Here is a 142402-nt window from a genome sequence, read left to right as displayed (position 1 = left end):
CATGGTAGGTCCAAGGTAAGGGGCATTTCCCAGACAGTAGTGCTCAGTGTTTCCTGCCGACTGCTCTGATCCTATTTGGTCACCTGTCAGCCTACAGTAAGTATCTGTAAGTAACAGAAAGATTTATCTCTTTCTTACCACAACTTCATCCTTGCATAAAATAATGCAATCTGTGTTTTTTGTGATTTAGGTGATGGACATGATTTCTTGAGAAGTTGCTCAGCCTCCACTGGATAGTGAAGTGTGCCAAGAGTCATCTTTCACACAGGTAGTATGTCACAATCTCTGAATTCACACACAGCATGTTTTTCTGGTCAAGGTAATTTCCCCATATCCAATTTTCTCAGCAGAAGCACAAGTGGGACACATTTAGAAGGTCTTGCCCACTAGTTGCTTCATACTATTGTTTGGCTTTACTACCACCAAAAAAATCAGGAGAATGAATTCAGCACAAAGGACAAAACATAATAATCTGGTTCTGCTGCTCCCTGCCCTCCCCTGCAGCCCCTCCCTTCCTGGGTATATCTCTGACCGGGGAAAGTTCAGGAGGAAACAGACTGTTGATTATATTCCCGGAAACATCCCAAAATATTTTGGATACAGTCACCTTGGCCAGTTGTGTTTTAGTTACGTAAAAAGAGAGACAAGAATATGATCTACAATTAATGTGATATTAAAAAGAAAAATGGGAGCATAAACATATTAGAAAATGTTTCCTTAGCTTTGTAATAGTACCCATCCTTCAAGGGCCACCCCTGGAATTCAGGCAGCTCCTGGAGGCAGTTACACACCCACAGAATCTGCGCAGCAGACAGCTGGGCAGGTTCTTCTGACCATTTTACAGTCAGATGAACTGCTATGCTGCAGTTGGTAATGAGCACACAAGGAGGTACCTGCTGCTGAAGTAGGAAAGACACACGCCTACCAAAGAGGTTCCGACTGCACACCCGGCAGGACCAGCTGAGCTCTCCTGCAGGTGCTGGAAGAAAGCCAGCAGTGCTGGGGCAGGGCCGCGCGCACACGCTGCGGCCAGAGCTCAGGGCACTGCCCCAGGAAGGGCGGTCTGGCTTCGCTGCGCACCTGAGCGCACTGTAGGTCTGAACACAGCAGCGTGTGTGGGCAGTGGGTGCTGTATGGCCTCCTGGGAGAGGTCCCCAGGCCTCCATCATTCAAGGTCCCCTTATACTTCCACAGCACAAAATGCCCAGGAGCCCTGGCCAAGCTCCTTGTTCATTACAGTTTGTTGCCATTCTTTCTCATGCATTCAAAGACCAGCTCTTTATTGCTGATGTTTAATCTCACAGCTTTTGTTAATTTTTTTCATGAAAACCTGATATGCTTTCCAATAGAGCATCTTTCCATAGCACAAACATTTCCATGCCATCACTTACTAACAATAAAAGATACTATCCTGACAGACAGTTGTAAGAAGGCAACAGCCTGTTTTCTTTGAGTTACTTGTACTTTTTATTTTTTACTGGGGCATGATCAATACAACGATATCAGCCAGGTAAGGGGACAGCTTCTTGCAGAAACCAGCAAGGAACATTTAGTCTTAGAGCACAAGGTATGTGTCTGAACTACAAGTGCTTCATTGACTTCTCCACACTCTGCTGACTTTCAGATATGACGTGTAACGTAACTTCACATCGATCCCCACAGTGCTACGAAGTTTCCCCATAGTGCTATGAAGTTACCCAAAGCAGTGGCAGCTCAGCAGAGGCTGCGGTACAGGTCCTGCTCCAGCGCATCCTGACGCTTGGCACGTGCTGGCTTGAGCTCCAACTCCTGCTCTGTCCCTGCCCAACACAGAAGGTAAATGTTCTGGCAGGACCCCTGTCAGCAGCAAGGTAAGCTCTGGCTTTCACAAGTGTTTGAACATCACTGAATCCCCCTCCCAGATGCGCCTGATATGCCTTATCTCTTGCTGGGAAGGCTTCTAGCCTTCAGTCAACTGATAAGGGACAGCAGAAAAATACTTTGCAATTCAATTTCTTTTATTCAAGCAAAACCAGGAGATAATGCTTTCTGTCTATAAATAAAGAGGCTGAACAGGAAAGCAATACAACAGCAGATTTGTCTTAGCAGGAAAGCAAAGTAAGGTTTTTATAGCAGTAACCTCTGGTTGTACTCTGGGAAGTGCTGTGGCCCACACATGCAAAGCAGGGTAGGAAGATGTGTTTAGAATCCATCTCTTAACTCAGCCACTTAGGACTTGCAGTAGATCAGAACCCACCTTCATGAAAGCATTTCAGAACAGCAAGGAAGTGCAGAAATGTTATAGTATTTGCCCAAATCCGGGTGTACGCACCAGCCACGTGCAGTTTCACTTCACAACAGAGATTACTCTGCAACTGAAAAGACGTCTGCCTGGAAAGCCCTCCTTGCTATACCACAGAAGGCCAGGTCAAGGCTTGGAAGGGAAGCAGCGAAGTCATCAAACAGCTCAAGTCCAGTTTCCAGGAGAGGCTGAGGACCAGGGACCGGAGGCCACCGGGCTCAGGCATGAAGATGGCCTGGTCCAGCCGCTGGGACTCGGTGAGGCAGTCTGGTGAGAGTCCAAGCAGGGCACTAGAGCGCAGCTGTGAGCACAGCACCGCACGCCTGGCTCCAAGGTGTCTTCTCTTGCTGCCAGCTGTCTGCCTACAGCCTGTGTGTCTTTGTAATCTACACATCCAGAGTCCTATCCGCTCCAGGGAAGGAGCAGCTGTATATAAGCAACTGCAGTTAAACTCTGTCTTCCCTCCTAGAACTGGCTGTACTCTACACTGGTTTAAGGTGGGAAAATAAGAAGAGAAAGAAATAAGACAAAAGGTTTGTTAAAGGGGGTTCTGTGTTTTGCTTCGGGTCCTTTTTTTAAGGAAAAAAACCCTCCAAACGTGGAACCACCCACCTGAAGAAAGTCAAAACTGTTTCTGAGAAAAAGACTGTAATTCAATCCTGCTAAACAGAAACAACATAAATTACTCTGAGGCATTACTGCAAAACCACAAATATTTACCCAAAAGAGAGCATTTGCTGCTGAATATGGCTATACAAATTAAGGGTTGCTTAGGATCAGACACTTACAAAAAGCATTTTAAAGCAAAAGAGTCCCTCTTGAAGAAAAAAGAAGGGTTTTCACATGATCTCACTTAGAAAAAATCTGTTTCAAATTGCCCTACGTGTCCTGGCCTCAAGCCCGTTTTTACTAAAGGCCTTTCCTGTACAGTTCCATAGGGGACGGGAATCTCTACAAAGTTTGCCTTAAAAGGATGTGTCAGATGCACAGTGTATATAGTGCTACGTATCTACAGAAGCTCACAATTCTGCCTACAAAGGCGTCTCTATCCTTTATTCTCCAAGGCAAATTAGAAGGTATTTGGAGGCAAGAAAAAGCCGAAGTGAGGAAAAAAAAAATCACTGACACGCCATTTTCCCAAAACAATGCATGCATCCATCCATCTTTTAAGGGTATTGACTCAGCAATGGGGATATAATAGGTATTTTTCTCTAAATCTAACTCTGGAGCCACACATTCATTTGTACATTTCAAATAAACTCGGGTTACTGTAATGCAAATTAAGCCTTTTTATTTTTCGGGACTACTAATCCCATTTAGTCATCACGAGATTGTCAAACTCAGTTTGCTTTCTTACTGTGAGCTTGCAGGTAAAGGATGCAAGACTTGATACTCATCCCACACCCTGAACATTAACCTCAGCAAGGTTTATGTTTTTCTGTTCACAAAAAAATAAGTTTTACCAGAAGTTTCTTAACGTAGCAGAACCAAGGTCACTACCATACACTTTATATAAATTCACAGAAGTGCAGACAGAGCGTGCTGCCTAAGGTTAAACATGACAGAAGCTCACAGCAAACATCCTTACTCTTACTGTACTTGGGCACCAGAGTGCTGTGCTGGAGCAGCCCCGGCGGTCTCCATCTGTGCTGCCCTCCTGCACGCTTGAGCAGACTGGTCTAGCACTCCACCTCTGCCCTGAGGTTCAGGAGGCAGCAGCAGCTGATGCCAGCTATGCCATGCCATGCCATTGATTGCCCTCCTAGGAAAAAAATGGTGTAAGCTGAGACAGCCCTGGAAGTTACAGCTACCACACAGGGCTTAGCAGGGGGCAGCGTCCGTGTCTCGCAGTCCAGGCGCGGTGACACGCTCTTCCACGTGACGGTTCGGAGACAGACGGGACCTCTGTCAACTGGGCAATGACATGTCAAGATTTATTGGGGATTTAAAAAGACATTAACTCCTGTGTCAGTGGTTTGCAGTGACAACTGCCAGATGTCCCTGGGGCAGCCACTTTCTCAGCTCTGTTCCATCTCCGCTCGTCAGGAGCTACTGACCAGTGAAGCTGGAGACAGAGTATTGCCTACCCAGTGGGGCTGTGCAAGGGCTCCCAAAGGCAGCACCCAGTCTCCCTGTTCCTGTGCTCGGGCAAGCTTGGCTGACAAACACAGGGGGCATTAAAAGGAGGTGGCTGGGGTGCCAATGTTCAGGTTGCTGGCAAGGGAAGTGTTTCCATGGCAAATGACTTGCTTCTGCTTACAGAAAGATCTCTATCACAGGTATGAGCTGTCAAATTAACATTACATGGGTTTCATCGCCATCAGTTTGTACCTGTTAGTAGCTCTACTTATTACTACTGTAGTATTAATACTTTTATTGGAGCAGCTGCTGCATTGGAAACCTACACCTGATAGGTGCTCAGGAGAGCACACCTGTCCTGGGGTAGGTGAAACAGTGAAAGAGCAAAATGGCTTAGACACACTGAGGTAGACAGTAAAGGATGAAGATGAACGGAGGCATGGCAGTTCAGATTCTCCAGTCTTATGCTGAACGTGTTCTGTGTATCTACATGATAGATTTTGTTGACTACACCTCTAGAAGCAATTTTCACTCAGCATTTCGTTAATAGTTTTATTAATCTTCATATCTTTATTAATCTCCGGGGAGTTTTGAGAACAGCTATTAAAAACCAGGATGCATGAAAATTAGCACAGTGAAGAGATTTCTGGGAGTTGATAAACTATAAAAGACAAAGTTATGAAGTTGTCCATTTGAACTGCACATCTGTTGCTAAAGCCTGGATCCAGCCAAAAAATAAATAAATAAATTTCACAGTTCTTTAGGAATAAATACTGGAGCTGAACACAGAGAAAAGTGTCAGTGCTACACACCCTGAAACTTTTATTCAGCTAGAAAGTGTTAACTTGGAGAGCTGCGCTCACCTATCACAAACCAGGAATTAACGGGAGCAAGTTGAAGTTCAGTGCTTGATCCTGTAAAAGCCTTTTGCCATTCCCTCTGGAATTCCTTTTGTAGTATCTCAGTGTGTATTTCCTGTGGCACCAAAGTATTGGGTATTTAATTTACTCTCCATGTAACAAAGATCTGTATCATGGAAAATGTCCCGTGGCCTGATTATATTTTAAACTAAGCACCTAAACTGAATTCAGAACTTGTAAATTGAAACTATTACTTATTTAAAAGCTATATAGGCACCTAAGTACAGAGAATGGGGATGCAGAGATCCTATGCTGTCAGTCGGTATCACAGAAGATATCGACCTGTGCTCCCAAAGCACAAGCTTTCACTACCTTTATCCAAAGCAGTCTCTATTTTTATTACATCCTTTCAGACAACGTGAATAGAAATTCACTTCAGCAGCAGCAGCAAGTATTCTCACCCTAAGGTTCATAAAATTCAGTGAGCAAGCTGAAAGGTTTGCTAAGGAAAGCAGCCTCCAGCAAGTACGGGAGGGGAAACAAGTATGTAGGAGCTGCGATTATGTTTTAAGAAGGAAAAGGATATTATTGCTGTTTTCAAGGGAGGGTTGATGAGGAGGAAGGAGAGGGCCTAACAGTCCAACTACTGGCAGCCAAAACTTCATCTCGCTATTAAATCAGTAATTAAAAAAAATCTGAGAGTTAGTGATTCAAATCCGGTTCCCGGTTAAAAATATTTCCAAAAGAGTAGTTTCTGGGCAAAGCCATGAAATCTGCTTGTTTTGCTGGTAGCCAGTGAGATACAGCACAAGAATTTCCTCCTCAGCAGTTTCGGGAGGAACACAGTAACTAACCATACCTAGGACTGGTTAGTGTTATTCACCACAGACTTCGATTCCCTTCCATTAATCCGTGTCTGCCCTGCAGAGGGGAATCAGGAAGCCCTAGAGCACACTTGCAAAGAAGGACGTGTGTTTTTTACAGCCCTCGTTTGTCTAACAGCCCCCAATTTAAAGTTTGCTTCCCTTCCTTTTCCATATCCTAGTGCCTGACCTTCTGGGGTGCCACTAACTGGGACGGACTAACTCACCTGGGCTACTCTGCTGTCTTTAAAACATCTGGAAAACTGTGCCAGCTTCCTGACTGAGGGATGGCCTGGCAGGAAGCTCGGAGAGGAGTGTCGAGGCACGGGGCAGCCAAATGCTATGCAGTTTAACTCCCCACACAGACCCTGTTTCTGCCCATCCTTCCTCTCACAGGCAGCTGAAGCTGGCCGTGTATGGAGCACACGAGGAGGGAGAAGACAAATGCCGTTTCCACGGGAAGGGTGGAGTCGCTGGGAAGCAGCGGAGTGAACTGGAACCTCTCCTCCTGCCCAGAGCTCTGGTTTGCTCCACACCCTGTGCAGCGAGGCAGCGGAGGAAAAAAAGCTCCTGCTACCTTCTTCCTGCCCTCCCTTGCAAAGCAGAGGTGGGCACATCAGTTTGTACCTTTTAGCTGCATCATGGTCTCACGCTGCGCTGGCCTCACGCACCACGGGAACTCTCCTATTGCTTAAGGAGAAAATTATTTATTGCCTGCAGAAGAAACTATCCATTTCCATCAGCCAAAAGGGCTCCTCACTGAGTATCTGTTCTGGATCAAGTATCTGCCGTGATCTCAAGTGAACAGGGAATTGGCTTCAAAGGGATTACGCTAGTTTGACTACCTACACGTTTCTCATGGGGACAGGTTTCCTTACAGCTGGGAACCGATAAACAAATCCCATCCTTTCTTCGTAGCAACAAGGAAAAGAGAGCAGACACCTTATTGGTATGAGCTAAGGTAAGGAGCAAAACAGGAGAGAGGGGGTGGAGCCTGAAAAGGAGAAAAAAGAAAGAGAGAAAGAAAGAAAAAGCCCCACACACCAAACTAAACCCAAAGATTTTAAGCTTAGAGACAGACTCCATGACATCAATTAAATACAATTCCTATTAAGCATCAGGACACGTTATATTTGTCTATTCAAATGCCCTGACAAACAAAAGGTCCCTCTGAACTCTGCTACAATGCCAAATGAGAAAATGAAGAACAAAAACCCGAGCCAAGAGACTTTTCTGCCCTGCACAGCCAGGCCCTCGGGCAGCATTCTGCTTTCAGAAGAAAAACACTGCTTGGGGATTAACACTGAGAGCTTCAAACAAGGGCATCTCACATTTACCATCAGTCAAGCAGGGAGGTACCACAGCCACACACCGATGTTACATTACCCCACCTTTCAAACAAGCCAACACCATGATGGTTTGAGCAAAGGTCAGGGTTATAGGAAGAGTGATTAAGATCAGTACCAAGCAGTGGTCCAGCAAGAGTTGGAAACTAGATGTTGTTCTTCAAATCTGACTTATGAGACAGAAGGATTAGGAAAAAAGGAATTCCTGATCTTTACAGGGACACTGTTGCCGGATACTCTAGAATCAGAGAGAAACAGAAACTTCTTTAACGCACAGATCCATGCAAGACCATGGAGAGGTACGTGATGTATCTGCCTGTAACGTAACCGCTTTGGAATCTGACCTCTCACAGAAAGAGCAACACTCTCAAAATTCAGAACTATAATTTTTACTGGAGGTTGTGTTGGGTTCCTTTTGATTGTTTGGATTTTTTTAAAGGAGCTGAGTTCATTTGTCTTGGTGCATTTGGGTTTTTTTCTTTTTACAGCAGTGCTGCTGCACTGGCAGTTCCCAGGGCTGCAGCAGAGCCCCTCCTGAAGCTGTCCCAGGACATCACCCCTCTGGAACACCCCCACCGAAGAAAGCAGAGGGAGTGAGGGGAGCGGAGAGACACTCAGGGGAAGCAGAAGGGCCTGTGCCTGAAGGCACAGAACACACCAGCCCCAGACCCTCTGCCAACACACAGCTTTGGAGCCGAGGACAGTAAGAAACTGAAAAGAACAAAGACCTCCTTCCCGTCTTGTCCCCGCGACGGGATCGCTGGGAAGCCTACCTGGACCTGTTAGCCTGGGGGGGGGGGGTTTAAGGACACAGAGCAGTCTTTGCTCTCTTCCCAGCTCACAGGCACCCCCACACAACACACACTTCATTGTCTCCTTCGGACTGCGCCGGTGCAGACGCACCGCTGAGCTGAGCTGAGCTGAGCTGGTGGCAGGGCTCCCTCTGGAAGACATCTGGGTACGTGATGTCATCAAAGTTCGCAGCAGAACCGCACAGCCCGCGCAGGAACCTCAGTGAGGGGGGGGGGGGGGGGGGTGGGGGGTGGGAAAGGCGTGTTTTGTAACGCTTCCGACGTGACTGGGGCGTTCTGCACAGGGCACAGCACGGCCAGAGGGATGCTTTTCCCTCTCCTCCCCCCTGCTCCCCGGCCCTGAGCGCAGCCACGCGTGTGCCACGACCGCGCTTCGAGCTGCGCGCCTGCGAGCGACGGCACCGGCTCGTCCCGGCTGCGCGGCGGTGAGCGCCAGGCTCTCCCCTCCTCCCGGCGCCGGCTCGCTGCCCGGCCACAGGAAGCGCCCGCCGCCCCACGGGGCACGGGAAGACCCCGAGACCCGCCAGCCGCTCGGTGCGACCGGGACCTGCGGGCGGACAGCCCGGCCCGGCCCCGCCGCCGGGCGCCCCCGCGCGCCTTTGTGTGCCCCCGCCGGGCGCGGCGGGGCGGGGCCGCGCGGGCAGACAATGCGCGGTCTGTGCGGAGCCCCGCGCCGATTGGCCGCGGCGCCGCCCGTGCCCATGATGTCATGCGGCTGGAATGCGCCGCGCGTCTCAGCCGCTCGCTCGGCGCGAAGCAGCGGCCCGCGGCCGGGGCCAGGGCGCTGCCGGCCCGCGCCAAACCCGCTCCCCGCCCGCCGGCCGCGGCGCGGGACGGCGGCGGGCGCTGGCGGGACGCCCCGTGCCGCGGCTGCTGGCGCGGGCAGGTGCAGCCCGCGCGGCGCGGGACGGGACGCGGCGCGAACCGCGGGGCTCCGCCGGCGCTCGGGGCTCCCCGTCCCCGCCGCGGCAGCCGGCGCTGTCCCGGAGCCCGGTCCTTCCCGTGCCGGGGACCCTCGCCGGGACCCGAGGCGGCTCTGCGCCGCGTCCCGTCCCGCCCCGCCCCCGCCGCAGACAAAGCCCGTCCGAGCCCCGCGCCGCCGCGGCCCCTACCTTGTTCTTGACCTCGGCGGAGAGCCCGTAGGAAGGCCCCTTGTTGAAGTGGGTCATGTCGGCGGTCTCCCCGCTTCCTGGGGGCGCTGGTCACAGCAGCTGGCGGCTCCGGGCTGAGGCGAGAGTCCGCCCGCGGCCGCGGAAAGTTCTAGTCCCTCCCTCGCGGCCCGGCCCCGCGGCCGTCGGAGCCGCCCGCGCGCCAATCGCGGCGCGGGGCTCGCAGCCCCTCCCGGCCCGCCTGGGGAGGGGGCGCCCGGCCCCGCCCCGCCCCGCCGGGTGGTGCCGCCCGGGGGGTCCGGTCCGGTCCGGGGCGGGGATGCAAGCGGGGGAACGTCAGCGGGAAAGAATCTGCTGCCGCCGAGGGGCAACGCCGCCGGGGGCTGCCGCGGAATGCGCCGCCGCCGCGGATTCCTTCCCGCGGGGGGGGGGGGGGGGGAAGGAAGGGGGGTCCCGGTGAGGCTCCGGCGGCCCCGCCCGGCGCCGCTCACGACGGGCTGCCCGCCCCGGCTGGCGCGCCGCCGGTGCGCGGTGGGACAGCGCGGCCGAGGAGCCGGGGAAGCGGAGGCGGCGGCGACTCCGCGTTGCGGGGCGATGCCTTTCCTCGGGCCCTTCCCCCGCCGCCCGAGCGATGGGCTCCGAACCCCCGGGCTGAGGGGGTGAGCGGCCGCTGCTAGGACGGCCCCGCGCTGCCAGTCAGACAGCTCTGGTGCTGCCGGCAGGGCACTGCGAAGAGCTTTGAAAGGTTGCGGGACCACGGGAAACTTCGGACAGGACGGGGAGATGGCGGGGAGCGGCAGGGAGAAGCGCAGGAGTGACTGCAGCCAGGCGGTGCCGCGGGGCGCCGGGCCCCGCTCCAGCGCCCCTTCCTCCGCGCCGTGTTGCGGCAGGAACCCCTGGGAGGGAGGGGGAGGGAGGGTCCCCCCCTTCCCCTGCCAAGGGACCCCCCCTTCCCCCTGCCAACGCGGGGTTTCTGCTGGGGAGGTGCCCGCGACGCGAGCCCCATCCCTCTGGAACGCGCGGGGCACACGTAAGGTTCGTGTGCTGGGCCCGCCAGTGGGACTGCAGCTGGTCCGGCCCAGCGAGCGCTGCCTCCTGTCCGGCCTCCGGACCGAAGCCACTCCCAAAGCGAGCGCGGATTCAGCTCTCGGTTCGCCGAGTGAAGTGCGGACCCGAAAACGCAGCACTGCGGTTCCCTGTGTCAGCGTCACCCCGGGCATACAAAGTGACCATTACACCACGGTTAAAATTTAACAGATCCGACAACAACCACCAGAAGATCATAGAATCATAGAATGGTCTGGGTTGGAAGGGACCCCAAGGGTCACAGAGCTCCAACCCCCCTGCCACAGGCAGGGACACCAACCTCCAGGCCTGGAGCTACACAAGGCTGCCCAGGGCCCCATCCAACCTGGCCTTGAACACCTCCAGGGACGGGGAATCCACCACCTCTCTGGGCAGCCTGTTCCAGCCCCTCACCACTCTTTCTGTAAAAAACTTCCCCCTAATATCTAATCTAAACCTTCCCTCCTTTAGCTTTAGTCCATTCCCCCTTGTCCTGCCATTATCTGCTCTTTGAAAAAGTCGAATCCCCTCCTGCCTATAAGCTCCCTTCAGGTACTGGAAGGCTGCAATGAGGCCCCCCCGCAGCCTTCTCTTCTCCAGGCTGACCCAGCCCAGTTCCCTCAGCCTCTCTTTGTAGGGCAGGTGCTCCAGCCCTCTAATCATCCTTGTGGCTCCTCTGAACCCTCTCCAACAGTTCCACATCCTTCTTGTATTGGGGGCCCCAGATCTGGACACAGGACTCCAGATGGGGCCTCAGGAGGGCAGAGTAGAGAGGGACAATCCCCTCCCTGTCCCTGCTGGCCACCCCTCTGCTGATGGAGCCCAGGATACCATTGGCCCTACGAGCTGCAAGAGCACACTGCTGGCTGATGTCAAGCTTCTCATCCACCACAATCCCCAAGTCCTTCTCAGCAGGGCTACTCTCAAGAAGCTCTTCTCCCAGTCTGTGTCTGTGTCTGGGATTCTTCCGCTGATAGGCCTAGATGGGTAGGGGACAGTTGTCCCCCAAGTCTGGCTGCCGGAGCTGTGGCCCACCTAGCCAGCGACCCGGTGTGTTCCAGCACCCACGGGTCTGCACTCCCATTTCACAGCAGAAACCCAGCACAAAACGTCTGGTCCAGCAACAGCTGAAGCCAACGGGGCCCTTTCCAAAGACGTGTGGTGGGAGCCCCGTCAAGCTGCAGCAGCCCCGCGGGACACCGGGGCAGCGGGGAGGTTGTTTTGTGCTGTGGATCAGCTCAGCTTCGACAACTCCACCGCTGCACAGCCTCCTAACGAAAACAGCCAGGGCTGTTCCTAATTAAAGGAAGCAGAACTGCCTGAGCTACCCATTGGGAAAAGGAAACTGTGCAAGGGAAGCAGGAAACTGAAGAATGGGGTGAGGGAAATGGCGGTTCACGTAAACATAATGAAAGTTCATTAGTTTTCAGACATTCATGTCAGGATAAACTCCTCTTTCATGACCTCAGCAAACGTATGATTTAGGGCTCGATTCAATATCCGCTGGAGTCCTTGGAAATGTTTCCACTGACTTAAGTAAAGTTGGATCAGGACCTTATTTGTTAATGCTCTCAATCATTTTTACTACAACACACAGTGGCTTGGGAAGTTGGAGACATTTACAACTGGTATGCTTTTCTCGGCTCCATAAATTCCATGTTTCATCAATTCCCAAGTAAAACGGTCCTGATTAGTAACAGACAAAAAATATGGCATAATATTTTCTTGCTGCACAATCAGGTTTAAATTATCCTGAAATCATTTAGCATCTCTCCTTTTTTCTTTACCTCATCTGAGCGGGGGTGCAAACACCAGTTGGGTGTCCCTGTGCTGATACTGAACACCTGACAGGGCACTACTGATCTGCTGGGTGCTTGCTGCCATTTATTCTGTGGCCAGTAATATGCTCATGCCCCACGGGAAAAGGTTGTATGAAAAATATTTGAGCATAGTTAAAAGCACGTTCTGTTTCACATCACTCTTGACAACACAAAGCGAGTTTAAACCCATTGGTGCAGTACAAAACATACTGGGCAATCTGGCTCATTATATGCAAATCTCTTAGCTTTGCCCTATTTTTCTCCCTTCCTTATTACTAAGGCTGTTTGTACGGAAAGAGGATTTGTAGAAGAATTATTCCCCACCTGAAATCATAATCCTCTTTGTGACACTGCAATAACTTCTTCAGCGACCACATGTAATATCATAAACACGACTGCAGTTGGAAACTTAAGGAAAAGGAGCTCTGAAGGGACAAAGCCTGTTTTCTTGGAAACATGGACTGTAACCTTACAAACATTCTTGCACATGAGTTATTGTAAGCATATGCATAGCCTTATTAAACTCCCTGAGCCTAAATTATCCTCTGTGTAATTCCAGCATAATCTATAGAATTACCGCGGCTCGGCGGAGAGCGATCAGGCACGTGTTGTGATTTCTGTGTCGGAGCCGTGCCGAGTGTCCATGAGTGAAGAAGATGTGTAAGGGGGAGACTGGAGAGCCTGACACATGGAGTCAGGCCTAAGCACATCTGAGAGAGACCACTGCCTGCTCCCTGCCCAGCTGAGCCTGATAAAGGGCCTTGGTTTAGTCAACTGGCTCAGCCGCAGAGGAGTGGGATGGTTTCTCTGAAGCATGGGTGTGGTGGGGAGTTTGTTTGGGAGACCCAAACTGTGTGCAGGAAGGTAATTTGCCAGGATTGGTTCTTCCTCTCTCTATACACACATTGGTGATGTGTGTATAGAGAGAGGAAGAAGGAAGGTTCTGCTGGGTGGAGTAGTTGGTCTGAGGAGGGGTAGTAGGGCTCTGGCGTGGTGAGGGCACTGGCCATGAGCCTGGGTGGGGGAAGGTGAAGAAAATACTCTACTAGGTGTGTCCTTGTGGTCATGGGTGTGATTTTGCTGCAGAGTGGGTTACTGGGTGGGAGCTACAGTGCTTGAAAGTACAGGAGCACAGGAGGAAATTGGAGCAGGGAATTGTACTAGCTTGGTGCAGGCAGGGGGTTGTTCTGGTGAGGAGTGGGACCTGCACTGTGCTGCCATTGATGGAGCTGGTTGGTCTGCAGGTAATGGGTGGGGGAGCTGGCTAAAGAAAGTGCTTTCTAATAGCCTGGTGCCTTGAGGAAGGCAGATGCCCTAAGCTTTCTGAGTTACAGCTATGTCCCCTCTGAGGCTCAAAGGGAGAAAGCACTGTTGTGCTAACCTGGTGAGGCAAGGAGCAGGCTGTGCTGCTCCCTTCCCCTCTGGAGTGCTTTAGCTGAGGGGTAAGGAGCTAGCTAACCCCTTAAATGTTTCCTTGAGCTGGAGGGACCCTTCCCCAGACTGTCCTGTCCCATGTTATTACCCTGTCCTGGTGTTGTGAAATGCCCTGTCCCAGTGTGCTAGGGACACTAATGCACAGTAATGCTTTAGCCTAATGAACTTACAGGACTAAAGGTACTAAAACAGTTGTAGGATAAATACAGCTTATGACTCTAGTGCTGGTTGATGCCTGTTAAGATGAAGCATTAGTACAGTGTGCAGTAGCACTGAAAAAACTCTGTAGTAAGAACCCTATGGGAGAGCCAACAGCAAGCCCTGGCAGTACCCAAAACTGTCCTTGATGGTGCATTTATTGGGATGCCTTTTGAAAATACCAGCATCCTAGGTAAGCTTGTGTAGCATCTGTCCATATGTTACCTCAAATACCCACTTAAAACATTGTGCTTACCCTGCTACTTAGTTTGGAAGGTTTTGGGGGTATGCAGTGATGCCCTTGGTACTTCAGTTGAGCATACCATACTGTATTGCTCCTCAACTATCTTAACAGACTGTTCTCAACCCATGAGAGATCTTCTTGCCTTGTAGAACAATTACTGGCTATGAGGTGTTTGTAGCCCACTCCTCTTCCCTCTGTACCAGACTACAGAAGACAACATTTTCTTGGCAGTCATTAATTCTACCTAAAAGGCCAGCTTACAATGTCTTAAAATCAACATCTGGAAAAACCAAGTACGCAGACTTCTTACAAATACCACAATCTGAATCATGGGGCCAAGTTCAGCCTTGATGGAATGATTATCTGATTTCTGTGTTTTCCCTATATTGCTTGAGTAAATTCCCTTACATGGTGACATCTTCAGGGACGCCCAAGATGCCAGAACACTCAGAGGATTGTGCAGCACCAAACCTAAAATGCTGCAGTAGGAAAATAAAAAAATATAAACCATGATTGTTTTTGTTTTTGAAAGGGGATGGTGGTGGAAGCCCTTGATTTAGGAAGGGGCTTTAAGCATCGGTTCTGGAAGGTGTAAGACTGGAAGCCTGAGTGTTGTTTTTGGGAAAGGTTGCCCTTTGTGTCTAATTTTTAAGGGCATAAATATTACTCACATTCATGCTAAAATAACTTGCTGAAGTGCAAGACTTGCCTACGTGTTTATACGTGTAGACATTAAGCTTTTTTAGAATCAAACCAGATTGTTAAAATATCTAAATACTTGCTGCTTAATCCATCCCTCTTCCATTGATTCTAACACTGATGTTGTCTTCTGTCTCTACCCTCTTCTGAAAAATAGAGAGGGAGGTTGTTATCTGCTGGTGCTAGCTGTTGATAAGTAAGCTTAAGGCAGAGGTTTAGGCTTTTTTATTTTTATTTGAGGCTCATGACCTTCCCTTAATGCGATAGCTGCATTTTTATCAGTGAGGGTGTAACTAGAGAACAGTTGAATGCCGAAGTATGTTCCTGAGCAGAACTAACATAACGGGCTACAGATGTAACTTACACGTTAACCTGACTAGTGTGGGAGGTCCTGTGTTGTCATCCTCACCCCCCAACTCATGGGAGGCTTGCTGCTGGCATTGGTGTTTAACTTGCTAAAGCCAGTGCTCCAGCAGAAGGCAACAAAAGACTTCAGCTGCTTGTTTTGCAATCGAAATGCCTGATGGATGTCACAAGTTTCTTCCTCAAGCACTGTAAGTTTGTTGGCTTGCAGGAGGTAGGTCAGGTCAGAGAGTCACTTCTCCCTCCTGCTTGGCAGGCTTCACTTCTCCATCAGTAGGACCGAAAACCTTTGCAGACAGTCTGTGTCACCAGCATACACATACTGAAGGGTGTGATTCCATTTGTCAACGAGCTAAATGCTAACAGCTGTCAGGTTTATTTCAGTGAAGTCTACCTGCAAGAACAATATAGCAAGACACACAAGGGAAATGCCTGCAGGGACCCTGGGCATTACCAGAACTGTGAGGGAGGTGAGACTTGTGCATCTTCCTCTTTCTTATTTCTTTTTCTCTTCACAAGCACGAAAGAAAACAAACTCAGCTTTTGTATCTCCACTTAAGGCAGACTTTGGTAGGCAAATAACTTGGCTATGTAGCTTTGTGCTCCTGTCAAAATGAACACCAGACCCCTTAAAAATGGTGGCTTTTTCCTTAATTATTTTCCTTCTGATGAAGCTTCTTAAAAGTTTCCTGTTGGTCACACTGCTGCTCCTCAAACTTATTGTGCTGCTTCCTTGGCAGCCCTGGATGTCAGAGAGCCAAGGTCTGGACCAGCGCACACCAGAATTCTTCCTCCCAGTGGTAGGGAGTAGAGGACAGGCATCCACACCAGTGTGGGCAATGAGAAACTGTGTTTGGACTGTAATGCTGCAACTGCAGGGAGAAAGACCAAGAGGCCTTCAGGCTAGCTGGAGAGCCTAGCCTGGGAGCACGCTGCGCTGGGAGCCGAGGGAGGGCTCGAGGCCTCAGGGCACCTCTGCCCTGATGGGAAGGGGCAGCTGGATGAACACCTTGTGAGTGTCCCACTCTTCTTAAACTCTGAGTGGGTGCAAATATTGATTCTATAACCAGTTAGTTCTAATGCAGGATGACTTTGAGGCTGGAAACTTTCCTCGTTTTCTAGGAGGCTTCATGAGTCAATTCTCTGCTCTGTTTCGGAGGGGATCACCCTACTAGGGCATTAGAGGAAGGGAGAAAACAGTAGCTGGGATGTTTTGTGCCTCTCTAATTCTTGGCATTTACCTACCACTTCAACTTGCCATATATACATATAAAATATGTATTGTTATCTCTGCACATATATCCATTTTGAAGAGGCAACTTCTGGCTCTGCAGGGTGTGGGCAGAGGCTGTTTCATGTCCCATGTGGCTGATGCCTGCTCAGTGTCACCTGAGATCACTTTAGCTCCCTCCTTGAATCCCAAAGCCTGATTTTCTTTATGCCACTTGAGCGTGTTCTTCTTGCTTTTGTTTGAGTGCAACTCTTAACAGGACCTGGACAAATTCATGTCTTTCAAGGAATGGTGTGTTTGACCAGTTCTTCTCTTAATCTTCCATTGTGTTCCCCAGCAATAACTTGAGAACAGAATTGATTTCAAACAGAGAGTGGTAACTTTTTATGCAACTTCACGTTGCATTATTTAAGCTTATTTGTTTGGATACCAAAGGCAAAATAATTAAGGCAGATTGACCTATGAATAGGTCAGTTTTCTGATGGCTAAAATCTTTACACCCATTGGAACAAGACTGCGGTTGTGCAGTTTATAAAGCTGGTTATTTATCCAGTAATACTCTTCCCTGAATAGTCAAATTCTGAATACAGGGAAAAGGAGCAGAAACCTTCTTGCTGCCTAATTCTGTGACTTCTTCCAATTCTAGTTATCTAGGCAGTATTTTCTAAATGACTAAGTCCCCATCAGAATATGTCCCACCTCTTGAAAGCTTGAGAAAATACAAGGGTTTTTGTCTTTTTGTAATCCTCCTTTCAACTCTGACAGTGCTGCACATGATGAGTGACTAGCTGAGATGCAGTGGCATTTTGCCAGAGGCTGCCTACCACGGCGTGGAGACTCGGTTGTTCCAATAGGAAGGATCCCAATTCTGTTTGGATAAGAGAGGTTGCAAATAATCCATGTCACTGTTAATGTACTTCAGTAGATGTCAGAGGATGTGAGTCAGCAAATGTTTAATATCTAAAGCAGCTATTTGCTTAAATTGAGTGTAATCCCTGTTGTTTAAATGCTGGTGGTGTTAATACAAGGCACTGTGTGTGTGTGAGGTGTGCTTGCTCAGTAGCAAACACAGTGCTGTTCCATACCTGCAGTTCTCCCATGGGGCATGAAAAGGGCCAGGGGGCTGGTGTGAGACTTGCATGCAGGGAGAAAGTGCTGGTAATGTTTTGCTTGTAAACACAAAGGAAGATTCTAGTAATGGAGGGTAAAAACTGTAAGTGAGCAGAGACAACTTTACTTTGTATCTGCATGGCATAATAAACTTTCTTCAGAGGAAAGGCTTGGCAAATGGGTGTGATCCTCCAGAAATACTCCTTAGGTCACAGCCAGCACGGTCCACTGTTACAGACCAGCAGTAAATTCAGCCTACACAGTGTGAAACCCTAATTACTTTGTTACTCTGGAACTGTTGGAGAGGGTTCAGAGGAGCCACAAGGATGATTAGAGGGCTGGAGCACCTGCCCTACAAAGAGAGGCTGAGGGAACTGGGCTTGTTCAGCCTGGAGAAGAGAAGGCTGTGGGGGGACCTCATTGCAGCCTTCCAGTCCCTGAAGGGAGCTTATAGGCAGGAGGGGATTCGACTTTTTAAAAGAGCAGATAATGGCAGGACAAGGGGGAATGGACTAAAGCTAAAGGAGGGAAGGTTTAGATTAGATCTTAGGGGGAAGTTTTTTACAGGAAGAGTGGTGAGGGGCTGGAACAGGCTGCCCAGAGAGGGGGTGGATTCCCCGTCCCTGGAGGTGTTCAAGGCCAGGTTGGCTGGGGCCCTGGGCAGCCTTGTGTAGCTCCAGGCCTGGAGGTTGGTGGTCCTGCCTGTGGCAGGGGGGTTGGAGCTCTGTGACCCTTGGGGTCCCTTCCAACCCATGCCTTTCTATGATTCTATATTCTGAATCTTCAATAAACCTTTAAGAAGTAGGGGAGCAGGGCAGCAGTAATAATTTCTTCCCTAAAGTATCACTTGACACAGAAGCAGGTCTGTCTGTGCTGCCTCAGCTTTCCTCTTCTACCCCATTCTCATTATTCAAGGGAAAAGTTAAGATGAAGGTTTTTCAGGACTTGTTTCTAGTCTGGAGTTAAATTAAAAACACGCTGAGGAACGTGTCTGTGCTCTGAGGTAACTGCCTTGGCTTGCCAGTGGCCGCCTTCAGTCTTATGAGTGGGGGTCCCAACACCAGTCCCTGCTGAAGGTCACATACAGAATAGGTCACAATAGGTGTTTTGCATGTGCCAGCACTGCCTTGGTGTACCCTTCTGCAGCCAGGTTACTTTTTAAAGGAATTATTACAAATGTCAGTGTAAAGCTGGTGAAGGTATCACTCGAGTGCTTCTTTACAAATGCTGCTGCATCACTTTTAATGCTCTAAAAAGAACATTAACTGTGCTTCCCAGCTGCCACCCTCCCTTTTCCACAAACGGCTGCCTGCAAAAACAGGCCCTGTTTACTGCTCCTGAATAGTAATTTCTGGACTTGATCTTGGCACTGAATGCTGGGGAGATCTCCCTTAAGCCACCGAATTGGAAGTTAGGATGTTAATTTTGGTGTCAGCTGACATCCCAGGCTGGATCATAAATGAAAAGCAGCAGAGTTCAATTGCACTGTGTAACAATAAAGCAGGAAACACTAATTGCCAAGCTATTGAACAGCTGAAAGCAGAATTTACAGTAATGCTAGCTGAGCAGATCTGACTGCTGTTATAACATCACAAATACATACTCTTTCTTAAACCAAGTAAAGAGTGTGTTCATTTTAAGAACTTGGGGTGCATGGAAGGGGCAGTATGATGCACAACTTTGTTGCATGGTTAAAAAAACCTCCTTAATTCTTGGTATTAGAAAAGAATTTTTAAAGGAGTCCATAACACAAAGTTAATCTGCTACGTAGTGCAAGGACAGCTTCATCTATGAATCAATGTTCTCCTCCTCTCTTTCTGAAACTTACACAAAATCTTTCAGCACCTAAACCCAGTACTGTCCAGAACCTCGACACAAAACATTCCTTCCCTTCAAAAAAATTCCCCCAAACCCCAAATGAAACATTCTGTGAGGAACAGTGAAGCATCACTTTGCAATAGGCTTAATATGTGTAATGCCTTAATTCATAAAGTACTGTAACATGTTGGAAACATGAAATATTTTAGCAGAGGCTCCTCACGCCCCCCATGTTTGTCTGTTAAATATTATTGTCCCCAGTGTCTCTCTGCTTAGAATAACAAACATGTCCAACATCTTGTCTAGCTTTGTTCCTGAGGTAGAGCCAAGATAACAGAAGGTATGTGTAAAACTGGTGTTATTGATCAGCAAATACATCTTGTAGATACCTGGGTGGGTTAAAGGCTTTGGCTGGCGCAGCTCCACGTGGGGTTGCTTATTTCTGTTGTGTGTGTATTTGTCTGACCCATTCACTCGATTATAAAACATGATGAAAATTTGGGGGGTGAGGAGGTAAAAAAGATACAAGGAATACTAAATGTGCAATTGTATACTGTGCAGAACAGCCAGCTGAATTGTTAACAAAGGTTGATCTTCCTGCACCACACGTCACTGTCGCTTCCTTCTCCGTTACCATTGCAGCATGAAACAGCAACGCAGGTGAAAAACGCTGTCCAAAGCTATTACAGTGAGAAATTCTCGTGCAAAATCCCATCTCTTATGAAGCTGCTTTCTGCAAGGTGACCTCTGCTTTAAAGGACTTCCTATTGATTTCAGCAGTGCTGATCATGAGGCTATTACTGTGCTATAAGGAAGTATGGGTGATATAAAAAGCCAAACCCAAGCTTCAGAAAGGTCTTAGGTTTGAACTGTGCTGCAACCAAGCAGAAGGGCTGGATGCTTACTTTCCTAGGTCCTCACCCACCTCCCGGAACAACCGGGTGCTTGTTGGTACAGTATGTGGCTCAGCCTGGGCCAGCAGAAGGGGCAGGATATCCAAGTGCAGAGTGAGAGCCAGGGAGCTTCTTCAAACACCTCACACACTGCTTGCTTGTGCTCAGCCTTACGGTGACCAGAACTAGCAGCTCTCTAACTTTCTGTGGCTGTCAGATCTAGCACAAGAATGCAACTTAGGTTTAGGTTTCTTTAAATACACTTTTTGAAAGCTCTCCTTTTCCGTTGTAAACTTTCTGACCTGTTTTTTCAGTCCCATACCACAGACACTACCTTTCCCCTGCCTTGCTTCAGTTAAATCATGAGCTGGACCTCATTCACAGAGCATTACTAATGACTGGAAGACTATTTTTTGCTGGAATAATAATTAAAAACTAATGTCCTGGGGGAGTGGTTGTCTTAACCACCACATTCAACAACCAGCTCGTGAACTAGTTTCCTGAAGCCAGTTTGAACATGGAGATGAAGGGTTGTATGGCCTTGTCCTGGTGCTGGCAAGTCTCTGATACACATACCCCAGCGGGCAAAGCTCTTAACGTTCACCATGGTTGTTGAAGTCCCTTGCTTGACTGGAAGGGCAAGTTCTACCTGTGTCCAAACTAACAGTGAACATGTTTAGATCAGAGCAGGCTGAGTTCATACTGTCCCTGCAAAGCATGTTACAAGGTTGGAAGGGGTACTGCAATCTGCTCTGGAAAGCGTTTATGAAAAGATTGTTACTGCTTTCTTTTTTAAAGAAAGAGACTTTTTAAAGCACCAAGATGTATGCCATGCATAGAGGAGTCTGTGTTTGTACTGTGGTACTGTAACTCCATGGCCAGCCACCCTGGCTTGGTTCCAAGCGCGATCAGCGGGGGGAAAGGAAAGGAAACCATGCAGAGGGATCTTGACAGGCTGGAAAGATGGGCCTGGGGGAACCTAATGAGGTTCAACACTGCCAAGTGTCAGGTGTTGCACTTGGGCCGGAAGAATCCCAGACACAGATACAGACTGGGAGAAGAGCTTCTTGAGAGTAGCCCTGCTGAGAAGGACTTGGGGATTGTGGTGGATGAGCAGCTTGACATCAGCCAGCAGTGGCTCTTGCAGCTCGTAAGGCCAATGGTATCCTGGGCTCCATCAGCAGAGGAGTGGCCAGCAGGGACAGGGAGGGGATTGTCCCTCTCTACTCTGCCCTCGTGAGGCCCCATCTGGAGTCCTGTGTCCAGATCTGGGGCCCTCAATACAAGAAGGATGTGGAACTGTTGGAGAGGGTTCAGAGGAGCCACAAGGATGATTAGAGGGCTGGAGCACCTGCCCTACAAAGAGAGGCTGAGGGAGCTGGGCTTGTTCAGCCTGGAGAAGAGAAGGCTGCGGGGGGACCTCATTGCAGCCTTCCAGTCCCTGAAGGGAGCTTATAGGCAGGAGGGGATTCGACTTTTTCAAAGAGCAGATAATGGCAGGACAAGGGGGAATGGACTAAAGCTAAAGGAGGGAAGGTTTAGATTAGATCTTAGGGGGAAGTTTTTTACAGAAAGAGTGGTGAGGTGCTGGAACAGGCTGCCCAGAGAGGTAGTGGATTCCCCATCCCTGGAGATGTTCAAGGCCAGGTTGGATGGGGCCCTGGGCAGCCTTGTGTAGCTCCAGGCCTGGAGGTTGGTGTCCCTGCCTGTGGCAGGGGGGTTGGAGCTCTGTGATCCTTGGGGTCCCTTCCAACCCAGACCATTCTATGATTCTATGAAAGGCAGCGCAAAGACGATTTGAAGGGAACACCAGCAGAGTGTGTACAAGGTGCTTGAGCAAGTGTGGAGACATCTAGCGAGGCTCTGTTCAAGCCTCTCATTGCCATCATGTAGAAGGTGCAGTCCTCAGGCAGAAACAGTGATGACAAGCCTTTTGCACTGTATGTCAAGGCCTGAAGTGTGGGGCAAAACTGTGTTCAATTGGATTGTGCCACTTGGCACTGAACTAGCAAAGGTTTTTGTGCAAGTGCTGCTGCCGAAGTGTCTCTGAGACACTCTTCCACACAGACTACTTTCTCTCCTGTCCCAGGAAAACAGGTGGCTGCTTGGATGGGATCTGTGATAGCACATTGGCTAAGACACACTGATAAGCTCATTTTGGGGTTAAAATAGGGTGGAAAAGATGGTCTCACTGGGTCTGTTAATACTCCACGTCCCCTTCCACAGATGGAAGAAGATGTTTTTGCTTTGCAAACATGACTTGTTTCTCTAAACTGGCCTGTGTGCTGTTTGTACGCAGCCATCTCTTGTTTCCAGGCATTAACTGTCATCAGTCTTGACAGGGTGTTTTTGCATGAAAAACAGGTCTGTGAAGTGTTGTGTGAGTAGAGTTTCAGGAGTTACTTTTGAGACTTTGCTGTCCTTGGGAATCCTCAGTGGCTTGCAAAATGTTACAGAGCAACATAACTTTATTGGAATGGTCGCTGTGGAGCTGTAAGGAATTTGGTTCGTTGGCTGAAAGTAGATCAGTCTGTTTAACTTTCAGATTAGTCTGTTTAGCTTTATTCTGGCATAAGTTGGAAATAATCTTCTAAGCTGTTTTTATCAGGAGTCAACCTTCACATATCGGTGTTTTATTACAGTCCAATTGGCACTTCCCTTCTCCTTTTATAAAATATAATTAACCTAGGGTTTTATTAATGCACGTGCCATACAGAGTCTCCATTAGAAGACAACCAGAAAGAAGTCACAAAAAGAAGAACAAAACCAAAAAGCAGCAACTCTGAAGACTTAGCATTTGTCAACTAATGTATACCTAGAAAAAGCAATCTGATAACTAAATCTCATTTAGATTTAGCTTCCAGGCTAGGAGTCAGGGAAGGAATTTTTGGATGCCTTCTGTTCTCCTTTGAATTTCTGCCAGTTTTGATGATGATATTTCCATTAAGTCAGATTTATTTTCTCTAAGAATATTTTTCTTCCCAATTCTGCTTTAAATCCCTAAGATATTATGTTTTAACCTTTTGGAAATGGGGAGCAAAGAAGTAACGTGTTTCACTCCAAACGTCCCTCACACAAACACGTTTGCCTCAGTGTTGTTACTTAAGGGAACGAATGACACACAGCAAAATCCAAGAGTCTAAGCATAAGGAATCCAGTCAGTGACCTTTTAAGTCTTTGGATAGACCCTGGGGAGTGCTGTTTTCTGTTCCATGCTGGGAGCAGGAAGAATGCCATTTTCCCCCAGAACGATGACAGTTTGGTTGTATCCACCTACTACAAACAAAAGATAAGAGCTACTCAGTAACAAAATGCTGGTTTTCTTCAGCTCTGCTGCGCTTTTGGACAGAACCAGCAGTTACTTGGGATAATCTTTTCAAGGAAAAGTCCATCTCATCAATAACAAGAGTCCATTTAACAGAGTTCAAGCCAGGAACTCTTTCTGTGCTCTGTCCCCTATGGTTGTGACGCAGCATTTTGTTGAAGGCTTTGGTCAGTCATGCTGTGAGCTCTCTTGAGCAGTTCTAGCTGCTTCAACCTTACAGAATTCTGGGTCACTTCTAATCCAAGTTTTCCCTTGCTAAGACTAATATAAACTGCTGGAAAGTAAGTGTCCACATCTCAATTTGGCACTTGAGCCAGTAATCATCAAGGAAAATAGCAACAAATACAAATAAATGGGTATCATCCCACTCTCTCATAGCTTATTATCTGGATTAAAACCCACTGTAAATGTGTTATTTTAATGTGTGTTTCACAGGTTGACCAAACAGAGTAAAGAACGTGCTTGTTGGGGGCACACAGGGAGATATTATCTCAGCTTTGCTCCCCCAAAAACGCTGGCAGTGAAGGAAAGGGGGGAAAGTCATCCGAAGTCCTTGAAAATGAGATTCCTCCACATCAGAAAACCTGGAGCAGTTCAGTTCTTCAGAACAGCCTCTTGTGAAGAAATCCACATTACCTTCAGAGCTTTCACATGGGAGCTTACAAGTCTGAACAGGGAAGTGATTGCCATGCAGGTGGCAGGTGGAAGATAATTCCTGGAACTCCCCAGTGTTCAAAGGCAGACTCACAAAGTTTATGAACCTGGAGTTTGAAAGTGCACCAAAACTTGAAATCCCGCCCTGGGCAGGGCTCAAAGGGAGGACTCAAGTGGGCAGAGGTACTCTCACTTGTATACATCCAGAGCAGGATGAGGATGGGCTATGTGCTGCTTTGCTCTGAACCGAAGCAGCGTGTGAACTCAGCACTCTTTGAGCCTTGGCTGTGTTTATGGAAGAGGCGGTCTAGAAGCCAGGCCAGAGGGCTATTCAGGCACTGATGTGGTGCATGAATGGAAGCATTCATTGCCTTTCTCTTCTCATGCTTCTCTGTGCCTCGGGCATTGATCCTGCCCCTTACCAGGAGCAGAGGAAGAGGCTGCCTCCGTTTTCATTCCCCTCTACTCTAGTTCCCTTGCAAAACTGAACGCAAGATTCAGCGCAGAGGGCACTCATCTAAAACAAACTGCCATTAGCCATAACACAGCCCACCCTATCTGCACTTTGCCAAAGTATCTGCAACTGTGCAGAACACCCTGATAAGATAGATAGTCCTGGCTCCAAGGAAAGCAAGCCCTTGCACACATCAGATTTACTTCAGCCGGGTCGTTTTCAAGGACCTGAGTGTGTACTGCACAGAGTCCTTCCCACATGGTCTTAGCCTATTAACTGCTCTTTCATGTCAGACATAATCTAGGTTAAAAAAACCACAAAAACTCTCTGTTCTGAGCTCACATGTGACCACATCAAGGGCCTCTGCTCATGCTGAGGATTACTAAGCCTGCTGAACAGGTTAGAATGGCTGCCTTCCCCACAGGGCCTTGCAATGTCACAACAGCAGTTTTCAGCAGGTTTTCTGATGACTTTGAACGGTTTTCTGCAGAAAGCAGCCTATTCCTCCAGCCCCTTGTTTCCCAACAGCAGAAACCACTCTGCCTGTGGAGCTGAGTTCCACCCTCTGCTCCCTGCCAGGCGGGCTGCTGCGACGCTTTGACATCTGACGCGGAGGAAGAGGCGTCAGGGTGACTGTCCTGAGCTGCTGTGGGCTTCACCAGCGCCAGGCTGTGCACTCTGCAGGGCCCTTTCTCCTTCTCCTGGAGCTTTGTTTTTTTCTTTGAGTGTGTTTCTGTAGCCAGACACACAGCTCTGTGTGCCTACAGATGACAGATGTGTTTATATTGCTTTATAGGTGGAAGAGTGTGTAGAACTAGGTTTTGCCAGATGAATGTGAAATGCTAAAGGAGACTTTCACACACTTGGCCCCCACAAAATACCTTTTAGAAGTTGTTGCAATGTACAGAGGAACATTTTCCATGACAAAGCCTTGAGTGCATCTTGTAATGCTGAAAGTAAAGGGGTTAAAACGAGAAAACAGGATATACTGAAAGTAAATTCACTGCACCAGGAATAGAGGGAAACTGTTCCTTCCCCTATTACTGACACCAACACTTTATTTCTTTTTTCTTTTCTGTATTGTAGAGCCTGAACCAGCTCAGTTTTCCCAAGTGACAGTTTGCTCTCCCTGATATAAACCTGCTCAGGAGTTTTGCACGTAAGCTTTTAAGAAAGTACTTGTTAAATCTGCAAGTGCTGTGCCTGTAGCACAACGCTTGTCACCTTTTCATTTCTCTTAAGAAGTGAGCAACAGTTTTTCAAAAGGTGCACTACAGATTATAAGGACAGCTTTGACAAGCCCAGAGGAAAAATGATACTGGTTTAATGCTTTGGGGGGTTTGGAAGACTGTAGAGCGCAAACTGTCATGAAGCCAAGTTAATATAACTGTTTCCTTTATACTCTAAGGATTCACAGGGGACTTCACTGCGAGCATACAGGAAATAAAGCCTGTTGTGCTAGAACAAGACTTTGTTTCTTACAATCTAGAAAACTACATGAAGTTTCCTTACAGGAAATGTTACATTCATACAAATCCCCGTGTTTATTTGTAGACAGAAATTGCCATTCACATGGCAGGAAAACTAGATGGAAACAGAGACAGCACAGACTTAAGGTCATTATGGGGTATTGGTGGAGAGACCTACAGGATGGCAATAAATGCAACTACACACAGGTGTACTTGGACATAGTCATATCTTTATTATCATCTTCTTTCCAGTACCAGCCTCATTTCTTAACAGGAATCTTTAACAACAGATTGCTACACGAATGCATTTCTGCAGTGAGGAGCTTGCAGAGTTTCTTTTAGGTAAAGTTTGTCTTCTGTTATACTATTCGACCAAGATATATTGACTTGGGATATTTTTCCTTTAGATTAGGCCACTGAACGATGAAATAATCTGAAAAGTAGTACAGAATCTTTCCAGACAGGGATAAAGTCTCCACACGGCAGATGCTCTCTACATACACAATGACTGCTCTCTTTATTCCTAGAAGCCCCAGAAGAAGAGCAGATAGACAGACAGGAACACATGTTCCTGGCCCATTGCACAGTATCTAAAAGAGATGAAACATTTTACAGAAGTAAAACAGTGAAGTATCAAGTGTGCAAATTCATACGACATGTTGTACCAAAGATATTTAAAAAACAAAAGAAGAGGTAATTGAGTATGAAAGAAAAAAACATGGAGGGGGGGATGGGGGAAAGAAGCTGTAATTTAAAGTAGCTGCCACAAAAGATCACCTTTCTTTACAAGTCAAGGAGTTGGTGAAGAACTCTGAGACACCACAGTAATTTCTATGAAGGAAGTAGAACGTGTATATAGCTACAACAACTTCCAATCTCAGGCACAGCTTTGTGTTGTATCAATCATGAGATTTATGCAGAGATTAAGACATATTAAGGCCAGGGAAGTTTAATTAGGATTACTAAACCTGGGATCCAGCTATAAACCCCCTGAACTTTGGCTTAAGTCAGCAAAACGTTTAAGAGTTCAACAAGAATGTGCTGATGAATTAGGACCTTCATTGGACTCTGGCAGCAGATATAAACAACTGGTTGGGTTTTGTCTTCTTTTTTCTTTTTAATGAACACTGGTACACAGAAACACACATACAGAAGGAAGGTGTTTTGGTAAATACTTGTCATGTCCTTGCAGCAGAGGATCTCAAATTCACTTAGAAATGTTAACAGTAAAGGAAAGTGCTCTTCCAATATTTAGACACTGGTGAACTGAAAACCAGATTGCTTAAAAGCAAAAGGTTTAAACCAGGGTATATTAGGCACTCTACTTGGGCATCAAAATCAATTCCAGGCAAATAATTTCTTACTAAATTTAACTACAACCATGTAATCTGCACTTTTTTTCACAGCTGGGGGTTATGTGGAAATAAAGAGTTTCTTTTATGAAATCATGGCCTTATATCCTATAAACTCACGTGGGGTTTTTTGTTCCACATTCACCAGCTTGTGAAAGGTGTCACACTGAAGGGGGGGAGGCATGCACAGAATCAGTTTCTGTTTCAGGGCTGTAGCAGATCTTTCAGAATGTTTCCTGCTTTGTGTCAAGGTCCCACTGATAAACTGGCTGACTGTACCTTGCCTCAGTCAAGGGCAGCAGCCTTAGTGCTCCTGACTTCCAAACTCTCTCCCCTACACTTTCTGTCACCTTTAAGATGGCCCCAGCAATCCAGCCTGGGGATGAGATGGCAGTAATGCAGTGTTTTCTCAGCATCCACAGATGTCACACTGGATGCAGAATTATTCTGTAAATTGTTAATCTTAATCACAACATTTACTCATGCAAGATTTGCTGGTGCTTGCTGAAAGACCCTTACCAGCAGCAGGCTGTATGCTCCTTTCATCTTGAAATTTTAAGAGTGCCACCCTACACAAACAACTTGTTGAAAGAAAATTGCAACAGGGTAATTATTTTGTATTAGCAATTCTATAGCTGCTAAGCTGAATACATCAACTTTGCACACTAGATTTTTGGATTCAGAGTACTATATACTATGGTTTCAAATCTCCTGCTGAACCTGATCTCGAGTCCCATGCTGGGACTTGAAAACCTACTCTATAATCTGCTGAGAACCAAGAAGGTTTTTGCACATTTGGCTTGGCAAACATTAGGGCACCAACCAACCCACATGCTGCCTTTCAGCATTTCAAAGGAACTTTTCCATAGGTGTGAACTAAACCAGGCATTTTGCCCTGTTTCTGGGCAAGTGTGACTCCTTTGCACTGATGTTGGTTGTGCTACTGGCTCATGGCTACAGGTAGCCCAATGAAGGCACGTTTAGGGATCTCTATGTGTAACAACACCTGTTACTTTAGTGCTACAGTGTAAACACAGGCATGGGAAACAACTTGGGAGAGTTCTGTGTTTCCAGGCACAGCCCACCAGCCTCCCTGCTGCATGATGTTTCAGACAAGAGCATAAGAAGCACCAAACCAGCCCCCAAAAAAGCCATTTACTACTGTTTCCTTTTTTCAGTTGACTATTCAGATTTTATTTTCAGCAACCAGATAGAAACACACAGCACTGCTGAACAAAACCTCTGCTTTCTTGCCTTCAGCAGGGCTACCTGGAGTACACAGGTTTTCTCCTCTGCATTGCCCCCCAAGCCCTTTCCCTGCTGCTCTGCAGTCCTCTTACCCTGTCCCTTCCCCAGTGTCTTCCATTTTGGTGTTTCTCTGTATTCTCACCCACCCCCTTGGAAATGCCTCCCACCCACCTGCTTTCCTGGTGATCTCTGGTGTTCCTGTCCCTCTGCACCCTTCACCCCAGGTGCCCTCCACCTGTCTTCCTCCTGGACACAGACTTGCTCTGCACCCTTTCAGCCTCCATCTCCTGTGAGAGCTCGATGCTGTTGCCCAAAGCAGGGAGAGAGCTTCACATTGGTCTCTCTTACACTCCACAGTGACACACAAATATCCCAGTCACAGGGATATTTGGCTTAGGTCAGGCAGACATCCTAACAGTCTCCTCAGCCCAGAAGTGCAGAATTGCCACAGTGTTTTTATAAAAAGCTGAGTTATTACAATCATGGTCTTTATGAACCTACTGGGCCATACACTTCATCCTACTTCCCTCCCTTTATTAAACTAGACTGGCAGCTCCAGTCTTTTTACTCTTTGCTATTCTTGTGTCCAGATGCTCACCCAAAGGTGAATGCCAGAATGATTTACAAACCAAGTGTACTTAACAAAAGAACACATAATGAAATAATAGCAAAGGGGTCTATTTGTGAACCTGTATGTACCTCTAAGGACCCCACTGAGCTGCTGTTACTACTTTGCTGAGATGCAGAAAAACAATAATTAAAATTAAAATAGCTTCACTCTATCCAGGTTTTGATATCATGCACACAAATTATACCTCCTACACATGGTGTGTAACTTGTAAGTTGCTTCTCAAATGCCCTCTGATTAACAGAAAAGCACTTGCATGCAGGAAAAATGACCAGGAGAATCACTGACTAGGCATCTCTAAACAAAAGAAGAAGATGTGATGGTAATTCTTGTGTCCTCTGCTCTTCCCCATTCCACACATACCCGTTCAAACAAGACAAAGCAGATTTGGCTTGATAGGATCTCTGTATGCAAATTGACCACAAAATTCTCTGATTACAGATGTTCCTGTTCTAAAATGCTCAGGTGTAGGAACTATCCCAAGAGAGACCCTGGTATAAACCTGGGGAAGTCAACAGGCCAACAGACCCCTGTCTGAATCTGGGGTCATGATCTGCTACTCATCAACCTTTCTGACCATTAAAAATTAACCTTCAGGTAACCTTCAGTGCCTGTCCATAGACATGTCATGCCTAGACTTGGTGCAGTTCCTCACGTGTTGGTGTGGCAAGTCCTCCCCAAAAATCTGGTCTGACTCGTCCTACTTACTCCCTCTCACACCATCAGCAGGGAGACCAGTGTTCCTGCTACTTGGAATCCAACATCATACACTCATCAAGGGATACAGGGGGAAATCCTGAGAAACCAAGTATGCACATTCTAAAGAAGAGGAACTGTTGCAGAATCATTAAGGTAGAAATGCTCCTGTTCAGCTCCTGCATAAATGACCTTATTGATGGTGGAAAGGAACTGAACCATCTGCAGCCTTCCTGAAGCATGTAAGAGAAGCTGAGCTGTCCTCTTGTGGATTTGAAAACATTTCAAAAGTGAATTTTGGAGAATGATTGATGTCTTTCACCCTGAAAAGACCAAGGCTTTATGTTTTCACCCTCCAGCAGAATACAAGTATCTCTCAGAGAATCCAGTGGCACTTACTATGCTGGGGAGGAGAAGCAGGTATCTATTGGGCAAGAAAACACCAGGGCCTCTACAAGGTCAACCAGCTATTCAGAGTAAGTGTTTCCCAATATCTATTTACTTTAGCTACAAGGCTGCCAGACAAATATTCAGGCTGCCTCAGCCATGTCTTGGAAGATCTCTAGTTTGTTTTGTCCAGCTATCCTTGGTGGGGGAGCAGAAAAGGAGAAAGAAGTGGCCAAGGAGAATTTCTCTGTCACCTTTGTGACCTCTTGAGCTGCAAGGACTTTCTTCATCACTGGGCTATCTGGCTTTGCTGCCAGCAAGCTGTAGGGGATTGTTCCAGAAGCCAGTGTTGCAGGTCTCTCTACACCATCTACATTCTAATGCAAAGAAATGTCCAGCTAGCTCTTGACTTGTCTCCCTGGCTGCCTGGCTTCACAGCTATGCCTATAAACTAAACCCTACACACTAAAATCCTCCAGCAATTAAAGTAACTGACTTTTAAACAGCATAAGAAACAAATCAAGCTGTATATTAATGGAGATTTAAAAGTAAAGGTTCAGAATACATCACTTATAGTTGGCAACTCTCTAAATCTAATTTCAAATTAATGATTTTCATATCAAAATGGAATAGTTCTGGCCTTTCTGTTTCAGATATTTTCTACAGCTGTTGAAGGAAAACAAGCTAAGCCAGCAGTCTGGCACACTGGGAACACTGGCACATGGCACCACTGCTGATAAAAGCTGCTTTTAGAGTAGGTGAATGCAGCACTGTAGCAGAGTGACATTTACCAGCTCAAACACTGAAAGCACAGCTCACAGCTTCCCTGGGATTAAATGTCAGGCCACTGGCTAAAACAAAAATGAGTAGAGCAGAAAACTTACAGTTTTTCTCATAAATATGTAAACACAGAACTGCTGTATATCTTTAATAAACAAGTATTTGAGTACTGCTTATGTTCCCAGATTACAGGAATCAGAGTCAGGACTATGTAAATCCCCTTAAATTTAGCAAAATGTGGAAAACTAATGTGAGATTTGCTTTGTATAACAAACTGTCAACACCTGCTGTTCTCCTTAAAGACTTGCACTTCCTTTGCCACTTGGGAAAGAGCAGAAAAACTGCCCAGCTTCTTGGGGTGTGGGAAGGTTGGTTGTTGCTGCAGGGTGATGTGCATGAGAACTGAAGATGGTGTTTGCCAGCTATGGAGCTATCTCCTGGAGTATGTTCAGGATGTTGCTCAGGCTGCCTTAGTCCTGGTCATGCTCCCTTCCCTACAGTGCTAAGCAGCTGGAGAAAAGAATAAAGGAATAGATTGTGGTGACAGAGGACTACTGAAAGAGGTAAAGGCAAGTACAGTGATATAAGTTTGACCCAAACTGGGTTAATTATGTGGTCTTTCTATGTCTATGCAAGTAAGCAAACCTACCTTATAACAATGAGGGGGAAAAACAATTAGATGTTTTCTCCTTCCTAGGAACAAGTGTAAGCTAAAAAGCAGTAATTTATTAATAATTTTGTTTGTATATTTGCTGGACAGCTAAAATGCAGCTTTTGTTGATAAAACTTCGTTTCAGTGGACATTTAGTACTTGAGAACAAGCTGTAGCTGTAAAGATATGAAAGCCCAGAAGTTATCCTTGATGGTCTGTCAGGAAAAACAGGGAAATTTGGATAGCTGTTCCTGGTACTTTTAAGGAAGGCAAGGGAAAAAGAAAGTGGCTTAAAAGAAAAAGAAGGAAGCATGGAAGAGAGGGAGTGGGAAACCAGTTTGAATTGCAACTGGAAAGAAGTTAGCATAGGAGAAAAAGGAGGTTTAGAAGAGACTTAAGTAAAAAGCTTGCCAGTTTGTAAATGAGGCTTAATTTAAAAGCAAAGATACCCTAAGTCCTCTATCTCTGAACAACTTAGACCATCTACAGACCTGACAAAACTCCTCAGCTAAAGGTATTCCGGCTCTGGAATGAGTTCTCAGTGGTCAGGAAGGAAATGCACCAGAGAAAGCAGCTGAAGGGTTTGTAATCTCTGTGTTAGGTATTTCTGGTTTTATTGCATGTTCTTAGTTGATGATGAGACACCTCAATGTTGTGTTGGTGGTGGCTGGACTTGTGTAACAAACAAAAGAAGTGCCCTAGCAAGTTAGAACATGTGGAAGCCTTACAGTGGAATGGCCTCAAGCTGCACAGGGGCAGGTTCAGAGCAGGCTTTAGGGGAAAAGTGCTTTGCTGAAAGGTTTAGTGGGCACTGGAACAGGCTGCCCAGGGAGGTGGCTGAGTCACTGACCCTGCTGTATTTAAAAGGTGGGTAGATGAGGTGCTCAGGGATATGGTTTAGTAGAGGGCAGGTATGGTTGGACTGCATGATCTCAAAGGTCTTTCCCAGCCTAGTGTTTCTGTGGAAATCAGCTTTAAGCCATTCCAGAAACAATGGCAGGTTAGTAAACATTCCCCAAACACAGCAGAAGTAATAATAAAATGAAATGACATACAGAAAACTAACAGGGTCCAGAGGACACTGTCTTGACACAAAGAAAACCTCCTGCCTGCAATTACAAACCTGATCATACAATAACCTGGAGGATATTTCACAGCTAATGATTCCAGTGACAGGGAACCTGAATAGCTGCATTTAGTGAAAGCTGAGTACAGGTCCCTGGACACTGAAAGGAAAACAAGAAGAAAACCAGCACTAACACACTCATTTTTATGTCAGGGCTGGTTTTAGACACCTTCATTCATCAGGTAGAAGCTATGAGGTTTTGATGTTTCAGGAGCTGATTGCCTTTATGATTTCAGTGCAATAACAAATGCTTCTTGTTTGCCTGTTTTTTGTTTTGCTGGTGGGAGGTTGTTTCTGTGGCACAAGAAGAGAGATTCTGCAATGAATTAATTTGTATTATAGCACCTCATGAGCTCAGCAGCCCTTGCTTAGTTTTAGTATTCTCTTTCTGTTTTGAAAACTTAACTTTAAGGCCCTGTGTGGTGCAGTATCCAGCTGACCATATTTTTCCCCTTCACCTACAGAAGTAAGGACTGCTATCTGTGAGGGCAGCAGCAGTCTGGGCTCTCAGCCTCTGCTGTTCCTGTTTCCTGCCCAAGGGATTCCCAGGGAGCAGGTTCAGCTGGTATATACTGCTCAGTGTATCCTGCACAGCCCCCAAGCCTGTGGGAAACATAAGTGCAAACACCCCAGCCCTGCAGTGGTGACATCAGCTCTCATAATACTGGAGATGCCATCACTGTAAACTTAAACTACCCACAGCAGCAGTGAACAAACATCTCAGATTTAAATTATAAATACATTTACCTTATAAGCTCATGACCCAGATACAAGCCTGGAACAGTCAAGAAACCAGCTTGTACTCCCAGCTGCATTTTTGGACACACTGCAGGATTTGGGGCACAGCACTTACTGTCTCTCACATCAGGATTTTCTACTTTTAACACCAGGAAAACAATCATTTACTCCTCACAGAGGATGCATCGAGGTTCCTTTATCTCCTTGTCAGTGAAGATCTCCAGGTATGCAGAGTACTGTTTTTATTGGCATGTGTTTTGATTCAGGAGCATAGTCTGAGAATAAGATAAAATACATGTGCTGTTTTCTTTTGAATACAATGATTTAAAAATTGTGCTTAGACACAGCAGGCCATATCCATCATGAATCAATTTCTGCTACTGACTTGGATGCCAACTGAAACCTGGATGGCAAACAGAGAAATTGATGCTTTTTTCATAAATTAGTAACTGTAAAAGGGTCCAAGAGATACATTGTTTGTCTACATGGAGGTAATGCAGCTAGGCTAGAAGACCTCTTCTAGGGAATAAAAATCTATTTGGTAAACAGAAAAACAAGAGAAATCAGAGAATTAAGAGAGAAGGGGGTTTCTCCTTAGCTCAAACACTGAAGCATGTGGGAGGGAGTGTTCTCCTTAAAGGTTTTGCTGGTTTACTTCCTTAGCATGTCTGAAAATTACAATTTTGAACCTTGAGGAAAACTAGCTTTGGATTTTTAGTATTTTTTGAGGTTTAACAAAAAGCAGGAATCTTTTCCAGAAATTCCTTATTATTGTTATTGGTGAGGCTAAAGAAGAACGTCAGGTTTTGTTTGAACAATATAAAGGTCCTTAAACTACCTGCTGGCTTATTCTTTTTGAACAGGGGAGATCTTGTCTGCCTCACTTCCCTTCACACCCCACTTGCTGTTTTGGATGGACCTGTGGAATGCAGGCTAGGACAAAAAAAAAAAACCCAAGAAACTCTAGATGTGGTCTTATGTAAATCAGGTAGTTAAGGTAGTTAAGGTGGGATTGAATTACACTTGGGTACACGGTCATCTTCTGTTCTCTAAATCACTTGAACCATTAGGGTGCCAAAAGATAGTTACAGTGTCCTGCAACTTGTGCTCAGGCTGGTCAGCACCTACAGCTTGTAGCATTGCCTGGAAAACCTTTCTGGTCCATCCCTGTGCACCTTGTTGGAATGGTTCCTGTGGCTGTTATCACATGATACAGGCAGTAGGTGAGGTGCTCATCAAAACAAGCAGACACATGTGTGGTCCTGCAGGCAGATTACCTAACTAGGATAAGTAAGATCAGTGAATGCCAGAATGGGGAAGAGAGAAGTGGAAAAGCAAGGACTCAAATTAGCACACTGTGCAGCTGGGTTCATAACATGCAACACTTTCTCTCTGAGTGGCATTTTCATCACAGAATTAAATATACTGGGAAGCATCAGCAACTCCCTCATTTCCCCAGCTCTCACTTTATAAAAGCTTGAGAAGAGTAAGAGAAGTCCTACCTAGTGGACTTTCTATGGGAGAAAAGGAGAGGCTCCACAAAACCACCAGGAACTAGATTAAACAAGATTTAATTGTAACAGCACTAGGCATTGTCACTTCTGCCTTCTAGGCACTAAGTGGCTTGACCCACAGCCCAGAGTCCTCTGGGCCAAGAGAAGTGGTCCAGCTGATGTGATGTGGACCAGCATCCACATGTAAAGTAGTGAGGGAAGCTCCTTCTTTTTGGATCTCAGCAGAACTTCAGGACTTTGACTATGCATGTGGCTCTTTGACACTTAAGCAGCTCAGGTCTGTTTCTGGGTATGCCTGGGGGCTTTGCTGATGAAAAGAAAGACAAGTGGGGTCGCTAAGACACTCAGAAATTAGGCAACATCTTAGCGAGGAAAGTGTGATTTAGACACATAAAGAAAGGTGCAGGCTTGGCTTTTTGTCTTTTTAATGAAGCTAACCTTAGGCACCCTACTTAACTGCCCACCTATTTCAGGTGAAAGGTGGCAAGTCTGTCACTGGGATTAAAAGGTCTTTGGTGTGGTAGTTTCCATCTATCTCCACTTCCCAGCCTAGCTGCCAAATATAAAATAAGAAACACAGAACCAATCAATTTAAAATAATAAATGACAGGTGTGAAAATGGTACTAGTGCTGAAGTCAGAATGTTGGTGTTGGTTATTAAAACATTCGATTAACACCCAGCCTGCCAGTGGGACCAACCAAGCACCCTGATCTCTGCCAGAAGTTTGTGCCAAGAATGACAAGACCAGGGAGTCTTGATAGATGGTTGGTTAAAAAAAGAATAAGATTACCAGGGCAGATGCAAGCTAGAGAAAATAAACTCCCTACCTACATTACTATGGCAATTACTGTGGCGAACTGCTGCTGATAAATTAGTAAGAACTAAAGGAAAATTGACTTCATTTGGATCAAAAAGTTGCTCATAAAACAATTCAGTAAAAGGCTTTCCCCAAGTAAATGAAATGGTAGCTAACAAACTACATCTGTGGCTACAAACACTAGATACCAGCTGTCTTTCAGCCAGCTGTTGTTGTTCTAAGTGTCACCTTGGTTGAGTCTGAAGGTGACTGAAGTCTCTTGGCCAAAGAATGAACCTTTAATGAAGAAACCTCCAGTTGCAAATCTCAATGTGTCTTTCATTAGCCAAGCACTCATTGAACTCCAACTTCAAAGCAATGGTTTACGTTAGCTAAAACTGCTGTTTCATATGTATATAAACATCTTTGAGGCTACTGCCTAATCACTGCAGTTGGTACAGCAGGAATCAGGAATACCTGCCTGAAAAGGCCTGGCTCAGCAGTCAGATTCAGTGAGACTGTTTGCCTGAAACTGTGCTTTGTAACACACATGGGAGCGTGAGCGGGGCGTTCAGTTCACGATGAACCGGAGAGCTGATGAGTCGAGGCTGATCCATCCATCCCCCTTTAGTTTAAACTCTGCTTAAATCTAAGCTGATGTCTTAGTGCTTCTACCCCCCCTCCAAAATGTGGTGTCTATAGGCAGTCACTGAAAGAGCAGAGCTACAGTCTAGCTTTAACCAATGTGAAGAGATGAGTTTCTCAGCTCAGCAGAGGGTAATTCTCCATTCTGGCTGCCAGGTAGGAGGAGGGGTGAATAAGACTTTCATTAACACTGAGAAGTTAAACACCAATTTGTTTTAGCTTGTTTTCTTTTTAGGTTATACAATTTGTGTCACTGGTGGTCTTAATCCAATGTTCTTACCCTTGCCTGTTGTGTCTGTTTTGATCCCAGGAGAACAATAGCAGATCAGACATACTGTAAAATCAGAGTGGCCCATAAGAATTATACATAACAGGGAAAGATTCAGTGTAAAAAAGAATTCACCAGACAGCCTTAATACAGCATTATACAAAGTTCACTTGTTATGAAGTGAACAGACAAAAAATGCCACCACTCAGATTTGGTAGCTTTCCACAGGGTTCTAAGAACTGTGACTTCAGGGACAGTAACTTATTATTCACCATCATGATCTGCTAAAGTGTTATGAACTTCAGACATTTTGGGCAGGGCAGATAGAATGGAAAATCTTAGCTGAATGAAAGAATGATTGCCTTTCACAAAGCTTACTGTGTGAACACTTGTGTAGCAACTCTACAACTCGTTGTAGTCAATTTAACCAGTTGGGGGACCAGGCATGTGCGATGGGATGGGCACTGATCAGAGAATCCATGGACTGCTCCAAGCATCATCAGCTGTGCAAAGGTTTCAGGCTTCCAGAGGGAAGTTTAAAAAGGAGAGACCCACTCAGCTGCTGGGGAAGGAAACAGCAGAGCTTGTCCTACTTGCTGTGCAAATGTAAACTTCTTACTACAGACTTCCCACGGGAAGGAGGCCCTGATGTGGAAGGACTGCCCCCTTTGCCTGGCTTAACCCAGGCTTTCCCAAACACCAGCGTTTATATCAGGCTCTCTAGAGCACTGAGGCAGGAGGAACTGCTGAGAAGTGTCCCCAGGAAAGCAAAAAATAATCTAGCCCTGGGCTCCAGGACGCACAATCTGCTAATAAAACAGAGCTTTATGCAGCATTTCTGCACAATTCAAGGTGAAATTTAATTAAAGGACAGCAAATCACTGATGTTATTATGACCCAGCCAAAGGGCTAGATCAGCTCAAGGCCTGGGTTCAGGGTTGGCAAAGTGTCCCACAGACAACAGGGCTACCAGTTCTATGAGCAGTAAGAGAACTGAAGACTGATTTCCTCTGAACTTGAAGTCAGTCAGTAGATGCAAGCATATCATATTATAGGGTGGCTGTGATATTAGTTTAGTCCTTCCTGGACATCAAATAATCCATTCAGTAATTTTCTGGCCTTGGGAAACATCTCTGTGCAGCTTGCCTCTCTAACTTGGGAGGATTTGCATCTTTCCCTAGATGGTAAATCTCACATCTTATCCTGGTTTTACGCTGCCTCTCAGCCTTTCTCTCCATGAAGCCTCTCTTCTCTGACCAGCTGCCTGGTTTTCTGGTAGGAATTTGCAGTGTTGGAGGCTACGACTGCATACTAAATCTGGCTGTGACTGCTGAAAGGTTTTAAAGGTTTTTCTGGGGGAAGGAAGGTGTAGGCAGTGTGTTGGCTTTCCTGGAATTTTAGGCCTCTGCATAGGAAGAGACATGTAAGAACTGCTAAGCATAGATGTGCCTGCAAAACACTGACATCTGTCTTTCTGTAATCCTTTGCTATAGGAGCACAAGCTGATCATCACTTCTGACATCTTCATTTGTTACTTAGTTTAGTATCTCTAAAGAAACTTAACTTGGCTTTGTGCAGATGTTCAGAACTCAGAAACAGGCCTCTTGGGAATGATCTCAAACTGAACAACGAAGCTAACTTAAATTTCTTAAACTCTCTGGGGGCCCATTTCAAGTGTGGGTCAAGTCCTGCAAGACAGCAAAGGTCTCCTGGAAGTTATTAGCTCTTTTTGAACTCACTATCTTGAAGAAGGGTTGGATGGAACTGCTTTCTCATGCAAAGTAAACTAGGCAGCTCTGCCAGAAGATCAGTGTGAGGTACAAAGGGGACGCAGTGCTCATGTAAATAAGCACATAAAAAGTAACTCCTGTGCAGCCAGGTTTGCTGTTTCCACTTTACAGCTATTTTGGCTCTGCAGATATGCTAGTTATGCCAACCTAAGCCTATCTGCTCCAAATCTTACTTTTGTGCAACTCATGGTTTCAGGCTCCCTTTGCAGCACTTCTCTTGTCCCACATCACTTGAAAACTGCACCATTTCTGCTCTTCTCTAGGTTTTGGGTGCTGGAGAAGCATCCAGTCATTTCTTCAAACATGCACATGTTTTTGACAAGCTTAAAAGAAGTCTAAGGATCTGGGGATCACTCACATGTACTGAGAAGCAATTCAAAGTTGTCTTTCCTTCCTGCAGTTAACCAAAGTCAGTTGCCTAGACTGAAACCCTACAGTACCTATAAACTCTAATGTTTAGAAATATGAAGCTCTTGGCATGATGTAATACTGTGCTTGTTTCTAAACTTGGGTGTTGATTTCTGTGCCAAAAATTGTAGATGAGTCCTGTGAATGCCAGCATTTGTCCCACCCTTTCTGGTTCTTTAAACCACTAAGCATTGCATGTTGTGGGAAGCAGGAGAGTTGGAATTGTGTGTGTTTTGTGAATGTGTTTTGTTCTCTAAAGTATTATCACTTGCCTCACATGCAACACAGAATCTTTCCACTGGTAATGTGAGGCATTTTAAGCCCTGAATCACTCTTCTTTAAGTGTTTTAAATCTTTGTAGCTGTCTGACTTCTTATATTTTACAGAATTCTTTAAGTTGGGTTTGCATACAAACAGCAGTATGCAAGCAGCTTTCAAGTGGTGTAAGAGCTGGCATAATGTCAGACATGCTTCTAGCAGTGGCAGTACCAGCTACTAGTGTGGCTGATGATGGTCCCTGGCATAAAAATATTGGAGAACTCCCCCCTAGCCCTTCCCTAATAGTGGATAAGTACTCTTTGGATAACATTTTGAGTCAGTGATTCCCTTTAACACGATAAAGGGCTTAAAAATGTATCCTTAATTTTACAAGGACAAGTGTTTTTCAGAAGTGTTAGGCTTTTGACAGCTCATCACAGTTTATCAACTCCAACACTGTTTCTCAGAATGCTTTGTGTAAGTCCCACTGTCACTTTAAATTTCTCTTGTAAACAGAGAAACCATGGAATTAGCTTAGTAACTTCCTGCTCTTCCATGATGTGTCCTGTTGACACTTTTGGTAATATATTAAGCTACACAGTGAGATTTTCCCAGTCAATTTCTTCTGCAGTAAGTTAAAAAAGTACATACATTAACCAAACCAGTGACTTAGCAAAGGGATTCCTGAGTTTTTGTTACTCACATCTGCTCTGTCTGCTTCATGTAAACATCCCACTGCTCTTTCTGCTTCCCCATCCCCCCCCCCCAAATTAAAATCACTGTAAAATGAGTTGTATGCCATCTCCTCTTCCCTCCCAACTTTATCTCCAGTTTTCAGAACAGGCTTAAAATAAAAGAACTGCAAAAAGCTACCTCTGTTGTTCTGCACACTAAACTGCTCTGAAAACTCCAGCAAACAAGGAGCTCTTGATCTGACAGGAACTGACCAGTACTATTGAAGCCAATGAGATCAAATTATTTACAGCAGTTTCTCTAAACATTCAGAATATAATAAATGTCCATGACCCTCTCTAGAATTACCCACACAGTTCACAGTGAGAGCTAAAAAAGCCTGCTTACAAACATCCCCTCTGGGTGTATATATGCTGCCACTAAATTATGGAAAGTATTTTGCATCTGCCTAAGTTTTTACAAGTTACATTAAAATATTTAAATGACCCACAAATATTGGGTTTAGATGCTACTAAATTAATGCTATTAAGAGAAAAAAACCAACAAACAAAACTCAAGTTTGGATAACTGACAACTTCAGACACCAAGTCCTTTAGCAAAAAGCCAGCTTTAAACAAAATTTATCCTAAAAATATTCTAGGACTGACACCTGGGAGTCCAGTGCACTAACTTCTGAGTCTTGCATCATCAAAAAACTTCACTGACTGGGTATATCTATATCCAGTTCTATAATCAGACAACCTGGAATGCTTCTGATGGGATTCAGGGTGTGGAGTATTTGTAGATAAATGTTGTCATTAGCAGGAGGGGGCAGTTTTGTGAACACCTTGAAAAAGTTACTACAGTGCTAAGGCCTTGCCACTGCAGCAGGGGTATCTTTTGTCATTAGAGGAGACAATTAACATCAGTCAGCCAAAGACTAAATAAATATGCATGGAGCTGAAAACCCTGGGTAAGCACCAGAACTGAATCTGTATATATTTCTGCTGGTCTGAACCTGCCTGTTCCAGACTGGTCATACCATTTCAGGAGCAAGACCTGCCAAGAGGATAACCAGGCTTTCAGGCACAGTTTGTGCTGTTGCAATCCTGAAGAGATATTATCAAAGAACCTGCACCCTTGCCAGAGCTAGCTCTGCCTGCATGAACAAGGGAGTGACACTCTGATGTAACCTGCAGACTTTGAGAGGGGAAACTGGTATTTACTACTGTAGTTCACTAGCAGTGCAACTCGTTCTCTCCTTGGTGTGCTGCTGCTGTATCTCTTACAGCTTTGATTTTACATTCAAAAATACTTTTTGTGGGAACTCTACATCTAAGCAATATGTATAAGGCACAGTCTGCAACGTCTTGATATTCCACGTGGGTTTATGATATAGATGAGTAAATTCACAACAAATTAAAATTCACCTACCAAATCTGGTTTCCATTTGTAGGTCAAAGGGAGGGAGTAGAGTAAGGAGTACAGGGTTGTTACCACTGAGGATGCCCAAGACTGTCTAACCTCACGGCTTCTGGGAATGCGATCAAGGGTGAACTGAAAGAGAGCACCACAAGCCAAATGGTTATTTTTCCAAGAACCTTGTTGCTTTTTCTATAGAGTTATTAGATCTGGCTGTGCCAAGTTGGGGGGTTTTTATTGGTGGTGTTTTTCTTGTGGTTTTTTTAAACACTAGTTTGGGAATGTTTGGCTATGAAACCTTTCCTTAGATGCCTTGTTCAGTGTTGTGTTTAGCGCTGCTGGCAAGAAAGTGAAAAGAAATACTAGAACTATATATCTACTTTTTAATCTCTTCTGATGTTACTTTAAAACATTCCTAAACTAATTCAACTAGAACAGCTTCATGTAGTAGGTTAACATAGTGCCCCACCTCGTGGTCAAGTCTAGTTCTCATCAGCTGCAATCCCACCGCTGTGGCTCTTCTGACTCTGGCCTGTTTAAATTCTTCCTGGATTTAGGCTACAGAAAATACAACAACTCTTCTCAGTCAATGTCTGGTGCATGCTGCTAAAAATGGAACAGAAAATATCACTGTCCTTTAAATGAGTATTCAAAAGACAGACAAGATCTGAACAGTGGTCGCTGTCTCACCTCATACAGGACACCAGATCACTACCACTCCAGCAGAGCTCATTTTGGGAGTGAGAGACTTTAAATATAGATACTGAAAACTGCCCAGTTGCTTCAAATATACAATTGCTGATTGTCATAGCTTAGCCCTGGTCTTTTCTGAGCAGAAAAGATTACCTTGCCAGTAGCTGTATGGTAAATACAAACTCCAAATCAGTTTTGCATAGCACTAACTGGGGACTTTTTAACATAGAGGATGGAAAGAATTAAAAATCCCACCAAGCAACTTGCTTATAAAAGCAGAATATTCAGTTAATTTTCTTGACTGAAATTCCCCTGTTTCATTGTGCTAAGGTTCTTTAATTGCAGTGATGCTGGGAGGCATTAACAGATGTTACAAATTGCTTGGTTTATGTTTTATTTGCAGATGTTGAAACTCCGATTGCATCGGTCTGACCACAGAATATGGAAAAATCAACATGCCCCCTGCTCTCCATTCAGCAAGATTCTGGTTATCTCTGCCTTTCTAGTTCTTAAAGCTTTGGAAGAGATCAGGTGATAAAAAGAGATACTGTTAGTGGACTTTGGAGCCTTGCATAGTATTCAGTCCTGTGAGAAGTATGTGTATGAGAAGGTAGTTTTAGGCAGATCAAGTGTTAGTGGCACTACTCAGGATGCTCCCTTCACTGCAAGAATGCTGGGAAACAGGACTTGCTAAAAAAAAATAGGTGATTTTCTTCATCATAAAAAACTGATTTCAGCAAAACTTGTCAGGGACCCCAAACAGTATAAAAGTAGAAATGTACTTGTAGGAGTCAAGTAAAGATCAAAATGATTTTATCTGTGCTCTTCAAAGAACATGCTTGAAAACTTTGCACATCAGTGCCCAGGTCATACATTAGACCTTCCACCTATATATCAATCAACACTGAAATATTAAGCTGAGAAGGAAGCCAGATTTTGTTGTTGTTGTTTAAAAGCCACTGCCAGAGGCTTCTGCAATCCCAGTCTCTCATTTGATGGAGTGCTGTTAGTATTCCTGGCAAAGGTACCTCCTGCATCTTGTGCTGGAAAGTTGCCTGGTGTGTCTGATACCAGAATCAGACCAGTTGCTCCCCTATCTTCTATGGTGCCTGCATCTTTAGTGGAGTCAGAAAAACTGATTTGTTGTTTGAAGACAAATATTGCAAACTGGAAATTCTGTAATGGGTGATGGTATTGCAATTTCAATAGTCCTTCACCTGGTTAATGTTGTTTTGCAAGCAAGCAAGGAAAAGGAGGTGGAAAATTGCCACTGCTGTGAGTTAATACAATAGGCTCAAGTGAATATACTGCAATGCTTGCAAAGAAATGGGATTGATACTGTGCTTTTTCCTGCTGAGGAACAAGATGTCTTAGCATGGTATCTCTCATGAAACCAAATGGAAAAGAACATGTGGTCAGATGAGCACTACACAAAGGTTACTCAATCTGGCTGCTCACCTCAAGCATGGCAAATGGGAGTGTGAGAGGTAGAGAAGATTCCCTGTTCTTCTGTCAGCACATCCAAGTTGTGTCTTTCTGCTGCTAGAGTAGGTCAGCAGGAGCTCGAGCAGAACATCCCTCAATACTGCAGCTTTCAGAACTGGGCTTGACCACAGATCAAAAAGAGATTTTGGGGGGGTTTTAAATCTCAGTATTTGTTAAATGTGTGTGCTGATTTTTCTCTTAGGTTACTATTGTCATCTGTCTCCTGCCCAGTCCTTAGTTCCAGAAACAGTCACTTCCTTGTTCAGGTCAGGAAGGGAATGACCATGGGTTGAAGCACTCAGGCTTTGCTCCTTCATTTACTCAAAGCTGCAAGAAACTACTGCCACGTGGGTTTTAAATGCTTGATGATCTCCAGCATCCCCAGTGCCAAAACACATACTACTTGAGAGCATGCTCTGAAGGTTAGCAAATACATGTTATAGGCAAGTGACCTTTACTTTCCAAAATCTATCTTCCATTCTCACTCTAAACCTTTTTCCTCAGTGGAAAAAGAATGGCCAAAGGAAAATCAGCATCTGTTATCCAGACAGCAAACTCAGATGCAGCCAAAAATGTTCCTCTGGCTTTCAGTGTTGAAGGAAAATATAACTGCATGATCTGTTAGCAGTTGGAGAGGGTACAGAAGGGAAGCTGCTTAGCAAAACTAAACAAACTAGTGGAAAACTGTAGCTCTTTAATACTCAAAATCTGTATTTTAAAGAAATGTAGTAATTTAGGGATGAAAAATTCTCAGATACGTGAGTATGTGTGAAAGACTAATTACCAAACAAGATTTCTATGAACAAGAAATACCTCCAATCACTTTACTAACCTTTTGTCTTTGGTCCACAAGGAGGGAAGAGACTGGCACATTTAATTTTGAAGTAACCCATCCCCATCTGATTCAGCAGCTTGTGGCCAGCAAGCAACCTTCACCTTCCAAGGTGAAAGTGGGGTAAGCAAACTTTAAAAAGTCATTCCTGAATGACTGTGTTGCTCACTTTAGCAGCAGCTGCTTTACATTAAAAGGCTTTATTCTGAAAATCATTTGTACTAGGCCCTGCAATTCTTTGTCCCAGTAGCACTGCTGAAGACAACAGAAATATCAGAACTGCACCATATGAAATCAATACCATGTAAATAATTAATTTACTGCATGTTGTGCTACTTGCTCAAAAAGATTAAGATTTTTGTAGTCTGAACATTTATTTTTCCATTGTACTTTCTACTAATTTCACTGGGTAGCAGATCACACTTCAAGTCACCAGAGAGTCACAGTGCTGTCTGTGAATCACACAGCAAAGCAGCTCAAAGCCAGCAAACATTTGAGAAAGAGACGAATAATATATGAGGGGTTTTTGGGTGGGGATTTTTTTTTGGGGGGAGGGGGTGTTATGATTTCTAGGAGTTCAGCATTTTTCAGGCCATCAACCAGAAAACTGCCTGACATTAAGAGGTGCTGTGTACTTTTTAAACATGTGGAATGCTTCACTTTTAAATCCAGCCAAAACAGAGTCTGAAAACATACAGTAAACACATTTTTAGCCATAATTTATTTCAAAACAAATACATTATGTCACTGAGGGAAATTCCAGACAAAATAATAAACCAAAAACGACCCACAATACTCCTGCTCCAGTATTTCTATAGCTACCAGTAACACTTGCATGGCTATCTAGATATTTGTTTTCAGTGTGCTCTACTTGAGCAAGAGATAGCCAGCTTTGCATAGAAACTTCTGCTACAGTTATGTTCCTTCATTGCTTTAAATAGATGAACATGTTAACAGGAGGTAAAGTCCAGTTTAAGAGAAAGTAAGGAAGGTGGTGGTGAAAGCTTGTAGCAAGACTCACAGAATTGTAGGGGTTGGAAGGGACCTCCAGAGATCAAGTCTAACCCCCAAATGGCATTTGCTATTTTTAGGCATATTTACTTTCCATTTTCAGTGTCTAGTATAGCATTAATCAATAGTGTTTGTTTAGTTTACTTTTAGAAACACAAAACCCAGGCTGTACAGCATGGTACCTTCAGCTGTACTTTAGTGCAAGTGGTTATCAATACCTAGAAAACCAAAAGCACCTGCTGCTCTTAAAATAGCCTTTATAAGTAACATTTCCAAATTACCTTGAATTAGGGTGTCACATTAAGATGACTTTATCTTAGAAGAGCATTTTTAACAAGTTACCTGGGAATTGGAGAATGTTTCAGCCCTTTTTTGTTCAAAAGAACGTATTTTAGCTTCACTCATCTTATCTGAGTCTGCAAAAATGTAATGTCTGGGAGAGTAGGACTCTGACAAACAGCTGAGTAACCTCAGGATTTCTGTTGTGTGTCCACCTGTAAAATCAAAGGAAAGTGCAGTGAGTGTATAAAAAGCATGTAACTTTCAACATCTTCAGCTGAATCAGTCACTTTCAAAGGAAAAGCTTATTAGTACCATTATCAGTGACACCCTTCTGAGAGCAGAGGATTCAATGAAAGGATGGGTGAGACTGTTTAACTGAATGAGAACAATTCAGTTCCCACCCAACCTATACTGATGTTTGTCAGTGAAATGGCATTGACCCAGCATCACACAGAAGTGTGACACTGGTCTTTAATGCCTTGCACACCACACAAGAACAACCAGGCAAGGAGTTATACTGCAGAACATACTCAAAACCCATACACCATGGTGCAATGGCCAGAATTGAGGCAGATGGGATGTGGCTCACAGCCGTGCCGTGGGAGCGAACCTCTCGCTGACTCTACCCAGTGCTCAGACACCACAACCTGCACTATCCCAGCTCCTGACACGGGAAACAAGCAGGCAGCAGGTTCACTCTGCAGCACCAGCAGTGTAAAAGCTGAGTGCTTACAGAAGAAACAGTCCGGCTCCAGCCAAGTGCTTTACCCACTGCCCTGGAACTGGTGTCGACAACCCTCGAACTGCGAGGTCGCTTTGCTCAGGGAGATGAATTGGCACTACTGGAGAGAAGGGGAGGGTGGACTTCGTGTGTTTTTTGGGAGCAGTGTTACTTTGTTGTTGTTGGTTGACTCTCCTGAGCTGGAGTTAGAGGAATAGTGACACTGGTGGAAGAGAGAAGACCGTGTGCCCATGCAAAGTGGAGCTGACTCACCTTTTACCTACTGGGCTGGATCAGCTTAACATCAAAGTGCCTCCTAAAGTATATGCATCAGCATTTACTGGATGTGTGGCTCTTCAGTCCACTGGAAGTCACAGACCAAACCACGTGTTCCTACCACCTCCTGCTGACCAGCATCATTAGCCTCCCAGGAGGCTCTGCTACAGAAATCAAGCACTTGTAGCTGACCAAGGATTGGAAAAAGCAGTGAGAGCTTTCCTGCTGCAGCAGGCACGAGAGTTCCCCAACTTTCCATGGAATTTCATGCAGCTTTTCAAACAAGTTTGGTAGGATTTTTCTCGTGAGCAGGGGTTTGTTGAAGCTTTCACAAATTTTAGTGCAATCACCTGAATACTCATAGGGAAGTAGGAGATTCCTACTTCAAAAATGCCTTGAGGAATAGGCTTGGACATTATATCTTAACTGATAGACTTAGTTTGTAAGGCTTAACTGACTTATACATTATTTCACCTGGTAAAGTTATGGGCAGTGAATGTACTTTTAAAATATATACAAACCAGACTCCAAGGGACTGAATTAAAATGAGAACATTTCCAGCCCTGGTGGAAGTAAAGATGACCTGGAAAAATAGAGACCTGCCCCTCAGGCTCGGATTGCCAGTCCTGGGACTGCCAGTCAGTCAATGGGGGTGCAAAACCCGCGGGGTAACGAGGTGAGGGGATCAGAGCTTGCCCGGATTTGCCAATTGTACATTTTCAGAGGCAAATGAATCATCCTGCACCTCTGGGGAGGCCACAAGGCGCAGCAGGGGCCTGTGAGGTGCCACGGCCGGGCAGCGGTACCGCCTCCGACGGGCTCACCCCGGGGGCTCTCGCTCTGCAACGGGACAAAGGCCGTGTGGGGTAAAACTACCGCAAGAGGCGGTGTGTGCGCGGGGAGCGCTGCTCCCTGGCGAGCCCGGCCCGCAGCCGCCTCCCGCAGCCGCCGCGCCGGTCTGTCCCGCATCGCCCGCAGGCCTCGGCCCGCAGGGGCTGCCGACAGGCCCGGGCCCAGGCCCCAGGCTGCCAGGGTCTCCGAGGACGCTTTGCCAACCGCTCAAGACCTGGAGAAACCCGCCGGCGGCCCCCGATGAGAGCAGCTGGGGGCCGGGAGCGCCCAACGCGTGGCCTCCCCTCCGCCCGCCCCGCGACTACAACTCCCGGCATGTACCGGGGCGCGGCGGAGCACGCCGCGCTGGGCCTCGCTCCGCGGTGTGTGCCGGGAGCTGTAGTTCCCGGAGCCGGCCGCGGGTGTGGAGCGGCATTACCCTCTCCCGCCGGCGGCGATTCCAACTCACCGGAGCCGGCCACCACCAGGAGACTGAGGGGAGGTGTCCGCCGGCCGCGGCGCCTCGTCGCCAGGAGCGACACGGGGATGAGCAGCAAGAGGAGGAGAAGGAGGGCAGCGGCGGCAGCGGAGAGCGGCGGCTCCATGGCGCGGCCGGAACCATCGCCCCGCCCTGCTCGGAAACAGGCGGTAACACCCCCCAGCCCTACGGCAGCCGGCGCGGCTCAAACCTCCCCGCGTCCATGGGTGCTGCACCAGCGCCGCTGCCTGAGGGCTGCGGTGGCAGCGGGCGAGCGGCTCGCAGTGTGGCGGGCGGGCCCGGGACAGCGGTGCCAGCGGGAGCGGCGGTCGGGGCCGCGGCGCAGGGCCCGGAGCGGGCTGGGGGCACGCTGCCGCCCGCTCTGGGGGACGGGTGGGCGTGCGGCTGCCCCCCGGGTGCGTGTTGGCGGTAATAAAGTGTGAGGCGGCTCCTCCGCGGGCAGCGGCCGGCTGGGAGCTCCTGCGCCGGTCTGGCGAGAGCTGTCACCCGGCTACCGGCACAGCCGGGGCTGGCCTTGGCCGGTGGGCCAGGGGCCGCCCTGAACGCCGGGAGCGCGGCCCCGAGGGTGGGCGAGTGCCGGCGGGTCGCCATGCGGGGGCTGCGGCCAGCCGGGGGGAGGGAGGGCTGGCTGCGTTAGAGACCCGGGGAAACACACCCGCGAGAAGCGGTCCTGCGGCTCCGCCGGCGCACACGGACCCCCGCAGGCAGCGCCCCGGCCCAGCCTTCGCCCCGGTGCGTAACGCTGGCGTGGAACTGCGGCTTCGCCTCGCCTGACCTGAGCGGTGCCAGCGTTTCGCGGCCCTCCCGCCGGTCTTGTCTCCATTCATCCTGATACTGAGCTTTTCATTCCAGTCAGAAGCGTGGGGAGCCGCGGATCAGCCTCCCTGTCAGTGGCCGGCCCTCGGCGAGGAGCTGGGGGTGACCGGCCAAGCAGGCCGGCCTCAGATGAGACGCGATGAGAGGAAGGTGCCTCATCCCGTGCTTAGGAAGCGGTAGGGTTTGCTCAGCCCTGGCCTTAAATCACCTGCCGTGGAGCGAGGCCTCCTCTTGACCTACAAACCAGGATCGAGGAGCTCCAGGACCTTTGGAGTGGTCTGACACCATCGCTTTGTGGGGCAGACTCATGGAGCCGGTGAAACGTGGCGGCCGCCCGGCTTGTACCTCAAGTGCGCAGAGCCCACAGGTCAAGCGCACCGCGGCTCTTCACCGGCCCGGCAGGGTTTCTCCGGCTCTTTCTGTGCCCCTGCCAGCCTTGGGAGCTGAACATCTCATGTCCAACAGCTTGTGTCAGTCGTTATTTCATAATTTACAAGCGAAAGGTACCCATTCTGGCTAGTCTTTGCCATCTTAGGATCTGAGGTGAGTCTGGTTCGTGTCTCGCAGCTCTACACACCATGTTTTGGGTACGTTTGCGGTTGTTTGAAGCCCAGGCTCTTAAAACCAGCGTTACCAAGGGAAGGGCTTCTGCCCAAATGAGTAACCTCACAAAAAAGTATCTCAACGTGTAATTGTTGTTGACATTTGGAAACCACAAGGTTTTAATTAATAGTTCTGGTGATGATGCATGAATTAAAAAAAAACCAAAACCCCAAACGTTGCTTTCCACACAAAACTAATAATCAGGGGCAATGGAGATGCAAGTCTCTAAATTACAGAAGAAAGAGGAAGAAAGCACCACAGTCCTTTTTTTCAAAAAATAAGTTCTATGGGCAATTTAAATGGCGTTTTTGGCTGTGGTGATCTTACCCCTCTTGTACCTTCTTAAGTGAAAATAAATTGTTGTAGAATGTATCCCATTTTTCCACAAGGGGTGTAGCTAGCAATAGTTTTCTTTAGGGATGTTTTTTTTTTTTCCCCAAGGCTTTTTATATCTTCTCTTTGCTGTTATTTTTCCTATTGTAAGAAGTGTAAAGTACTGCTTTTTATTAGGCATTTTATTCAGAGAAACAGGCCTGGAATCTTAACAGCAGGGACTGATATAAAAAAACTTCAATTTATTTTCTCCTTTTGGTGTTATTTCTTCTGTATGTACGTACTTCCTCTTCTTCCATGTAGTCCTTCCATAAGGCTATTTGGTGAAATCCATGGGAAGTGTGCCTAAAACCAGTGAAGTTAGAATGGTGGCTGTTAAAAACAAGAGGAAAAGATAAGTGTGATGCACACAGAGAAAAATACCTGTTGTTTGGACTAGAAAATAGGATCTGATAATTCCTTGGATGCAAAGCAAAGAACCTGACTTGGCAGGAGTCTAAAAAGCTAACCAATGGGTTTGCCTTGTTAACTCCTAGAACAAGTGCTAAAGTCTTCTTACTTATTGGGGAATTCTGCTTGAAAAAGGAATCTGGCTTTTACTTAGTGTCCCCAGCAGATTGGAAGGCATAAGGGAATAGTCAGAGTTTGGTGAGGCTGGTTAAAATAACCATTGGAAGTAACAATCTGCAACCTACTTGCCATAAAGTTCTGAAGATTTTCTTTTTCCCTTTGTGAAAATTGAGCAGAACTCATGAAGATCCCTTTAGCAGTGCAGCACTGCTGATTATGTCTTTCCTTAGTAGGACATAGCTGTATCTGTGTGCCTTGCATGCTGGCAACTCCCTCCTCACTTGATGCAGGTGATGCTCTGGACCGGGGACAGTGGCCCAAGAGCTGTGGAGCAAGCAGAATGCTCTCTGCTCACTCAGCTGCACTGCATGCTTGGGGGCTGGACTCCCCCTGTCAAGTGCCTCTAGAACACTTTGTCAGAGCATCAGATGTGCATGTGAGAGTTCGTATGAGAACACAGTAACTCCTGGAGTTTAGCAGATCGTGGTCCCATTAGCGATGCAGTGTGAGGCAGGTGAAGTGGAGCATGTGGGACTCCTGTGAGGAAGGTGATGGCTAGTGCCAGTCTGAGATGAATAATACTGCAAGCAAACCTGAAACCTGTTTGTTGGGGAGGAAGCAGTGCACATGCCCCAAGAAGTCATTGGACACAAGGTGATGCAAGTGCAGTAATTACAAGGGCTCTGTCTCTGGTACCTCTGCTGCTGATGCAGGGAGTTAGCTTTGAACTACTTCACTGAAGGAGAAAGCACCATGCTTATTCTAAATAATTGATCACTGTGGGCCAAAAGAAAACTCAAACTCTTGAATAGGAAAAAAGTTTTGGAAAATAGTAGTGTATTTTTTCCACTTACTGCTTGTTAGCCAGTGTTGTGAAGGAAGAACCTGCTGCTCTCCCTGTTACAGATGAACATTCTCTGCAAAAGGCCATTAGTACACCTGGTACATTTCTCCTGTGCAAGTTACACTGGTGAGTACTAAATTGAATTGAGGAAAGCTCGCTCTCTCTCTGTAGTTTCAGTTTCTTTTGTCTCCAGTAGGAAAAGCTGCAATTGGAATATAAACAACAGTATTCTTTTTCCCTTGAAATGAGATGTAGGCAGCTTTGGCTATATGGTGGTCATTCACTTTTTGACTTTATGCTTTTAAGTGATCTAACTTGAAATTTTGAGTCTTTTCATGAAGCTGAAATACACCTTATATTCATGGCTTCTTAGCTGCCATTTTCATTATTTGTCTTCTAATTATTAGTTCTAAAAACAGACCTATGAACAAGAGTGATTGTTCTGTTGTTTCCTTAAATGAGGTAATTCTTCCCTGTTTTGGCTTAGAGTGCAGCTTTACAAACAGTTGCACCAACACAACTGAGGGGTAAACTAACAAAATGGTGAGAGGAGCTGGGTGAGGAAGAGGGCAGGAACCTCTTAGTCAGGCTCTGCTACTGGAAGAGTTGTACTGTGGAACCATTTATAATGCTAAACCTCAGTTGTGTATTAAATGTACCTAAACATTCTTAGTTTCTGCATGATAATTTCATAAGCAATTAAGAACAAAAGACAGGCTAAATCAAGTAAACTTGATTTTCCACAGAAAACAGGTATTTATGTGTTTTTTAGATACAAGCAGAGCAGTGATACTGCACTCCTTGATTAGTGAAAACCTGAAGAATTGTGACTGGGTTTCTAATGATTCTTCTTTAATATTAGCAAGGCAAGCTGCACCCAGAAGAACAGTAACAACATCTTAAGTGTTGTAAAAAGCTTCTGCTTTAAATTAAATCAGTGGACAAGACCATTGGGGATCAGCTGGGGACAGAAGAAGCAGGCAGCTGATAAATATACAAGCTACTGGCTGATTGATTTGATGGCAGAATTAAGATGTTATCAGAGCCTGTCTGTGGCAAAATCTGTCCCTTTCAGCCCAAAGTAATTGAAAGTAACTGCTGCTAAGTGCAGTTTTACTTTCTTGTGAGTCATTACAATTACAGGAATGCAATCTTAGAAGGCAGGATTTGTATCTGTAATCAATAACATCTGTAATATTTATCTTAACGGTACAGTTAGTGCTGTGCTTCCTGCTATAACGGCGTCTCATCTATATTTAAGATTCTGCTCATTTGTTTAGATACAAAGGCACAGCATTGGCAAACACTTGTCCTAAACAGCCAGAAAGTTGGAACCAAATCTCCCAGATAATGAGAAGAATTCTCTGCTAGAATGGAATCATTTCTCCCATTTGCCTTTGCCATTCGTCACCCTCCGCTCCTCAGTGGTGTCTGACTCGGCAGTAAGGGATCCTTCCCTCCCTCTAAGGAGGGACAGATTCCCTGTCTATAGTCTGTGGAAGCGGGGGAGGAGGTTGTTTTTATAGATTTGTCTGGGTCTGAGTGCTGTGTATGAATTGAGAAGCAAAGCAGCAGTTTTTCCTCTAAGAGAGAAGCCCACACTGCTGGCAGGTGTAGCTTTCACCCACCACATCTGACCGCGTGGCCGGAGAGACAGTGGGTGTAGCTTTGATGACAGAAGGTTTGGTAAGTGTTTGGGTGCCTTCTGAGTGTGATTTTACGAGGCCAGGACATGGGTAGGAGACAGCATCACAATTACATATTGCATCTTGCTCTAATTACTGGGTAGCATGTTTAGGGAGCAGTTGCTGTAACATAATGTAAAGCAATGATCCATCCATTAAAAAGCCAGGAGGAAGAGACTGTGGTTTCACATTTTAATGGTACTGAGCATCCTGGAGGTCACTGGGTGCCTCTCAGCCTGTAAAAGATAAGGCTTCTTACAAAAATATTACTAAAGACAGAGTTGGAGTCTGATATTACCTTCCTGGAAATCTATCTTCAAATCTGCTTATGACATAAATGAAATTTGCTGGGTAATTGGGGGTCAAGGTGTAGGGGTCTCTGCACATTCACTGCTGCTTTTTGACTAAGGTTTTCCTGAGCCTTCCACGGATCTGTTGGGAGGATGAGGAGAACTGCATGTTTGTTTAGCCTTTCCTGGATTCCTTCTGTCACAAAGTGGCCATTGCTTGTGCAGGGAGATAGGTTGTATCCAGGCACACCTCTTCCTCTGGCAGGTAGTTGCGGGGTTGCTGCTGCTGTCACAGGTCGGCTTCTAGATTTCAGTGCCCAGACTTCAGCATTAGGCTTGAGAGGGCTTCTTGCCCTTCCACTCTCTCTCCATCCTCTCGTTGTGGCACACAAAATGCATCAGAACTGATACCCTCTGCTCCTGAGTTGAACATGAGGATGGGTTTCTGAGCTGTTGAGGTTTCTAGCGCTGACATGCTGGAGCTGGACTGGTCGTGTGAAAAGACAAGAATAGATGTGTTCTGGTTTTGCTCTACACTGTCCTTCATTTTCTTTAACTCCTGTATCTTTTCTTTATGCAGTTGTATTTAAAAATGTGGCATTTATTGACTAGTGTTTTGGGGATGCTGCCAGCTGTGGCAGTAGGTTTGGGGATTTGTCCAAATCCTATTAAAGTCAATTGAATGCAATGACTCTGCTAGCTCTCAATGGAGATAAATGGAATTCTTTGTCGAGTTGGCAAGGGTTGGCCAAGTTATCTCAGCATTTTAATTTCTGTACATTTGTGTATAATTCTTGGAAGATGAAGTATTACAATTTTGATATCTAAAATTCTGTCTATTGTCTATTTAGTTAAAAATACGTAAGATGTCAAGCACAGCTACCCATGTTAACAGAAAGCTGTCGTGGCTAAAAGTCCAGCTACAGTCAATATAACTCACTTTCTGCACTACATTTTAATGCTTTTAAAATATGTGATAGCATGAAATTTAAAACCAGATACCCTTCACTTACATTTTTTCATCAACTTCAAGTGATGTGTAACACTTCTCTGTGCTTGACAGTACAGGAGGAGACTGTTCTTGCCTACATCACAGCAGATTAAATGAATGTAAGGAAATTGTGTGCCATTTGCATTAGGTGTTGTGAATTTAATGCATTGTTAAGGTGTCAAGAGAATTGGTCGATTCCTGTTGTGAGTTAAGCAGTGATAATGAGACAATTGCTGGGAGGTAAGGTATGGTATTAGTTATTTTCCTGACTGATGATTAATATATTACTGGAAGGATAAAAATGTTATGCATGCAGAAATGCCTCTGAGTTTTCATGGCAGCTTCTGGTTTACTAACTCTCACCAAAACCCACTAAATAATAGAAATAATCTCCAAATTAATATAATTTGAATGCATTAATATCTTACAAGTGATTTAATATCCTTTTTAGAATACTTTGCAGACAACCTATGTTGCCCTTTTGATTTTACCTTTGTTTGAGGACTGGTATATACAAGCAGTTCTTCAGTAGGTAATAGTAAAGCCAAGACCATGAATAGGTGTTGCTTATTATTCTTATTATCTTAAAAATAATCTAATGGTTTGTAAAGTAAGCTGCAGTCATCTTTAAAGAGGACTGTACATGCCAAGAAAAAAAGAAGTTCATTGCCTTCTCCTTTTGTTGTGTGTTTCTGTAGTTAAAAATCAGATCATGAGAATCTTTAATTCTTCTGACTTCTGCAGTGTGATGGGGGGAATGAAGTACTGTGGTTTTGTACAGCCTTTTTTTTTTGATTCTTATAGCATGCAGGAATTTTGGGGGGCTAAGTAAAAGTCAGGTGCAAAGACTATCCCTGTTTTAAGGAGATTTATTGAAATACGTATATATATTTTTTAAAGGAAGATTAATTACAGAAGGTGCATCACATTTCACTGCTCCAGTGTTTGGTTTCATCTATTTTTTTTCCCTAGAATAACTTGGCATGCAGGAGTTTGTTCAGTGCCTGGGTGGCCTGTACACGCTGCCATCACGTTTGCTGACTCCTGAGCATCACGGTCTTGCTGCGTGGTACGTCCCGCACATCTGGCGAGTCAGAGATGTCCAGCCCAACGCTCGGTGCCTGCTGGTGGAGCACACTGTGTCCTGAGCACACCTGATGTGTGCAGGGCAGAACACAGCTTGGGACTAGGACATCTGGGTCTGCACATGTGTCCGTGCTGTTGCCCAAGATAGCCTGGCTCTGAAAGTTCTTGCTTTCAGTGGGGAAGAGTCCTGTTTCCACTGTGGCTTAACTTCCATGTAGGAAAAGTGGACACCACCAGAGAACTCCAGGTGTGTGATACCCATTATCCAGCAAATCAGCTGAACAGGTGCTGAAATGATGGCTCTTTAACCAGTCCCAGTAGAATTCTGGCAGCCAAACGTGCACGTGTACAACAAAGTAAGAGTGTATGTGCAACACTGGGGAACCCCCCCCCCCACAAGAAAACAAACAACTGACAAACCAAGATGATGTAATTAGTGCATATTGCAATGCAATTTCCCTGCAGTTTAATCAATTGCACAATAGATTTGGTGCAATTCACAAAGAGACTTCTTTTCAAAGCTGCTTGTAATGTTTGCATGATACACCTCTGTGGAGAAACTCTTTTGCATAAATCACATATACAATTAGGATTATTCTTGTATCTTTATTTTCAATCATCCTTGGGTTTTGCATTCTTCTCTTTCCCTCATATTTGTAGGTACTTAAGTATGTCAGAGTGAGTGTCCATTAGCAAAAATGTATATGGTGTTGAATAGTGTTATTCAAAGTGGAAACCTAAAACATTCCTCACTTGATCTGAGAGGCAAGCTTTAGTTCCATGTTTCAGCACTGCTGTATTTAAATGTACTGTTTCTTCTCTTTCTTTATCTTTCTTACCAGGACTCCTGTCTTAAATCTTAGGTTTGGGAGTTAAAGCAGAGAGCACGATCTCCTTCCTGTGACTAGAATTGCACAGAGGCACCGAAATCTGCCTGTATGAAATACCGTGCAGGTCAAAGCTTTAGAAAGGGAGGAAATCCCTGGTCCTGCCAATATCCAATGGGAACTGAGAATGAAGCTCTAGATAAGAAGCTGGAATAGTGCCAGCACAGAATTTGCAAATAATTACAACATTGACAAGTGGTACTGCTAGAAGCAGGGTCTTTGCTAAAAGACATTATTAGCAATAAGATAAAAATGAGTAGTATGTTCTGGGGCTCCTAAACTGGCAAAATTAGCACATCAAGTATATTTCTTTTTGAAACAATGTGTTGCAGCACTTTTATATTTATCCTGAAATATGACATTTAAAAAGCTGTCATATTTAAGACATATCAACTTAAAAATCATGCTGTTATCTGAAAAATATGTAATTATTACAGGCATTATTGAGACCTACATGAGAAACAATCCTTTTTTTTTGTTCTTACTCAGGGTGTTTTTTATGGATTTCAACAGCATTTAGACATGTATAATGTGAGTGCCCCCCAGGTTTCATTGTTTCCTCAAGGTTTTCACAGATCACCAGAGGATGGAAAAAAATCACTAAAAATGCCAGACAGATTTTTGCAAACCCTCAAAAATCAACAGACACTCACAGGAAACTATGGTCTGAAGAAAGTACTGCACCTTTGCAGGTGTCTGCCATTAAAATATCTTGATAACCCATTTTTTTTTCCACACTGGGGTGCATGCTGAACAAGGCAGAGTTAAACGCTGTGCAGCTGCTACAGCATGTGCCAAAGTTTAGACTGATCTAAGCGGGGCTTGGAAGCTGTCTTTAGCATACAGATGAGTGATATTATCCCAAGCCTGTGCTCTGCCTTTTTACCTGATGTGCTGCCCCTGAAAATCTGATGCTGTCATGTAAAACAAAGTGCCTGCTGTCAACAAGTGCTCTTTTGTTCTCTCCGTGAATTAGGCTGATTTTAATTAACAGTCTGAATATTATAAAAAGCCCTGCTTTCTGACCCCTTTGTATGTTGAACTGTTAGGAAATAATTTGTTTGTTTTTAACACTGCTTGGCACCAATTTCATGCTTTTCAATTGTCTGCCATTACAAAGTACATCTTCTTTCACTTTCTGCTGCTCTGACATCATCAAATTCTGGTCACTACCCCATTCTCCAGTGCTCTTGTTGCTAAGAGCCTCGACTCACACAAGGCAAAAGGAAGTATGTGCATGTGAAGAAAAGAGCCTGGTATTATTTCAAGCTTCCTCCTGCTGTTTCTTGTGTGCTTCATCTCAGAGATTAGGGAACCGAGAAGTCCCATTAATCTCACAGCTCTCTGGTTTAAGCCTTTGGGAACGGGATGGTTTCTAGACCCTCAGTTTGCTGATCCCAGAGATGGACCCAGGTGCAGCTTTGCTTACTAAAGAGCACACCACATCTAACAAAGCTGCTGTGCTGCCTCTGTTAGAGTCCTTTGTGCAGGCACATCAGAGGGAAGAAAATGCACAGAGGCGTGTGAAGTGGACAGTGAAGGAAGGCAGGGGAGGAGGAAAAGACTGTGACAGAAGAGGAAGAGGTGATAGGAAAATAGAGAACAGGGGGATGGGGGAGAAGAGGAGACAGAATGACCTGTTTAAAAAAACAAATTAAAAAAAAGAGATGGTGTTCCTGTGAGTTCTGTGGATCAGATTCAGCACATCTGTTTTAATGTGGTTGGGAGTTTTGTCATAATGCTGACACGGTGCGTTGGTGTAGTGGTTTGTACTGCAGCACAATAAACTGCAGTGTGCTGTTTCACAGGTCTCTGATAGCTTCTGGATAGTTGTAATCAGGGCAGTAATACCAATAAAGAGGGTAATGCTGCAGATGAGGTGTAAGTAGATGAAAGCAATAAATGGAGAAGACAGAAAACTAAAGAAGAGAGGCAGAGACCCCGCAAGAGGTTCGTGACCAGAGAGCTCTCCAGAAACAAGCCCTTCTTCCATCACTGAGATAAGTGTGCCAGCCAGAAATGCTGTTTCCAATGGGGAGGTGACAGGAGCTAGGAAAGCTAAACTAACTGATCTAAGATGAAAAAGGGAGGGGGTGTTTAGAGCAAGGAAACTAAAGCAGGGGAAAATGAAGGTATTGTTTAGCATCCTGCTACCTAACAACGTGCCGGGATACCGTACAGCGGCTGAGGCTGGAGAGGTAAGCCTCACATCCTGTGGCACTCTGTCTGAGAAGGTGTAACACAATAGGTACAACACACAGAACGTGTCTCCTGTTTGGGAAATGAAGATAACACTTTCCCTTCAGGGGAAAGCATGTGGCTCAGCAACTGTTAACTGGATACATGCAGGGTGCTTGGGAAAAAAAACCCCAACCCCACAAACAAACCCACAAACAAAACCCAGCATGCACATTCAATGGGGGTTCATTTCTATGCAAATTTTTTCTGACACAGAAGGGGTTTTTATAAATGGAATCTTTTTTTCCTTTTCCATTCAGCGTTTTCCTGCTATTTTTCCAGGTATTTGGCTAAACCCAAATTCAGATTCTTTCTTTTCAATCTTGGGCTTTCTGAATTAAATGCTGCAATATTAGCTGCCTACAGTTACTGTGATTGGACTCCATGGGTGGCCTGAGCAATTTTCAGACAATAGAGCTGGTTCTTTTCTCACTCTTGTTGGCTTCAGTGGGGTTACTCTTGATTCACAGTGTTGTGAAAGGAGAATTGTGCTTACTCTTTCATATATTCCTTCATCTCCATGATATTTTTGCTCACATGTATAATTGATTTTCTGGGAGTATCTCCTGCTGCTGACAGGTAAACCTGGGAACTTTCAGAGATGGAAATAAATATAAGCATTTTTAGGTCACTGAGTTCAATCCACTGCTGCTACTACACCAGGTTATATAATTCCTTTCATAAACTGAGCAGGCTTTAAATATTCATTAATACTCTATATCATTACTATAATTGGTAAATTCTGACAGGTTAGTGACTTTCTGCGTTTTAGTTCAGACTACAACTGAAATAATGTTCAAATGCTGTAGAATTATTTTGCTTTCTCCCATGTGCCTCACTTTTCAGTACAGCAACCACAGTAAAAGCTTCATTCCTGGCAGAGGTAGGCACAGTTCTGAAATTACAGGTGTACTTAGGAAATGGTACCATGTAGTTCTCTATTCATGGTCACATCCCTCTCACAGATTTTAGTGGGAGTTGCAAGCAGCCATCTGACAACAAATTTTTACCATACCTGAAGTGCCACCCTGAAAGTCAGTTAGAGAAGGAGAAGGGTATGGAAAAAGTATATACAGCTTGGCTAGAGGATGGATTACTGCAGACTTCAACTAACTTTATCTTGGGCTACCTTCTTTTACCACTCTGTCTTAGCAGACCCCTGCCATTTCAGCAGAAATTTGTTCTTCATTTATGAAATACCTGAGCCTAGTCAGCATGAAGCTGAAAATCATCAATGTAACCAAGAGGTGTAATTGTAACCACAGATGTGTATATATATTACATATACACATATATATATTAATATATGTATATAATAGTGTATATAGTAGCATAAATAAGATGATTCAGCAGAAGCCAACAGAATTAGGCTGCATCTGTGATACCTCCATGGCCTCCCTACTGTCCCTGTGGTCTTTCAGTATACATGCCCTCTGTTGACATAGAATATAATTTCATTTTTTGCCCCACGTTCCTGAATTTCAGTTCTACACCTCAGCAAGCCCACTCACTGTCCCCCACGTTCCCCTTCCCTGGTGAATCTCAGCTTTGCAAGTTGCATTTGTTACTGGGGAACTCAGCAGTTGTCATTTATTGCATTTAGTTTAGTGCCATTTTAGTTTGTGGCTGCTGGAAAATGGTGGCAGCACATGACAAGGGAGTGAGGAAGAGGTGATTAGGTGTGAAAGCCAAGCTCTGGTCATTGGGTACCAGTTGGCTGTGATACTACTCTGGTGACTGTTTATCCCACCCTGTGGCTACTGGATTTCTGATGCAGGAATAGGTGCTTAAGTTGCATCATGGCAAGTACACTAAGTCTCATGCTTTCAGGACTTATTGGAAATGCTCAAAGTTCATCCAGCACTTTGTAGGAGTGGTGGAGTGCTCTCTTGGTTTTGTTGGAATGGCTTTGCATGTGCAACACAGGCCTAGGGTGTTTGCTGAGAGGATGCCTTTGGGATTGCTGGATATAGGCAGTAACATCCAACCTGATGAGATTATTAGATACCAATAATCCCAGATATACAGGCAGTTCTCAGAATCTTCCTGGACAACACTGCTGGTTGGAAAAGAGGACAGACCACCAATCTAAGGCGATTTGGACTTACAGTAGCCATACCTAAGCATCTTTACAGGTGTCCCTTCTCCTGCAGTGCTTTCATATCCCCATAGCCAGTTCTTCTTTATCTCCTAATTTTTTTTTATCAAAAAGCTGAGAGCAACCCTACTGCATGTTCACATGGAGAGCAGTTGCCAGCCAAGAATCCTTGGTGCATTACCATTCTCAGCTTTACCATCTGCAGTGCTCAACCCAGCACATGTTGCTGGGCTGTTGAAAGACAGCATTGCCTCTGGTCATGATCCACTGCTTGCTTGACAAGGTGCTGATCATGGGCCAAGAAGAGAGCAGTGAGGCAGGTCAGACTAGTTTCTCTTTCACCCACACAGTGTGCTGGGCTGAAAGAATTGTTTGGTAGGCTGTGTCCCCAGAGATTTGGGGAGATTCTGGTTTATCTGCTAGGTTCCTTCTAACCTTCATAATGGTGATGGTTTGTTCTGAGGCTCAGAGCTCTGATTGATGGTCTCTGGCAGAGTTATCTGTTCAGTTTAAGGCATGACCACTCCTCAGCTGTTTGCTTTCCCCTGCTGCTGGATATGACCCTGCTGCTGGATATCACCACGCTGTTACAGTGGAGGCTCCAGGTCACTGGTGCATTAAAAACACTTTCATTGTTGTGCTCTCCTAGAATGATCATGACCTCAGGCAGTTGGGAGAAATAGCATCTTAAAACACAGCACCTAAACCTGCCTGTTGTTCTTATCCATGAGTGGAAAGTGCCCTTGCCTGTGCCTGCAGGGCTGAGGACAACCCTTCCTACTGCCGCTGCAGGTCCTCTCCCTCCCTAGAGCTCCGCTGCTTGTCGGTATGGAAGGTTGTTGACGTGGTTGTCATGACTCAAGAGGGCAAGGAGTATGCTTCAAAATCATACTGGATTAAGCAAAGTTTGAAGATTGCTCTTTGGAAGGTAAATCATAGAAAAAAGAATCTCGGCATTTCTTAATAGTTTATATCCTCTTGAAAGCAGTTTGTGATCCCACCATGCAGTTCTTAGGCTTCAGTGACTGTTCAGTTTCACTTAGAACTGTGGACATAATAGAAAATAGGTTGAAATCTTCCTTTATATGAGGAATAAAATTACATGGCATCAGAGTAAAAGATGACGTTTTAATTCTAATTTCACTCAGAAATAGTGCTGGTGTGATGGTGCTGTGGTTATTTGTCTGTCTGTTTCTGGAATGGAGGAAGATTGGAAGCAGGAATGGTACCTGCTCTTTCATTCAGCTGAGGATCTCTTGGGTAATTTTGTTAACAAAATTTGGTTTAAGAGCCAGTCATCCATAAGACACACGTCCACAGGTAGTCAGACTTCAGTTGACACACTTACCCAGCAGCTGATTTATGTTCAGCAACGGATTAAGCCGAGATGGCTTGGAAGGGTTACCAGAGCTGGCGCTGCGCCCCGTCCCCCTCCCACAGGTTACCATTTCCACAGCAGGAATGGCTCAGTGACTCACTAACCTGTACCTGAGTGCCTGCTGTTCGCAGATCGGCGCATGAAGGGAAGGCAGCATCAGTTTCTGTTCAGGCTGAAGCCAGCACATGCCCGCCGTGGGAGACATCTTGCCAGGGATCAGAGCTGGGGTAGATGATCTCTTTGGCACATGCAGCTGTATCTGGTGCCTGATATATCTGAGTATCTTCAAAACTGTGTTGCTGGAGAGCGAATTTTGAAATAATTGTTCTGAAAGATCAGGAATCCTGAAGGGAAAAGGGACGTTGGGGTGGTTTAGGATTAGTGTGATGGCAGAAGCGTGCCAAGAGGCGCTGAGCCTTGGCCAGTACCCCTGCTAGTGGGTAAAGAAACCTACGCTTATCACCCTAATTTTTCCAGCACGATTTTGCTTCTCTTTTTCCAATACTGTGCAACAGTTCGAAATTGCAAAAGGAGAACTGCCTGGAGAACAACCGCAGCATTTCACAGCCAGCAACACCTGCTCTCCACACGGCTGCTGTGCTACCTACACCGCGCAGCGCTGTCGAGGAGCGGGGGGATGGATTCCCAGGGCCCCCCAGTCACGACCACCAGCGTTTTTCCCGTGGCACGGCTCAGGCAGCGGGGCTGCATCCGCGTAGCGACTGAAACGGAGCGGGAAGGTGAGAGGCCGAGCCTAGCGGGAACCGCGCCGCCCCGGCGCCGAGCCTGCTCTCAGCCGCCCGCGGCTAGCGGGATGCGGGGACGGGCGGCGGGCTCCTAGGGACGGGCGGCGGGCTCCTAGGCCCGCGATGGCAGCTGCGGTACCGGGCTGGCCGGCGGCACGTCAGCCGGCCGCGGGCTGCCCCCCGCCGCGCCGCGCCGGCTCCTTTGCGCGGCTGGTTTAAGGCCGGCCCCGCGTTATTTATTTCGGGTAGCGAACGCCGCTGCTGCTCGGCCGCCCGCCCAGCCCCTGCTTTGGGTGCCACGCCGGCCGCGGCTGCCGGCCCGCCCGCTCCGAGCTCCGTGCCGGAGGGGAGGGGAGGGGAGGGGAGGGGAGGGGAGGGGAGGGGAGGGGAGGGGAGGGGAGGGGGCGGAGGAAGCCGCCCGCCTGCGTTCCCTTCCCGCAGAGGCGGCGAGCCGAGCCCGGCGGCAGGTGGCGGCTCGGCCCTTTTAAGGCTGCGCCTGCCGTAACTCGATCCCGCCGCCACCGGCGGAGCATCCTGCGCCGGGGAAGGGCTGTCCCGTCCCCGCCGCCGCGGGGAGGCATGGCGGAGGCGACGGCGCGGCCCCGGTAGCCCCGGTCCCAGGTGCGGAGGGAGGGGAGGGAAGGAGGGAGCGGCAGGGCGCTGAGGCGCCGGGGCTGGCGGGGCGGGGGCGGTACAGCCCCTTCCCCCGCCCCGCGGGGTTGCGCGGAGCGGCCCCTTCCCTCCCTCCCTCCCTCCCTCCCTCCCTCGGCCACGGGCCGGCCCCCGCGCGGCGCCGCCCCCGGGGGCCGCGGGCCGCAGCCGGCGGCGTTCGCCGCTCTGACAGCGCAAAGTACAACGGCCGCCCCCCTTCTCCCGCCGCCCCGGCAGCCCGCGGCCGGAGCGAGCGCGCCGGGCGTTTGCCAGCCGGACAGCCGGCCTGTCAAGCGGACAGCCAGCCAGCCAGCCAGCCAGCCGTCCGTCCGGGGCTGCCGCCGCGGTGGGGCCGGGTAAAGCCAGGTAACGCCCGGCGCGGGGGCAGCGCCCGGCGGCTGCTCTCCCCGTGAGCGCCGCGCCGCTCGGCAGGGAGCCGGTTCGCGTCCCTCCGCGGCCCTGCGGCTCGGTACCTCCCCAGTTTTGGGGGGGGGGGGGGCTCGCCTCTCCCTGTTGCTTTCCGGCTGCAAACTTTGCAGGTTGGGGGCGAGGTGAGCGGTGCTGTGGGCGCCCAGCTCGCCCTGACAGCTCTGCCGGTGCGGGAAGCCTGGCTCAGCTGCGGGCTGCCTCGGTGTGTAGCGAGCGGAGGGACAGGGTAGCTGGGGGGTGTGAGTAGCCTTGGATAGAGAAAGGAATGGCTGAAGCTGTGGGTTGAGTTTTGTTGCGTGTCTCCTTAGCGCTGCTTACTCAACTAAGGTATCGAGCTCAGCACATCTCATCAATCCGGAGCGATAGAAACCGCCGTCCAAACCCAGCAGCGCAGCGGAACTCAGGCGCTGCAGATGTTCGGCGGCTCGGCTGGTTATAAAACCTGAGAGCAGTGAGTAGCCCCACGCTGCTCTCTGCGAATCGGCGTGGCCAGTTGTATAGGGACTGGCTTTGGCTTGTGGCTCTAAACTGAGATCAGGAGAGCGTGGGGCTGGCTGGGATGCCCCGGTATCGCTCCCGGCTTTAGGGTGTAATCAGCTTTGGAAACTGAGACAGCTCATCTCGAAATCCAGCCCGGGAGAAAGTAAGTGCTGCGGCCTTTCCACTTTCCCCTGCATCTCCTTGCCGTGTCCGGTGGCTGTATGATCCTGTTTCTTTTTGTATTGGTGTGAAAACTTGATGTGGAAACAGTGACTGAGAACTCAAGCGCTAAACCCCGCTGGCGGTGCAGTGCTGGATGCCTCTTCTGCTCCCTTATTCTTTGTCACCTGAGTGTGGGCTGGTTCCTGTCAGAACTCCATAGTGGTTTCATATTGGGGTGAATGAATGTCGAGTCTTAATAGATTTGGTTGGGGGTTTTTTGGGGTTTTTTGGGTTTTCCTTCTAAATTCCAAGTAGAAACAACTGCAGGAAAGTCACAGCATGTTACTAGCAGGTGAAAAAACCCTGTATTTTCAGCTCTTTCTGAATGTGGTTGACAGGCTGTATTAGCGGGGCTTTTTGAGATTACTGAGACCAATAGAGCAGTTTGATGCTACTCTAGGCATGTGTAACCAATGCCTTGCTAAAACTGTTAGTTTTAAGTGTTTGCTGGCCTTTATTTACCCAAAGACTACATCAGAAAGCTACAAGAGTGGAGTTCTGATTACTAACTGAATGGTTAGGACAGTATTTCTGTGTAAGCCAGGAAAAGACTTCTGCTGAAAAAAATGTAAACGGTGGAGAACCAAGCTGGACATAGCAGGGGTTTTTGTGAATTAGAAAGCAGTTACACTAAACCTCCCTCCCCACGCAGCCTTCCACTAGCTCAAAAGCTATCAGCTGACTGAATGGTAATCAATGACTATGCAGTTTGGGGGATAAAGTGTCTGCTCATATATAATCCATGAAGTTCTGTATCTTGGTCAGACTTTGCCAGACAGCCATAAGAAGATACTAGAGCAGAAAACCACCATGTAGTCACAGCTGCCTTTGACTTACTAACTTTGGCCATGGTCCTTGGGGCAAAGAAGTAGTATGTAATGAGAAGCTTACTGTGTTTCTTTTAAGTGATGTTCATAGCTGTGCTGTTCTTCCATCTCACGTGAAACAGCTGTTTACACCTGGTCTCTGAACTGAATTGGTATGCAGCACTCTTAATTTGCCCAAGCAAACCAGGAAATTATTCTTGGACTTCATGCTTCGTGTACTTAACGGGCATCTTGATAAGAATATGTTAAATCACCTTCTGATAGCAGTCTCACGACATCCCTGTGACTGTTTGTGAGACCAGCTGCAGAGGCTGGGTGGCTAGTTTCTCCTCTGTTTCTGCCATACCTTTCCCTCTCATTGGCATCGTGCTCAGCTCTTGCTGCTGAAACCACTAAGAGGTGTAGGGACCTGTATGTAATGCTTCTGAAAGTCAGATCTTGCCCCTTCCACACAACCACTTTCTCTTAAAACAAATTCCCTGTACAGGCTCCTTAAAGTTAGAACAAGTAATTTTTAATGGTTTTTTATTTTGCAAGGGACGGTTGGGAGGTTTTTGTTAAATTCCATAATCTTTTGTAATAAAATTAATACCTGTCATGCAGTGGAACATTACTTATTTCATAAAATCTTCTGGTGCTAAGGGAACAAAGCAAAACATGGATTTCTGTTGTCCCAGAGAGATTATGTCAGTGTCTTTGAAAACTCAGAGGACTGGTTATAGTCATTGCAGGTGAATACAGTTGGTAGCATCAGGAGAATTCCTTTATTTTAGTATAAGAATGAAGTAGGTGTGATTGTTCGGGGGGTTTTGCTGTTTTTCTGGAGAGAATTGTCTTCAAGGTGCATTTTGGCTTCCTTCACATGCTTCAGGAATGAAACCAACTGTCTGGGTGTTTTTTCCTTAGTGGTCCCAGAGAGGATTTGCTTACTACAGATGAGATGCAATAACAAAGTTGTGGCCTGAGGAGAATCTGGAATGGGCACAATGCTTATTACTTGGTTTAAAGTGGAAGATAGAAAATGGAATTGATTGTTTTATTCCTTCAATCTGAAAAGTTTTACAAAGTTAGGCTTAAACCCCATTGTCTCTAGTGCTTCAAACTGTGCATAAAGAGTGTAACATTGATGTACAGTTTGTATCAGCGGAGGCAAAGGGAGAAACATGTGGAGAGCTGTGTAAAAAGTACTTGAGAGAATACTGAATATTCAGGAGAGTATTTGAAAGTGGAAGTTTTGACAGACCAGCATGAAAAAGTATGCAACACTGGTATGCTGCTGAACTAGAACAGGTCATCAGATAAACAGCTGGAACGATCCAGAGCTTGTTGCAATGCCCCTGCCGTGTGTGTGCATCCAAATTTTGGGTTGGAGCTAAAATGCAGTTATGAAAATCTTCTGATGACCCCTACGTGCTGCCCTTTGGTTTGTGTCACGTAGCTGTCCCAGAGCAGGCGAGCTGGGTGCCTTTTGGGTTAAACTGAGCCAGAATTTAGGCCTGAAGAGCACAGCCTGACAGCTGCAGAGGCCTGGGGACAGGATTAAAGTGAAGTCTGTATGATATGAGTGCATGTTTCACTTGGGAAATCTGCTTTTATTTGTCCTGCATTCTGCTTTTATAGCTGTAGCTTTTAACTGTGGGTACCAGTCAGAGGAGTTTTTGAATGCTTCACTTTGTTTTTTGGTTCTTTGATTCGGGGTGGGGGGGGAAAGGAGGGAAACCAGTTTGAGATTATTGAACCTTCTGCTTCTACATCTTTGAAGACAAAAGTATTTTCTTCCTGATCTCTACGTAATAGCCCTTTTGTTAAAGTTCTAAGTTTAAATGCAAACTGTATTTCAGTATGCACACCATTTATACCACCAGGTGAGAGTATCACTTTTAACTTTTCTAAAAGTTATTTTAACTGGTGGGCTTTTCTTTCTGCCTTTTTTTTCCTCCCCTGCACTTGAAGATTCTTTCCATCTGCAATGCAGATATAATTTCAGAAATCTAAGGCACTTTCCATTATTCTATAATGGATGTGAACTAAAGGTGGACATCAGTGTATTATATAATGGTAACATTTTTTGCTGACCATTAGGTGGTTGCAGTAGCATCAAACTCTGCTAGCCCCTAAGTCTTCATTTTATTTTGGGTACTTTCTTCAGTAAAACTAAAATATGTGACAGCAGTTATTTAAATGGTGATTAAAATAATTTAGGCACTTAAATGAAGCAATTTGGTTCTCCCCTTCCCCCTCCCCCTCAATTGCAATTGGCTTTTTATGAGTTTGTAGCCTTTCCCAGTCTTGTAATGTAGAACACTTCATGACACTATCAGACTGGAGATGTATGTCAGAAGCTTGTGGCTTCTGGGGAAATAGAATTCTGTTTTGCAGAAGTCCTGTCACCTCAGGAGAAATGGCTGAATTGTTTAGCTGTTTATTCAGGCATCATGAAATAGCTAAACAGCCAGCATCTGAAAAATGCATTAGCTCTGATGATAGGAAGCTTTTCAGCATGCTCTGACACTGTGCAAAGTTTAGACTTCCACATAAAGAAGATGAAAAGCTCCCTACGATAGCCTGGGCGTTATCACAAAGAGAAGCCCTTGACAAAGTGCAAATTGAGAACTACTGTCCTGGTAAAGTATACAGAAATATTACTTCCTGAAGCTTACCTGGAAACTTCTCTGCCATGGGTACCTGATTTCACTGCTGCTTTTTAAAAGCCCATGGTCAGCAGCCCATCAGGGAAGAATGAGGTGAGTTTTCATCTCGGAGCTTCTTGGGACAGGCATGGAGGCTTCTGAGCCGGTGGCTGGTCAGGTTGGTGGTCCTCCCTGCCTTTCCTGTGCAGGTAAAATACACAGGACTTCAGGCAACAGGAATGTCTAGTGTGCAAATGTGGGTGTGTTCTTTTAGAAAAAGGCAGCTTTTATGTGTAAAAGTTTGGGGAGACCTTTACATTGCTGAAGCTTAAGTAGTAACGTTCACCAGGATGAAACTCAGGGAATAAAATTTCTGTTCCTGTATTAGTTGTCAGACTTTGTGTGGCTGCTTAAAACAGCTGAATGGGAACAGACTGAAATTACCTTCTGCTTCTCTTCACAGGCTGAAGAACAATGGCTTCCTTCAGCAACTTGACTATTGGCATTGCTGTTGCCAGTTTTGCTGTATTTCAGCTCCTGTTCCATGTTTTAAGCTCTTGGGTGTCAACACGAGTCACTCCTGGTTTTAACAGTCTCAGCCAAAAGAGGAAGATCGAATGGAATTCAAGGTAGGGTGCTCAAAGCAAAGTACAGCTAATGAACTACCTGAAACTGGCAATATCTAAATCAGCTGACTCTGTGTGTGTGTGTATATAAAAATGTTACTAGTTAACCATCTTTAAAAGTTATAGGGATGGTTCTGGGCACCTAACAAATTCTGAACATAAAAGGTTGAGGCCCCATCTTGAACGCACAGCATTACAAACACTTGTACATTAAGCACTTCATTAGACAGTGGTGCCCAAGTGAAAGTCAATAGAAACAGAAATCTTGACTGGTGAGACATAATAAGGTAGAGGGGATTAATTTTAAATGGCTTCTTTGTGACACTTCTACTACAGAGCCCTTCCCCCAAACATACCTAAAATTCAAGAGTGTTGCAGCTTATTCTATGACCTAAATGCTAGCATATGGCTGGGTGTGCTTTTGGGTGCAAAGCATATTGCTCTCTGTTCTCCTGGTGCTGCTACGCTACACCCTGTTGTAGATGTTTTTTGATGAGTCTCTGGTGTGGTACTGGAGTGAGACAGGGATGGACAGGTTCCTCTGCGTGTTGGTGGGGAAGGAGGATGCGAGGAGGGGGAAGCTGTGACAGACACAGGTTGCACATTGAGGAAGGAGTTGAGGAAATCCAATCTAAAGACCTTCCTTATTCCCTTGGTGTTTCTGCAGTGTGGTCACTGAGACAGATCCACCCATGTTCCACTTGTCTCTTCAGACAGGGCACTGTTAGAAACTTGTTCAACCCTGTGTGTCTTTCCTGGGTGCTTTCCTCTCTTAAGCCCTAAAGGAAGTACAGGGTAGTAATTGCAAATGGACTGATCACTGGAGGTTTCTTTTTGTGATATACTGCTCTGAAGGGGTATATAAAGTTCCTCTGGTTGAAATGAAATGATGCAGTATAGCTTTGGGCTTGAGTAGCCTGTTACACCTTTAAAATATTTTTCAGGTGTTTCTCAAATTTTAAACTCATAACTGTATTTTGTGACTTCCTTCTCAGTGCTGTTTGAAGACAGTATCAGGTTGATACTTTTAAAGTTGTTTCCATTGTTCTAGGCAGCATCAGCAACTCAAATAGGCTTGCCCTTCCATTTGGCAAGTGTCCACCTGCAGCGTTCTGAAAGGCACCATCTTCAGTTCAGTTTGAGTTTTGAATGATTACCTATCTGCCTGAAGGACTTTGTAGGATGCCAGGTCATGGTATCAGTGCAGCTTAGGCTTATCTCTGTGCTACAATAGAGGCAGACAGGGCAACTAAATAAACTGTTGTCGAGCTGGAGCTGAACTTTTGTCTCTAAGCCACATCAAGTGACCCTTGAAATGCGTAACAAGCTCTCTGAGAACATATCCCATGCCTGGTAGCATTATGCTAAGTTGTAGCACTTTGCATAATAGCATGTGAATGGGTTCACACACCACAAGCGTGCTGGGAATAAGCTGCTGGGGAATATCTGGGCTACTTTACAGTCAGGTGTTTACTCAAGTTGACAGGACACTCCAGGCTATGGCCTCTCCACCCTCCTCCCCCCTCTCCCCCCCTCTTCTTTCCATGCCTTCCCTCAGGGTTGATAGCAGCTGTGGCTGTTAGTGGCACAGATGGGTCCTGGTCCAGTGCTGCATTAGGTTTTGGAGTAGGAGGTGTGAAACACAAAGCGTGGCTCATCAGCAGCCTGTTGATGCTCTGCCTGGGGAGGGCATGAAGGGAAGGAAAGGCTCCCTGTGTGCCTGTTTCTAGGGCAGGCTGACTGTTAACAGTGCTGAGGGAGCAGGGTGCTTCCTCAGGCTGCCTCAGTGCTCCAGTGTTTCCCCAAAGTGAGGAGTGTCTGATAGGTCTGGGTGCATTCTCTAAACATGCCTGTGCTCTGCAGACACCTGTGCTGGCAGAGAAACTTACTGTCTCCCAGTAAAATGAGTTGGGTGGGCTTAAAGGGTTCAAAAGTAGACATTTGTTACTTTGTCCTGTATTGAACTGGTGTGGGGAGTGCTACACAAATGGTTCTGTTGGCAGTCCTGAAGGAAACTGGCACAGAGGATGGTTGTGCATTTTTATCAGCTCAGCTGGGTCTGGAAGAGGGCATCTGCCTGAAATGAGCTGTAGCATTGAGTTGCAGTTTGTAATCAGGCATTAGAGCCACAGCTCAGGCTGTGTTTTCCATACCCTCAGTTTGTTCCTTCTGACCTTCCAAGAACTAAGAACCAATAAAATAAATGCTTATGGAATCTTAAATATGTGGATGCTCCAATTAAGTTAAAAACTGTACTCTGAGACAGATTTAGAATAACTTCTTTGTTGTGCAGAAATTTGCCACCTCTTCTACAATAGTGTTTGTACTGCAATTGAGCAGTTCTGGGGGAAAAAACCCATATATTTGGTAATAAAGGAGCAAGTATCCAGCTTAACAGTGCAACTTTTCTTTGCAGTTTATTGAGGAGTTAAAGGATGCAAGCTCTGTCAGTAATTTCAAGGAAATGTACTGAGCTTGATAGCTTGACCTAGATTCCATATTAAAATGGAGTGTTGTACTATTTCCCTTCTTCTGTCCCCTCTTCTGTGGAGAAACTTCAAAGTCCAGAGTTATGTGGGAATTCTGCTTTTTTTTTCTTTCTTTCTTCCTTTTTTTTTTAAATTTTACTTCCCCTTCAAGTGCTGTGCTTGGTATCCCTGTATGCTAAAGGCTAAGGTTTGAAGAAACAGCCACTCCTGAGACAAATTGCAACTGTGAACCTATAAGCTATATCCTAGGACAAACTTTACTTCTTTCAGCATTATCCTCTCCTGAAGTTCAAAACCCTGGGTATTTCTCAAACTCTAATATTATATGCCAGGCTTTGTTTTGAAAAGGAAGCAATGCTTCTAGCTTTCTGTTAATTCTGTGTTGCAAGAGTAGAGATTTTAAACTGTTAATTATTATTAAAATTCAGATAACTAATTTTTCTTTCTTTGTTAAAAGAAGAAAAGAAAAAAAGAAAAACCCTGTGCTGTAATGGTTAGTTAAATGTTCTCATCCATCTCCTCTGGCTATTCATATTATATTCATCTCCATTCATTTTTTTGGAGCACTGTTGAAGAAGCTGATGAAGATAGCATGACGACATTCTTGACCCAAATTTCTGAAAAGTCACAGAATCTTCTAATGCCATAGATGATGACAGAACTTCTGGAAGCAGATGGGTATTATAACCTACTCTCTCAGGCAGTAGCTGTAGAGGACTAGGTGCAGTTGAGTCCTATTAAACCCATGGCTAGAGGAACAAGGTTACACAGTTTGGATCTGTGCCCATTGCATTGTTCTACCTTCCAAGAATATATGTGGACTCAACAGGGCAGGAATGGCCCTGGCCTGTGTGCTGGCAGAAACCCTGCTGGGGCCTCTCTAAATAGGTAATTCTCTGTCAGCCCTTGTTAACATTCAGGGTTTATCTGCAGCGTGCATGCAGCCTCTGTGCTCCAGACTGATGTCTTTTGGGGGGGAAAAAAAAGGCATTGACCACCCAAGTGTGGACAAGGCAACTCTGATTCTATGATTCTGTGATGCTGTGATTTTGGTCTGGGACAAGAGGAGTGTAAAATAAAGGTATGAGCTGCTAGTTCATATGAACTGGTAGCTGTTAGGTCTCTAAGGCTCAGCTGCAGCGTTTTGTTAGACAAGTTTTCTCTTTGAAAACCAGAATCTACTTCAAAATCATTAGAATTCTTTCTGAAACTGTCCTTGATAGGGCTTTTCATTTAGTGCCCCCCTTCCCAAACCCTGAACTTGGCTGATTTGGGTGACTGAAAGGAGAAACCTGCTGCTGCAGGACTTGTGGGGCAATCTGAATATGACATGCATATAGATTTGCCAGCAAGTGTAAGAGAACAGAATATTATATTGTCTTTAAGGATTGATGACTATATGGGATAATTGGAGGAAAATACAGATCTCAGTTACTTTAAGACCTTACTTTTCATTTAAATGCCCCCTCCCCAGCTCTTTTGAGAAGGGGTCAAAAAGATTCCTGGTCGGACAAAGAGTAAAAAAGAGATGATTGTCTTCCAGAGAGGTACTTGGATGGAGTTGACAATGCCTTTGGAAACATCCTACCTTGAGCATGGGTATGTAAAGGTGAATGGCAGTACCTCCTTGTGACTGTGATCTCTTTTCCAGGACAGTGTCCACATTCCACGCCCTGGTGGTTGGTGGGTTTTGCCTGTATATTTTGTTGTACGATGACGCTGTTAACGCTGACCGCCTCTGGTAAGACATGGTCCATACATGTGGTGCTTACACAAAAAGATACCAGCATTGAAAAGGAAAAAAAATAATCCTGCAGTGTATTAATTACTAAAATAATCGTTTCATTTCCCCCTTAAAATAAGGAGATATGAGTCCATTTCACTGTCTGTACTGTGTGATAATTCCAAATTCCATTGTCAGTATTAATGTCTTAGTGCACTGTGTCTCTAAAGTGGAATGGATAAAATACCAGCAGTTGATTTGAAGAAGCATATTAAATCACTGAAGAATAGAACCAAGACTGTAACTGTGAGTTGTCCTGACTGAAACTGTGCAATTTATTGTCATAACTTTTAAAGTGAAATTAAAATGCTGCTGCAGGTCTGGAGTGTGTCTGTGTGGCAAAAACTGGGGTGTCCTATTATGTGTATGAAAATGTATGTCTAACCTGAGAAATTAAGGTGTTTGTAGTTCTGCCTCTGATAGAACTTCTATCAATCTTTATTTTAAAATAAGTACAAAAGTTTCAAGTGCTGTCTTCACAAGCAAGAGGTGTATTAAATTACTGGACTGCTAGAATTTTCCCTAGTTAGTAAAGTATTTCGCATTAAGCTTCTTTTTTCTTGATTTCCAGTTATATTTATATAACATTTATATTGTCTCATTTCACACTTTTTGAGGGAGGAGGAGGAATAAGATGCCTTTGTTTTAGTTGAGTTAATTATGGATTGCCATTGTTGTCACTTCTTAGCCTCTGGAACTCTCCCTACAGAAGGAAAGGGCCCATGTTTTTCCTGAGGACTAACTAACTACTTTAAGTTTTATTTCATATTTTTGTCATAGACTGTTGTTTTTTTAACCTTGTCAAAGGACCACAGTGTGAGTCAGGTAATACTTACATAAATTGAACTGGTTTTTTTGGTACTGTAAAGGAATGACAGCAGACAGGGTAGGGGGCTTGAAGCACTCTGCTTTAATAAATAAACCACTGATTTATAACACAAATTTAGGCAACATCGGCCTCTTCTGTGTGTAGTGATAGATGATTAAATTGTTGGTATCTTTAGAGGGACCAAATATAATCTGAATACCTTCTGGGATCTGCTAAGCATGTTGAAAAGCAGCACGTTATGTTCACACTCGGTGTGTGTTGTGGTAAGCTTCATCAGATGGAAGCTTTTGTGCTGGTGTGTTTGAGTACACCTTGATCAAAACAGTATGAAAGAAGTCATGAAAGACAAATAAAAGCCTCTTGGCAGCAATAAATAAATTGAGTCTTCACATTTACTAAATTTTCCTGGTATAATTCCAGGGGAAAAAAAAAGCAATTATGTAATACTTTAACTGCTTTTTATTCTTAGTAAGTTTGAGAGAGTTACATTAGATATTTTTGTATATTGCACTGAAAATTTAATCTTGCTTAGGGAGCCTTAGTATCCAAGATTATGTAGAGAAAAAAAATTTAAAAGGACAGAATCCATCTTTGGGGGATATATTTTCTGTATTTCTACTAGTATTTCTAAATAGTGTCTATGTAGTTGCTATCGGTGGTTTTATTTATTTTTGGTAAAGTAAGCAAAACACCTATTTATTAAAATCTTGTGGAATTGTATTTAATCTGTGTGTTTTCAATTAAATCTTCAGATTAATTTCCTAGCAATGTTAATTGTTTCATGGAAAAAGTTATCTTAGTTTTCAGGAATTTGTCAATCCAAAGTGCACAGAACACTCTGGAAATCACGACTTTTAGTTATTCATCTAGTAATTTTTAAAATGTATGAAGTATCAATTGGTGTCTTTAAAGCAGCCACAAGTACTCCAATACACCTTCATGTGAGTGATGAAGTGTGAAGGGAGACCGAACGTAACCCTGCCTGTGGCTTTAGAACTGCTTGTATTTTACTCACAGGCTGCATATGACTTTGTGTTTGGCTTCACTGGCAGAAGAAAGCCTGAATTGTAGGGTGGTTGGAGAGGGTTCAGAGGAGGGCCACAAGGATGATTAGAGGGCTGGAGCACCTGCCCTACAAAGAGAGGCTGAGGGAACTGGGCTTGTTCAGCCTGGAGAAGAGAAGGCTGCGGGGGGACCTCATTGCAGCCTTCCAGTCCCTGAAGGGAGCTTATAGGCAGGAGGGGATTCGACTTTTTAAAAGAGCAGATAATGGCAGGACAAGGGGGAATGGACTAAAGCTAAAGGAGGGAAGGTTTAGATTAGATATTAGGGGGAAGTTTTTTACAGAGAGAGTGGTGAGGGGCTGGAACAGGCTGCCCAGAGAGGGGGTGGATTCCCCGTCCCTGGAGGTGTTCAAGGCCAGGTTGGATGGGGCCCTGGGCAGCCTTGTGTAGCTCCAGGCCTGGAGGTTGGTGTCCCTGCCTGTGGCAGGGGGGTTGGAGCTCTGTGACCCTTGGGGTCCCTTCCAACCCAGACCATTCTATGATTCTATGATTCTTTATCTCTGTGGTTTCCTCAGAATTTGCAGATGTGCATTTTCTTCTAAGGTTGACTTCTGCATCACTCTTAAACTTGCGACGGCTCACGCCAGTCTGTGTATCCCCCCGTATGTCTTGCTGTCTGTGCCTTCCCCCATATCTCAAATTGATTACTGGTAGCTGTAATTAAAGCCTTAGCTGACCATTTACAGCTTTAACATTTTTTTTTCTCCAGTCTGTTTGATGGTTTAGCTGGACACTAAGTCTTCAGTTGCTTAAAATCTCTCCATTGATTCGTAGTTGAATCCATATAGTCTTCATTTGACTTGAATGAGGGGAAAAAAGGAAATTACATGGGAAATGCCAGGTGGACTGTTGCAAAGCTGCTCAGCCTGGAAATCCAAAGCATAAGCTGTGGGACTTGGCAGTTTACAGGTATGAATGATGCATAAGCCCTTCTGTAGGAGTCTCTTATTAACAATACCAGAAACATTTGTGAATCCAGTTTGAATAACTAAATATCCAAGAATCTTTCTTGGATATTTCTTTATGGAGCTTTATATTTCTATATGGAGCTTTCTTGCTCTGTTCTAGCCCAGATAGCCAAAAAACATTGCCCAGATGCTCCGATTTTAGACTCCCTCTAGATATTCCTACCTTCTCCTTGTAGCCATTGACTGTACGTCAGTATACAGCCAGGTTTCTTCTGTGGGATTGAAAGGTACCTGTATCTGTAATGGAAAAATCACAAGTTCTGAGCCTCTGTGTCAGCCTAAATTCTGGGTTCAGGCAAAGCTTAAATGTGTGGTGATGCTGACACCTGTGTGTCTTGAAAGGGATCAGGACTCCTGCTAAGGGTTTGGGTGCAGTAGAGAGAGGATTTGGTATGACTGTCAGGTAGTGCCTGAAACTAGGCACAAGAGATACTAGCAAAGGCTTGTAAGACTGGACCACTGACGTTACTGGGAAGCATCAGGGTTGTGTGCATACACCTTTTTGATGGTCTAGGACTTCTTGTAATGCTTTGCCTGTAGTCTTCTGTATGTAATACAGGCTAGCTAACCCAGATGGCTGTTGTAATTGTTTTTGAGGTGCTTAGAGTAACCCAGTAGAAAATATGGAGGTGGTAGAGATTAGATAAGGAGAGGGAGAAGATGGAAATAAGTGGATGAAGTTGTAGCTTCACAGACCAGCAGACTTTTTCATAGGAATGTCCACTTTACAGTCATTACACTTGTTTGATTAGCATTTTATGACTCTGTATCTGCAAGTAAGTTTGAACAGGGTTGGTCATGTGGACTTTTGTTTGTTGTGCATGTTGGTGTGTAGTCCCTTTGCCACACATACCTTCCTAGCAATCATGAGAGAGAGCTCTACCCTCTTGCTTACTCAAGTCACTCCCTGTTTATCACTCCTGGCCTTGCTTGCATCAAAACTAGGCTGCAAAATCAGGGCTCGTAAGCTCCACTGCACCTCCCATTCAAGGAGACTCATCAGGAAATCTGGAAGATTTAGACTAAATTCCAAGTTTTACACTAATTGGAATTAATTTGGGATTCTAACACAGACCCTTCTTGAAGGGTGGGGGCAGATGGACAGTGCAGCCATACATGTTGTCGAAGTGTTGTTTTAGAAAGTCTAGAGAAAGTTTGTTGCAAGGTGACCAATCTCATGGGATGAAGGGAAGCAAATCATTCCCTGTCTCATCCAGTTTGGTCATGTTTATCATTGTCAAGGAACCAATTTCATATACTCAGTTGCTTGCATCTTCTTGGAAGAATAATATGAAGGTTCTGGAGCGTAGGGTCCATCTTGGTGATGATGTGCTGCAGTGTGTTGGGAGCACTTAGAAGTTTGGTAATGATGTCACTGCCACAGCTGGGAGGTCTCATGAGGGCTGGAACTATTCAGAGAGGCTTTGCTAAAGTTGTGACAACTCATCTGCCCATGCTCTGTGTCTAGCTGTGACTTTCAGAAGAGCTACACCTAAAGAAGCACAGCCCACAACCTCCATAGCATATGAAACCAGGCTCTGAAGCCAGGGAAAAATAGTCCTGTCTCAGATTGTTGTGAAGAGCCTCTATGGTCAATCTTAAGAGATGGAATGAGCTCTAGGCTCTCCTGGTAGTGTTTGAAACCAGAAATCTGGTTCTGTGAGACCTCCTATCTTTCTGTAAACTACCTTTTCACTCAGGGAAGCAGTCGGTTTTACATGCTAAGAAAGCCTTAAAGTTTAGTGAGCAGATTGTAATAATACAGGAAATCTCTTCCACTGCTTCATTCCAATAGGATTAAAAAGTAGTGGTTAAGTAATAGCATTGGACTGCTTTGTAGCTGAGGTAGATTGATGGTGACTGTGTGCACAGTTATGTTCCATTTTGTCTTGGAAGGTTCACCACAAGGATTGCTTTGACAGCTTGTCTTGAGCACTCCACATTTTATAATCTCTAGACTGGTAGCTTAGAGCTCCATTCATACCTACCCAAAACATATCTAGATTAGATTCACAACTGAGAGATCATAACTTTTCTTTTTACAAACTGTGCCAGGGAAAAGAGGTTTGCTTACCAAACTTCTCAGAGTTGGAATGTAGAGAGGGCAGCAGAGGAGAGAACAAATGTCACTTGCTGTAATGTGGATGCTTCCCTTTTGTGAGCTGTATTCACAAGTCTGGGTTTGTTTAACATCCTAGAGGGACTGAAGTTGTGTGTGTGCACTACTGAGAGCTTTGCCTGCTGCATGTTTCGCACCAAAAGGCAATGGACAGAAGGTGTGAAACTCCTCTGAAAGGCATTTCTCCTCGAAGGTTCCTTGTCTGCAGAGAACTGGCAAATAATTCCTTTCATGCCTCCTTCTACTCTGTTTATCCCCATAAGCATCCATCCTGTTAGGAATGTGAAAAGCACCAGCTGAGCAAGGTATTTTTGTCACCCTTAACAAAGTTTTAACACTTGACAGAAGAACAGGAATGGAGAGACAGAGTGTCAGTTAAAGTGCTGAGGTGCATTGCCAGGACCCTCTTCTCTGTCCTCTCCCAGAGAAGCCCGCTCAGGCTACATGCTGGGTTTCAGTTCTGGTCTCTAGCAAGGCTCTTGGGGCAGTCCCCACCCTAAGGCAGGGGGTGATCCTGATTAAGGTAGTTTGCAGATGTTTTATATCTGGGCAGAAAAGGAATCTGCTTTTGTGACTAGTACCTTTCTTAACCAAATCTTGTATGTAATGCCTTCCTGGAGGGCCAAGCATAAGGTGACCTGATGGGTATTACGTGCTTGATGTGTGTACATCCTTTGTAAATGACCATGTTATAAGAGATGTAACTCTGTATTTTTCGTATTTCTACAGGGGTGACCCTTCCATTGTGAAACTGAATATTGCTATTACCACAGGCTACCTCATTTCTGGTAATTATGCAACGTGTATGCAACGCACACAGTCTGTATGTTGGTAATGAGTCACTATGCCTGTATATTTATCCTGTGGCTCTGTGCTGGAGAGGTGACAGTGTACACAATACACTTTCTACTGGGACTTTCAAAATTGCTAATGGAGTTGTGGGCTGTGGTGAAATCCCAGGAGCTTGTCAGCGGATGTGAAAGGTGGAACGATATTTCCCCAAGCACTGAGGAAACCCCACGGTGTGGCTTTGTGATGGTTTGATATACAACCACCAGCTCCAGCTCAGTTTTGTCTCTGTTGTGGTTTTACCCTGGCTGAGAGCCGAGATCCACGCAGCTGCCTGCTCTTTAAAGGAAAAGAGCAGGGGAAGGGGGGGGGGGTGTGTGTGTGAGGCAAGGGAAGGGAAAAGGAAGGGGTAAATAACAACCCCAAAACCAAGAAACCAAAAGCCCGTGGGTTGGGATAAGGAGAGTTTACTAGAATAGCAGAAAGATACAATATAACAATGCTGACAGGACTTTAGAGCAAAAAATACATGAAACTGTGGCTACACAATGCAGTGTCTCACCCAACCCACAGCTCAGGCCGTGCCACCCAGAGCCATGGAATACCCCCTTTGGCCCATTTGGGTCACCTGTCCTGGCTTTGCCCCTCCTTTCTCATGAAGAACTGAGACAGTCCTTGACTGTCTGACAGCAACTAAAACCATCAGGGTGTTACCAGCACTGCTTTCATTTTAACTCCCAAACACAGCATCCCATCCGCTGCTACAAACGAAGTTAACTCCATCCTGACCCAAACCAGGACAGTCTCCAAGCCAATCAAGAAGGTGTTAAAGTAGTGCCTTTCGCTCCCTTCAGGGTTTCTATGCCCCATAGCTATTTTATCCTGTGCTTCTTTTATCCTGTGCTTCTTCCTGTGACCTCAGAATGGTGGCAGAAGGATTTTGTCAACCCTCAGTATAAGCTGAGGCAAATGACACGATAGGATCCTGCCCACCCACCTTTTAGTCTCACTTTAAGCAGAAGTTTAGTCATGTATAAAACATTGACTTCTTAAATTATTTTCTTGGTGTGGCAATTACCCCTACATATGTTTTGTGTTCTTAATATTTACTGTCAACTAACACTGGCATGGGAATTTCACTACAAAATGCTTTGGAACTTGCATCCCATATGGGGATAATGCTGTCTTAGCAAAGCAAACACTTGCTGTGAGTTGGACTTTTAGGGGAAAACTCGTGTTAGGATGGAGTCTCTGGTCAGAGACTGGGCCGTAGACTTTATCTCTCAGACTAGATTTCTCACCCCAATGGAATTGATAATGTGATGATCAGTGTGCCCTGTTAAACTGTGGGTTACTTTAAACCTGTTTTTTCCATTGGAACTCCTTCAGCTCCCATGTTTAATTCATCGGTATCTATTTTTGAATAATGATGCATTAGACTTTCATTAAGAATTAATGAATGCCTTTGAACAGAGAACTGAACCTGGCCACTCATTCTCTAGTGCTTCCTTATATAGTTAATGTTTAATTATTAGTAGGAAGTGGAGCAGCTATGTCAGATGACATCAAGTCCTGCCTGAGGACAACTAATATAAAAGAGATCAAGGCACTCACCGGAGATAGGAAGGGCATAAAGTCTTTGATTTGGAACCCTGGTCACTAATATTCCAGTCCAAAGTTCTCATTTGGAGAAAGTAGGGGCAGAAAGTGCCTATTCCAGTGCAGAAAAGAAAACCTGAACTCTCAGACCATCATGAGACAAGGAAAAACTTTCCTGTCAGAGCTTTCCTTCTAACATCAACGTGCTGCCCGTTCCAAGTGCTCTGCACAAACAGTAATGTAACTGCCTGTTGATTCAGAAGTTCCCCATAACAGATCCCTGCATTTATTAGGTGTTATTTGTATATTGGCTATGTCCCCTCTAGCATGCCCCCTCCCTCCCCTTTTTTTTTGTGTCACTTGTCCCAGATTTCTGGGTTTGTAAGTGTGAAGTCTTGCTCTGAGATGCTGGATTCGCTTTTTATATGAGATTCTGGATCCACTTTTTGCTTCCAAAATATTGCAGCGAAAGCTATTGCTTCTGTACTTCCATTGATGTGGAAAGTAATCATTATGCCAGCAGTAGAAGAATGCTTTAACTAAAGTGTTTAGGATAAAGGTGTTCACTTCAGAAGAGAACTAATTCAGAGGGTTTCTACCGATGCCATATGTTGGCCTTTATACCTTTAAAACTTAAACACTCTTCTGAGGTCAATGGTAGTATAATCAATTGTTCTTTATCGTTATTTCTTTTCTTTTGTAGATTTGTTGCTTATTATTTACTACTGGAAGGCAATTGGAGACAAGTTCTTTGTAATCCATCACTTGGCAGCTCTGTACGCCTACTATTTTGTACTGGTGAGTGCCCTGTTCTCCCGTAACCTATCAAGCAGCTGTGAGGGAAGACAGTGTTTTTTGTAGATCTCATTTGTTTAATTCTTAAAAATATCCTTTGTTAGTTGGTGTATTAGCTTTTTGAAAGGCATATTTTCATTCGTCATTGGTGGGAAGTTACAGTTCTTCAGCAAAACTGGTCTGTATTTAACTGCTGTACTCAGTGTATTTAACTCCTGAAATGAAAACTCTTCTGAGATTTTCCTGTAGAGTGACTTTGACAGAGGGTTTTGTTTTTTTTTCTTCACATGATTATAGAAAAAAGCTTCAAATAAAAGCAAAAGTCTGAAGGTTTAGTGGAAAATTAGGAGGACATGGTTTCAAGCAGTTATGTTCTGCTTGTGATTGCATTTGCCAGGCCATAGGTCGGTGATCCCTGACTCTGAATGAACTACAGTCACTTAGCTGGGGGTTTTGTGGGGTGTCTCTTTTTTTAGATATCTGTTATGACATAAATTGTTGATCCTGGGGGAACAGTGGACGATTAACTATATACCTGTAAGCATCTGCAGCACATACATAGAAGAGAAAAGGGGAAGAGAAGGATACTGATCTAGGATTAAAGACTAAGTTGTTCTTTGCTGCTGCTGGAATTTCTCAGATGCCCATGTGACTTGGTAGAAATCCTTTGACCTCCAGAATAATGCTTCTGAATTTCTTCTGAAAAGCTCATTCAGTAAAGAAAGAAATCTTATAAAATGCAATTTACTTCATTTACCACTTTTTCCCTGCCTCCTGTGGGAATCCCAGGCTCCCAATGTCTAACGTGATGAGATGCCAGATTGCTGTCACGTTTCCCATGTAACGCTGTAAAGGGGATGAAGTACACTGACAAGTAAATACTCTGCTTTGGGTTGAAGATAATTAGATCTACTGATATTATCAGGGAGAAAAGTGAATTAGAGCTGAATACTGGAGAAATGAAAATACCACTACCAAGGCTAATCCCTGATGCAGGAAATTCATTAGCTGTTTCTGGAGTAAATAGAAAGTGTAGTGTTAGTGTGAACTCCTTTTAAAGGGGGGTCTTGCTATTTGGGTCTAGCTGTGCCCTGGGATGTCTGTGTGTTATGCTCATTCTCTTATCTTCAGAGAAGCTTACTCACAGCTATCTTGTTGCAAAAATTGCTCTTGAAGATAGGAGAGAATTGGACTCAGAACACAGATTTCCTATTTGGCGTGGTGCGAACTGACATGAGTGAGATGCCTGCAGTAGTGGATGTTAACGTACTCAGTGGGGGGAGAGAGAAGATGACACACACTCCACAGGTTGTTCAGGAGGCTTCCTGGTTTTTCTTTAAAAATGTTTTTATCTCTACATCTGCAAACTGCCAGTTCCCCAGCTGCTGTGCAATGGGATAACACTTCCAGCACAACCAAACAATAAGGCACAGAATACACTCCACATCAGCACTTGGAAGAAAGTGCTCAGTTACAACTTGTATCAGTGTAAAAGTACCATGTGGTTACCTGAGAAGATGTGCTCAGGGCATGGCAGGACTCTCACAGAGCTGGTGGAAGGGGGCTTCCCCTGCCCTGGGCAGGAGAGAAGGAATGACTTTGTGCTCTTTCTGCTGCCATATATGAGCTGGGAGTTCATCTTCACTTTGGCAAATTACGTTCCTTAAACAACATGTTCCTTAAACAATAACAGTAATAGCATCATTATAACCTATGCCTACTTGTGCCAGTCTTCTCTAGCTAGCTTGGCATGGCCACTTAACTGTAAGTCTTCTAAAGATTTTCTTTTTAATAAGAAATTACTGATTGAAGATGCCTGAAGGACACCTGCAGCTTTTGTAGTAAACCTCATTTGGAAATCGTAAGCAAGTTGGCCGCAGATGGCCAAGTCACTACGTGTGTTTTACTAAAGAAGTTGTGAGGTTGTGTCGTTCTGTCTATACCTGACGACTTTAACCAGGGTTCCAGATCTACATGGTGGATTTGTGTGTGTCTGCTTTTGTTTTGCTACCCAGAGCAAAGGGCTGTTGGCGTATTTTGGAAACTTCCGCCTGCTTGCAGAGTTCTCCACTCCTTTTGTCAACCAGCGGTAAGTGGCAGTTCTCAGTTTCAATCTGCACCATTAGTTCTCTCACCTAGGAATTTTTATGGTTGAATATCTGCTGTTTTCTTTTCCATGTGTCTGGTAGAGAAATGGGAAGGCTTGTAAGGGAAAAGGGAACTGTAATCCTCCTGCAAACAGGGTGCCTGAGTATTAACCACTGTGCATTGTGACTCTGAAATATTTTATGAGACTGTAGCATTCCTCAGATCTCTAAAAATAGACTGTGCTGAGATCCCTCTCAGACATTAGCTTGGCAAGTTTATCCTGCAGGAGGGCAGGGCGGGGTGGTGGAGCTCTCCAGAAGTCATTTGCCCAAGCGCAGTTGAGTAGGAGATTACAGTCTAATGTAGTCTCTGCACCACGTGTGCAGAGAGACTGTGGAGTAAACAAACACTTCTTTAAACTTATTTTAGTGATACAAGGAAGAGGAGAAAATGAAAAAAGGTGGGGTGATATTCTCAGCTTCTATATTGAAATTAGTGTCCTAGTGAATGGCCAGTCTCCCAGTTGATTTCTACTGGGATAGGAATTCATCCTGGGTTTGCATGGTACCTACAGCAATGCTTGTCGTTCAGACTGTGGTGTTAGGAGTGTTGTGATACATCTGTCTGTTAAAAGTAAGATGTTGTAGTTTCAAAATGTCTATGGTGAGAAAATGTGTCATGGAATAGCCACACTTGCTGCTTTCTCAGAAAAACGGAAATCTCTGTTGGAGATAACAGTCCCTTGCACTATGGGATGTCATCTCATTAGTGCATGAATTGTTTGCTTTGGGGTCTTTTTTTGGGTTGGGGTTTTTTTTCCCATTAAATTTGAAGAGAACCAGACACTTAAGACAGTCAGTGGTGGATAACGATAATGACTTGCATGATGTTTCTCTTTTGCATGCTTAGTATTACCCAAAGAGCTGCTATTAAAATATAAAATGATATTCTAATCTCAGGACTGTGGGATTTTCTTTGTATTTCCTGTCCATTGTTAGGGATATTTAATTGGAGGTTGTCTCTGTGCCAAGTACTCAGGTCTTTCAATGTTAGTATCAGGATTTATGTAATTAGTTATGAACTGTGGTGCATAGAATTGTAATAACTGTGATCTACTGACTTCTAGTTTTTTTGAACTTGCTGGGAGAGGAAAGTTGCTAAGCAAATGTCCAGTTACCCTTTTTTGTTTCCTAACATATCTCACAACTTATTTTAAAAGTTCTTTTTTACATTACTTTTGGAATTTGCATTGTATAATAGCAACAAAAGTACAGGTTCTGATTGTTAGTCTGACAAAATGCATCTCCTCATCATCCCAGTCCGTGTTTCTGTGGTGAGGTATCCCACTTCCCACCTGGACTGCAGCCTCATTGCCTGCATTTCAGCTGTCTCAGTGGCAGGCTTACTCAGTTCCTCAACTGTTTCTGTCAGAGCTGGATATCTGGCAAATCTTTTTAATATATCTGTAATGACCTAGGTTTTAATCTTTAGGTAATTAAAATTACTTTTAGAACCTGTTTTAGAACTGGTAAATGTGTTAAATGGTTTTACCCTCCTGTCTTTTTTTATTATTCTACTTCCCTCCCCATCCTCCATCATGAATACAGTGGTGTAAGTAGTTTTCCTCTGGTCCTGTCTCTTATCTGCCATTGTTGCACAGATTCTTCTTTTTTCTAGTTTAAGTGGGAATGGTAAAAAGTTAGAGGAGTTTGTTCCTTTTTTTTTTTTTTTCAGGAATTCAACCCACAGGTTCTGTGTGCTGGGCAATAGATAAGTTGTACTTATCTAAGGGATTCATATGCAGGAATTTTTGCTTTAAGGCCATTTATGAGTAGTAGTGGGAGAGTGGCTTTTTAGATTTATCTCTATTTTATAACATACCTAGTTGTGACATGATCCAGTGCCTTTTACAATGTCTGGTTCTCAAGTTCTGGCGTCAGGCTGAACAAAAGTAGTCAGAAGATCCCAAATCTGAAAAAGTGGGAATTCTAGAGCTCTATGTAGATTACATTACCCTATCCAAATACAATGCTAGGATTGCTTTCAGGGAAACAAATAGAATTTTAGCTGCCTGTTGGTACAAGCTGTAGTAACAAGTAATACATTTGTATTTATCATTTGAAAGGATAATTAAATTACAGTGTATTACACAATAGTCAGCGTGGAGGTGCTGAATTTGTTTACAATTCAAATGAGGATTTTCTATGTGTTGTTTTGTAATGTACTGGATATTGCACACTGCTGAAGTGGTGAAACAAAATGCAGCCAAATGGAAGAACCTGCAGCCAAGCCAAGACACAGGAATTTAGCAATGAGAAGGGTAGATGCAATTAATGAATTAAATGATTAATTAAAAATTTAAATTAATTTTTTTAATGAGATGGCTCCAAGTCTGCCTGGTATCTGTGACCACTTCTTTTGCAGGTGGTTTTTTGAAGTACTGGGCTATCCCAAATCTTCAAAGGCCAACATGATCAATGGTGTGCTGATGACAGTTGTGTTCTTCGTGGTGAGGATCGCCGTCATGCCTGTGTATTACATCCATGTGATCTCCTCATTTGGAACAGAGGCTTTCCACAGACTAGGATTTGCAGCCCAGAGCGCCTGGATTATCTCAAGTGTTGTCTTGGATGTTATGAATGTGATGTGGATGGTCAAAATTGCAAAAGGATGCTACAAAGTTGTTTGTCTTATGGGACAGGAGGAAGCCAAAACCCACAGAAATGGAAAATCTGACTAGACATCGTATGCATAAAATGAATAAAATTCTGCTATGAAAATAAAGTGGGTTCACTGAAACAGTGCACATTTCTGCCCTGGAATACTCCTTTTAAGGAAACAAGGTATTACCTCTGTACTGACCTTACTCTCTCCCTAGCCACACTGCCTGCACACCCAGGGCCACGCTTTATGGATCCCGTCTGGTGAGGAATCGAAGCGACAGCTCACGCAAAGGAGTTCCACACGTCTGTTCAAAGTAGCTCTGGGCTACTGAAATTAGAAAGGAGCAGACTGGTCACTTGCTTGTTGTCCACCAGTGTGTTCAAAGTGTTTCACTCAGGTTTCTCAGATCAATGTGTTTTATAAATCCAGTGAATACTGACGTCTCTCTTTTTTTAGAAAACAAACAAACAAAAAACTCTTCCCCAAACTCCTGATATGGTGCAATTTTCCTGGCATGTTTCTATGTTTTCTTCTAGGAATAACAATCAAGATTTCATTCTTGACAACTTTATAATTTTTGCAAGAAAAGCTAAAAAAATTTAGCTCTGGTTCTGTGAAGTCTTTTACTGCTTTTTGTTCTGCCTTACGTGAATGCAAACTATTTTGGGAACTTTATGAAATGACTTTATCTAAATTGCTGTATTATAAGACTACAGAATATCTTCAAATCCTCTGGTTTTCATGGGAGGGATTCACTTTTGCTGTGTCAGATTCCATGCAGAGTACATCTTTCAAATTGCCTGTAGAAATATTCTCATAAGCTACTATGGTAAATGATGCGTGGAAACAGCATAACTCTTCCTGGAGTGCTTTTTCCTTTGCTGCCACTCCCTTGGAGAAGCACTGCAACTGTCCTCAGAGATCTTTATTTATTTTTACTCATTGGCTGTTTGGGTGTGAAGTTTAATTGTACAGAGAGAACACTAATCTGTAGAGGTGGCGTGTAAGTTACGGTAATACTTCATTTTCTTTGATCACAGAAACGACTCATTTTGTGTGAAGTGTTGAGGGTTTTTTGTCACATTTTCCTTGTTGATTACATCAGCAATCTGTGTCGTTGACTGAAAACATCCTCGAACTAACCATGCCAAACCTCTGTGGAGCTGTACACTAATTCTGGAGCGTGACAGTTCTCTTCTGTAGGCAAACCTCTTCATTTTATTTTAACCCACATATTTGTCCCTAGGTACTCTGTTCCTCCTTCTGTAAACTTAGAAGGTTTAGAGGGAACCAGAGAGGAATCTTACCATCTAGGAATAGTCAAGAATCTGATTTTTAATGCAATTTGAGGAAATTCTGGGGTTTGTTTTATTTTAAATTATTTTGAGAGGTGTAGTTGTAGTTTGGTTTTAAACCACACCTGAATTTGGATTGGTTAACTTCTGTTTTTGTTCTTGGTGTTTTGCCCTGTGTGGATGTGTTAGAGGGTTTTTGGGTTTTATGACATGCTGTTGTACCTTCTGGTGTGCTACAGGTACGACACTTTCACTCGGTCCTTCAGTGCACATCCCAACTACTGTAGCAGGCTGTTTAAGCCATTTACTTATAAACTGAAAGATGAAATACGTACCCTGGGCAGCATATTTAGTGTTCCCTCTGTCAAAGCTGGGTGACAGCTGGAGGTGTGAGTGCCCTGATACTGTGCTCATGGGTGAGGGAGCAGCGTTCCCACCTCCCGGGCACTGGGCACCCGCGAGACCCCGCGAGGACTGCGTATGCCCACAACAGCTGCCATGAATCCAGTTCTGCAGGTAAACAGACACCAGGGAGTCTGTTTGGGCTGGCACACTGTGTGCTTCCAGGTCTAGTTCTCCTGTTCAGCCAGGCAGGCGTTCTTCCAAACCCACTTCCCAATCCTGTCCTGTTAAAGGAGGTACCAAGGGCTGTTGACACTTCTGGGTTTTGGGTTCTGTGCTTATTAATTCTGCACAAGCCTGCAGACAACAGAGCTGTTTATGCCTGGGGAAAGTGGCAGTTCATCTGTTTAGCTGTGTGATCTGGGTGAGGGCAGTACCTTACCCTGGGTATCAGTGAATCCACAGTCTCTGGGGCTCGATCCTGTGACCTGCTTTGCTGAAAGAAACACTCCCCACTACATTAATGCACCACAAGTGTCTTCTGAACTAGTGGTTTCACTGCACCTAAAGCAAAACCTAGGCTATGTACAAAGGCTCCAAGTTGGCTTCACCTTTATGATTTAAAGGTGTAAATGAAATACTTTTTTTCTTGTGCTTTTTGAGTCACTAGATCAGGGAATCATTTTGTAGTAGCTTGTTATTTTGTAAAAAATAACCCACAAAACCCCCAATAACTAAATTGTATAAATTCAAACGTTTTGGAGAGCGTGGTTGAAAGTAGAAGCCTGCTTTCGTTATTCAGGAAGTAGGATAACAATCTGATAAGGAAGATGATTTGGAGCAGCTCCTGAGGTGGTAAGTTGGGAAAGCTTTCTGAAATTCATCCCTCCTTAGCATTAATCTTTCATATCTCAGCATTTAAATTTTTTGTTGCAGTAGAGAGCATTAGTTAAAAATGGATCATTTCCTTCACCTCTACATAGACTTGTGTCTGATACAGGGGCAAGGGGGAAGTCAAGCTCTAACAAAATGAAGTTAAAACTAGATTTAAAAAAACCCACCCTCCATGATACACAGTGGGCAGCAATCCAGAATGGAAAGGCAGTGGAAGAATTACCCTAAAACAGGTAGTATTTTCAATTGTTGTACATAATTTGTGTAATTAAGACTATTTTTGCAATGCATTAGTTTTCAATTTTATAATTTATTATTTTAATGTATTACAGCTATACCCTGATACATCTACCATGTGTCAGAAGACAATTTTCTAATGAAAAAATTACTAACACGTGTGTATTTGGCAAAGGCTGTAGTAAGCAGACTGCAAAGTCTTGATGTACTGAATGCATTAATACAGGGCATGTTTTACCTGCCATTAAAAGCTTATAATACAGCAAGTTAGATAGCTGTGGCACCCATTTTTCAATTGCACTTTATTAATTTTAAAACTGTGGTGAAATATTGATGAGATTTAAATGTTGCAAACTCGTGTCTTTGGGTTTTTTTTTAATGAAAAAGTAAATGCATGACAAGTAGCATCATAATAAATGCTACCTTTAGAATGTAATATTATCTTCTTAGTGGCTTAAAACTTCTGTTTTCAGCAGCTGCGTTGTCTGGCGTAAGAGCAGACTCTTGGCGTGTCACCAGGTGTCTCTACCGTGGGTGTATCGAATGGAAGGAGTCAATCTTGTAAAAAAAATCCTGAGATCCCTTGTTTTCCTTTTTCTTTCACGTTCTTCAGTACCAGGTGATGTAAAAGTAGCATGATGGTGATGGGAGTCTGTCCATGCCGGTCAGGCTGTACGTAGGAATGTAAGTTTCCTGGTTTTATGGCTTTACTTTTTCATCAAGAGATGAGTAAGTACCACTTTCAGAACTGCTGCACGGGAACAGTAGGTCTAGTTTGGCTTCTGTGAGCGATTGGAGGATGCAGTACTTGCAGAGAGGAAATGTACTCCCAACACTCATCTTCCTGGTGAGTGTTCCAGCGGGTGTTGGTGAAGTCGAGAGCCTTATGCTCCAGAGATGCTCTGTTGGGTTATCTGTGTGAAAGAATGGAAAGAATTACATCTCTGAAGCCAACTCTACCTCTATAAATACATGCTATCTTGTGTGAGCTCAGTAATTTAATAACTTAATTGCTTAAAAACTAGAATCCATTGAATGATGAAAAATAGCCTATGCACAGGGAAATGAAGGGAGCTGACTTTATATAAAAATCCTTAACAACTCCAAATTTTGTATTAAAATTTATTAGGAACTAAATAAATTACAGTGTCTGGAAGAGAGTTGCTTCCACCTTTACTTATAAAATTATGGGAGAAGGTTACTCATAGTGCAGAACTAATATTAACCGAAGAGGAAAAGCTTACACAAGTGAGCAGATGCATTCAAGCAGATTTGAAAGGAGAGGTGGAGGAGACTTTGAGAACGCAAGTACAGAAATCCAGATGTCTTCCTACTGCTGTGGCTGGGCTGATACGTAGCAGAGAGGTTTAGATGTTTCTTTATCTCTCTTCACGGTGGAAAAGGAAATGCTGTTCTTTCTGATTTTTAAGCTGTATAAAATGGGTGATCAATTTTTGATTGCTGTTTGAAGAGGGCTGTTTCTCATGGACTTGTGTGTCTTTCTGCACATACAAGCTTTCTGTAAAAGGTCATTTAATAGAGAAGTTTGTAAAATTGTTTTGTGATGCTTCTGCCGAGCCTTTCAGGTGAAAATAAAGGGCTGCTTGACAATTACTCCAGCTTAAGATCTGGTGCAGTGTTGGCTGCTGGTGAAAGCCATTACTAAAGCAAAGAGAAAAGGGCCTAGAATTTTCAGATGAAAAAATGAAAGCGTAAAAGACTTTGAAAAGTATAGGCAGCCCTCTCTTGTATTTTTAATAGTCTGCTGTACAACAACATTATCTGGCTATAAGGAACTTCACAGGGAGAGATTTGTTCCTGCTGAGGTGTGTCTCTCTATGGAATGTATGTGGCAGATGGAAAAAGAACAGCACTTAATTGCTGAGATTCTGCCAGCAGTCAAATGGAAATAGCGATCAGTATTTATGAACTTTAACATTCATCCACACCTGGCTAAAATCTTTGATGGACAGGTGAAGGTCTTGGGATTTCGCGAAGGCAACTTGAAAGTCCTTTTTCTGGTAGGGAAGATGAAAGATGTGCTGCTTGGGATGTCTAGAGATCTGGGGTTAAGCATCAGGTCACCCTTTTAGGTGGTAACACTTGGTAAGGTTTCTTATCCACTACACACAAATATCTACTAGCTACCTCCTTTGACATTCTCGCTCTATTTATAATAACCAAGCACTTTATAGCTCAGTAAAGAAAGGAAGGTAGCTGAGAAGAAAAAATTGTATTGTTTGGCATGAGAAATATTTTGGCAAAATTTCTTCTGCGAATCAATTTCATTGTGTGATGCCCTGCACTGAGAGGGCATCTGATTATAATGATGTATATGAATTTTTAATCTAGTTGTAATGTAAAGGAAACGTCTTCAAGAGGGTGAATTTTGAAGAGTTTAGCATGGCTTGGTATCAACCACATAATGACTCAGTGTGCTATTTATAACTTCCTACTTACTGAAATTGAAAATATAAAAGCAAATAAAATATTCTGTAGTGTATCTTTATTTTTAATCTATGCGTGGGATGTCAAACATTGTACTTGTCTCGTGGACAGGACATGCTTTTATGAGCCTATAAATATTTAAGTATATGAGAATCTGCACCCAAGTGGAACATGTTGCATGTGAATTGTCTTCTAGGTTTTTAAATTTTGGTACTTTTAAAGATTTGCTAGGTTTGAAAGCAATGTTTAAATATTCATACTAAGCTGTAATATAGAACTTAACATTTTAAATGCAGTGCGGGGTAGAATGGTTTTGTTTATTGTAACCCTGTTTCAGTTTCACAAGAGAAATCCATCATGTGGTGAGGGGAAAGGAGGAAAAGGGCTAATCATGAGCTCAGTTATATAATTTGCACACTTAATATGCACACATCCAAATATCCTGGATTTGTTTCTAGCATGCATATACCAAACAGTGTTTTCTTTAGTATCTACAGAGACCTAGGTAAGTGGAGTAATTTAACACATAAGCACAGCTAACCTGATGTAAAACCAAATTACAAAACCTGTTGTGAACAAATGAGTTAAAGTTAGGCTCCATAAGTAATGAAGCCTCTAATTAAAAAATGGTTTTAAAATCTTCTGTCTAAAAAGAAACTCGATAGGTACATCTAACTTATGTGCAGAGCAAGGACAGAAACTGCAAATTCTGCTAGACTGATTTGTGGGAAAGCTTTGACAATCTGGTTTGCAGTACATAAATACTAATACTGTCCCAAAATGTCAGGATCAGGTTATTAAATTCAAATAGTATTGTGGCCTGACTCTAGCAATCCTTATCATGGCACATGAACTTAAAATGCAATATAACAGTTCTGCAGATTGGTGAGAAAAGTAATCAGTTGTAATAAGGCAAATGATCAAGTATTATGAATTTCACTGTACTTTTTATGAACAAATCTGAATTATTTGTTTGCATTTCAGCGAGATTGTAAAGCATTTCTATAATTTGTTCCAACGGTTTAGGAGCTTGCCTAGAATGATACTGGCTGATTCATTTCTTTTCCCTTTGATATATGCAATAATGTCAATAAGCAATAAATTGCATGTTGTATGCAAGGTATTGGTACTTCATAATAAAGGAAAGGAACACAGTTTCTTATTTTGTGAATTTCTCTTTCTTAATCTGGTAGTAACTTACGTACCTATAACGAATGCATGATGAAAGAACAATTTCCTTTGGGTTTGGTTCAGAGGCAAGTGGCTTACATGGTATCTTGAAGTTTTGTGCTGTATCTTTTATTTAAAACCAACAGGAGTATGGGGTCTGAGCCATGCAACTGTTCAGGTGGCTGAACTTTCAAAGGATAAAATTCTCTGTAGGACATCGTGGGGCCAGGTAAGTAAATTAAATTACAGATCTGGTTGTGTATTGAAGAAAAACTGACATTGGATCATAAAATTACATTGCAGTGGTGTAATACTGTGTGTTTCAGGACATAAGCTGGACAGTTGCCTGAAGGCTGTAGGGATAAAGAGCTGCTGCTCTCAGCATATTTTCAATGTGATGCGCTGCATAATTGTGCTTCTTGGTACTCAGTAAGGGACCAGGTTCCTTACTATGGCAATTCCTAGTCTGTATGTGCAGTGAAGGTATGCCTAGGAAGCATGAACTGTGGTGAAACTCAGAGGTTCCTCCGAGCATCCTTGGAGGAAAGTTGCTGATGGTTTATTATCCTAACTGTTGGCTTCCAAGAGGAGGAATTACCCCCATATATAAGAACAGCTGGAAGGAGGATCCAGGGAACTACAGGCCTGTCAGCCTGACCTCAGTCCCAGGGAAGATCATGGAGAGGGTCACCTTGGGAGTTGTCATGCAGCACATGTGTGATGGCCAGGGGATCAGGCCCAGTCAACATGGGTTTACAAAAGGTAGATCCTGCCAAACTAACCTGATCACCTTCTATGACAAGGTGACCTGCTTAATGGACAAGGGGAAGGCTGTGGCTGTGTGTACCTGGACTTCAGGAAAGCCTTTGACATGGTTTCTCACAGCATTCTGACTGAGAAACTGGCTGCCACTGGCCTGGACAGGGGGACACTCAGCTGGGTTAAAAACTGGCTGGATGGCCGGGCCCAAAGGGTGGTGGTGAGTGGAACCAAATCCAGCTGGAGGCCGGTCACAAGTGGCATCCCCCAGGGCTCAGTCCTGGGCCCAGTTCTGTTCAACATCTTCATCAATGACCTGGATGAAGGGATTGGATGCTCCCTCAGTGAGTTTGCAGATGACACTAAACTAGGAAGTGTTGATCTGCCTGAGGGTAGGGAGGCTCTTCAGAGGGATCTGAACAGGCTGGACTGATGGGCTGAGACCAACAGGATGGAGTTTAATATGGCCAAGTGTAGAGTGCTGCACATGGGACATAACAACCCCATGCAGAGCTACAGGCTGGGGGAGACTGGCTGGAGAGATGTCAGGCAGAGAAGGACCTGGGGGTGTTGGGTGGCTGCAGGCTGAATATGAGCCAGCAGTGTGCCCAGGCAGCCCAGAAGGCCAATGGCATCTTGGCTTGTATCAAAAACAGTGTGGCCAGTAGGTCTAGGGAGGTAATTGTGCCCCTGTACTCAGCATTGGTGAGGCAGTTCTGGGCTCCCCACCATAAAAAGGACATTGAGGTCCTTGAACAAGTCCAGAGAAGGGCAACCAGGCTGGGGAAGGCACTGGAGGGCAAATCCTATGAGGAACAGCTGAGGGAGCTGGGGATGTTTAGCCTGAGAAGAGGAGGCTGAGGGGAGACCTTATCACCACCTACAGCTACCTGAAGGGAGATTGTAGAGAGGTGGGCGATGGTCTCTTCAGCCAGGTGACAGGAGATAGAACAAGGGGAAATGGCATGAAGCTGTGCCAGGGCAGGGATAGATTGGATATTAGAAACAAATGATTTCCTGAAAGAGTTGTCAGGGCCTGCAACAGGCTGCCCAGGGAGGGGGTTGAGTCACCATCCCTGGATGTGTTCAAAAAAAGGGTAGATGAGGTACTTAGGGATCTGGTTTAGCTTAGGATGGGAATGGTTGGACTCAATGATCTTCAAAGGTCTCTTCCAACCTTGTGATTCTGTGAATTGCTCATGTTTCCTTGAGTTTTCTTTTGTATCATGCAATGGCTAAATTACTAGAAGAAAACACAAAGCATTCCAGTGGGTTTTACTTTTTTCCTCTTATCTTTTAAGGGGAGTTTAGTTCCATTTGTCAGCTGTATTCTTAGGGTACTACTTTTCACTGTTAGTGTAGAAAACTACTTATTAATTAGTCGGCCTGTTTGGAAGTGACTCAGAATGGGAAAGTGTGGCAACAGTATTTGGGGCTGGATACTAACTAGGTCAGATCTCCAGCTGCTTGGAGAAAGGACAATGTCAGCTTGGTGGGAGGCTTTAGTATCTCCACTGTGCAGCTTTCCACATGGAGTAGTGGCAAGACTAAGCATGGCTGGGAACAAGGGGTGCCCTTCTCTGAACTATTCTCAACTGACAAAGTCAACCTTGCTTAAGGTGTGACACACACCCCTCTCCTGAAGATGCAGGATATAGAAAGTATTTTGTATATCCACTTTCTCATCTCCTGTTGCCAAGTGACTCTGTATTTTATCCCTTTTTTTTTTTAATTGCTCTTTGTGTTCTTGTTTTGGTGTGGAAATTCTGCATTATGATTATTTTTCCTTCACAGAGGGTATCTGTCACGTTTTAGATGGCGAAGTAGACTTGTGAGTATCTTTTGGCATTTCTGGAGTTGTCAGTCTAATACACCTAAGGGTAGATTGTGAGCTTTGTTGAGGTGGTGGCCTTGGTAGTGTTTGTAATGCTTTACATTGAGGAGAAAGTATTTGCTGCTTGGTTTACCTTACCAGTTTACATGGTGACTGGTGAGTACTGCAGTCCTTGCTGCTGGTGGAGCGCGGTGGTGGGGAAGTGGGGAGAAGGCATAGTGACACCAGCAACGTAATTGTCGTGGTTTAGCCCTGGCTGGAGGCCAGATGCCCACTGAAGACAGTCTATTACTCCCCTTCTTAGTTGGACAGGTGAGAAAATATATATTAAGAGGCTCAGGAGTCAAAATAAGGACAGGGAGGGATCACTCTCGACGTGGGCAAAACAGACTCAACACAAAGTGAAGAAGAGAAAAACTACTCCACTTTATTACACTACACTACAACTACAAAGAACAGTGAAGAAACCGCAGTTGAGAGCACAACCAGATCTTAAAACAAATGTAACCAGATCTTAAAACACTTTCCCCCCACCACTCCCTTCTTAGCAGACTTTAGTCAGGATTTTGCTCCCTTCTTCCCTCCTGCTCGCAGTACAGGGGGGGCAGGGACTGGGGAAGATGGGGTTCTCGGCAGCACCTTCCCCCCACCCCTCCATTCTAAGCAGACTTCCCTTTAGCCATGATCTTGCTCCCTTCTTCCACCTGCTTGCAGCACAGGGGCGCAGGGGCTGGGAGATGGGGGCTTCGGGCAGTCCCTTGCAAGTTGGTTTCCTTCTCGGCCGGGGCAGGGTGGGGGCATTCATTCCACACCCTCCCCCTGCTGCACCTGGGGTCTCACCCACAGGAGACAGTCCTCCAAAAACCTTCTCCAACCTGAATCCTTTCCCCAGGGCTTTACCTATTCACAAGCTGCCCTGGTGTGGGTCACTGCCATAGCAGGCAGTCATAAATCACAATGTCTCTCAGTCCCAGTCCTCTGTGGGGTCACCAGCCTCTCCCAGCAAACCTGTTCTGGTGCAAATCTCTCTCTCATCTCTGTGTCTCTGTTTCTCTCCATGGCTGCAAGTGCTGTCAGGGGCTTGTTCCAATGTGGGCTCACAGCGTCTCCTCTATGTCTCCACCTGCTCCATCCAGCATGGAGCCCCTTCACAGGCTGCAGGTGGGGTCTGGGCCTTTTCCATGGGTTTCTCCAGGGGCTGCAGGGGCATCTTTCTCTCTGGCACCTGGGCTGCCTCCTCCCCGCCTGTTCCCGGCCTTGGTGTCTGCACAGCTCGGTACATCTTCTCGCTCCTTCTCCGGTGGCAAAATGCAGCTGCTTTTGGGTTGTTTTCTCCTCTATGTGATTCTCAGAGGCACCATGACTATCTCTCAGCCTTGAGTTGCCTGAAGTTTACACTTTGGGGCTGGCAGAAAACTGTAACTGCTGCTTACACAAACCGTCTCAGCAGCACAGCCTCACAAAGCTGCAACTGTACTTTGAGAGGAGAGTGTAGAACCAATTCCCTCTTTGGGAACATCAGAGAAAGAAAATGTCCTACCTGTTCTGCTACTGCCAGGAAGTGTTTGGAAGCAGAGATGTCAGCTGGCCTAGGGGAGGCTCTTACCAAACTCTTGTCAGGTGCAGCAAGTGAAGGCGGGGATGATTGTGTCTTGTTCAGTGCTGCTAGTGCAGCTGTTACTGGGAATGCAGCCTGAGACATGTCAGCAAAGCCCAACATGCCCAAAACCAGGGCAGCGACGGAGACAGTTGTTCTGTTTTCTGGGGCATGCAGGGACTCGGTTGCTGACATGGTGCCACCTCCCCAGCTCTGGGATCTCAGTATGCTCTGCTAATAATTCCTGCATACAGAAACAGTAGGAAACTTTTTACTTCTACATATGGAGTAATATAAAAGGGGCAAAAACGAGTGATAGGATGGATATTTGGTATTGCTTCATATTTGTATTTGTGTTCACAGTGACAGATCCTGTTTTGAAAGACGGGACGTGAACATGTCCCTAAAAGCACTCTTGAGAGGGATGTCTAATGAGTTTAATTCAGTTAGTTATGTATTTTGAAATAGTGCTTGTTAGAACTGCTTCCTTGCATTTCAAATCTGTCTTTATTAAATACTTTGATCTTCCCCAAAAGAACCAAGAATGGCTCACTTCCTCCTTCACACCAGAATACCCACAGAGGGCCCAAAAGACCCCTCCTCCAGACTTGGACTGTCTTTATCCCCAGGTAACTAGTAAGTGGGCCACTTGAAGCTTTAATTCCTCCCTACTTAAGTACTTTTTTTCCATGAAAACCATTCAGCTGTGGTCGTTCCACTGCGGGAGACGGTGTAACGGCCCCTGCTGGCGGCCTTGGGCCTCCCTCCCCGCGCCTCAGGCGAGGCCCGGCGGAGCTGAGCGGCGCGGCGGAGGCCGGGCCGTCGCAGCCCGGGCCGCCACCACCCTGTCCCCGCCCCTCCCGGCGGCGGGCGCAGGCGCGAAGCGGTGCGGCGGGGGGCTGGTTCTTGCGAAGCGGCGCGCTCGGCGTCGTTCTACTGCCGGCGCCGGGCGCGGAGGCGCGGGCCGGGCTGAGGTGAGGTGAGGCGAGGCGAGCGGCCGGCAGCGGCCGCGCCTGGCGATGCGCGGCGGCGGTAGGCGGGCGCCGGGAGAGGGCGCACGGCGCCGGGCCGGGCCGCCTGGGCGGAGGGGGTGGGCCTGACCTTGCCCACGGTCGCCGGCTGCCGGGTCGCGTACGGTGCGTCTGACACGGGGCGGCGGCCTGGCGTGAGGGGCTGCCCGCCCGCGGGCGAGGGGCGGTGCGCGTCGCGGGGCTGCAGCGGGCTGCGGGCTGGGCCCCCGCGGAGGCGGGCAGGGCGGCGGCAGGCGAGGGTGCTGCCTGCGGGGAGCCCCCGCAGCGCTTGTCCCCGAGACGTCCTAGCCCGCTGCCGCTGGGCTCTGGGGCTGCGGGGCTCGGTTTGCGCCGGGGCTGGGCTCCTGCGGCCCTGCTGCGGCAGCGTGCCTGGGCCCGCGCGGGCCTCACCGGCCTCGCTAACGGGTGGCTGCGGGTTTCTTCCTCAGAAACGCGATCGGGCGCCATGGGTTTGTCGGCATCCTCCCCGGCGGCGGCAGGTCAGCCGCCCAGTGCGTCCAGGCAGCACCAGACGGCGGCTCCGCCTTCAGAGTGTCCCATGCACCAGGAAAAAACGAGCGGTAATCACTCCGAGACCTGAACGAGCTCTTTATACGCAAAGCTGATAAACACAAAACAATTTGCAGATGAAAATACAAACGTTTCAGTAGCAAAATCAGCACCGAGTAACCCTAAAAAGGAGTCTGTTGTTTACCAGAACAGCAGGTGCCCACCTTGCTGTAGAAGCTGCAGGGCACTCCTGGTGCTCTCATTTGCCTCAGATCTGTTCCCAGGGGGTGGCAGGCCCACAGAGCACCCAGGAGGGGCAGGGGCCCTTCTGGAGATGTAACTGGGGGGCAGGTGGTTCTGGCTGGTAAACACACATCTGGAAAAGGACGTTAGAAGGGTGGGATAAGGTGAATGTCTGGTGAAGAACATCAGCTCTTCCATTGACACAGTCAACACATTGGATTGTCGTTGCTGTAGGAGTCATAGACAGCTTGGTACAGGGGCCAACATGGGTTGGGGAATGAGCATTCAAGGACTACAGCAGAATCTTAGATTGTACCCTGGGGCTGGGTCTTAAAATAGGCTGGAAAGAGAATAGTTAAAATGGTTGCAAAGCTCCAAAGAAAAAACAAAATACATGATAATTCAATGAACTGGTTTGTATTTCCTGTCACGTCTTAAAGTTTTCATTCTGTAGCAAAATCTTTTCCCATGTTTCAGGTTGTCCAATGCACATGAAGGCTGCTGAGCACAGAACTGAGAACACAGATGATGTCCCTGCACATCAAGAAAGAGCATATGAATTTGTAGCATGTCCAGTAAAGTCTGGTGCATCTCAAATGGCAGATGACATAGATCCTAGCAATATGGTAACTTTTGCTTATTTCATATGTCTTTTTCGGTCTTGTTTCTCCTGAAACACTATCCCCAAAGTGTAAATAGTGATACTGTCCCAGGTGGAAACCAGCAGAGAACATTATTTAAAAAAAAAACACACCACCTTTTCTCATTTTGTGTGCAAATATTGGTATTAAATCAAGTTAGATTTTATTTAACATTCCCTTCTCCAGATTTACATCTTTTTGATAAGAGCTGGTTTTCTGTTGTAAGGATCTTTTGCTGTTGGTTTCTATTTGTTAGTGACACACACAGTCTTTTTGCCACCTTAGCAGGTGTTAGGTTCTGTGTAATAGCAGTATGGGTGAGTTCTGATTCAGGATCTCTCCGAGGTTTCCCCTGATGTACAAAAAGCACTGCTGAAGGTTGGAGGTCAGATGTCATGCCTTCAGATGACAAACTTGTGCAGAGACTTCTACTGCAGAAGAGAAAGATAATTTTTGTGAGCTTCTGTAAAAGATAAGCTGCTTAATCTTTGCAGTGGCTGATTAATTATGCTTTGGTTTTTCTCAAGCACTGTAACATATTCATAATTCATACTTCATACTCTGGTTTGTTGTTGATTCTTGTTTTCTAGATGCCTCCTCCTAATCAGCAGCCATCCCCAGGTCAACCATTTCCACTGTCAACTGTTAGAGAAGAATCTTCCATTCCTAGAGCACATTCTGACAAGAAGTGGGTCTACCCTTCAGAGCAGATGTTCTGGAATGCTATGCTAAGGAAAGGGTAAGTACACTGGCAATTACCAGATGGAGTCTGAGAGTCTGATATTCACAAAGTAATATCATGATAAATAACATTCATCAATGTTATTTAAGAGTTTGTGGACTCCAAGCAGGTACTAACTAACTAGCTCAGTAAAAAAATTTGCTGTTCTTACAAACAGATCTAAAATAAAGGGTGAGTTGGTCTCAAAGGTCACATCTCCTCTAGTGATCAGGAAGACAGTAAGGAGCGTCAGGCAACTGACACGAGCTCAGAAAATGTTTTTAGAAGTCAGTGCATAGGCACAGGCAGACTGTGCATGAGTGCCAGCTTTCAAACTCAATCCATGCTAATCCACACTCTCTTCCCATGGATAGTAAAAGTTCTGTGACTGTGGGAACATCTAACTTGACTTGGCAAAATTGCTAAAAATGTGCAAGTTTGAGATGTTTTCAGTCTTTGCAGAAATTAAGTGCAGGCAAGATCAGACTGAATGATGAATGTCTCCTGTGGCTTAAAACATGTTCTGTGCTGCTGTTTTCTCATTGTTCCGTGATTTGTTTGTCATTCTCAAACAGATCAACTTCAAAGGCAGTTACTGTTGTTAATAACTCTTTGTTCTATGTAGCAATATTGTTTTTGAGTCTCGAACACACAAGCTTTGACCCTGTTAACGCTTGAGTGTATCCAATGTTAGGCCTGCTAAAAAGGATCAACACATGCAGTCATAGTCAGAGATGGAAGGCAGTTCTAAATCTATGCAAAATGTCTTGAATACAGATGCATTTTTTTCTTAAAAAGGCCTTTTTGTGAACACTTCAGATGTGCTGGTGTTTGCAGACTCTGATAACTTTCTGATCCAGTTAAGCTGTTAATTTAGCTGACTAGAATTTGTGGATCTCTATGATGATAACTTTGGTAACTACACTTTTACACAGAACGTGAAGTGTTTCTCAAGATTCTTAAACTGATGAGCCAGATGTTCCCATATTTGCTTTGTGTCTTTGCATAAAACCTTAAATCTCTTCATATGCACTGAGCCAAGTGGAGCAGTTACGCTGTAGTGCTTGCAAACTGTGCTCAAATTCTTACTTTTTAGGTGGAGGTGGAAAGATGATGACATAACAGGTGAGGACATGACCAACATCATTAAGATCCACAACCAAAATAATGAGCAAGCGTGGAAGGAGATATTGAAGTGGGAAGCTCTTCATGCTGGGTACGTAGATAGAAAATTGCTTTTGTAATTCTTTTGAAAGCAGAATGTCACTTTAGTCACAAAAATACCCTTTGCTGATACATCTCAAACGTTAGAGTCTTGTAGGAGCCTGCATTTTGATTCATATGGAGGAAGATTACCTAGAGGAACTTACTTAGAACCAAATAACTGTCTGATAAAACTGATGAACATTTATGTGGGGGGGGTTGTGTAATAGAAATTTGGAGAAACTAACTTCTTCCTGTGTCTGTTTGGGAATTATATAATTGAAATCTTTATGTTATGAAAAAGAGAGGAGATGTCAACTTAGATGGAAAGCGACTGGTGTAAAACAAAGAACGTCACGTTTTAGGTCAGCATAGTCCTTGTTCCTAGAAGAGACAGACTAGTTCAGCCTTCTATATGTAGAAATGTTTCTCTGAAATCCCATGACTGTTGTTACACATTAGCTGGGATTACAGTTTTCTATTCTTTCCTGGTTTTCTGGTTTTTATTAAATGTATGGCTTAAGTTTGCTGGGAACTGCTCTGTTGGTAAGTTAGAACAAAGGTGTGGAGCACATCAAAGGTACTTTATCACACCAGCAGTAAGTGCTGTCAGAAACTGGAGTACTTTTCAAGCCTTAAAAAAAAGCTGGTTTATACTGCTGTGCTTTCTCCTTTCATGTTTTCTGTTACTAAAACAAGTTAGCCTAGTGGTTTAAACACTTGAACTGTTTTAAAAGATAGAAACTGTTTTCATTTCTACCTGTGCACAGGGAGTGCCCGTGCGGACCGTCGCTGGTGCGGTTTGGAGGCAAAGCAAAGGAGTATTCACCAAGAGCCAGAATACGTTCCTGGATGGGGTAGGTGGGCAAGTCTTCCAGCAGGGTGGGAGGGCAGGAAAAATGCTTCTTAAGCAGGACTTCAGCTCCCTCTCCTAGGTTCGTAATGCCCATTAAAGTATCCACATGGTGTATTTCCTGTCTCTCCAGATACGAGCTTCCCTTTGACAGACACGACTGGGTTGTTGACCGATGTGGGAAAGAAGTGCGGTACGTTATTGATTACTATGATGGTGGAGCAGTAGATAAGAACTACCAGTTCACCATCCTGGACGTTCGCCCCGCCTTTGACTCTCTCTCGGCTGTGTGGGACAGAATGAAGGTAGCTTGGTGGCGGTGGACTTCCTAACTGCTCCTGTGGCGTGTAACTGAAAACCACTTCCCTCCTAGGCTAAGGATGAGTGAATACAGGACTTGAGATAGAAGCTCACTGCAGCTGTCACTGTTTTTGTCATCACCACTGTTCTTTGGGGGTGGGAAGGGAGGATGGGGAATTCCGTTGTTAAATACACCGATGCTTTATGGTGTTTTGACTGAAGTAATAAAGTTACAGTAGAAAAAAGACATATCTTAATTTTCTTAAGAGCTGGGAAGTGTTTCCTTATTTTGTCACAGATTCTGTGTAAGCTTGCTACCTATTTGTTTCATTACTCTGGTGCTGCACCAAATACATGAGGCTTTTGATGGGAATTTTGAGTATTACATAGTAAAAACTGGAAATTTCATGAGCAATTTCACATAGTTAGTGTTTGGTTACTAAAAAGACCTGGACTGTTTCAACTCTTTGGTTAACTGGATAAAACAATGCATTTGTTTTTGCTTAGGCACTTTACCTGTTCAAATACATGCTTCCTCAGAAAACTTCAGTAACATTTATTCAGTTAGAGGTGTGGTATGAGTAGTTTTAAAGGGATGTTAATTTGAAAGTAAGGAGAATATACTCATGCCTTTATCTGCGGTTTATCTTTCAGCCAGAAAACGTATCTGTTAGAAGCAGGAATTGAGTGTCAGTTATTTTTAAAACAACATTTCTAAAAGGAGGTAAAATTGATATTTAGTGGCTATTTATCTGAGTATTTAAAAGATTTATTTTCTGATGTAGGAAAACTGTATTTTGGTATTTTCATGTCTTGCAATGCATTCAGGACAGAATTAAGCCTTATGAAGATGCTGTCATGCTGAGCAATAAGGCTGATTTTTTCTGAGTGTGTATTAGTGCAGTGTGGCTTAAAGGTTTGATTAATGTTTGTACTTAATAAGGGAAGCTAACTTTTTTTTTTCCCCAAAGTCTTCCACTGGAATAGCTTTAAATTTGCATGGTTTGGTCAACTTCAGGTGCCATGTACCCCTGAATTTAAATTATTCCTCCCTTTCAGCATATACTGCTCTTGAGAATGAGTCCTCTGTGCATAGCACTTGGGAATGGAGGGAATAAGGGAGTATTGCATCGTAGCTTCTCAGGTGGGAGAAGCTTCCTTCATGAAACCTCACAACCTTAACAGGGAAACAGCTGTGCATTCATTTGCTGAAGATGCTTATTTTTAACTGACATTGAAAGCTTGTCTGGTGGGATTTTGGGGACTCTTTTGGTTTTATTTTTCTACATGAGGGGAAAACCCCTCAGTGTTTCAGTCAAGTAGCTTCCCATATAGGAAAAAAAATTACAGAGGGAAGCTTCCATACTTTAAGGTACTAATAGAGACAAATGGTTCCCACTTCAGAGGCAACTGTCCTCTGAAAGGACAGTTATTATTCAAAGTCCATAATCCTAAAAGAAAACCATGCTTTTACTCCTATCCACTTTCCTTATTCCTTTATCACCTTTATAGTGATTCATATATATATTGTTCATATATAAATGAAAGCATTTTTGGGGGAAAAGAAATCTCAATCTGGGTAGGCAATGTATATCTGAGGTCTAGAAATGTGTGAGCTTGTATGGAGTGTATCTGATAAGGAAACAGCCTGCTCCTCTCTGGTCTGACAGTAAAGACTGAGGCTGACTGCTAACTTGATAAACACAGAATTCTGTATTTCTCATAACTGAACGTGGAAAAGGTACAGGAGTGTAGGGAGTGCTTGAGAAGCTTCAAAAGAATGAGGCTGCTTTGTTGATTTTGGAAGCAGGATGTTGAGTGCTTGATGGAAAGTGTAATTGCTGCTAAATCTGGTGAAAGGTGTCAGGTGCCACTTCATGTGTTTGCTGTTTTCTGTTACGTTGCATCTCACATAAATTCAAAACTGTTCTTTTTTTGTGCTGCTGTTAATGAAATGTACAGCTTTCTCCTTGTCTGACAATCAAATGAATATACTTTTCTTAACTTTGGTATTTGGTGACCATGTTTTTAGCTGTAAGAGTTACTAAGGTGAACTTTTGCATATGTCACATTAGATTATAGTCTGTTACAACTGGGGATATCTGTGAATATACAGTACTCATTCATTCCGGTGATTGCAGAACCAAAACCCAAAGACTAAATGCAAGTGTTTGCCAACCAAGCCAGCAGCACTCAGAATAAGAGCATATGACAGCAAATCCATTCATCCTGAGTCTGGCTAACTTCTGAAGAGAGAAATGCAAGATTTTTTTTATTTTTAATAATTGTTGAAGTGTAAATGAAAACAGTTTCTGCAAGCAGTAAGATTCAGGAGGTAAAGAAGGAGTTTTCTCCTGTAGGTTTGGGTTACTTTATTCATGATGTTGGCAGTTCACTTTTTCAGAAGTTGAAGAGTGATTAGAATTCAAATGTGTACTTGGAAAACAGTGATTTAAAAGAGTGGGGTTTTTTATCCTTTGGAAGGAGGTTTTAAATTAAATAAATGCATTTACATTCTTTCTTTGTAAGTCCAGAAAGGTATAGAGTTCATGAAGCTCAGTAAAGTGAAGAAGCGTCCTGACCAGGCCTTTTCAAGAAATTCTGCAGCAGCATCAGGTTCCCAGTCCCAGACAGGCTGAAACAGCAGTTGGGAACCCAGCATCTCAAACCAGGTTAACCTTGTGCACACGAAAAGGGACACTGTGGACATTGTTGCAGTGCTACTTCTGAAATGGTCCAGGTATTGAAGTGTCTAAAGTTCACCTGTGTTCTGCTTTCCCATGTCAGTCCTGCTTGACCTACTGTGTTTAATTCTTGCAGTTCAGGCAAGCTGGGAGAGCTCTCCTGATGTGTAGCTGAGGTGCATTCTTCAAGGATGCTGCAGTGCTCAGAAACTGCAGTCCCCATGGCTGATTGATAGGAAGGGGTTGTATGTACATAGTCATGAGCAGCACTGATCTTCACTACCTTGAGCAGGAGAGCATTCTGCATTCACATACCTGGGTTTGGCCCCTTGCTGTTTGAGGGGCTTGGGGCAGCTGGTGAGTGCCCTGCAGTTCTGGTGCCTGGCACCACACTGCCTGTCCTGAGGGCACCCTCCCTCAGCAGTGTCTGCTCAGCCTCCCATTCTTCAGCGGGGCCAAGCTGAGTGCCCTGTCATTGGCATGTAACTCACCCCTTTGTCCTTCAGGATGCCAGGGCTTCCTGGCTGTGCTGAATCATCCTGTGATGTTTTTGCCCTTGCTTTGCAGTAGCAGGCACTTTGGAAAGGGGCGCTGCAGTGCTTCTGTCACCTGTTACTATTTTTTTCAGGTGTGTTTTCTTCCTTCTCCTGTAGAAACAACTTTGCTCCTCCCTTTCAATGTTATGGCAATGGTCAGAGCTCCAGTCCATTTAAAAATTTTTCATCTGGTCCCTAGAATTTCTGTCCTACTTTGCTGTGGAAGACCAATTGCATTGCTGGTAAGAAGGTGTTTGTGTCCACTGTTGGTGATTGCTATTTTTTTACAGCCAAAGTGTTCTGGGTTACTGTGTTTGAGTGAAGATGTGCAAGAGGTATGCTGACCAATGTTTACATAATGTATTGACTATCAGGACTCTTAATGTGCTCTGTAACTAACTATTTAAAGTCTAAACTACAGTGATGAGTATTGCTCTTCCTCCAAAAGGCTTGAGGGTGGCAAAGGATGTCTCAGTGCTCTTGAAAGGATCATAGTCCCTCACCTTATGCATTTTGTTCCTTCAACTCTTTTGTCAGAGCACAGGGCAGCAACAGCTAATGTGTGAGGCTTCCAAAGGTGGAAGCACAGATCTGAAACTTGCTTTGGCTCAGCAGCTAAAAGTGAAGGGAACTGGTAGACAAAGGAGCACTGACTTGGACTCACTGATGTGTTCTTTACATAGGGTAGAAATTCTCCTTTCAAAAAGCTTATGTCATGGATATCACACAAGTACCTTTACATACCTGCTTTTAAAAAATACACAGCATGATTAGTTTTCAACAATTTTTGGTAGGTACTACTATGCATGTTTACTGTCACTGGAAGAAAATGTTCTATTCTTACTTTGTACAAGGTAAATAGCAGGCATGCAGTGAGTTTTGATTCTTTGGGCCATGTTAGCCATTAGCAGCCAATAGTAGGAACCTACAATCATACCAGACAGGCCTTTTTGTAAAAAGCATAATTTTTAGTTTGTATGAGATAATTAACCACTTTTATGTGCATGTCTGTCAAGAAGAAAATGGCTTGCCAAACTCCTAGAGAAAGAATCTTGAATTCTTTTGTGAACGTGGCAGAGGACTAGTCTTGTCTCCAAACCTGAATGTGTGGCCTGGAGCACGTGTGAAAGGGTGCAGTATTTACCACTGGAATCACTGGGAACAGTCCCACTGACCACCATGGCAGCTACTCAGAAGACATGTATTTATGACTGAAGTCTGAATGAATCCAATTTTCAAAGGATAATGAAAATGTATTGGAAATATTTGCATTGTTATTAGGCCCCATTAAAAAAAAACCCACAATAAAAGAACATAGTTTCTTTTGCTGATGTTTGGTTGTGACTTCTAACATATTACAATGAAAACCTGAACCATTAAAAGATCAAGTAATGGTTTTTGTTTTCCAATGCCAATTTTGTGGTAACTACAGAAAGTTTTAGCTGTTTTTCTAACATGACGCTGCTCTTGCCTCCAGGTTCTGAAGACTGTGACCCCATAAACCTCCTGTCTATAGAGAGAGCTAATGCTTTAATTGATCATTAGTAGACTTTCAAAATGAGTTTCCATCTGCCAAAAGATTAAGTGTCTTAGGGAATTGACTTAGAGCAGTTTGATGCATGGAGGGTAGATGCAAGTGCCTTTAAAAAGCACTGCTAAACCACAGATCCTTGAAAAACTTCCTTCTAAAATACTTAAAAGGAAAAGGAATAGAAAAGATTTTTCCTTATTTTTTTCCTCAAATTAGAGAATGCTTTTTTATATGTCAGTGAGAATTCATTAGCTCATTTTCAAAAACCAAAGAGCAAAACCTCATGGAAATGTTGAATTTAACCTTAGAACAAACCATGGCAGCTTTAATTCACAACATAAATTTTTTTGTTAAATGAATTTATTCCAACTTTAAAAATACACATGCTTTGGGCCAAAAAAGAAAAGATGACTTTTGTACCAGCTGTACTTGAGAATACCACAGAATATCTCTGTGTTTTACCACAATTTTTCACAATTGCAGGACTTGGTTCTCCTCCTGTTTTCTTTAATGTTTTCCCTTTTATCTTGTTTGCAGTGATCTTTACAGGTTTTTCATGTTACTTTCTCTCTGCTTTTTTTTGTACAAGACATTTTTGGGGAAACTTCTACCGCTGTGATGACACTTACAGTTGTTACCTCAGAAATAATGGCTTATTTCTTAGGTATCTGAGAAATCAGTGCTATGTAACTTTGGTAAGAACAGTTCTAGCCAGTAAGAACACTGTTTGGGCTGCATCAGAACTGTCAGTAGTGTTGTAGCAGAAAATAGAGGGACTGCAGCTGTCCTGTAGCTGTGCCAGAAGATGGATGTAATTTGTGTTGCATAGGTTACCCATCACACTTCCCTGGCATTATGGGTTCCTTGTTAATCTTTCTTTTGTGAACCTAAAATGGGCAACTGTGGTAATTTTTAGACTTCAGTGCCTCCTAGAGTATATGCTTTAGGACTGCTTACAGTTGTGGTAGCTGGGATGGGATGTTGGCTAGCATGGAAACGATGGTAAAGATATAAAATGAATGTTCCAAATTGACTTTTTTCCCCCCACAAATGTCTGTCTCGTTCTCTTACTTGCCAGTCAGGAGAAAACGGGTCTAAATATAATCACTAGTGGTTCTTGACACAGCACCTAATTGATTTGGGCTGTAATTACAGTGAGTGGAAAGCAACGGATACTACTTTTCCAGATAACACCATAAAGATTAATCCTACCTACAGAGGAAAGGTTGCATTCTGTTTGCCTTGGCAGGCAAAATACTGGTGTTGTCACTGGCGTTATGATAGGATGCCAGAGCTAGGTTAATACAGGCTGGCTCTAAAAAGCAAGGTTTTTTTTGAACTTTATTTGCCACGTGTTGATGGGAAAGCATCAATTTTGAGAGATGAATATTGCTAATGTTATTCTGTCAAACACTGCAACGTTTGAAGAAATAATAAAAAAGAGGGAAATAAGATCTCGACTTCTAATTTGATAATAATGGCATGTGAAGGCCAGATTGCAACTATAGAAGTTCATTTCAAATTTAAATAGTTAGCATTTTCACTAGTCTGCGAATACGAGAAAATTTATTACATTTAGATGGAATTTAGATCTTTGACACGAAGCTGATATTTTCATAGAGTGAAAAATATCAAGCTGACATTATACTGTCTCTTTTGATGACTTCCAAATGTCAGAGTGCAGGAACTTATTCAGAGGGACCTCGGTGTCTGGTGATAGTGTCAATTTAAAAGACATTTACATCGACTTTTTTATTTAAACAGGTAAAATGGAATATGCAAAGTGGATGAGGAGAAGGGGGGGGGGGGGAAGACAGGGGCCTAAGAATGCTCCTAACAACGGGACAAGGATCTCTAAGGCTAATTTCCAGCCCGGCCTTCTGGCAGCTGCCTGGGCTGCTACCCGTCGGTTTGCCCTCCACCTTCCTTCCCTTATTCCCAGCTCAGCACTCTCATGTTTCTTGTTATTCCCTTCTCCCGGGCCAGGGACTGTCACTGGGAGCTGCGCACCCAGGAACAGGGAAAGGGACAGCGATGGCTGCACCGGGCGGCCATTTTGTTAGGGGCCGAGGGAAAAAAAGCCGCCGGCGCCGGCGGTGCAGCCGCTCGCTGCCTGAGAGGCCGCCCCGTTGCTCGTCCCCGCGCCAAGCCGAACGGCAGGGCAGGGCCGGGGGAGGTCGCCGCAGGGCTGAGGGACCCCGGCAGCGGCGGGAATCTCTCCGGGCGGCTGAGGGCCGGGGAGGCGGCGGCGTTCTGCTGCCGGCAGGGGGCGCCGCCGGCAGCCGCTCCCTCAGCTCAGCCGCGGCCATGTCGGAGCTGGCGCTGGAGGAGCTCTCGGCTCTCGCCGCCATCTACTGCGAGCCGGACGCCTGCGAGGTGCTGGCGGTCTCAGGTGAACTCGGCCGCGCTCCTCTGCCCGCAGCCGAGGGCCAGCCCCGTTCGGCGGGAGCTCGCCTGCGCCGCCTCAGCCGGGGATCCACCCCCGGCCCCCGGAGGAGGCGCTCGGGGGCTCTGCCCAGCGGGGCCCCGCCGGCTCAGTCACTTGCTGTCAGCCGCGCTGCCGGAGACGGGCACCCTCGCTGCGGGCCAGCAGCCTGGCTGCGCCGCCGGCCGCTTTGTAGGGAACGGGTCGTAGCGGGGCCTCCTCGTTCCTAAGCGGCGGCCTTGTTCATCCCCGCCGCTGCCTTGCCAGCGGCAACCTGCCGTGGGTGCAGAGCAGCGGTGGGGGTGGGCTGGCTGCTGCTGAGGTACATAAGCGGTTGCATCTCGCACGTATAACGCGACCAGATAGTTACCCTGTAGTATTTACCAGGGGTGCAGCTGTTGCTGTGTATGTATGAGAAGATTTGGGGGTCATCTCTGTCTTTTCCTGGGGGCAAGGTAGTAATCCGGGCTTTATGATGTGCCACATGTGCTCTGGCTCTGGGTTTTACAGGGTGCTGAGGCTAATCTTCCATGTTTGCTCTAAGTAGGAAGGAGGGAAGGTTCGCAGCGCTCGCTCCCATCAGCTGCAGCGTGCTGTCGGCTGTAGGAACGCGGTTACTGTAGGCACTTTTGCTCCCAAGTTGTCTGTACTAGCCATGGTAGCCGCTGATCAGACCGTCATTTTAAGAGATTACTTTTATCAGCCTGTGCTGTCACAGGGCTGTGAAGATGCCGTGTCAACAAGGAAGGATGAATGTCAGTAGTTCCAGTGTACAACAGCAGTTACCATCAGGCTTCAAGAAAGTGTCGGGTGGAATATGCAAGTGGTGCATGTCTGTTCTGATACAAGCATAAGTAAATTTTGCTTAGCCCCTGCTACAGATGTGACAGCTCAGCTACGTATTTGTTGGAGACATATATATACACACACAGATAATATATGTATATATTCTCTATCAATGCTGTTGCAGTGTACTGTCCTGCTTCCCAGCAGAGTGACAGCCAGGCAGGTGGGTGGACTGCAGTAGAGGCCTGTAGAACGCTGTTAAGAGTGGATCCAGTGGTTTGCCTTCAGGTTTTGTCTGCTTATGTTCAGGCCAAAAGAACTGCGATTGATAAGGAAATAGTTTTTTACTGTGAGGGTGGCTGAGCATGAGAACAGATTGGCCAGCGAGGTTGTAGAGCCTCCATCCTCGGAGGCACTCAGAAGCCATCTGGACATTGCCCTGGGCAGCCTGTTCTTGGTGGCCCTGCTTGAGCAAAGATGTTGGACAAGATGAACTCCAGAGGTCCCTGCCACCCTCACTTGTTCTGTGAGTCTGTGAAAATAACGTTTCTCTGCCTTGGTGTGAAATTGCATGTAGCTGCTCTCCACTTTAAAACATTACCAAGAAATTAATTGAATAAAACTCAGAACTCTTAGCTGAAAATAGCTGTGGAAATAGATTTGCACCAAGCAGCAAGCGGTTACTTGAGAAGTGGAGTTTGTGTGTAGACAGCCTCACAGGGATGAAGATGTTGGTGCCTTCGAGGAGCACAATTAACTAAGGTGATCTAAAAGCAGAGTTGTTTTGTGTCTACATCTGTGTGACACACCTCTTGCTCCAGTGTGGGCAAGTAGTTCTGCCATTTCATTGTTTGGGTTGGTATTTAGAGGTGTGTTTTTAAGATACAATGGATGAAATATTTTGGCATATTTTTAAAGTCTGGAAATGTTATTTCAAGCATAGGTTGAAAATGTGAACGTATCTGATCATTACATAAGTGGGTCTGTTCCTCCAAATCTGTTAGAGAAAATATACAGACATCCTGATCTGTGCTTCGGATACAGCAGGATGATTTTGTGTGTGTAAAAGCCTTAGAGACCTTCCTGGAGCATAAAGTGAAGTGCCAGAGTGCACAACAGGAACAGGCTGTTAGTTGACATCAGGTGGCCTTGCAGGGCCTTTACCCAGGCTGTGCCCATCTATGTTGGGATCATGCCTATCTGGTGGATTTCTGTCATTTTTAGCTGGAATTGAAAAGATTACCATGATGCTCACCAGTAGTTTTCTTACTGTGGGAAGTTACTTCTGTCAGACTTTGGAGCTGCAGAGCCCTTTACTTTGTGTACAGTTAACTTGTGCTGTATTCCTTTAGCTTAGCTTTGCTTTATCTCTTCAAACCATACCAATTGTCACCGAGGAGCAGCGTGCAGAAGTGACTTCCAGTTGTGTTACGCTCTCTCTAATACATTAAGAGTAATTTGCCTGTAGATCCACAGGATCAAAAAGGAGACCATCAGGGATTTATGGTTTTGCAGAACGCAAGAAAATGCTTCTGCAGATTTCCTGATATGCTAAAAACTTTGGCTTTCTGGGATTTAACAATGAAGTATTCAGAATGTTAAATGTGTTTTTATCAAAACCCATGCGTTGGTGAATTTAAATAAACTAATTACAGCGTATCTTTTTTACCTTATATATCTATTTGCAGAGATTAGAGTTACAGATAGAAATCCATAATTTACTTGTTAATCTGTTCTGGTTTGCTCACCAAGCTTGCTATAAAAATATATTTATATATTCTAAGCTTGTACGTTAGTAGGTGCCATTTTCTGAATTTAAAAATAGGCTGCATGTGTTGCATAAAATGCCTTTGGGCAGGAGAGAAGGGGGATGTCTGTCTGGTTGACATGGAACATAAGAAAAAATCCCAAGTATGCTGGAGCTAAATATACTGATAAGCATGCAGCTATGGGGGGGGAAAGCGAGGGGAAATGCACTGAGTTTAGTCTTATTAGCACGTTGAACGGCAACGGAACGCTCATACCCCACCTTTTATTTCAGAACTAACCCCCGTTTTTCTGTGAAGACACCTCAGAGCCTGTAGGGTGTGCAGACAAAGGGGGTGCTGCTCCTGGGGAGCCTCGCTGCGCAGCGCGGCGGAGGCTCGCTCTTTGTTCTGCCAGCCGGCCGCAGCGCTGGTGCAGAAAATGGACGCTGGAGTGTTTAACTGAACTTGAGGTGCTGGAGCCCCACGAGCCTTTTGAGCCCGTCCTCCTTTCTAAAAGCAAGCCTGAAGCAGATGTAAATGAGCACAGCTGGGCTTTTCACCCATGGCTCAGGGTGACACACCTCGGGATGTGAGACTGCTGCTTCCCTCGGATTAGTTCATCATCGCAGGGAAAGGTGTGAGGTTGTTGCAGGCTTGAGAATACGATCACTGCAGCAGGAGGCCCTTGCCAAAGGGGTGAGGTTGGCCTGTTTATCCCTCTCTTGCTTCTGAGTTGGTGAGATCTGTTTTGACAAGCTAGTGAAAAAATCCTGGGAGGATTACCAGAAAGGTAACATGTCTTTCTGTCCCTGTAGTTCAGCTGGGAATAAAGTAGTATTCTTCAACTCATTTAGAGTATGTGCATAAAATTTCTTGCTTATGTAGTTTAAAATAAAGTGATTCATGGGCAGGAATACAGCAGTGTTCCTGGTGCAGAGCCAAATGCAGCTTGCTTTCAGCTGAACGCTTACCTAGCGAGGCTGCCCTGTGGAAGGGGCAGCTGAAGGAGGGTCTGCGGGCACTGGCTGTGTCCTGTGAGATGCTCAGTGTGTATGGAGATGCTCTGTCGTGGCCAAGAGGGTGCTGAGGGTTCCAGGAGGTGCAGTGCAGGCTTTGCTTCTTGCATGTATGGTGATGTGTACCAAGCCTTGCCTGGTGGCGGGGGATAACGCTGCTGGTGCCTGGTAAGAAACGTTTGTCAGGGCAGCAGAAGATTGATTAGAATAGGAAGTCTTGAGGTCCTCCTGTGTAGCTGCTGCCCCTGAGTGAGTGTCACATGTTGATGGATTCTGTGGAGACTGGAGTTTCTTCTGAGGCTGGTGCAATTCTGAGGAATAAACTTGCCTTAAAAGTAGCCTGGAACCTTTCATAGGGTCTTAGAAGACTAGAGACAAGCTCCTGTTGACAGGGAATGAAGCTTTGACATGTAGTGCCTGTAGGTACAGGCACTGTTGGTTGTAACTTCATTTAGTTTACTGGATTTACATCAGCTACTTTCACCACTGGATTTTACTCTGTTTAGGTAGCAATGGTTTGTAGATGTTTGGAAACTTCTAGATTTTGATTATTGGCTTTGGAGGGTTTGCTTGTTTTATTTTGCAACTGCTCTGACCTAGAGAGTTCTTATATGACCCAGGAAGGAGGTTTGGAAATCAGCCCTTGGCTAAGATCTCTAAAATGCCTCTGTCTGTCCAAGTCACTTTCAGGTTCCTCACGATTTAGTAGAGTTCAAATACGAAACCGTAGAGCGCTCCGAGGTTGGTTAGCGGCATATGCAATCCTAATCAAACATAATTCCACTGACTGGCATGTAAAGGAAGGCAAGATAAGGTAGGGGGACAAGAAGTCACTTCAAAAGAGCTCCTCTGAAAATCAGCTCTGCTCTAATCTGCCTTTCAAATCTGGCTTCTCCTGCCCTCGTAGAATGAATCAACCTGACATTTTAGCGATTTTTAAAGAAAAGGGGTGAAGTGTTTAGAACGTATCAAAGGGGTGAAGCAGAGAACATCTGAAGAAGATCATCTTTCATCTGATACCCTCTTTCTTCATGGCAGAGGAGCAAAAGTAGGTTAGGTCTTTGTCCTCGCTTTTCACTTTTTGAAGTTCTGTATTGTTTTTCTGTGAGACGTGTTTTAGTCAAGAAGGTTTTATTGCAGGAATTACTGTATATAACTTTCATATCCACTGTCTTTAATTATGTGATTTATCAGGAGGATGTAGTTTTGTGCCCTTCCTGCGACATCCTGTACGTATCCTTTTCACTCTGAAAAGAATTCTGTTCTGAAGCTGACCAGCAACAGGTTTTGAGTAGAGCTGCAGATACATACACATATATATTTACACACTTATATGCATATATGTAGTGTCTGGGGTCACGTGTACAACAGAGATGCTTTCATCATGCCAATCCAACTGTTGTAAGTGTAGAGAAGCTGGCAGAAAAGAACTTAGTGTGTTTTCTCTGAGAGCTGTAGGGGACAAAGGATCTGACTTTTTTTCTTTCTGAGTCCCCCTTTAAACTGCTCTTGAGTGGTTGTCTTAAAAAGTACTGAGTACTGTTTGCCTTGTGCTGGTGTTGGTGTTACAAGTCTTGCAGATTTCTCTAGCAGCAAAGTTAGGGCAGTGCTGACTCCATCCAGAAAAGTCTCTATTCTCTGTTGTCCTTGCTGCTGCTATTGAGCTGTAGAAGCTGACTTAATGTGTTTCTGAGAGAGGTGATTCTTTGTTACTGGCTGGTCTGGACTTTGAAAGAGCCAAAAGGTTTTTCAGAACGTGTTAATAACTTTCCTGCTGGTGTCATATGGAAGTGTTTCATTTCGGGATGCCCTGCAAGTAGAGCTTGAGCCACTGGCTGCAACCCCCACCCTGCAAAAAAGCCCACCCCCCCTTATTTTATATGGTATGGCAGTCATTTGGGTTGAATTGTTCAGGAAAATAACATGACTTAACAATTTATATGTGTTTCAAGTTCAAGCTAACTGTTAATGTTGATTTTTTGATACTTTCCAGAGACACATGGAATCACATTTAGAATTCAAATCACCGTGAAAGAAGTGCTGGACACAGATGTGCTTTTAAAGCTGTTATTTCATTTACCAGTCAATTATCCATCAACTCCACCAGATATTTCTGTTAACTCAGACCAGCTTACAAGGGCCCAGTGTATTGACGTGAAAGATAAATTACTTGAGCAGGCGAAGAAGCATCTTTCTGAACCCATGGTACATGATCTGATCCTTTGGATACAGCAGCATCTTAAATACGTCATTAAGCAATCAGCAGCAGTTTGCAGTGAAAAAACTACTTTGTCAAAAGGAACAAGTACAGAGGATGGTATCTGGATGCTCCTTTTGCATTTAGATCACATGAGAGCAAAGGCAAAATACGTCAAAACCGTGGAAAAATGGGCTTCAGATCTAAGGCTGACTGGAAGACTGATGTTCATGGGCAAGATAATATTGATTCTTCTTCAGGGTGACAAGAGCAACATTAAGGTGCAGGAACAATGAATGTTGACTAGTTCTATCGATTTTACTGCTGAAACCTATGTGTCTGAATATTTTGTGTGTGTTTTTCTAAGAGAAACAATTTTGGAAGCAGATTGATCATTAGGAGAGTAGGAAGGCCCAAAAACTATATTCTGTATTTAAGAAAAAAGAAAGTACTCAGTGAGGAAGAAACCAGTGATACCTGTAGAGCTGTGGCCTTTATTGCTTTGCTTCACCCTGTAATTACACCCCAGTATTCCCCATGTTTCCTGACTGTAACAGTGCCTAGGTTCAGCCTCCTGTATTTCCCAAATGGAAAACTGGTGGTGAGAAATTAGTAACAGACATATTTCTAGCTTATTACTAACTGTCTCTTCCTTGGCTTTGGACCTCATGGTGCTCCTAGCACCAAATGCCTGGGCTTTGAACTTCTCTGTGCCTAGGAACTTCCCCCCTGTGTTAGGCAGGGTTTTGTGGTGATACTGGAGGGGAATGTTTTGGCTTTTCAAACTTGTGTTCTCTAGATGACTTAAGACTCTGCTTAACTTCAGGCTCATGAATGGAGAGAGCCACATGCTTTTTGGGATGGGTGCTTTGAAAGTTTGCCATGTTCTGAAAAACATCTTTGTGTTTCATGTAGACTTTTTTAATTTTACCCAACTTCAAAGATACTAAGATGACATCTAATGTTTTGTTCTTTTTTTTTGTCACTTAGGAGTACTTGATCCTTCAGAAAACTTCTAAGGTAGATGTGGACTCGAGCGGAAAGAAATGCAAAGAGAAAATGATTAGTGTACTGTGTGAGACAAAAGTACAGTCACAGCATAAAAGGTATAATTTAGTACTGTTGTGGATAGAAACCTAACAGAATCAGTAATTACATTCTGACAAATCTAGGCATATTCATGAGTTTCCCTTTTACAATGTAGGTTTCAGGCGTTTGAAGTCAAAGAATATTCAACACTGGATGAGCTACAAAAGGAATTTGAAACTGCAGGACTTACAACTCTTTTCTCTGAGTTTGTGCCTCCTCTCCTAAAATGAAATTAAATGAAAACACTGGACTTTGACCGAAGCAGCAGTTGACTGCAGATGCTGACAGAAGGACTAATTTGGCAAACAAAGCTTTTCTGCAAAAAAATGCCAGGAGTGGCCATCCTCTTGAGAGAAGGGGAAGGCAATTCATACATTAAGAGTTGGTCATTATTTTACAGTTATCTTTTTTCAAGAATTGTGCAGCTAATTGTGATAATAGTATGACCAGCCTGAGAGATTGAGAAGAAATCATGGTAAAATAATGTTCATCTTAGACTCTGTTTTGCAATCCCTGCTTTTCAGTGTTTTGGTTTCTGTCTTTTAAGAGTTTTTTCATGATGGCCTGTTAGAAAGCATGATTAATCTGCTCTGAAAGCTTATGCAAAGGTATTTCTATCAAAAGCGTAGCAAACATGGATTTGAATATGTGAGGACAGAATATACTTAATATAGCTTAGATGTTCATCTGTTAATCTTTCCTTCTCCATTTATTTGACTATAAATCCTAGACTGTTGATTTAAAGAAAAAGTTGGTGTCACATGGGGCCTGAAAAACCTTAGAAGTGTCTTCTTGAATGTTAGTCTTTATTCTAAAACATCTAAAAACACTCAAGTGGAGAATTTAAATTGATTAAAAAGCTAAGGTAAAGTCAATTGTAATATTTTCTTCTAATGTTTACAGATTCCTTTTTTCACTTTATCTCATTTTACTGTCTGTGCATCTTTAGATATCTTGATTCAATTAAACTGTCAGAAAAGTATGTATACAGATTTCAGGCTTCTGTCTCTCAAGGCTTCTGCCAAGTCGTCTGCCATTTTAAAAGCTGTTCAGTTACAACTCCCTGTTAAAATTCCCTTACCTTTGGAATTAAGTTTTTTGATTGGTCAGTGGTCTTGGCCAGCTTAAAATTTTGTTTATCATTGGTCTGTGTTTTACTTCAGTATAATGTTACAAATTATATGCATCTTGTTTATAAATCAAGTTGTGCAAGTTCTTTTTACCTAGGGTTAATTGGATAGTAATTTCTTATAATTACTGATACCCTTTGGATTCTATTTAACCTGATACCATTCCCTAGCAAGACTACATAAACTGTCCAGTAGCAAAGATCTTGAAGTCCTGAGTTTCTCAGAAACAAGCAATGCCACTTCAATTAATTTTAGCACATAGCTAAACATGTCCTTTGCTGCCCTCTAAAACTCACTCCCAGAAGACAAATGTCTCCTCCTGTATTCTTTGTTAACTGAACAGATTTGATCAATTCAGGATAAATTAATTTAGCTTCCACTGGGGAATACTGGTACAGTTTGGTTAGTTCCTGTAGCATGGCTTGGCAGATCATTATGCAGGACATTTCAATTTCAGGTTTGATACTCAGACCATGAGATCATACCTCTTTCTTTATGTATACTAGAGAAGTCCTCAGCCTCTATCTCCAGTCTATCCAGGGTCTGATCCACCTGCATATAAACCAGTTGTATATGCTTTCTCTTGATTTTGGGAATTGGGTTGAATAGTGTACCTAATGATGTGATGTGACTGCAGAAACCATTGAGGCATACAGTTATTGTGATCATCTTTCTTGCAAGTTTAGATGCATGCTCTTCAACTTCTTCCTCCCTACTGTAACAGGTACTCTAAGTAGGTGTGTATTTCTAGGGGGAGTGGTGGTCAGTTGCACTTTGATATAAACTCATGTATTTTTTTGAGTATCATTGCCTGATGCCCTCTTGGTAACTCTTTGGTCAGAGCCAACATGCTGCAGCACCCAATTAAAAAAAGTGAAAAACGTTGGAGCAGGTCCAGAGGAGGCCACAAAGGTGAGCAGAGGGCTGGAGCACCTCTCCTAGGAAGCCAGGCTGAGAGAGGTGGGCTTGTTCAGCCTGGGGAAGGCTCTGCAGAGACCTTAGGGCAGCCTCCCAGTACCTAAAGGGGCTGCAGGAAAGCTGGAGACGGGCTGATTACAAGGGCAGGGAGTGACAGGACAAGGGGGAATGTCCTGAAGCTGAAGGAGGGCAGATTTAGGAAGAAATTCTTCCCTGTGAGGGTGGTGAGGCACTGGCACAGGTTGCCCAGAGAAGCTGTGGCTGCCCCATCCCTGGCAGTGCTTAAGGTCAGGTTGGATGGGGCTTTGGGCAACCTGGGCTAGTGGAGGGTGTCCCTGCTCATGGCAGGGGTTGGGACTAGATGATCTTTAAGGTCCCTTTCAACACCAACCAGCCTGTGATTCTGTGTTAAAAAGCAAATGACAATTGGTTGAGATGCAGCTGCCTTCTGATCTGTGCTCATCTTCTTTCAAATGAAGTTGTTGTAAGAAGGTAGGTGAATTCTGCATTTGAAGGAGTTGTAAAAAGCAGTTTATATGCTGGATTCTTTTCATAGTTGAACTTGTTACTAACTTAGATTGGACAAATGAACAAGTCCAGTGTAGGAAAAGGCTGCAGGTTTTTTGCTTAGCTTGATGCACTTCTGAACTACAAATCTGATCAGCTTGATGCTGTTAAGAAAGCAGAGAACATGAAAACTGATGTCAGCCTGATTCTGTCTAAGCACTTGCTTTTGCCTACCCATCAATCAGTCACTTTCTTTGAAGGGCAGGAGGATATCTTGTGTTCAGACAAGTACACAACACTCCTCAAGGTTGTTCTTTTGGAAGGATGTTGCAGCTCTCAGTTAACTGGTGGTTTTTTTGCTTTCAGAGTAAAAAGAGATGGGCAAGCCTGTGAGCCCCTGTGGCACAGAAGTCATCCACATGCACAGTGGTGCATGCTCCACCCTCCAAGGCAGCTGAAGCAGACAGAGGAAAACAAAACATAGGGAAACAAAGTCAAAACTCCTGAGAATCGTTGAAGCATGCATATCAGTGTCTGAAGAGTTAGTGAGGTGTCTGTGGCTGTCAGAGTCAGAAAATTCAATTGCCAGGAAGGAAAAAGAAAGCCAAAAAGGAAAAAATAATTCAACAAATAAAGAGCTAGCTTTCTTCTGGTTATTGTATACTGTTTTGAACAGCATGGTTCATAAAGCCTTGTTTCCTGTGGACTTTCCTGTTCCTAAACAGTTGTGCTCATGAAGCTTTTCTTGCAGAAGAGACATTCAGTATGGTGCTCTCCCAGGTGGGCTTCCCAGAGCTTGGTAGGGATTCTGTTCTCTGCAGAAATCGTTCAAGTATCAACACCATTTTCCTTCTCTGCTGCTGGTTTTCATCAAAGTTGTAGGGACTCCATTTCTTTCAGGCTGTTAACCTCTCGTTTTTCTTGAAATTAATTGAATTCCAAAGTTTTAAAAGAGTTTTTTAGTATAAATAGGCACGTTTCTATACGTACAGCACAGCTGCTTAACTGTAGGTTCCTTTGAAAATCAGACAAAAATGAAAGATGTTGCAATAGGACTGACCACTTGAAGAACCAAGTTTTTGGGCCAAAAATCAGGTTTGATCAGTCTTTTTTAAATCTCCTGTCTCACTAAGTGTGAAGAAAACAAAAAGTGGGTTAAGAAAGAGAGGAAGAAACCCAGAGATAGGAGTAAAAACTCAAACCCAGGGTCAGACTGGTTTGCACATTTGTTTTTGCATGAATACATTGTATCCAAAGCATCAATTCTAATCTTGAAGAGAGGTGCTCAATCTGCAGGTGGCTCTGGGAAGTCACAGGTGGATGAAGTCCTTGGGTGAGTGTCAGCCAGTCTCTAGAGGAGATGACACTGCTTGTGTCGGGCAGGTTTGGTGGTCGTATGATTCATGAGGGTCGTATGCCTGTGTTCTCTGTGGTATGAGAAGAAGGGTGGTCTGGTCATCTGAGGAGCTCTTCCCTCTCATTGCCCTTTGTGCAGCAAGTGTAAACTGAAGTAACCAGAAGGGCAGCATCAGATCCAGGTAATTTTCATGATTATGTGTGACATCAGGTCTTGTTGCATATGTTTGCTACTACTGCAGCAGAGTAGTGATGTCTGTGGAAACAAGGGCCTTGGAGTGCTAACAGATTAAATTACTCCATTCTGCAAGAAACCAGTCTTTGTTCAGTTGTTTTCTAGAATTGTTACTGACCCCCATTGTGACCAAGGTCTGTAGCTAAAACCATCTCTTGTCTTCCCAGAGGGAGGAGCAGGAATAAAATTCCCTTCGTTTCTATATTAACCTTTCAAGGCGTTATTTATAGTATTAATATGTACTATTTATTTTTAAGGGGTTTTATTACTGCCTCTTGGAAAGAAACCTTTATGAGTAGCACACACTGTGAAGTAACCTCCCATTCCTGAGAATGTAGTAATGTGAAGTTCCAGAGGAGGAGACTACTTTTAATGGGGGTCATCACCAGTGTTGGGAATTCACCAGCTTTTTTTACTTACTGATTCTCATTAAGATTATAATGTGTACAGCCTTCCCCCCCACCTTTGTTTTTTGCTGTTTCAGAGAGGATGAGACACTGCATCCCTAACATAATTTTAAAAAAATGGAAAGTAGATTTGATTGTTTTGTGAGTAAGAGTAATTTTTTTTGGTTTTGTAGTTCTGTCTCAGTTTCTTGTCTCTTATTTCTGTGAGAATGACCCACGAAAACCACCGAGATTGGTATAAATCACACGCAGAAGCACGGTGATGAGCCTGAAGAAACTTCAGAGTGGAAAAATATTTTGTTTACATTGTTTCTTTTTAAAATAGTTTAATAAACCCTACGTAGGGGTGATTTAAAACCTGGTGTGCCTTGATTTGTTCAGCTTTATCTGTGAAAATACAAACGTAATCGTGTTATAGTTCATTTGAAATAAGATGATGAAATGCTGCACACACTGTATTTCTGCCAGAGTTTGAGACTGAGATTGCTTATATTATGAAATAGTGCAGTTGCTGGAATCAACCTTCATATATCTCATTGTAGTGTTAAGCATTACCATCCTGTCTCTTTGTGCCTAACACATGCAACGCTGGCAGCACTCTTTTCTGGCTTTGTATTTTATATGTATACTTCATTTTATGTTACCTTATGCAAGAGTTATGGTTTTTTATAGGCATAATTATAGACATAAATGGAACTTGAAATGTAAATATGCTAATAGCGTTTTGTGGTTATTGTTCTGTGCTTTTTTCATATATTGGCTTTTACATCAGTTTGTGTTTTCTAACCTCACAGTATTAACCTGCAGTGAAGAGAACTCTTCAGAGGGACGGAAAAATTTGCCTGAAAGACGCATTAATTTAAGGAATCACCTGGAGTGTTGTGTCCAGTTCTGGGCTCCTTGGTTTAAAAAGGACAGGGATCTCCTGGAGAGAGTCCAAAGAAGGGCCACGAAGATGATTAGGGGCCTGGAACATCTCCCCTATGAGGAAAGGCTGAGTAAGTTGGGACTGTTCAGCCTTGAGAAGAGAAGACTAAGGGGGGACCTAATTAAAGTTTATAATTATCTGAAGCAGGGGATGCAGGGGGAATCAGCCAGCCCCTTTTCAGTGGTCTGTGGGGACAGGACAAGGGGCAATGGCTGCAAGTTGGAGCACAGGAAGTTCCGCACCAACATGGGGAAGAACTTGTACCCAGTGAGGGTGCCAGAGCCCTGGGACAGGCTGCCCAGGGAGGTGGTGGAGTCTCCATCTCTGGAGAGATTCAAGACCTGACTGGACGCCTATCTGAGTGATCTGTCCTAGGGAGCTGCTTTGGCAGGGGGGTTGGACCCGATGATCTCTCGAGGTCCCTTCCAATCCCTACAATTCTATGATTCTATGATTCTATGAATTCTTGGGACTCTAAAAATGAATCCCTTAATATGTTCGATTACTTATGCATTCAGGTGCTCTAATTTTATGCTAATAAGGTAGTATCCATTGTAGTTTTGTTTTTTTTTTTTGTTTCTTAATTTCATGCAAGTAATCTGTCTGTATCCTGCATTAGAACGTAGTTGCTCACGGAGCTGGGGTCAATATTTTGTTAGTATTTCCCATTATGAAGATCTGTGACTCACTGTATGTATGCATTGTTATCTATTATAACCTGAATGCAGAGAGGCATTTTTAGATGAGACTTGATACAAAAGATCTCTGGATGAGAACAGTAACTCTACCTGGTGCTTCTTTTCCTGTTGTCCCCTTTTACATTCCTGCACACGAGTAATGAGGGCTGATTTACATGGGATGTAGTAGAATGATCACTGTTTTCTTGAGCTAAACTTAACAGGTCAGCTCGCTGTGTGATAGTAGATCTTGGTAACCGCTGGTTGGAGGCGGGGTGGGACCACTTTTGGCATCATCTAATTGCTCTACTGAAGCAATGAGCTGGATATTCCTTGAACTTCTGTAGAGAATTGAAGGAGCTAATTTCACCTATGCAGGAAACAAATGGTTTACTGCTGCTTGATCGGAGCTTTACATCAGGAGAGCAGCCTGGTGCTCCTTTTCTGTTGGTGCCACAGGGGCCCATAACCTAAAGTTTACACTTGTGCTAGTCGCAGGGAGTGCTGCATAGCGAAATCAGCGCTGCGATTTTAAGACTGAAGGTGCTAAAATCAATGTACCTTTACTGTTCTTGGGATGCACTTAGGAAAAAAAATCAACACAAAATGATTTTGTTGGTCTCTGATCGATCACTAATCTATAGCAGTGTACAGAGGCAGGGTATGTTTTTATGGGAATTGGTGCTATGAGCACCCTTCAGTCAAGGTAATATAAAAAGCAGTTCCTTTTTGAAGTAGAGTAACTGAGTTACTTGTGAGAACACTGTCCACGTGAGATGCTGAACAGAAGCTGAGCTGCGTGGAAAGAGCTGTGCCAGAGGCTGATTTTTATTTGGTAGAAGTGGAGGTGTTAGAGAGGAACAGACGGCAATAAAAACACTGGTGATGTGGCTCATGGAAAAGCCACAAGAAAGGCTTTTTTTGGATTGATTATTCTCTGGGAAGAGGTTTGGGAATGTGAGCAGGGAGCTGCTACTGTATCCAGGCTCCAAGTAGAAATGCCTGAAATAAATGGGCAGTTTCATTGTGATTTTGTCTTTTTAGCTGAAATGATGTGTAGAGCTGAGAACAAGTAATGGAAGTTTTCATGAACAGAGAGATGACTAACCTCTCTCAAGGGCTGCAAGCTGTCCACAGAGGAATTAGAGCAATTCTTTAAAATTCTCCTCAAATGACCCATGGGCGACAGGGGCTTGGTGGAGACAGCAACCTCCAAAAGTCTCGTAGGACTGGGAAATGAGGCTGTCGTGCCCCTGGGTGGTTGGGAAGATTGATGGAAGGGGTGACCAGGAGCAGGTTATCTGCAGATACGGGGATTCTGGAAAGCAAAGACTTAAAGGGGTGACAAAATGACTTTCAGGGAAAAAGGCTGCTCATGGGTGGAATTGGAGACCACAGGTAAGTGTTTAATTTTTGTGAGACTTTTCCTGCATTGTAGAGAACCTGGCGTGGAGATGTTAGATGGTCATTGCTCGAACGGTGCGTAATGTCTTGCTGGGCTTACGCGGTTCAGCTCCACATCACTTGCAAAGGTCGTTCTGGGTGAGAATGCTGGTCAGTGGCATTACGTGGTTCATGACATAAAAGCTCAAAAACTTCCTCTGGGTCAGTGATTTGGTGTGGGATTAAAAGCCACCCCTAAAGTGTGGGTTAGATGAGGCACATCTAGGAATAGCAGAAATGGGAGGGAAAGAAAATCACTGGAATTGCTACAGGAGTTCCATGAAGTTGTGTTTCTGAGGAACTGGCGCAGCAAAGGAGGACTTCAGGGTCACCTCTGCATTGACAAGGAGCCAAATGCTGCAAGCTCGGCTGGGTGTGAGGGTGTCAGTCGGAGTTTCTGGGCTGTACAGGACCTGCAGAGCGCCTGGAGCTTGGCACCAAGTGTGTCTTTCCTGCCAGCCACACACCAGATTGCTTTTCCCACCCTCTTTTTCCCTGTTGTTTTTTAATTTAAAGGCAGCTGCAGAAAGGGAGCTGGAAGCTGCTTGCTATGAATTCTGTTACTTAGTTCCTACAATACTAATTGTTAAAAGATGCTACGGGTTTCCTTCAGACTGATCTTGAAGAATCAGGAGAATGGTTTTAAAAACAAAGGAACAGTGATTAAAACCTCAGAAGAAAGTGTTTCCTTGCTGGAAGGTTCAGTGCTGGGAGTGTGGCTCTGGAAAGCTGGTCTGTTGGGGTGTGCTCAGTAGCTGGCATAGAGGGGAGGGAGTCTCTGGGAATTCTTGCATAGGGATTGGTAACGGCTACATAAAAAAGGGAAACTGAGTCTTACTCATGTAGTTTATGGTTTTTTTTCTATAAATTCATTGCCAGGCTGACAAAAAATAGGTTGTGGGCAGTTGTTAAGCAGCAAAATGAGAAGTTTTCGTGTCTTTATGTAGAATGTGAGATTGAAAGTCTGAAGAGAAGGGTTAGCTGTTAGGTTTCCTACGGATCTGAAGTAGGAATGGGTTACAGCTCACTGAAGATGTCTTCCTGACATCAAAGCATTAAAAACTGAGCAAAAAAATGTTACAAAATTTTAGCTGCTGTGGAATAAACTACCACAGGGAAAGATGTGTGTGTAATTCCTGGTCCTTCCTGGTATTTTTCAGGGACTTTTAGGAGTAGCAGCAAGGAGGTCTAAGATTTTTCTGGGCAAGAATGAGGATTATTGCTTTTGGGTTTTGTTGTTTTGGGGCTTTTTTCTGAGCTAGCAGCAAATGATTCTCTTTGTACCGCTTCCCAATAGCAGGAAGAAAAGGCAACTGCTTTTGGGGTAACAGAACTTCTAACAGCTGGCCCCAGAGCTGAGAAAGCATCTCTGGCAGCTGGGGCTGGGGCTGCCAGGGACGGGGAAGCGATGGTAAAGAGTGTGGAGCCTGTCCTGGCAGTGAGTGTCCCTGCCCAGCCTTGTGACAGGCACAAGGCGTTGGGAGGGCAGCAGGGCTGGTTTTAGGCTGCGTGACAACTGATCCTGCCAGTGCCTTGGGGTGCCTGGCTGTTACCCCACATACTTTGTGTGCCACATTATCCCAGTAATTGTCCAGGTTGTCACATGAGTTGTTTTTATATATGGGCAATTCTAGCTGTGAGACTGTGGACATCTTGCCATCATGAGACCTTAATGCCAGAGCTCTGTGCTTACAAAACCCCATCCTTCTGTGGTTTTACTGTGAAACAACTTCCCTTTGTAAAGTGGAAGAAACTGTGGAAGTCAGTTCCACAGCCAGTGCCAGCAGTACAGGATGCAGACTGTCAATCTGTAGAACCCCTCCGCTGTCACTCATATAAATGGAACAATAATTGTTTGTTCCTCTTTGGAAATGCAGCTGATGCAGTCTGTATTAGAGAGGCAAATTATTTACTGCAGCGCCAGGGAAATTCTTTTTTTCCCCTATCTGAAACCAATTTAATATTAACTGATGAAACCATTAGAAGGTACTGAGCCCAGTGTGAATCCCTTCGGTGGAATATATGGCGTGGAGGAGTGGCTTATCTCGCAAAAAGCCTGCCTCCATTTTGGAGGTAATGGGGTTTTTATTTTTCTGCTTCCTTAATAATAGAGGAAGAGAGGGATAGATCTGCTAGAATACTCTCCTTATCATCTTCCCAGCCTCTGCTCTCATGGAGAGGAGTAGCTGAGAGCTGAAGGGGGAAAAATCCTGATTGTTGTGCTTTCCCTGCGATAAGGAGTATTTTAGAGTCCCTTGTCTCACGCGTAAAACCTGCTGAAAGGGAGTTACATTAACACATGGAAGAGTTTTGGGGAAAACCAGTTCTTAGCTTCAGGAGTCTGCCTTTGACTCTTGGTTTGTCTGGGTGCTTGATAGGTCTTTGAAAATGAAGGCTAAACGGGGGACCATGAGCCACACGGGCTGAGATTGCTGCGGTGCCCTGAAGAGGTGAAAGCACAATTGGAAAGGTCTATTTTAAATGTTTAAGGAATTAATAATTGCCGAAAAGTGCAGATTACTAGAAGAACAAGCATCTTATATGCCGTGTTGCAGACAGATCGGGCACTCATGGGAGGCGTTTGTGACAACAGTCTTTCAGTGGGTGACATTTATGTACATGATAAAGAGACAAGACCTCTCTATGTAAAATTTACAATGAGCTTTCTAATGCCATCAGTTTTTTTAGACTTAAAACGTTCTTTCTCTCATAAAATTTAACTCCTTGTGTTCAGTGATCAGCTCTGAGGGTTGCAGAGGACAGCCCCGCAGGTGCGGGCGGCGGGGGATGCTCCGGGCAGCTGTGGGGCTGGGCGCAGAGCAGGATGGGGCAGGAGGCATCAGTCGGCCTGAAGGGGCTACTGGCAGCAGTGGGCAGCGGCTGCTGCTGAGCGTGGCGAAGGGGTGGAGGCAAAAGTGTGTCGCTGCCCTTGTTTCTCCTGAGCACGTGCTTGGGAGTCGGGAAGGAGCCTTGCTGCTGCTTCAGTGAAGAAGAAAATAAAGGAGAAATAGAGTGGAAATACTGAAGGAGGGAGAAAGGGAAAAGACAGCAGGACCAAAACTGGTGCTGCAGCCAATGTGAGGAATGGAGTGGGGGCTGCCAGGCAGCCGTGGCATGTGGGAGCAGTGAGAGTGGATGGAGACCACTGGCTGCAGTGAGGCTTTGTGTGCGGGCCAGGGCCCACATATTTTCCTGTAAGGAGGGGTAGTATGCATGTAGCAGAGACCTACTTAAAGGCTTCATTTATATTCTCTTAAATCGCATTGTTGCTTAATAACTTACACACATTGCTGCTGGAGCAGCGTATGTTTCTGCAGCTCTCTGCGTTTTGGGGTAGATCGAATTGTTATCACTTCTAAAATGCAGATTCATTTTTGTGTGGGTGCCAGGGAGCTGCAGGACGTCGTGCCTGCCCCTCCCCTGCCCTGTGGGGAGCAGGTCCCACTGGCTGGCTGGCTGCTGGCAAGGTGGCCAGTGCTGGTGTCCACAGGGTGCTGGGGGGCTCAGTGGAGGGCTGCTCCTCCTGCTGCCGGCCCTGTGCCAAGGGAGAAGCGAAGGATGTTCCCAGCTGTTCCCAGCCCTGCTCCTTGTGTTTCCTAACAGAGTCTTTTCCCCTTTCACTGCTCAGCTCTGCACCCGTCCTGACGCCGTCTCATGGTCTCCTCTGCTTCTCCCAGCCTCTCTGAACCCCGGGTGTAGCCACCGGCTCCTTGGACCCCCTGTTGAAGCAGGTGGCTCCTCCACGATGGAGGTCGAGAGGAAACAGTGCGTAGTGACTTTAATTAAAGTCAATTGGGATTTTCCACTCGCGGTGGAAAGTCCAATGAGAGATTTGTGGCATTATTCACCCATAACACTTTCAGGTTTACAGTGTGGGAACTGGTAATAACTCTGAGTAGAAGACCATAAACACCCTGTTTCTTGAAAGCAGCGAGACTCTTCAGTCCCTCAAAACATTTACGTAAACTCAGCCCAGCAATTACTTGAGGTGTCCAGTTGGAATGAATTTTAGTAAGAAAAAGCTTGTATGCCAGAGGTTTTGCTGGGTCATAGGTGGACAAGGCTTTGGATTCAGCCATCACCTGACATTTTTATCTTTAAAAAGAAGTATTTTGGGTTAGGATATTGTAAGTTGCACCTGGGTGGAGGTTTGAAGGGCAAAGCCTGATGAACTGTCTCAGTAGGATCCATGCTTTTGTCTGACCTTTTCCCATGGAGAAGGGGATACACACAGGGAGGCTGTGATTTGCAGGGAGTGGATGGTTCTGGGGAAGCGGTGGCATGGCAGGATCTCTGACCAAACACTTTGGCTGGCTGTGGTACCTATGGACCCCCTTTAATCTATTTAATATGGCAGTAGTAGGTGCAAGGAAAGTTTAAGGGTGTGGACACGCATTCCCCCTTCCCTCTCAAAACTGTGCCTGCTCACCAAGCCTGCTGTGTCCCGGATTTAATCCCAAATAAGCTGCATTTTGCTAAGAAGTGCACTAACCCATTCAGATAGTGTCTTAGATCTGGCAGGCTGCAGCACATTGGAGTATTTTGATAAGCATCCTGTCTCCTTGGAAACTACTACTTAGCAGTAACTTGATGCTACATTTGGAGTGTTATGATTAATTTAGGCCTTGCTTCTGCAGAGACACACGGTATGGGCCTCCTCCTACAGAAGTGAGGAGTCTTGTTGAGCTTATCAGAACAGCTCGTGTGTTTGAAAGTGTCCCTGTGGGGTTTAGGAGTTCTCTGAATCTCTTCAGGCTCTGCTTTAAGCTCCTTGGTTATAAACCTCATTTGTTATCCTTAGGTATATTTTTAGGAGTCTGTTGTCTAATTCAATATTTTAAAAACATTTCTAAAAAGTCTACCTCCACAGTTATGAATAAATATAAAGCTCCTTCTGAGGCCGTTAAATAATATTTTAATTAGGCTGGCAAAATTGCTTTTGGCTTGTCTTTAAAGTCTTTAGTATCTTATTTCTATTAACAAAATGGTAATCAACGTTAAACTCTAAAACGTAACCAAAGTAGGTCATATTTTTATTAACTGGAGATAGATAATGAATGTGCCCTATATAAAGATTTGGATTAAATCTTCTGAGATGCTGAGGATAGTGTTTTAATTAAGGTAATCCTTATTTGCATCTAACAAACACTATTGCTGCTTAGAAATTTAAGACCTTAGTGATGCATATTAGTGCATTACCTCAATGAATCTAATAGAGATTTAATACTTGTATTTGAAGTAGCAATCTGTCATAAATTAGGAGCATTTGCATAATAAATTTAAGCCATGTTATTCTTTGCAGAGTTTGATATAATTAAATAACACATTCAAGATTAAAATTTTGCTGGTTTTATAGTGCATGGAAGGTGTACTTTGTTGTTGCTGTTAAACTAGTCCTTGGTTTCATCTGTTTGCAATAGAGGGAAGTCCAGTGTTACATGGGAGCACTCAGGCTTTCTCTAACCTGCACCCCCAAGTATTCTGGGCAGAGTGTAAGGGATGGGCAACAGCTGCAGAGAGGCTCTTCCCTGGCCCACATCCTTCTGCCTTTTACTTGCCCTGGTTGCTCCTGAGGAGACCATCATCACTTAAAATAGGTGATGCACAGAGACTTCCTGGACATGCTTGCTCAGCCTCATCTCCAGAGCCCCACTCCCTGTAGGGAGAGAAGGATGTGACAGCAAACTTGCTGTCTTCTTCCATTAAACACGCTCTCCATGTTGTGTCCCTGCCATTGTGCTGGTTCTTCTTCCCAGTTCACATGGTGGGATGCACAGAACAGAGTCAGAGCAGCTTTGGGTGTGAGTTCCTGCGTGGGTAGGGATTTCCTGCCTCTCTTAGCTCTGCTTTTCCCATGGGGGGAAAACCGTAACGATACTCAAACTTGAACTTTTGTTTGCCTGATTTAACCCTGCTGCTCCGCTGGGAACCATGCACAGATCTCATCTCTTGGCTATTTATGGCCATCAGAAGCAGTATCTTGCCTGCTCAAAACCATAAACAGAGATCAATGGGGAGACTGCAAAGATTACTTTATCATAGACTGTTAGGGGTTGGAAGGGACCTCGAAAGATCATCTAGTTCATTCTTAGCTTCCTCCCTGCATAACCACACAACCATAAACCAACATTGTCCTGTAAATTCAAGTAAAAGGGTGCTCCTATTAAAAGTTTCATACTATATGCAGTCAAGTAATACTAAATATTTGTGTCAAAGTCACTGAATGTAACCTTGTTGTCTGTAGATGACAACTATCAGGGCAGTCACAGGCGAATCTCTCTTTTGGGCTGGGCAGCTTTGCTGTCCTATCTTGGTTGGAGATTCTATTTTGGGCTTCAGTGAATATGAAGGGAAACCAGGAGTAGGTAGTACAACAGACCTGGCTTGTCCAGGCTCTTCACTAACTGTTAGTGTTTGCTATTTGTTCTAAATGTTGTCCTTTGAATAGCTAATGGATATATAAAATTTACACTCATTTGCACAGTTTGCTTTTGGCATTGTTAGCAGGCAAATGGCAATCTTTCCTACGTGTGTTACACTTTGGATGGTGGGTGCAGTGATTCTGCCTCTCTTTACTCTCTATTTTAGCATTCCTTAGATTGATGCTGAAAATTACATGTTATTTTTCCTTCCTTCATAAACCTGTGTCACAGACGTAGAAAGGCCTGAGCTATTGAGATCAAAGGTTGCTAAACTTTGCTGGATGGCATGGCATAAAGTTCGGGCATGATGAATGGTGCTAGGACTTGAAATCAGAGTAACAAGTCTAAGAGCATGAGTCACTGTGCTAGGTCTTCGTGTCTGCAGAAATTTGTGTGACCTGCTGGCTGAAAGCATTGACAATTTTCCATTAGTAATGAATTACAGTAGTAATTTCATTAATTTCTTCACCTCAGTCAGGATATGTTAGTGTAAGTTGCTTAACCAAGCATCAGAGGAGCCATTGCAGTTAACCTTTAGTCCTCTGCTGTGTAACCAGGACCAGTTAAGAAGTAAATTAGCGTAACATCCCTTTAAAAAAAATTACTTTAGATAAGCAGCAGACATAATTTTTGCCTGTTTTTAATTTAATAGCAGGTTTATGGTTTTATGCAAAACCATTCACATTACATCTGACCCTCTGGGAGCTGGGTTTTTTCGTCTGTGTAATTTGGTGTCTTTAATAATCTGCTGTCTGTTAAATCCAGCACAGGCTTGATTAATGAATTGTGATGAACCAATGCATTAATTTACAGGTTTGGTCTAATACCCTAAAAGGCTACATCAGTGCTTCCAGTTATTAATGCTAATAAACTTGAGAGAAAAAGCAAGGCGAGGAGGGGTTAAGGGAAGGTAGCATGTGACACATTTTGTCTCTATTCAAGCATTTATGGCTGCGGCTACTTTTCTTACCAGAGGACTGCCACAGCCCTTGCCAACACACAACATCACCTCAAGAAGAGCTCAGCAGTCTTTAAAAGCACTGTAAAATTTCTGAAGCTGTCTGTCTGTGCTCCATAGACAAATCCTTTTGCACTGCTGAAAGTCCTTACTCAAAACAGCTTTTCATGCTGTATTTTTAAATACTGCATAACGTAGTTTTCAAGTCCTTTGCTGTTAAATCCGTGGCTGAAACACAACCCTGAACATGAATTTCTCTCCTGAACCCTGGCAGGTGGTAGGTAGGTATGAGTATCAGGAGTCATATACATGAGAATGGTGGGTGTCTGACATTGACAGAACTTGCTATGATGAGCAACTCGTTCCTAAGATGATATTGAAGCTTCTAAGATCATCCTTTTGAAGACTTTAAATAAATCTACAAGCAAAATTGCAAAATTTAGTTTAATTTTTTTTTCCAGAACCCTTCATGTGTCCATGGCATGTAATGATTCAGAAGAGTGTATTCTGTTAAGTCTCAAAAGAGCTAGTACATGGAGGAAAGGGAATAGTAATTGATTTATTTATTTTTTATTGAGAAAGTAGGGTTTGGGAATGGGATAGTAATACGGTGTGAAGATTTTAGGTTGGTGTAAAAAAAGTATGAAATTTTGTCTTTGATGCTGAGCCTTTAGATCTTGAAAACATCTTAAAACAGCATAGAAGTTCAAAGAAGGGGCTGCGTGTCCTCTCTCCTTGGGTATTAGCTCACAATGCTGGAGCTCAGGCTTCTTCAAATTGCAATTCCAGCCTTGCCTTGTTCCGATAAATATAATCTAAGAATTATTATTGTAGACATTGATGTATCCATCTTTCTGTCTATTAAAATATAGCACGACGTTTAAAGCCCATTTTAGCAATCATGCCTCGGGCATTTCCTTTCTAGTGGGGCACAGGAATTTTCACTTGTCCTTGAGATAAATGACACTGGTATCCAGTTGGCATCTCTGTGTCTTGCAGCAGCATCTATGGCACCAAAGCCTTGCTGGAAACATCAGGACGAGGCAGAGAAATTAACACTGTTTAGGATGAGCAAAATTATTCCCCCTGTTTCTGTTGCTTCTTTTGCTTCATTGCAGTTAGGGAGGGAATGATCTCTGCTACATCTTGGCTGTTTTAATAGGATTCAGAACACACGATCACATTAGATACTGTACCTGAGGCAATCTGTGTTTAGACTGGTGATAATTACATGCAAAAGTCATTCAACAATGAGGCAATTAATGCTGATGAACTTTAATAAAGTCAGCTGTCAGCAATAGATATTGCTGGCAAGTTTCCTAATCCTATATTTATAATACTCTGAGATTCCCTTATGTTCAATTCTATAAGGCATTGCTGTTTAATGGGTTAAAAAAAAATTCCAGGAAGTTTACCACCAGAAAATATTGCCAGCAACATATTTCTGTGAGACACAAATATGAACAAAGAGGTCAGAAGCCAGCCTACTTATCAGATTTACTCCAGTGATTGGTGTTTACCAAGGAAGATGATAGACAGAACAAGGCAAATCCTCTAACTCTCTCAGCAGAGGAGAGGGAAAGCATTAGATAAGGGACGTGGGGCTTACACTTCCCCTCATTGTTGATTAACAAGCATTAAATTATGCTTAACGTCAGACGTAGGCAGGTCGTTGTAACGTGGTGCCAGTGTAAATTAGAAGCTCAAGCCAGTTAGTGCCTGGGATTCGCACAGTTCTGGACTCAGGGTGCTTTCCTGCAAAGACAGCCTTGTGTGAAGTTCTTAGTTATCCTGGTTGCTTACATGGCCAGATTAATTTCCTCGTTGGAAAATACTGTTGTAAAGCCATTGGTCTTTAGAACAGAAAGTGGAGGGTGACTCCCAAGCCTTTTCACAGGTAGTTGTAAGGGGTGGGCTGATGGGAGGAATTAAACTTCATTGAATTTACAGAGGCAATGCAGGGCTGTGCACCTTTTCCTGCGGAGGGGTTGCCGTGGCTTGGTGGTCTGCAGCCCAGGAGCTGCTGCTCTGACACAAGGTGGTTGGGAAGTAGGAAAGAAACTAGTGCAGGGCTCGGACGTGAGAAGTAACAAACCAGTAGGTATCCTCTGTGAAGCTACGTACAGAGTCTACTATATGTGGGAATGGTTTCACAGGGGCAGAAATAACATTTATCTCTCTGCCAATCCAGAATAATACTCATAAACCACGTATCATTAGAGAGCTCCTGTGCTTTAGGATTAGGGCAAGAGCTTGCTCTGGATCCCTGGGAAGAGCTCTGCTGGCAGTGCTGTGAAAAAACCATCACTTTGGGGTAGGATGCCTTTTGTTGGAGATTTTCTCTTCTTCCTTTAGGAATGCAGTGGGAAACGCCAGCGAGGTATTCTTCTTCATATGTTCTCCTGTTAAATACAATGGCATTATCTTTAAGGTCAGAGATGGCCAGAGGGAATATCCCTGCAGGTGTGTCCTCCTCCTCTTCCCCGTTGAGTTGGCTGTGATTAGAGCCCTTGCCTGGTGCACTGGTGATCTAAGCAAACGCGTCTCCTCTCAAGCTCTTCTTTTACCTGCCTGTGGCAAAACCAGCACTGGCAGTCCTGCTGGGCAGTGAGCAGGCATTAAGTACAGGTTCCCTAGCTGACACCACATGGTATTTTCCATTTTAGCTCTTGGAGTGTGTTAATCACCGAGAAACATGCGCTGCTCCAGAAAATCTGGTTGTGACAGTTGGGAGCGTGTTGTGCTGAGCGTTAAGGTTACGAATGATGGTTCATGCGTACAAGCCCTTGGTTTCAGTTAGAAAAACTCCGGTATTTGGGAGGAGGTTAAGCTTCTAGGGTGAGGTTGGAGACGAATCACAGCTGGATTTTGGCTTTTGGCTTTAACGTCTACTAATCTTTTCCCAGCAGCTGACAGAAAGATCATATTGAACTAGATAAGCTGTACAAAATTCCTGCTGTTTTAACCTGAAATCATATGATAGAAAGGTTGAGAGTTGGAATGAAAAACATAATGGAAAATGTTCCTCATGAAGAGTTGGAGGCAACCTGCAGCAGAGCCCCAGCAGGAGACAGGCCAGAGTCAGGAGAGACTCACCTGGGTTTCTTCGGCTGTGGAAGAAGCCTGTTTGGGGCTGTCTGGCTTTGGCTGCTTGTGTCCTTGAGGAACAGGAGGAGAAGGGAAAGGGGAAAGTGAAATAGGGACCCTAGGGAGAGCGGGGAGGTGGGGGCCATGACATTGGGAGACAGAAATGCAAAGGCTGTCTTTGAGGGGGCTCAGGGGAGAGGCAATGATGGAGAAAGAAGTTAATGCTATGAAAGGAAAATGGGGGGGGGGTGGGGGGTCACCTCTTTCCTGTCTGCATTGATGCTGGTGATGGCGACATGGTGGGGCTTTTACTTGCTAGTTAGATCTGTAAGGTATTTAAACATCTGTTGCACTGTGTAATAACTCCTCAGATTGCTCAGGCACGTACAGTAGACGGCAATGCTGCAAACTGCATAAACAGGCTCGTCTCTAAAGTCAAATGCAGGACATTCCTGTGGTTTTCTTGCTTCTCCACTCTCTGCTGGGAGAAGTGGTCCTTTCTAGCGGTTGGGTTGCTTATTCTGACCATTGAGCAAGACATTTCTTCCTACATGACATCAGCATGAGTGAAGAAGCAGCGGTGGTAAGCTGAAAGGGGAGAGGTTCGGGCTGATCCGCGGAGGGACTTTCTGGGTGAGGGTGATCCAGCAGTGCAGCAGGGCCCCAGGGATGTTGTGCAGTCTCCATCCTTGGAGGTTTTTGAGACTGAACTGGACAAAGCCTGAATCACCTGGTCAAGTCTCATGGCTGACCAGATGGGATTCAGCTGCTCATTCTTGGGAGTGCCCAGCCCTGCTCACTTCTCCTAGTGCCAAGAGGACCCTGGAGAGACTCCTGACTACAGGTGAGAATCTGTAAGGTGAGACCCTTTATTTATTTGGGGAGTTTATTATTTTTTAAAAGAAGATTGATTTTGCTCACTTGAATTTGAAAAACTGTAAGTCTAAGCTGAGGTGCATCTTAAATGCTATGCAGCTACACTGCAGCAGCAGACTTTCAAGAATACCCTGCAAAATGCAGGGCCATACGCTTTGTGTAGGGAGAAGCGGGTAAAGCTGGGAGGCTGCTTGTAAGATTCAGCTGCTGGTGCCACCTGAGCTCCAGGAGTGAGCAAAAGCAGCCTCTTTCCAGGAGCAAGAATGAGTCATGAATTGTGCTAGTGTTGGTGGTTTGGGCAGATGTGCCTTGCCTCACATTTGCAGTTGGTACGGCTGCCCCCCCAGTCAGCCCCCGCCCCGACACACGACCTGGCCATGCTGTCCCAACCCAGAGGTGTGTCAAAGCACAAAGGGCATCCAACTCTGTCTGGAAGAAGAAGGCAGGATTGGGAGAGCAGAGGGGTTGTGGCAGTTTGGTTTGTCCCCATGAGGAGGCTGTTGCAATATGTGCAGGCCCAAGGGGTTGCTGTGAGGGGGCCCGAGCTCCTGAGCTGTCCGCCATGCTGGCACCACGACCAGGCACTGTGCAACGGCTCCCGCACTTAGTGCTTGGTGTGTCCAGACCTCTGTGTTTTAGGGATTACAAGGACATGGGAGAGATTCTGTAGGGCCACCACGTGCAGGTGCCTCAAGACCCCTAAGTGGGGTTTAGCACAAACCCCTCGGTCTCTGCACGGCAGCCCCGTGACTGTGAGGGCTCTGTCCCCCCGGGGTCTCGTGCTGCCTTTTGATGTCAGGCACGGAGCAACTATGAATCATTAGTTAGGGCTGAGTTTATTCACATTGTTTGCTTTCCTCACATTCCTTCCTCCCTTTCGTGTTCAAATAAAGTGACATTTAGTAGAAACTTACAAAGGAGCTTTTTATCCTCCTTTCAGTGGTTTATTTGATTTCACTGATCTCTCTAAATCATAATCAAACTGGGTTTTGTAACCAGAAACTGTCTGATCTTTCATTTTCCTGTGTACTGGAAGAACGGTTCAGGCTCGCAGAGCTCAACAACAGCCTTTGCTAGGGCTGAATTTGGGCCCAGGCAGTGGGGCAGGTAGAACTTTCCTGCTGGGTGGGAGGGAGCAGGGCAGCCTGGGCAGGCCTGGCAGCAGCTCGTCCTTGGGGTGGGGGCAGGTAGCCAGGGGCATTTCACCCTGCCCTGGAGCTTGGCACTTCAGGGCTCCTCTTGGTGTCTTCCTTGCCTAAAATAGGGCTCCACAGTAGATGGTAAATATCATAGATGCCCTTTTAAACGCAGCACGGGGCACGATTTGAGGACGTTTGTTAGAGGGAGTTTTTAACGGGCTTCCCCCTTCACGTGAGCAGCTTGGCTGTGGACTCTTCTTTTGGAAGGGAAACGACGCTTTAATGAGATGAACGGACAGTGTCCGGCATTTCCCGCTTCTTTTCTCCCGCTCTGGGTGCCAGGAAAAGCAAGACCAGGCCAGAGTACCGGGAGGGCCCTGCAGCTGCCGTGCACACGCACCCCTCTCGAACCAGGAGCCCCGGGGCGGCCGGTACCGCTCAGCGGCGGGGGCTGCTCCGGTTGTCGAGGAGCGGGAGGCGAGCGCCGCCTTCCCCCGGCTCCACTAGGGGCTGCTCGTGGACCGCGGCGGCCGGGGCCGCTGCCGGGCCGGTGCTCCCGCCGCCGGGCCGCCCTCGCTCGCCGCCGCTGGCCGGCGCGGCCCCCGCTCTCCTCCGCCGCCGCGCCCGGCCCGGCCCCCGCTCCCCGCTTCCCCCGGCCCCCGCCCCGCAGCCCGGGGGCGCTTCCCCCGCCGGCCTCATCTCACCTTTGGGTCTAAACCCACCTGTTTGTTTCTTGGGGAGGCTTGGCTGTCATTCAGCCTTAGCGTCATAATCTCCCGGTAACGTGTTTACAGGGGATAACCAACGTGCCTGCCTTTCCCAGGGCCCTATCAGCGGGATCCTTATCTTGCCTGTGCACCGAGGACAGTGCTGTAGTGCCTGATTATTCCCCTTCTCATGCCCCGTGGTTGTTGGCTCCTTTCTGCTTATTTCCCTGTAAAGTAGCAGCTCGAGAACGTGCCGCTTGAACAATGAAATCCTCCTGAAATGCCCTCAAAATGCCTTTAGCACTGCCACCCCTCGAAAGGGCGACCCGCCGGCATTAGCTGTGTGGGCTTTGCTTTGCCGCAGTGCTCTGCGAGGTAATGGGGCATCGAGCCACGTGGTTCTGTTTCATAGAATCATAGAATCACAGACTGGTCTGGGTTGGAAGGGACCCCAAGGGTCCCAGAGCTCCAACCCCCCTGCCACAGGCAGGGACACCAACCTCCAGGCCTGGATCTACACAAGGTTGCCCAGGGCCCCATCCAACCTGGCCTTGAACACCTCCAGGGACGGGGAATCCACCACCTCTCTGGGCAGCCTGTTCCAGCACCTCACCACTCTTTCTGTAAAAAACTTCCCCCTAATATCTAATCTAAACCTTCCCTCCTTTAGCTTTAGTCCATTCCCCCTTGTCCTGCCATTATCTGCTCTTTTAAAAAGTCGAATCCCCTCCTGCCTATAAGCTCCCTTCAGGGACTGGAAGGCTGCAATGAGGTCCCCCCGCAGCCTTCTCTTCTCCAGGCTGAACAAGCCCAGCTCCCTCAGCCTCTCTTTGTAGGGCAGGTGCTCCAGCCCTCTAATCATCCTTGTGGCTCCTCTGAACCCTCTCCAACAGTTCCACATCCTTCTTGTATTGAGGGCCCCAGATCTGGACACAGGACTCCAGATGGGGCCTCACGAGGGCAGAGTAGAGAGGGACAATCCCCTCCCTGTCCCTGCTGGCCACTCCTCTCCTGATGGAGCCCAGGATACCATTGGCCCTACGAGCTGCAAGAGCACACTGCTGGCTCATGTCAAGCTTCTTGTCCACCACAATCCCCAAGTCCTTCTCAGCAGGGCTACTCTCAAGAAGGCTTCCACGAGGCTAATACCTCCCTCGAAATAGTTAACGAGCTAACGCCAGAGCTGTGGTAGGTTGGAATAAGCAAAAGGTAAGGCTGCAAGGGTCGCAGTGGGATTCACCAAGACAATCTGGAGTGAAGCAAAACCTCCGTATTTTGTGCAGGTGAAGTCACAGCACTTACAGTGTTACACAATTTTGGTGCCATTGTGGGCTTACTCTGTTGCTCCTCAAGTTGTTTTTCGGTTTGGTTTGGTTTTTTGGGTTTTTTAATTCCCCGACTTCCACAATAGCTGCAGTGAGAAGAGCCCACTCACAGAATTTTGTTTGTCCTGGTTTTATTTTAGTCCTGAGTAGGCTTCAGGAGGCTTGTTAGGAACTGTGCTGAAAAGCCTGTTTGTGTAATAATTGTGTGCTCTGTTGTCAAAAACCTTAACAAACCTTTAAGTGAGCCTAATTAAAGCAGCCTTTGATAATGGCAATAATAAAGGATTACTTTAATTTACACTGTAGTGAAAGGATTGTACCATGAAACACGCCAGGAAATAGTGGATCTAGTTTTTCAGAGCAGATAGAAATTGCATGCTGGGCTTTTATGATCTTGGTGAAGTCCAAGTGATCCTTTCACACCATCAGCAAGAATCATAGAATCATAGAATGGTCTGGGTTGGAAGGGACCCCAAGGATCATAGAGCTCCAACCCCCCTGCCACAGGCAGGGACACCAACCTCCAGGCCTGGAGCTACACAAGGCTGCCCAGGGCCCCATCCAACCTGGCCTTGAACACCTCCAGGGACGGGGAATCTACTACTTCTCTGGGTAGAGAGAACTTCAGCGATGAGGTGGTTCCTCCCTCTTCTGAGACACACGTGTGTAGCAGTTACCCTGCTCGGCGTTTCCAGCTTGTGTTTCTCCTGTGAACCTCGCACTGATGCCCCCAAGGCCAATTGTTTTAATGCAGATCCAGCCTGACATGTTTTGTGGTGTCTGAACACCAAGCTTTGGGCTGCAAACATTGCAGGGTTGGTTTGGTTGGTTGGTTGGTTTGCTTTCCCCTTGCAGTTTCTTCTGCTGTGCTTTGTTTCTTGGCGTCTTGTCCATTAAGCCTGGATTGTTCCAGAGACGTGAAATGACAGCTTCTTTTTTCGGAGCACGATTCTAGATACCAATAGGATTGCCCTTCTCCAGTAAACAGGTTGCCAGCCTGTGAAGAATGGCATGGTATGATAGACGTGTCAGCAGGACATATGGCTTTACGCTGCAGGTTAATCACCAGAGAGCCTCATGTCACACTCCTGCCGCGGGTTCTGATTTCATTTTTTGTAGTTTACAGAGCTTTGTGTTTATTTTTGTGGGACTCTGGATGGAGCCTGAGTGTTATGCTTTTGAGAAGGGACCCCCAAAAAGGAAAAGTAAGCAACACCCCCTCCCCATTGCATCCTGAGGTAAATCAGAGCCTTGAAGTTGTGATATATTTAATCTGCTAAAAGTCCAGTCTTCCAGTGAACAAGCATGTGAAGTGGCTGAAATAGGACTGACTCACACATTGTGATACTCTGGAAATGACAGGCTGCTACAAGAACTAAAGCCATAGATGTTTAAATATTGAGAAACAAGAATGAGGTGAGAATCAGCAACCTTAGAGCGGGGTATAAAATGTGGCTGCTGCAGCTGGGACTCATGCTGATTCTGTATATTATAGAGAAAACACCACAATAACAATAACAAACAACAGAGAAAGCGACTAAACCGTGGATTCCAGGTTCACTTTTCAGTTCTACCTAACTCTTTGTAACTTTACAATGAAAGATTCAGAAATTGGAGCCAATTACCATAATATGTGGTGGTTTGGTGGGAGCATGTTCTACATCAGACAGTTAAAAGGTTTTATTGCTATTAGGAGCTTGTTAATGTCCTTGATAATGTCTCTAGTTGCTTTGTAATGTCTCTTGTTGAAGTATAGAATTCTTTTATCTTCTTATTACATTATGCAGAAACTTGAATTGAAACGATATTTGCAGGAACATTTAAAGTAGTGCATCAATCAGTTTCAAAGAAGGGAAAATGTTCTCAGAATAGCTTATAAAAGGATAACTGTCAGTTTTATTTTGGATGAACAAAGAAACCAACGTAAAAAGCACTTTATTGTAAAAGCACACTGTGCAATTCAATAAATATTCCGTATAAATATAAAGGAAAAGAAAGTTCATAATTATCTGATGACTTGAATGTAATTTAAGTAATACTTCCAGAATGTAGTGAGCGGTGAAGCACCTTCTTCTTGCCTGTGTATTCCTACCCCCAGATCAAGCCCTTGGTAGGAGATAGCTTAAATCATCTTGTTAATGATTTGAATGGATAAAGTATGGTTATGATTTAACATCATCTTCCAGGAACGTAAGGATCCTCACAAACCACCTCACTGTGTTAGAAAAACAGCAGCACCTTCTTCCCTCGCTCTCCTTGTGCTTGTGGGTTTGGATTTGGGTTTTTTTTTCCCCTTCCTTCCTTCCTCAAACATGATTTCTTGTTATTTGTTTTCCCTCCAGCACTTCTTACCTGCTTTAGCACAAGGTTATTTGACTATTTATATATTTGGATTATAAACCTTCTATATGACTCGGCTATAAAACACTCGCACGTGGTGTTATTATCCAGGAAAACAGTTGCAAATAGCATGCTCCCTGAACCAGTAGTAGCTTGCTAGACCACACAAAATATGGCATGTTGCAAATCCCGTCTTGTAGCCTGTAAACCAGAAGCAGCTCTCCCCCTCCTTCATTTTCTAAAAAAAGGGAAAGGAAGAGGGGGGGGGGTGGGGGGGAAGGAAAGAAAATGCCAGAGACTGCACAGAGAGAGTTGTAAATGCTCTGCTCATGCAGCAAATGCTTCCCAGAGAAATTCGAGTGTGTTTTGCCCTGTAGATCTGTCTTTTCAGAATCCAGTGTTCACCCCCTGACTTCGACAGAGCAGATTTCTAGTTTAGTAATTGTGTGTTTATTTCTGGAGAGTTTACTAAGGCAAAGGAGTAATTGGCTCTGAATGCACTGATTTATTTTTTTAAAAAATTCTTTTGGTAACTAAATTCCACGAACAAAGGAGATACCTATATATGTTTTAAATCCTGAAAGGGTATGCAGTGTACACCTGTATTATCAAACTGTTTCTTTTTCATTTCTAAACCACGTCTGAAACTTTGAAAAGAGCGTTTATTTTTATTTAATAAACCCACCTTGCTCGTGCTCTGTTCTCGATTCTCAGCTCCAACCCAGGCACGCTTTGAAACTTGCAGGTGGTTTTTAAAATTACATGCTATTAAAAAAACCCTATGGGTTTTAAGGGCTTGTAATAGTGGCTCCAGTGAAACCCGCTATAATTGATCAATCAATTCACAATATTCATGAGGTATTTAAGCTGAAATTGTATTTCCATGATACATTTTTCTACACAGGCCATCCCTCCTCTAACTGCTCCTCTTTATTTCCATGGCCATGCAGGAGCTCTGAGAGGGGGAGGGGGATGGACCTAACGGCCCCTGCGCACCCCAGCTTCAGCCCCTATGCTCCCCTGTCCTCTCTGGGCAGATGCCTGCCTGTCTTGGCACAGGTGTGGTCACAATAGCCCCCAAAAAAGTGTTTATTTAATAACACTTGATGCAACTTCTGGAGAGGAGCCTTTGTAAGTTACCAAGCCCTTGAGAAAGCAATAAATCGCAGCCAGCGAGTTGGTGGGCTGCTCGCATCTGTGTGCACTGCCTGGGAAAATAAAGGTGGTTCCCATGGCAACCACCACACGCTATGCATGTAACATACATTGCTGGCAGGGGCTGGGGCTTCACGTGGGGTGAGCCCTCCTTGGCCCCCATGGCCTGGAGGCTGTGCCTCCTGCCGCTGCACGGGCAGGCTGGTGGGCATCTCCAATCCCTGCCTCGGCCCTGCGCTGCTCCTCCCGGCCAGAGCCCGAAAAAGTCAGCCCTGTGTTAGAGACCCCAAGGAAATGCCATGGCTTAAAAAAGAACTGCACAGAAATTGCAACCGAGCCCACGCTAAACTTGGGATCTTCTTACCAGTCCTTCCAGTCAGCTCTTCCCTCGTTACTTGCTGCAAATGTATTTGTCTTTGCTGGCTTGAGGGCAGCACAAGGGGACAGTGGGGGTGACCATCAGTGGTGCTTTCTCTAGGAGAACTCATCTGAAACCTGACTGGAGAAATACATGGAAACCATGAGGTAGAAGCAGCTTACACTGTGTCAAGCAGCTGTTCCAAAATGTAGGTTACGGTGACAAGTGTGATGCTGGCTGCTTTCGTTTTGCAGGGGGTACCAGGTAACTCATCTCAGTGCTGTTTCAGAGCAGGGCTTTGGTTTGGGGTGTCACTGAGCTCTGCTTTCCACCTGAAAATGCAAGAGATGTGAAATACAGGTCGGCCTCGGGGAGCCGGTGGTCAGGCGTTTCTAATCCAGTACGGCTCAAACAGAAGAGCCCTGTGGCACGTAAGGAAATACACAAGCATATATAAAGTTGTGATGGTTGAGCTGGAATACCTCCTGTAACATGTAAGGCTTTAAATAGCTCTGGAAAAAAGAAAGGAGGAGGAAGCTGGCTTTCCTAGCCAGGAGCATTTCAGATAGATGCTGGGAGGAGTAGGAGTTATGAATAGATATGACAAAGG

General features: G+C 44.8%; 4 protein-coding genes across 6 annotated transcripts; 3 read left to right on the top strand and 1 right to left on the bottom strand.

Moving 5' to 3' along the window:
- Positions 1 to 26345: 26345 nt before the first annotated feature.
- ALG14 (ALG14 UDP-N-acetylglucosaminyltransferase subunit) lies at positions 26346 to 48262 on the bottom strand. 2 transcript variants are annotated; one of them, XM_084266448.1, is made up of 4 exons: positions 48109 to 48262; positions 45872 to 46023; positions 41521 to 41643; positions 26346 to 26717 (listed from the first exon to the last, which is right to left on the bottom strand). In XM_084266448.1, exons 1-4 carry the CDS (start codon positions 48242 to 48244, stop codon positions 26487 to 26489), a joined length of 642 nt encoding a protein of 213 aa, XP_084122574.1. In that variant the 5' UTR covers positions 48245 to 48262; the 3' UTR covers positions 26346 to 26486. The 2 variants fall into 2 exon arrangements, with proteins under 2 accessions (XP_084122574.1, XP_084122575.1); XM_084266449.1 differs by lacking the exon at positions 41521 to 41643.
- Positions 48263 to 68416: 20154 nt separating this feature from the next.
- TLCD4 (TLC domain containing 4) lies at positions 68417 to 85852 on the top strand (the record flags this gene model as incomplete). Its single annotated transcript, XM_084266085.1, has 6 exons — positions 68417 to 68571; positions 72709 to 72798; positions 78550 to 78608; positions 80912 to 81006; positions 83019 to 83092; positions 85516 to 85852. The coding sequence occupies 6 exons, from the start codon at positions 68417 to 68419 to the stop codon at positions 85829 to 85831; spliced, it is 789 nt and encodes a 262-aa protein (XP_084122211.1). The 3' UTR covers positions 85832 to 85852.
- An 11355-nt stretch (positions 85853 to 97207) lies between these two features.
- On the top strand, positions 97208 to 102167 carry HCCS (holocytochrome c synthase). Of its 2 annotated transcripts, none has more exons than XM_084266261.1 (7): positions 97208 to 97305; positions 97791 to 97922; positions 98572 to 98720; positions 99326 to 99474; positions 100553 to 100672; positions 101430 to 101516; positions 101646 to 102167. In XM_084266261.1, exons 2-7 carry the CDS (start codon positions 97808 to 97810, stop codon positions 101842 to 101844), a joined length of 819 nt encoding a protein of 272 aa, XP_084122387.1. In that variant the 5' UTR covers positions 97208 to 97305; positions 97791 to 97807; the 3' UTR covers positions 101845 to 102167. The 2 variants fall into 2 exon arrangements, with proteins under 2 accessions (XP_084122387.1, XP_084122388.1); XM_084266262.1 differs by lacking the exon at positions 97208 to 97305 and adding an exon at positions 97432 to 97467.
- A 6703-nt stretch (positions 102168 to 108870) lies between these two features.
- Positions 108871 to 116875, top strand: RWDD3 (RWD domain containing 3; the record flags this gene model as incomplete). Its single annotated transcript, XM_084265999.1, has 4 exons — positions 108871 to 108955; positions 114532 to 115016; positions 115726 to 115841; positions 115940 to 116875. 4 exons carry the CDS (start codon positions 108871 to 108873, stop codon positions 116052 to 116054), a joined length of 801 nt encoding a protein of 266 aa, XP_084122125.1. The 3' UTR covers positions 116055 to 116875.
- Positions 116876 to 142402: the final 25527 nt, after the last annotated feature.

Source organism: Gallinula chloropus, assembly GCF_964237585.1.
Source record: "Gallinula chloropus genome assembly, chromosome: 6".
In the NCBI taxonomy this organism is placed as follows: domain Eukaryota; kingdom Metazoa; phylum Chordata; class Aves; order Gruiformes; family Rallidae; genus Gallinula; species Gallinula chloropus.
The sequence above is the reverse complement of the archived record's forward strand: the minus strand, read 5'-3'. Positions and strand labels throughout refer to the sequence as shown.

What these genes read in the sequence shown, in the direction of transcription:
- HCCS (XM_084266261.1), top strand. Translation starts at nt 97,808, where the DNA reads ATGGGTTTGTCGGCATCCTCCCCGGCGGCGGCAGGTCAGCCGCCCAGT. An exon ending in ACATAGATCCTAGCAATATG is followed by an intron (nt 98,721 to 99,325) that starts GTAACTTTTGCT and finishes CTTGTTTTCTAG; the next exon opens with ATGCCTCCTCCTAATCAGCA. An exon ending in TGGGAAGCTCTTCATGCTGG is followed by an intron (nt 100,673 to 101,429) that starts GTACGTAGATAG and finishes ACCTGTGCACAG; the next exon opens with GGAGTGCCCGTGCGGACCGT.
- ALG14 (XM_084266448.1), bottom strand. Translation starts at nt 48,244, where the DNA reads ATGGAGCCGCCGCTCTCCGCTGCCGCCGCTGCCCTCCTTCTCCTCCTC. An exon ending in AAACATTCTCCAATTCCCAG is followed by an intron (nt 41,644 to 45,871) that starts GTAACTTGTTAA and finishes GCTCTCTTTCAG; the next exon opens with TTCACCCTTGATCGCATTCC. An exon ending in ACAAATGGAAACCAGATTTG is followed by an intron (nt 26,718 to 41,520) that starts GTAGGTGAATTT and finishes CATCTCTTTTAG; the next exon opens with ATACTGTGCAATGGGCCAGG.